This window comes from Zootoca vivipara, chromosome 16 (assembly GCF_965207765.1).
Source record: "Zootoca vivipara chromosome 16, rZooViv2.hap1.1, whole genome shotgun sequence".
Classification (NCBI taxonomy): domain Eukaryota; kingdom Metazoa; phylum Chordata; class Lepidosauria; order Squamata; family Lacertidae; genus Zootoca; species Zootoca vivipara.
The window spans coordinates 31,958,859-32,065,860 of NC_142599.1; the positions used below are offsets into that span (position 1 = coordinate 31,958,859).

The 107,002-nt window shown below is 48.6% G+C and overlaps 5 protein-coding genes across 16 annotated transcripts; 4 read left to right on the forward strand and 1 right to left on the reverse strand.

Annotated features, from left to right (window-relative positions):
* The first annotated feature begins 24,674 nt into the window (after window positions 1-24,674).
* NR1I3 (nuclear receptor subfamily 1 group I member 3) lies at window positions 24,675-44,245 on the forward strand. 5 transcript variants are annotated; one of them, XM_035098288.3, is made up of 10 exons: window positions 24,675-24,840; window positions 25,252-25,342; window positions 26,552-26,767; window positions 27,483-27,613; window positions 32,660-32,856; window positions 36,233-36,447; window positions 37,670-37,815; window positions 39,882-39,998; window positions 41,633-41,753; window positions 42,868-44,245. In XM_035098288.3, the coding sequence occupies exons 3-10, from the start codon at window positions 26,565-26,567 to the stop codon at window positions 43,004-43,006; spliced, it is 1,269 nt and encodes a 422-aa protein (XP_034954179.1). In that variant the 5' UTR covers window positions 24,675-24,840; window positions 25,252-25,342; window positions 26,552-26,564; the 3' UTR covers window positions 43,007-44,245. The 5 variants fall into 5 exon arrangements, with proteins under 5 accessions (XP_034954179.1, XP_034954182.1, XP_088515412.1 ...); XM_035098291.3 differs by having other exon boundaries at window positions 24,687-24,840; window positions 41,648-41,753; XM_088659286.1 differs by having other exon boundaries at window positions 24,687-24,840; window positions 37,673-37,815.
* Window positions 44,246-44,639: 394 nt separating this feature from the next.
* On the reverse strand, window positions 44,640-61,541 carry TOMM40L (translocase of outer mitochondrial membrane 40 like). Of its 3 annotated transcripts, none has more exons than XM_088659287.1 (10): window positions 61,491-61,541; window positions 60,838-61,235; window positions 58,262-58,326; window positions 56,068-56,160; window positions 53,865-53,966; window positions 52,927-53,032; window positions 48,880-49,002; window positions 47,233-47,309; window positions 47,041-47,143; window positions 44,640-45,447 (listed from the first exon to the last, which is right to left on the reverse strand). In XM_088659287.1, the coding sequence occupies exons 2-10, from the start codon at window positions 60,941-60,943 to the stop codon at window positions 45,308-45,310; spliced, it is 915 nt and encodes a 304-aa protein (XP_088515413.1). In that variant the 5' UTR covers window positions 60,944-61,235; window positions 61,491-61,541; the 3' UTR covers window positions 44,640-45,307. The 3 variants fall into 3 exon arrangements, with proteins under 3 accessions (XP_088515413.1, XP_034954187.1, XP_034954186.1); XM_035098296.3 differs by having other exon boundaries at window positions 58,262-58,329; XM_035098295.3 differs by having other exon boundaries at window positions 58,262-58,329; window positions 60,838-61,541.
* Window positions 61,542-67,192: 5,651 nt separating this feature from the next.
* Window positions 67,193-71,020, forward strand: APOA2 (apolipoprotein A2). The gene is made up of 4 exons (XM_035099405.3): window positions 67,193-67,238; window positions 69,184-69,260; window positions 70,262-70,397; window positions 70,776-71,020. The coding sequence occupies exons 2-4, from the start codon at window positions 69,209-69,211 to the stop codon at window positions 70,888-70,890; spliced, it is 303 nt and encodes a 100-aa protein (XP_034955296.1). The 5' UTR covers window positions 67,193-67,238; window positions 69,184-69,208; the 3' UTR covers window positions 70,891-71,020.
* Window positions 71,021-74,382: 3,362 nt separating this feature from the next.
* On the forward strand, window positions 74,383-77,654 carry UFC1 (ubiquitin-fold modifier conjugating enzyme 1). Its single transcript, XM_035098304.3, has 6 exons — window positions 74,383-74,517; window positions 75,440-75,507; window positions 76,134-76,197; window positions 76,548-76,624; window positions 76,745-76,835; window positions 77,394-77,654. The coding sequence occupies exons 1-6, from the start codon at window positions 74,395-74,397 to the stop codon at window positions 77,463-77,465; spliced, it is 495 nt and encodes a 164-aa protein (XP_034954195.1). The 5' UTR covers window positions 74,383-74,394; the 3' UTR covers window positions 77,466-77,654.
* A 3,274-nt stretch (window positions 77,655-80,928) lies between these two features.
* On the forward strand, window positions 80,929-106,746 carry USP21 (ubiquitin specific peptidase 21). 6 transcript variants are annotated; one of them, XM_035098939.3, is made up of 15 exons: window positions 80,929-81,221; window positions 86,594-86,687; window positions 87,968-88,781; window positions 89,780-89,872; window positions 94,059-94,118; window positions 96,653-96,776; window positions 97,593-97,704; window positions 97,828-97,965; window positions 100,713-100,777; window positions 101,227-101,330; window positions 102,339-102,425; window positions 102,681-102,759; window positions 103,370-103,477; window positions 103,585-103,699; window positions 106,074-106,746. In XM_035098939.3, exons 3-15 carry the CDS (start codon window positions 87,993-87,995, stop codon window positions 106,162-106,164), a joined length of 1,965 nt encoding a protein of 654 aa, XP_034954830.2. In that variant the 5' UTR covers window positions 80,929-81,221; window positions 86,594-86,687; window positions 87,968-87,992; the 3' UTR covers window positions 106,165-106,746. The 6 variants fall into 6 exon arrangements, with proteins under 6 accessions (XP_034954830.2, XP_034954829.2, XP_060125780.1 ...); XM_035098938.3 differs by having other exon boundaries at window positions 80,929-80,999; XM_060269797.2 differs by having other exon boundaries at window positions 80,929-80,999; window positions 86,594-86,662.
* Window positions 106,747-107,002: the final 256 nt, after the last annotated feature.

Below are 107,002 nucleotides of genomic sequence, written 5' to 3' on the forward strand. Positions count from 1 at the left end.
ATTTTTAAAAAATCAAACCACCCCCAATCAGTTTGATATTTTTTTAAAAAAGGTTTCCATTTGAAAAACAGCACTGAACCAAAGCAACTTAAAACCATTTAAAACACAGCAGAAAGAGAAGAAAACGCACAACAGCCCACCGTTGAAAAGACCCTGCCCCAACAGTCAAACAAAAAAGCGTTTGCCTGCTGGCGAAAGGAAGGCAGAGAGAGGACCAGTCTACACTTCCATGTAAGGGAGTCCCACAATCTGGGAGCAACCACTGAGAAGGCCCTGTCTTGTGCCCTCACCGAATGTGACTGCGAGGTTGGTGGAGCCAAGAGAAAGTTGTCCCCTGAAGATCTCAAAGTCCGGGCAGGCTCATATAGGGAAATACAGTCCTTTCTCTTTTGCTTATCTTACTAAGGTAGTGAGGTGCAGTGGTTAGAACAGGCTTCCTCAACCTCAGCCCTCCAGAAGATTTTTGGCCTACAACTCCCATGATCCTTAGCTAGAAGGACCAGTGGTCAGGGATGATGGGAATTGTAGTCTCAAAAACATCTGGAGGGCCGAGGTTGAGAAAGCCTGGGAAGGCTAGGAGCAGGAAGACAACTCCTCCTCCACTCAGCCCCTTCAGATTGGTGTGCTGTTGTTTTGCTGGTGCATTCAGTGAGGCATAGTGGTTAGAGCGCTGGACTAGGATCTGGGAGACCCAAATTCTCATCCCGACTCAGCCCTGAAAGTCACTGGGCCAGTCATTGTCTCCTAGGCTAAGATATCTCACAGGGTTGTTGTCTGGATAAAATGGGGGAGGACCAGGCGTGCTGCCTTGAACTCCTTGCAGAAAACGTGGGCTATAAATGGAATACTAGTAGTAGTGATAATAAAAATGTCATTGCTGTAATAATAGTGCATTAGCGATGGATTTATAATGGACCAGCCACACATCATTCTGCTTCCTTAGTTGTCCTGCTGTGCTTCCCCAGCGATGCTACGTTATTGCCATCTGGAAAAGGGGCTTTTGTTTTACAGTGTATCAAAAGCGGGATTAAAAAGAAGAAAAGGCCCTGGGACATTTGTGGCGTGAAAAGCCACCAACGTATTTCAGCCGGAAGTTACAGGGCATTGCACGGGGTAGAAACAAAGCAATCTGTTTCCCCTGAAACTTTTGCAGTTGCGAACAGTACTGAAAGCAGAACCGCGTATTACTCTCCCGATAAAATCAGGTGCACAATTCATCATGAACGCACAACAGAATAGAAACACACATATGCACTTTCCCCCCTCTAAACTAATACTGTATTGTCCAATCCTTTTTTTTGTAACTATTTAATTGAGGAATGCTAGCAGTTTGAAAGCACGTCAAAGTGCAAGTAGATAAATAGGTACCGCTACAGCGGGAAGGTAAATGGCGTTTCCGTGTGCTGCTCTGGTTCGCCAGAAGCGGCTTTGTCATGCTGGCCACATGACCTGGAAGCTATACGCCGGCTCCCTCGGCCAATAATGCGAGATGAGCGCGCAACCCCAGAGTCAGTCACGACTGGACCTAATGGTCAGGGGTCCCTTTACCTTTACCTAATCAGGTAGGGTGACCCAAGGGCAAATGGCCTTCATGCAATAGGAGTTGCCAAAATTGTTATCCTTTCTTGACTCTGGTAACTGTACAATTAACGCCTTTGTTCATCTCCTGTGGAATTCGGTGAAATATTAACACAAGCAGAAAGCACACCCATATAGAATCAGAGAATTGTAGAGTTGGAAGGGACCACGAAGATCATATAGTCCAACCCCCTTCAATGGAGGAATTTTTTGACTAACATAAGGCTCAAACCGACAACCCTGTGATTAAGAGTCCCGTGCTCTAACAACTGAGCTTTCCCAGCAGCTTTTTTTTTAAATAAACCACAGCAATTATTTATATAAAAAAGGCTCACTGCATGGTGTTTGCCAAGCCACAACTCTCTTGACCTCCTGTCTGCAACTTGCTGTTGGTCCGCCTTAAAGGGTTGTTGCAAGGGTTCCAGAGAGAACTTGCGTGAATTACTCTGAGCACTTGAAAAGCGGGCTAGAAATGCCAACTATTGCTGCCGAACGTGCAGAAGCAGCATGGCCGAGGCCTTGGTTTTGATCCCGAGCACAAGGGCAGGTCACAGCTCAGTGGCAGAGCACCTGCTTTGCCTGCAAAAGGTGCCACGTTCAATCCCTGGCATCTCCTGGTAGGCCTGGAAGAGAATCCCGCCTGAAACCTCCGAAAGCTGCTGCCAGCCAGAGTAGGCGACATTGGGTGAGCCGGTGAGCCTGACACTTCTTGGTTGGTTCCTTGCCGCTGCCTTCCACCCCACTCCCGGCACATCAGATGTCGGAGAGAGGCAGTGTGTGCCAGCTGCCGTCACCCACCGTGGCCCATTTAGAGCTGATTAAAGGCCTTTATTTTTGGTGGCTTTCCCTTTCTGTTTTCTCCTCATGTTTAATTTAAAGCCCAAGAAGCAGGTGATAAAAGATTAATGTGGCACAGCCAGACCCTGCGGGCGGGGGGAGAGAGAGAGACAGTGAACAGGCCGAGATGGGAAACGCTGGCTCTGTCACGAACGCTCCTTATCCAACAAAGTTCACCTCCCCAAATCAATGGTCCTTGAACCAGAGGAGGCAAAAGTTGGCTCCCCTTTCCTTCCCAGGTCCCTTTTGGAGCAAACAATGTTTTATTATTTTTTCACAATACAGTGGTACCTCGCTTTATGAACACAATTGGTTCCGGAAGTCTGTTCATAAACTGAAGCGTTCATAAACTGAAGCGAACTTTCCCATTGAAAGTAATGGAAAGTGAATTAATCCGTTCCAGATGGGTCCACGGCGTTCGTAAACCAAAAATTCGTAAACCGAGGTGTTCAGAAGAAGAGAAGAAGAAGAAGAAGAAGAAGAAGAAGAAGAAGAAGAAGAGAGGAGGAGGAGGAGGAGGAGGAGGAGGAGGAGGAGAAGAAGAAGAAGAAGAAGAAGAAGAAGAAGAAGAAGAAGGAAGAAGAAGAAGAAGGGAAGAAGAAGAAGAAGAAGAAGAAGAAGAAGAAGAAGAAGAAGAAGAAGAAGAAGAAGAAGAAGAAGAAGAAGGAGGAGGAGGAGGAAGAAGAAGAAGAAGAAGAGGAAGAAGAAGAAGAAGAAGAAGAAGAAGAAGAAGAAGAAGAAGAAGAAGAAGAAGAAGAAGAAGAAGGGAGGAGGAGGAGGAGGAGGAGGAGGAGGAGGAGGAGGAGGGAGGAGGAGGAGGAGGCATGAACAGCCTCACATCGAATCTGCACTACCGGTATATGTTTACAGCACTGTCACACCACTTCTAAACAGTCATGGCTTCCCCCAAAGGATCATGGGAGTGCTGTATGTTAAGGGGAGCTGGTTGCAGAACCCGTCCCACCAGAGCTGCAGTACAATCCCCAGAGTGGTTTAACAACTGGTTTCCCTTCCCTGGGAACTCTGGGAAGTCAGCTCTGCGAGTGCCTGTGCATATTGAACCGTGAGTGGTAGATGTTCAAGACCCAGTTAGTGTAGAACTCAAATTGGTGAATTTGTGCGATGAGGGGCAGCCTGCTTCTGAATTCTGTTGCTGGAGAACCGGGGAGGGGGGGGACTTTTGTCTCTCCCCCACCCCGGTTCTTGGGCTTCTCGGAAGCATCTATGGCTGGGTCACTTGGAGACTAAATGGACCCAGCAGGTCAGCCTTAAATCAGCCTTCACCAACCTGGTGCCCTTCAGATGTTTCGGACTGCAACTTGGGATGGGCAATTTTTCTCAGTTTCTTGTTTTCCCACTCTCAAGTTCAGTTTTACACATTTTCACATCAGCTTGCGATTCATCGGTTTGGCTTTAAAAAGCCACAAGTCCTTTTTTTTTTTTTTTAAATATTTTTATTAATTTTCCAATTAAAACCAATTATATCACATTCAATATTTCAAATTATACACATATATATATCAATCAGACCGAATGTTATGCCAAATCATCTAAAGAATTTTTTATTTGGGTTCCCATGCTTCAAGAAATTGGGAATTCCTCGCAACTGTCCACTGCCGTCTTTTTTCTAAAGTTCAAATCGTCCTTCAAGTTCATAATAATCCAGATCTTCCCCTTACAGTCACATAGATGTTTTCCACTTTCATGATTGTTTCCCAGCTGCTGATATAAATATCAAACAAAGTCTCACAGATGTTCTTTCTCCTGTGTGAGTTAATCAGTCCAGCCTCCCCATAAATCTTCTTAATGGAGCTCCTGTTGCGTTGAAGCAATTCGAAGTAGCGCCATCTTAAAAAGCTCAGATCACTTTCGCTTTTCTCTCATAGCCATGAAGATTTACGATCATTATAGAATTTACAGCTTTTCCAGGCAGGAGACCCAAACATCAAACCATAGACTCTTGGTAAATTAATGGATCTCCTTGCCCTATAGCTGAACTTAGCTTCAGGTCGCTGCTCCAATTTAAAGTGCGTCACAGCTCATAAATCCTCCGAGCGCATTCAGAACTCCTTCCGTCCGACTAGGGGGGGGCTTTTCTCATCGGCAACTCCACATCTTTAAAAAAATATGCTCAGTAACAACAGTTATAAGGTTCAACTCACACAGTCTTTTGCTTCTCTTTCACTCCAAACAAGCCAGGACATCGCGTCCGGGAAGGTACGAGGCAACAATATGAAGAAAAAATAAATAAAATAAAAACTCACTCCCCTTATCGCTCCGTCCCCATCAATCCTTCTTCCAGATGCAGTACAATCTTTGACTCCTCACACTCGGCAGCATAAATTTCTCAGCAGTAAACAGCGCTTCTTTCCCTCCTTCTGAAGTATGTCCATAGATTTAAGCCTAATTATCTTCTTTAACCATGGAAATCCCCGCCATGCAGATTAGCGTCCGGGAGTCCTGGCCCTTGTAAGTGCTCAGCCCAAGCTCCCCCCACTCCAAAAACAGTCGGAGTGGGTCTGGGGGCATCGCGGGCCAGCGGCCCCTCTCCGAAAAAGCCACAAGTCCTATTGAAAACTCGCCAGCAGTGCCGTACAAATCTCTCCTCTCTTTTTCTCCTCCTCTTTTTTATTTTATTTTGCAAAGCGACGTCCACCAATGTAATGCATTTTAGTAGGTTATGTTTTCTAACAAGTATGCATTTTAATATGCAATTTAGCCTAATATAGGCCCTTTTTTGTGTGCACAAGCTGCTGGGCTGAGCAATTTGCAGTGGAAAGTTTGGTGAGGAAGAAGGCTCAGAGCCAGAGAACTGGAGGTGGGAAGACAATGAGTGGTCAGAGGGAGAAGAGGGAGCAGACTGGGGGGAGGAGGCGTTGGAAGCTGAATAGGCAACAGGGTTTAGTGAGCAGGAAGAAGCTGAGGCAGAAGGCAGTACAGAATCAGAGGCTGAAGCGGAGGCTGGAGGGGAGTGTGGGCCAGGAGACAGAGATGAGACAGGCTGCCGAACCAGGGAGTTTCCCCTTCCTGGTGGTTTCCAGAACATGCAGAGAAATCAAAGGATCAGATTGGTTGCGTGCAGACGCAGTCTCTGATTGCTTGGGGAAAAAACCCTGGAAAGGACTTAGGCTATTTCAGTCCTTGCCATTGCCTCATTGGGTCAAGACCTACTGGGAGGAGTTCCTGGAATCCTGTGCTGTTTGGGTTTCTTTGAATAAACAGTTATAATAATACTTTTATTATTTATGTCCCGCCCATCTGGCTGGGTTTCCGCAGTTAACTTCACTGGCACCGGTGCTTGTTTAACGCTGACCTCCTGATTTCGAAGAATGGCCGCACTTTGGTTTGCAACTTGTTTCAGAAAGTGTCAGGCAGGTCTGCATTTAAATGCAAGCTGTATCGAATGCCTTCCCCATCTGTAACTATAATTCCCATCAGGCCCTGCTAACTGTAGTTGAAAACACCTGAAGGGCGTCGGGTTGGCGAAGGTGGACTGAAATCATGGTCTTGCCCAGGTTTTGGGTCCCTCTCCAAGCATCAGGAAGCAAACATGGGCTGTGTTGGGCTTCCTTCTTCCGCTACTCTGGAAAGGCTCCCTCTTTCTCACTTGGGGCGGGTGCTTCAGATCTGATGGGGACAGAGCAGTGCGGATCTACACGTCCTTCTCCAATTGCAGCCTACCCAGCTGGCATGCATCAGCAGCTTCAATTATACTCCCACTGGTGAGCTCGAAGCGATGCACTCACACCTCCATAGAGGCAGGCCCTGCTCATACGTTGAGAGAGAGAGAGAGAGAGAGAGAGAGAGAGAGGGTGGCTCTGAAATTTATGGCGAGACCACACTTGGAAAACCACATCACAGAGCTGGAAAAGGTTCGGAAAAGGATGGAGCAATTCCCTAATGGGGAAAGCAATCATGGGCGTAGGCAGGGGGGGCAGGAGGGGGCAATTGCCCCCCCTAGAAGCAGGGCCACTGGCCAGCCTGCCCCACTGCCCGCCCGGTGCCGTCTCCCTTCTCCCTGGCTGGCTGTGGGGCGGGCGGCGGGAAAGCACCAGAGCCGCGCAAAGCGTTTGGCTGGCTTTCCCTCCCTCCGCCCCACAGCCAGCAAGGGAGAAGGGAGACGTCCCTTCTAGCCGGCTGGCTGTGGGGCGGGCGGAGGGAAAGCCAGGCAACCGCTTTGCGCGGCTCTGGGGCTTTCCCTCCACCTGCCCCAGCGATTGCAGAGGGGGAGGAGGGAGTCGGAGCAGCCCGATTTCGGGCTGATCCTGGCTCCCCCTCGTCCCTTCCTATCGCGGAGGGGGAGGAGGGAGTCGGAGCAGCCCGATTTCGGGCTGATCCTGGCTCCCCCTCGTCCGTTCCTATCGCGGAGGGGGAGGAGGGAGTCGGAGCAGCCCGATTTCGGGCTGATCCTGGCTCCCCCTCGTCCGTTCCTATCGCGGAGGGGGAGGAGGGAGTCGGAGCAGCCCGATTTCGGGCTGATCCTGGCTCCCCCTCGTCCGTTCCTATCGCGGAGGGGGAGGAGGGAGTCGGAGCAGCCCGATTTCGGGCTGTTCCGATGTGGCCACGCCCCGCCCCTTGGCCCCGCCCCTTGCTCCCCGCCCCTTGCCCCCCCTGATTTTCATCCTGGCTACGCCCCTGAAAGCAATGCTCCCTAATGGAGCAATTCTCTAGTGGGGAAAGGTTTCAATATTGGGGCTTTTTCAGCATGGAGGGTGGAAAGACACATAAAAGCAAAAGAAGAGCATGCTGCTAGATCAGGCCAAAGGCACGTCCAGTCAAGAATCCTGTTCTCATAGTTGCCAGGCAGATTTGCATAGTTGGGAGGGAACAGAGGGTCATCTAGACCAGGCATCCCCAAACTTTGGCCCTCCAGATGTTTTGGACTACAATTCCCATCTTCCCCGACCACTGGTCCTGTTAGCTAGGGATCATGGGAGTTGTAGGCCAAAACATCTGGAGGGCCGCAGTTTGGGGGTGCCTGATCTAGACCAACCCCTTGCAATGCAGAAATCTCAGCTAAATCATCCATGTGGGAAGGCAGGGTGGGGGCAGGAAAATATACGGGGAAAGTGGAGAGAGAAACATTTTTCTCCCTGTCTCTTAACACAAGAACACGGGGACATGCAATGAAGCAGAACACAGGAAGGTACAGGACCGTCAAAACAAAATCCTTCTTCACACGGTGTGTAGTTAAAACTGTGGAATCATAGAATCGGATGGGACCCCGAGGGTCATCTAGTCCAACCCCTTGCAATGCAGGAATCGTTTGCCCAACGTGGGGCTCAAACCCACAACCCCTAGATTGAGAGTCTCTTGCTCTACCAATGGAGTTATCCCAGTTCTATTAAATAAGACCAAGCGTGCCCAGTTGGGCCCCACATATGGGGGGGGGGGTCTGCTGCATGTGCATGACATGACACGTGTGATGCCCTGCCCCCCTTGGGCCACATGTGCTGGGATGAGCAGTCGCCTGCTGGGAGTGGGACACACTGGCAATCGTGGTGGGCGGCTTAGAGGACGAAAATCACCCTCCAACCCTCCCACCTACCAGGGCAGCGGGGGACAGTAGCCCCCTCAATATTGGAGGGGGCTGTACTTCCTGCTTCAAAATATTGAGGGGGCTGAGGCCCCTTGTGCCCCATATACCCGGCGCTGATGAATAAGACCATAAGAGTTAGCGATGGCCACCAGCCTGGGTGGCTTTAAAAAAGAGGGTTGGACAAATTCACGGAGGAGAACACAACTACCTTTGGTGTTGGAAGCCCTCTGCCTCTGGTCTGAATAGCTGTTTCTGGGAATCGCAAATGGGCAGTGTTACTATGCGTTCAGGCTTCCCGGTCGTATCTGTTGGGCCACTGTGAGAAAGCTGGACTAGATGGTGTTTGTGTGTGTGTATTTGTGTGCACGCGCGCGCGCGCAGACACACTAGGATGCCTGTGGCCCATCAGAGCCTTTTAAACATGCAAAGCAAAAGTTTGCACCCAGTTGAAGCATAAGTCATCTGTGCGGAGCATCTGTGCGGAGCACCCTTTCTTCAGAAGGTGCAGATTTTCTCAAGCGACCAGGCCCTATTGCAGGATTCTTTGCAAAGGTTCCAGCAACCGTTAGACAGACGGCGGCAACCCTTGGGCTTATAAATTTCAGTGGCACCCTGTGCAATGCCAAAATTTGGCACTCCCTGCCTCTTGTATTCTGTTGTTTGTCATTGTTGCTGTGTCCCCTTACAGCGCCCTCTCAGCTCAGCACCCAGTGTGGATGAACCCGTTGCGTTCCTCTAAATCCACCTCTACTGGGGAACCTCAGCTCTGAGGGCCTGAATGTGGCCCTCCAAGCCTCCCTACCTGGCCCCCAGGACTCTCCCCAAACCACACTGCTTACCAGCCCTACTACGGCACCTTACTCAGGCGCTTTGGCCTGGCTGAGATGTGTCCTCGAACTCTGATCATGCCTTTTTCTCTTACCTGGATGGGAATGCAGACCTGGGGGCAATAAATGGTCCCTCAGTCCTGCATTAAGTAGTCTATGAGAAATTGGGGTGCAGTAATCTGCCTCTTGCTCACCTATTTGTCCAGACAAGAGATCCACAGATCCATATGTGTATGTTCTGCAATGTTGCAGTCTCATGCAGCATTGAACAAGGAAGTAAGACCCAGCATCTTGAGAGTCGTCTTTAAAAGGAAACAAGTTTCTAGTCCTTAATATAAAGCTCTGAAAGTGTGTAGCTTGTGCTGGGCAGAAGGTTAGGTACCCAGATGGTATGGGGAAAAGCTGAGCAAGGTTACCACCAGTGCCATCTGGAACTGCTCTTCGGCCACAATGACCGCACCATACATTTTAAAGTGTGTCGCGTTTCCCCCAGAGAATCCTGGGAATTGTAGTTTATCCCTTACGGAGCTACAAAGCCAGCAACCTTAGATGATGTAGTGAGGCAGCTGTGGTTAGGATGGATGAACAACAATGTGGGAACACTGCCCCCTGTTGGCTATAGGCTGCATCTCTCTCTCTCTCTCTCTCTCTCTCTCTCTCTCTCTCTCTCTCTCTCTCTCTCTCTCTCTCTCTCTCTCTCTCTCTCTTCTCCCCAGACCACCAATATTTGGGGCATAGCTTAGTGGTAGAGCAAAAAACGCCCGAAATTAATAATAATTACAATTTATTATTTATAGCCCGCCCACCTGGCTGGGTTTCCCTGGCCACTCTGGGCGGCTCCCAACCGAATATTAAATACACAATTCAGCATTAAACATTAAAAACTTCCCTAAACAGGGCTGCCTTCAGATGTCTTTTAAAAGTAAGATAGTTGCTTATTGCCTTGACATCTGATGGGAGGGCGTTCCACAGGGCAGGAGCCACTACCGAGAAGGCCCTCAATTCACAGCATCTCCTGGCAGGGCTGGGAGAGCCGTGAAACCCTGAAAAGCTGCTGCCAGTCAGTGTTTGCTATTCTGAGCTAGATGGACTAATAGTCTGACTTGGCATCTACTATGAGATTTTGGGGGTAAGGGAGAGTTATATGGGCGAGCCAAGAGAGACTTTCCTAACCTTGGTGGGTTCACACAAACTTCCCCTTGATGTAGGTGCCAACTCTATGGGGCTGAGGACACCTCAGCCTCCCCACCCCCAAAGTAAGTTGGTGGCAAGCCTTGTTGGGCCTCGCAACTCTCCCCATTTGCGATTCAGAGGCAGATGAGGAAGAATGTAGCCCTCGTGGCTGGTCGCCGTGGACAGTCCTGTCCTCTGTTAATTCCTCCAGTCCTCTTTTAAAAACATCAATGGTCACCTAGATGCGGGTGGCGCTGTGGGTTAACCCACTGAGCCTAGGGTTTGCCGATCAGAAGGTCGGCGGTTCGAATCCCCGCGGCGGGGTGAGCTCCCGTTGCTCGGTCCCTGCTCCTGCCAACCTAGCAGTTCGAAAGCATGTCAAAGTGCAAGTAGATAAATAGGTACTGCTACAGTGGGAAGGTAAACGGCGTTTCCGTGTGCTGCACTGGTTCGCCAGAAACAGCTTAGTCATGCTGGCCACATGACCTGGAAGCTGTACGTCGGATCCCTCGGCCAATAATGTGAGATGAGCGCCGCAACCCCAGAGTCGGTCACGACTGCACCTAATGGTCAGGGGTCCCTTTACCTTATGATCACATCCACAGCATACAGTGTAGCTCTCTGAGGGGCAAATTACACTTCCCATAATTTATGGGGAACCATGACTGTTGAAGTGGACTAAATGTGTTTTAAATATAGGGTGTTGTCACAGTGGCCGGATGGGACTACTTCAGAGTAACGACTCTACACCGCTCTGCATTTTATCTTTTTATTGGTGCTGCGTATTTACAGTGCTAAAGGTAGAGCTATTTACAGAGACACATCTTTTCAGCTTGAATCAGTACCTCCGAATGGCGTTTGGCGCGTCTTTCGCCAGCATAACAACTTGGGGAGACCCATCCTCTTTCCCCTACGCTTTTTGCGCAATTCCGGAGTTGGGGGGATGGGTCTGCCCCCCTTTCTTCCTCCTTCCTGTCCCACCTGGGACGATGGCTCCTCTACCCTGCTAGAGCCTTGGACACCACTTCCTGTTTCCCCACTTGAGCTGGAGCTTTCCCTGCTTTCAGCCGGGCTCTGGGCTGGGCTGGAACTCAGGAGGGGAGGGACTTCGCGATAGCCCCTGTCCCTCACATCCACCCCCTCCCAAGCCCCCCTTCTCCCCTCCCGAGAGGCTGCACGGGTGTCGGCGACGACTGAAAGCCTAAAAACTCCGTGCTGTCCGAGCCGGTTGGTGTGAATACCTCCCCCCAGTCCCGTTGGCTCCCTCCTTCCTCCTGGGAAGACTGAAATCCCAAAAAGTCCGTGGCCTCGGAGCTGGTGGGGGTGAAAATCTGCTGCCAGTCCACCTCTTCCTCTGACCGGGTGGACCGCGGAGACGCCCACACTTCTTCCTCCGGGTCCTCAAACTCCGCTTCCCATCTCCATGGCGAACTGCTCTCTGCGACCTCCTCCCCTTCTCCCTCCCCCTCCCTTTCCATGTGCCAGGGTTTGGGCCTGTGTGGGAAGAGGGCGTGGAATTCTTCCACCAAGAATTCTTCCCGTATCTGAGTGGCTGGGACCCATTCATTCTGGGATGGCGGGGCATCCTCCCATGCCATGAGGTACTCCAGGCCCCCCACCCCCCTTCGTGAATCAAGGATGGCCGTTGCTTCATTGAGTGGCTCCCTGCCTCCTCTCTCCCCCCCTCCCTCGGGGGGCTGTTCGCTGCCTCGGAACCTGCTACTTTCCCTGTACGGCGACAGCAGCGATCTATGAAACACTGGGTGCACCCTCATGTCCTCTGGCAGTGCCAGCCTGAATGCCACCGGGTTTACCTGTTGCGTGACCGTAAAGGGGCCCAGCCGTCTGGGTGCCAGCTTTTTGCACCTCCCTCTGGTGGGAAGGCCCTCCGAGGACAACCAAACCTTGTCCCCCACCCTGATGACCTCCCCTTGTCGCCTGTGGCGATCTGCCCCCTTCTTGTACGCTTCCTTGGCTCTCTCTAAGTGTTCTCTGAGCTGCTGGTGCACCGTCTCCAGTTCCTCTGCCCAATCCTCTGCCTGTGGGCCCTCCTCCTCCTCCTCCTCCTCCCTCTCCGGGAAAGATCTGAGGTCGCGCCCGTAGTTGGCCTTAAAGGGCGACACCCCTGTGGAGACGTGCACCGCATTGTTGTAGGCAAATTCTGCTAGTGGCAGGCGATCCACCCAGTCCGTTTGCCTCTGGCTGACGTAGCATCTCAGGTACTGCTGCAGAATGGCGTTGACCCTCTCCGCCTGTCCATTGGTCTGCGGGTGCCGAGCTGTCGACAAGCTGACCTCCACCTGCAGGAGGTTCATGAGCCGCCTCCAGAACCTGGAAACAAATTGGTGGCCTCGATCCGAAATAACTCTCAAAGGTAATCCATGCAGTCTGAATACGTGGTCAACAAACAGTTTGGCCGTCTCTTCTGCAGAGACCGCCCTGGCACACGGTATAAAATGGCACATTTTAGACATGAGGTCCACCACCACCAACACTGCGGTCTTGCCCCTGGACGACGGCAGGTCGGTGATGAAGTCCATGGACACTACTTCCCACGGCCTGTGCGGTGTGGCTAATGGCTCCAGCAACCCTGCTGGTGGTGCTCTGACCACCTTTGCTCGCTGGCAGGCGTCACAGCCCCTTACATAGTCCCGAACATCTTCCCGCACCCCTGGCCACCAGAAGTGTCTCATGACTAGGTGAGTGGTTTTGTCCCTTCCAAAATGACCCGCCGTCGGGTTGTCGTGCATCTGCTTGAGGACCTTACCTCTGAGCTGGTTGGTGGGCAGGTACAGGGCTCCCCTGTAAAAAAGGAGCCCCCCGCGTTCTGCAAAGTCCTTTGCCTGCTCCCTCCCCCCTCGCAGCTCTCTGAAGATGCGGGTGGCAAACTCATCCGCTGCCGTAAGTGCTGTGAGTTCTGCCTCGCTCACTACTGCTGCTCCGCAGGACCATGCTGATGGGGGGAAAATGTGTCGGGGTGCCGGTGGCAACTCCTCCTCCATGTACTCCGGCTTGCGGGAGAGGGCATCCGCCCTGACGTTCTGCTCCCCCGGTATGTAGTGGATGGAGAAGTTGAAGTGCGAGAAGAACTCTGCCCACCGTATCTGCCGCTGGTTGAGCACTGTTCTCCAGAACTCCAGGTTTTTGTGGTCCGTGCACACCTGAATGGGGTGCTTGGCGCCCACCAGGAAATGTCTCCAGTGTTTAAACGCAGAATGGATCGCGAGAAGTTCCTTATCAAACACCGTGTAGTTGCGTTCTGGCTGTGTCAGCTTTCTAGAGAAAAAGGCACAGGGTCTCCACTCTCTGTTGGCATCCAGTTGCAACAGGATCGCTCCCAAAGCTCTGTCTGAAGCATCGGTCTCAACGCGTAGGGGCGCATCCTGCACCACGTGGAACAGGTTCTGGTCTGAAGCGAACACCCTCTTGAGGCTTTCGAACGCTGCTTGCGCCTCCTGTGTCCACCTGAACTTCTGCTTGCCTCTCAGGCAGTCAGTGATGGGAGCCGTTACCCGCGAGAAGTTCTTGATGAACTTCCTGTAGAAGTTGGCGAAGCCTAGTAGGCGTTGGGCATCTTTGCGCGTCCTGGGGCTGTGCCAGTCCAGGATGGCCTGCACCTTGTCCTTGTCCATCGCTAGCCCCTTGTCTGACAGTTTGTAGCCCAGGAAGTCCACCTCTTTGGTGTGAAACTTACACTTCTCCAGCTTCACATACAGGTGGTGCTCCTTCAGGCGCTGCAACACCTCCCTGACATCCTTCACATGCTGCTCTGGGTCATTGGAGTAAATAAGGATGTCATCCAGGAAGACCAGGCATTTCTTGAAGAGGAGGGACCCCAGGACGTGGTGCATGAAGGCCTGGAAGCATGCTGAGCCCCCTTGCAAACCGAAGGGCATCACCAGATATTCAAAAGAGCCCAGAGGCGTGAACATCGTGGTTTTCCACTCATCGCCTTCCCGGATCCTGATCAAGTTGTACGCCCCCCTCAGGTCGAGCTTGGTGAAGATCTTGCCCCTGCATGCCGCTGTCAGCAGATCGTCCACTCTGGGCATTGGGAACGCCACCGGTTCTGTCATGTTGTTCAGGCGCCTGAAATCCACCACCAGACGGCGCTGTTGCGTGTCTTTCTTGTCCACCCAGAAGACCGGGCTGCCCCCTGCTGCCTTGCTTTCTCTGATGAACCCCCTCTTGAGGTTCTTGTCTATAAACGCACGCAGATCCTCCAGCTCCTGATCTGACATGGAGTACAGCTTGGCTGGGGGTAGCGTGGCCCCCGGCACCAGGTTGATCTGGCAGTCAAACGACCTGTGCGGGGGCAGGTGGTCGGATTCCGCTTCACTGCAGGTCCCAGTACGGCTTGGGTATCGCCTCACCCCCCTTGACGTGCATGGTGGCCACCGTGGCTATTGGAGGCCCCTCCCCTGGTTGGTGCTGCATGCAATGTTCCAGACAAAAGTCTGATCCAAACGTGATGCATCTCTGGTGCCAACTGATGGAGGGGTCATGGCGCGCCAGCCAGCTCATGCCCAAGACGATGGGGGGTCTGAGATGGTGGTGACGTTGAATGCCAGTGTCTCTGAGTGTCGCCCCACCGTCATTCTCATGGGGGGGGGTCTGGTGGGTGATGGCCCCTCCCAGCAACTCCCTGCCGTCAATGGTGGAGACGTGCAGGGGAAAATCCAGCTGCAGAAGTTGGATCTGGTGCGCTTCTGCAAAGTTTCTCGAAAAGAAGTTGGCCGACGCCCCCGAATCGATTAACGCGAGGACCGTCAGGGGATACCCATTAGGGAGCGTTAGCGTCACTTCTAGAACCACCCCTGCTCTGGGGGTGGGTGGGCTGGCGCTGTTCCTCGCTGTGCGGGTGGGTGGGTTGGGGCTGTTGTTTGCCGATTGCGCCTGGCTGCTGCCCCTTGTCTCCTGCAGCCAGGCTGTCTTGTTTCCCTGCTGTGGTGCTGCGTCAGTGGGGGAGGGCACAACCGTTCCCGCCTTTCCTTGCCATTCCCTGCGATGTGGGCAGTCTCTGACGAGATGCTGAGGGGAGTTGCAGAGAAAGCAATTCCCGCCTCTTCCCTCCTTGCGTCTTGGCGCCGCTGGGGTTTGAAAAGCCCCCCCCCCGCGCGCTATCAATTTGCATGGGTTCCTGGTCTTGGCTGGCCCCTGGCATGGCGTGAGATGGCTGTTGGGGGAGTGGCTTCTCCTGCGACCGTGGGAACCAAGCCCGCTTTGCGCGCGTTGCTTGCTTGTCGTTCCACCGGGATTCCTGTCTCACCCCCACCGCCAGAGCCGCTTTGCTCAGCTGATCCATATTACTGGGCTTTGGACCTCTCGAGAGCTCATCTTTCACATCCTCATTCAACCCCAGGTAGAACGCCGCTTCCATCGGAGGCGAGTGCAGTTCCCACCCCAGTCTGTGCACCAGCATGGTGAATCTTGACCAATATTCGCGAACTGTCATTGTTCTTTGTCGTAAATTATGCAGTTCCTCTTTGGTCTGGTCCATATGGCTATCAGACGCATACATGGTTTTTAAAGCCTCTAAAAATAGTTTGACATTCTTCATGCAAGGATTTTTTGTCGCGATTAACGGTCTAAGCCACTCCCTGGCTGCCCCGGTAAGGTGTTCCACAATAAACGCTACTCTGTGCCCATCATCAGGGAACTCATCATGGTGCAGCTCAAGAGCATACACGATCTCAGTCTCAAAGCCATGATATTCCCTCGGGTCTCCATTGAACTTGCTTACTAGGGTCCCTGCTCTCCTTCCTGGCAGCACTTGGAGTTGGGCTCCCCCTCCTCCCTTGTTTTTCTCTGCATCCAACTTGTTTTGGAGGTCCACGGCTACCGCCCTTAACTGCTGCTCTTTCTCCTGAAGTGCTCTCACCTGTTCAGCAAGGTTGTGCCTGTCCTCTTTGACTTTCTCCGTTTCCTGCTTAGCCGCCTTTAATTCCCCCTGTGCCTGCAACGCCAGTTGCTGCAGGTCCTGCTGGGCTTTCTCCGCGATCTGCCGCCATTTCTCCGCTTCGGGCGCGCTCATCCCGGCAACTCCAAAGTAGCCCAAAAAAAGATTCGGAGGTAGCTGTCACAGTGGCCGGATGGGACTACTTCAGAGTAACGACTCTACACCGCTCTGCATTTTATCTTTTTATTGGTGCTGCGTATTTACAGTGCTAAAGGTAGAGCTATTTACAGAGACACATCTTTTCAGCTTGAATCAGTACCTCCGAATGGCGTTTGGCGCGTCTTTCGCCAGCATAACAACTTGGGGAGACCCATCCTCTTTCCCCTACGCTTTTTGCGCAATTCCGGAGTTGGGGGGATGGGTCTGCCCCCCTTTCTTCCTCCTTCCTGTCCCACCTGGGACGATGGCTCCTCTACCCTGCTAGAGCCTTGGACACCACTTCCTGTTTCCCCACTTGAGCTGGAGCTTTCCCTGCTTTCAGCCGGGCTCTGGGCTGGGCTGGAACTCAGGAGGGGAGGGACTTCGCGATAGCCCCTGTCCCTCACATCCACCCCCCTCCCAAGCCCCCCTTCTCCCCTCCCGAGAGGCTGCACGGGTGTCGGCGACGACTGAAAGCCTAAAAACTCCGTGCTGTCCGAGCCGGTTGGTGTGAATACCTCCCCCCAGTCCCGTTGGCTCCCTCCTTCCTCCTGGGAAGACTGAAATCCCAAAAAGTCCGTGGCCTCGGAGCTGGTGGGGGTGAAAATCTGCTGCCAGTCCACCTCTTCCTCTGACCGGGTGGACCGCGGAGACGCCCACACTTCTTCCTCCGGGTCCTCAAACTCCGCTTCCCATCTCCATGGCGAACTGCTCTCTGCGACCTCCTCCCCTTCTCCCTCCCCCTCCCTTTCCATGTGCCAGGGTTTGGGCCTGTGTGGGAAGAGGGCGTGGAATTCTTCCACCAAGAATTCTTCCCGTATCTGAGTGGCTGGGACCCATTCATTCTGGGATGGCGGGGCATCCTCCCATGCCATGAGGTACTCCAGGCCCCCCACCCCCCTTCGTGAATCAAGGATGGCCGTTGCTTCATTGAGTGGCTCCCTGCCTCCTCTCTCCCCCCCTCCCTCGGGGGGCTGTTCGCTGCCTCGGAACCTGCTACTTTCCCTGTACGGCGACAGCAGCGATCTATGAAACACTGGGTGCACCCTCATGTCCTCTGGCAGTGCCAGCCTGAATGCCACCGGGTTTACCTGTTGCGTGACCGTAAAGGGGCCCAGCCGTCTGGGTGCCAGCTTTTTGCACCTCCCTCTGGTGGGAAGGCCCTCCGAGGACAACCAAACTTTCTTCCTCCTTCCTGTCCCACCTGGGACGATGGCTCCTCTATCCTGCTAGAGCCTTGGACACCACTTCCTGTTTCCCCACTTGAGCTGGAGCTTTCCCTGCTTTCAGCCGGGCTCTGGGCTGGGCTGGAACTCAGGAGGGGAGGGACTTCGCGATAGCCCCTGTCCCTCACAGGTGTGGACGTGGCCCGTTGGTGGGCTGTCTCTACCTCTTGTGGGAGCAAATTCTGCATTATAACTAGTCGTTGTGTACCGTAAATCAAGTTCTTTTGTCTGTCCTGAATCTTCAGACATTCAGTTTTATTGGCAGGTCGCAGGTTCTATATTATGTATCCAATTTCCCCCCCCCTCCCTGCCCTCTTTTTACCTGCTGAAGTATTTCCAGTGTGGTACTGTACCAAACTTAACACCATATCCGAATCCAGGATGCACCGCCTTATCAGCAAAGCAGACGCACTCGCTGCAGAGGTAGAAAACCTGGAAAAGGAGAACAGTCCCTCCAATGTGACAAGGGAGGCAGAGTTTTACAGGGAGAAGTCTCTCTTTTTCTCTCCCCTCAATTGGAAGGAAGAAGAGAATGGATTGAAGCCCCAGGGGATAAAAATCTGAGCAAAACAGCCTTCGGAGGGAAACGTCCCCTCAGGGATGGAGGAACAAATCCATCAATTTTGGTTTCTCTCAGGTGCAGACGCACTCATGACATGAGCCACAATATATATCTAGCTGGTCATTTCTGAGGAAATACCTCATTTTGATGCGTTTCCCACCAAACAAGCTGCAATCCAAACTGACAAATAGGGTGACCCAGGTGCGTTTTAAGCTGGTAATGTGTACACAGCCTCAGTTTCTAAATTTTCCAATCTTAATGTCAAGTCTCCATATTTTCACAATAGCACACACCCAACACATTAAAAGGCCATGGAATATTAATCAGCCAAAGAGGAACTGGGGCCTGAAGATGCTGTGGTGTGCAGTCAGTGGACTAAGGGGACTAGGCTAGTCCCCTAAATGTTCCCAGTAAATTAGAGTATTAAAGTATTTAAGTCTAGCACCTCCTTCCCAAAGCTAGGGAAGCTTCTACCTGGTTTGGGGAGGCATGATGCTCAAGTGGGTGACGTCACAACACCCCCTCCCCGCAATCGCCCTCACAAACTGGTGCCTCTAGCCCTAAATGTCCCCCTGTGGAAAATTTCACTGCACACCACTGTAAAGATGTATAATGAAGGAGCCAGTCGAACCTCCCTGAGGAGCGCAATTCCACAAACGGGGAGCCACCAGAGAAAAGGCCCGTTCTCATGTTGCCACCCTCCAGACCTCACGTGGAGGAGGCACGTGAAGAAGGGCCTCAGAGGAAGATCGTAGAATCTTGGTCAGCTCATTTGGGGAGAAGCAGTCCTTGAGATATTGTAGTCATCAGTCATTTAAGGCTTTATGGGTCAAAAACAGCACATTGAATTGGGCTTGGGTGCTCATCAGCAGCCAGCGCAGTTGGGTCAGGATCGGTATACAGTGGTACCTCGGGTGAAGAACTTAATTAGTTCCGGAGGTCCGTTCTTAACCTAAAACTGTTCTTAACCTGAGGTACCACTTTAGCTAATGGGGCCTCCCGCTGCCGCCGCCACACGATTTATGTTCTCATCCTGAAGCAAAGTTCTTAATCCGAGGTACTATTTCTGGGTTAGCGGAGACTGTAACCTGAAGCGTCTGTAACCCGAAGTACCACTGTAATATGCTCAAGTTGTCTTGCCCCTGTGAGCAACCTGGTCACTGAATTTTGCACCAGCTGAAGCTTCCGAACTGTCTTCAGAGGAAGCCCTAAGTATAAAATGTTGCAGTAATCTAGAGGTTATCAGAGCATAGGCAGCAGTAGCTGGGCTAGCCCCAAGTGACAGCAAAGGACCCAGAAGTACCCCCAAGCAACGTATCCGCTCCTTCAGAGAGAGTCTAACCCCACCAAGAGCAGGAAACCTCCCATTCATCTTCCTCCCCCCACTCTGGCCCCATCCTAAGCAAGAGTCAGGTGTCAACTGTCCAGTTTCTGCCTGTATCTTGCTGGACCTGAACCAGTCCGGTCTCATTCCCAGCTCGTTATGGGAGGCATTTCCTGGCAAGTGGGCCCTGGAGCAGAACTGCCTGCGATCCCCGAAGGCATGGGATGGACGGCTCCGTAGGCTGACCGCCGCCGCCACCAGGCTGAGAACCCAGCAGAGATTGAGCCTTCCTGGAGTGGACAAGGCCCACAACCATTAAGGGAGGGGGCAGGTGGGCAGCACCCCCAGCCCCACTGACAGGAGCAGTAAGGGATCTGGGAAGAAGTTTGCTCAGGCTTCAGTGCGACAGGGTAAGTGCATCACCTCGCCAAAGAATGCGTAGTTTTCATAAGATTACTGGCTGCGGGAGGGGAAAGGGGGGGACTTCTGTGCTTTTAGCAGGTATAATGATCACAGCAACAGGCAAAGGGGCGTGTGGCTATTTGGTCCCCTCTGTTGGGCCCTCGTGCTCTTTGTTTGTCTAGGCGGAGGATGGAGAGGGTGTGCGCGTCGAGAAATTAGCACCCTGTGCAAAGGTAAACATTGCATCCGTTGCCCTGCCCACTTTTTCCCACTGGCCCCGCCCATCTCTGGCCTGCAGCCCTCTGGGAGCGGTCCAGGAAGGAAGGTGGGCTGAAGGTACCACTGACTCCAGGGCATGGGGCTTCCAGCAGATGCCAGGGAACGAGCCAGCCTCGAACACTGAGGTCCAGCTCCGAGGGCCTTCTGGCGGTTCCCTCACTGCGAGACGTGAGGTTACAGGGAACCAGGCAGAGGGCCTTCTCGGTAGTGGCACCTGCCCTGTGGAACGCCCTCCTATCAGATGTCAAGGAAATAACTACACGACTTTTAGAAGACATCTGAAGGCAGCCCTGTCTAGGGAAATTTTTTAATGTTTGATGTTTTATCGTGTTCTTAATATTCTGTTGGGAGCCGCGTAGAGTGGCTGGGGAAACCCAGCCAGATGGGCGGGGCATACATTTATTATTATTATTATTACCGTGTTTCTCATATTATAAGACACGTCTTATATTTATTTTTTCCTCAAAAAAACACACTGTGGCTTATTTTCAAGGGATGTCTTATTTTTTTCCTCCTCCTCCTGCCGCGGCCGGCATTGCTGCTGCGCCTATCACTATGTCTTATTTTCGGGGTATGGCTTATATTCCTTGAATGCTTAAAAATCCTGCTATGGCTTATTTTATGGGTATGTCTTAAAATATGAGAAACAGGGTATTATTATTATTATTATTATTATTATTATTAAATAAAAGCATGCGCTTTGTCACTGAGTTCGGGCCCTGGAGAATAATTGTGTTGCTCAGCAAAATTTACAAAACCACTTCTGATTTTGCCACCTTTCTCTATCTGACATTGTTCCTGTGCCAACCGAATCCCAGGGGCCTGTGTGGCTGCGGAGGGAGGAGAGGGCAGGGTGGGTGGGTGGGAAGCTAGGATGTGATGGAGCTGTCATGGGGAAATGAAGACATCCTGTTCAAATATAATTATCCTCTCCGCCTCAACCACCATCGGCGAGATGGGGTGGGGTGGGGAGGGCGTGCAGTGGAGAGACGGCGGTGGGAAGAATGGATCGGCCCGGCTTGCCTCAGTGCAGATTAATCAAGCTCTTCAAAGTTTCATTAGCAGGAAATTGGTCTTCATTGCCGGGGGATTGGGGGATTAATCAGACGCTGGGGAATGAAAGGATGGGATCTGGTTAAATTTTTCGTTCTGCCCTGCTCTTCTCTTTTTCTTCTCTCAGGATTGCCACCTCTTTAATTAGCCTTTAGCCGGAATTTTGTGGGTGAACCTTTGCATTGGCCTGGAGAGGAAGGTAGTTGACTAAAGGCAGAGGAGCAGGGCCAGGGAGAAAAAGTGGCAACCTTGAAGTGGCAGGTCCTGGCTGGGAAAATGTGCCTGGCTGGCCCAGGAAGAAAGGAGAGCTGGCAGTGGGGAAAGGAAATCCATCATGGAGATGAGAACAGATTTCGAGGCCTACAGATCAGCCTTAAGGAACCTCTTTCTTCAGCCTGGGGGCCACATTCCCTTCGGGGCAACTTTCTAGGGGCTGCATGCCAGTGCTGGGCGGGGCCAGAAGCAAAAGTGGGTGGAGCAAAAAAATGTAAATATTGCCTTTGTACATGCAAAAGGCTTCACCTTCTGAGTTTTTGCCCGATGTGCATCTATTAGTGCTGTTGCTTAAGCCAGCTCAGATGCCAGATTGAAATGCCCACCCCTTAATCCCATAAATTGTGAGGTCTGGTTTGTAATGAATAAAAATATACACTGCACACATGCAGACATCTGTTCTGCTCCTGATTCCTGAGAATCAGGACACTTCAAAGCACACATTGGGCCAGCGCAAGGTGTAAAACAGCCGGTTGTGCATTAGCTGGCTCCTGCGCATGGATTGAGGTGCATATGCAATAGAGGCAAGAGGCATTATTTTACATCTGGAAACCCAGGGTTGGGGGTATGGCAATGAGAGCAATATATGCCCATCTGAAAATATGAGCGAGATGCACCCCCCAAAAAAACACACACATGAGGGAAAGATTTACCAGGGACTAGGAAATAGGGACCATCTCAGATAAATATTATGGTGCTGGAGGAGACTCTTCAGCAGGCATGTCAAACCTGCGGCCCTCCAGATGTTTTGGACTACAATTCCCATCTTCCCCAACCACTGGTCCTGCTAGCTAGGGATCATGGGAGTTGTAGGCCAAAACATCTGGAGGGCCTGAAGCTGAGGCTCCAATACTTTGGCCACCTCATGAGAAGAGAAGACTCCCTGGAAAAGACCCTGATTGTGGGAAAGATGGAGGGCACAAGGAGAAGGGGACAACAGAGGACGAGATGGTTGGACAGTGTTCTCAAAGCCACCAACATGAGTCTGACCAAACTGCGGGAGGCAGTGGAAGACAAGAGGGCCTGGCGTGCTCCGGTCCATGGGGTCATGAAGAGTCGGATACGACTAAACGACAGAAGAAGAAGAAGAAGAAGAAGAAGAAGAAGAAGAAGAAGAAGAAGAAGAGGAAGAAGCATATCTCCTGACAACCCACTATAGCATGGATGGGGAAGCTGTGATCTTCCAGATGTTGCCAGACTACAACTCCCATTATCTGCGTCCACTGGCCTTGTTGGCTGTGGTGGTTGGGAACTGGAGTCATAGCACGTTATTGAACTACAACTCCCATCACCCTGAACAATGGCAGGGGCCAATGGGAGTTGGGAGTTCAACAAGATCTGAAGAGCCACAGTTTCCCCATTGCTCCAGAACCACAGAATTGGAAGGAACCTTAAAGGTCTTCCATTCCAACCCCCTACCCCCTGTGCATTACAGGAATCTTCTGCCTCTCCAGAAGAAAAGAAAAGCCACAACCAGACCTCGCCACCCAAAATCCAAGCCTGGTCACATGTTCAACTCCAAGTCACCCAATCAGATCCATGCAGTTGTGAACAGACATTTGTCAATCTGAACTGGTTTATGTCAGGGTTTCCCAAACGTGAGTCTCCAGCTGTTTTGGGACTACAACTCCCATCATCCCTAGCTAGCAGGACCGGTGGTCAATGGAAGATGCGAACTGTAGTCCAAAAATGGCTGGAGGCGCACGTTTGGGAAACCCTGGTTTATGGCGTAAATTTGAAAGGTTGACATAACCTAATATGACAAGAGATACTTCATCTTCTTGACCTTTGGTGATGCTGGTACCAGTCTGATCCCAGCCTCTTGTCTCCTGAAAGGCATTCGGGGATATATTGAGTTCCTCACACCTTGCAGAAAGGTCAGCACATGCAAATTTAGTTGCCTGAGTGCAGTCTATTCAGCCCTTGAATGGAGACCATCAAGATAATGTTAGGATAATCTGAAGGGAAAGAGATAACCAGTTCAGTCACAGCCCACTAGGATGAGAGTCTTTCGAACTCTTAATTTGCAAGGTGAGCGAGGTGAGAAACTCTGGGGGGGAAACAATGGGAACTACAGGAATTGCTCATCTTCCCCAGGAAGGAAAGCACATAAAGGAACTCTAAAAATGGTGGTCAGTGGCTCTCATAGCTCCAAGGAGGACCACCACTCAGCGCTCACAAGGAATGAACTGAACTGAACACACGCACTTAAGTTACAGGTAGGTAGCCGTGTTGGTCTGAGTCGAAACAAAATAAAAAAAATAATTCAGTAGCACCTTAAAGAGCAACTAAGTTTGTATTTTGGTATGAGCTTTCGTGTGCATGCACACTTCGTCAGATACACTGAAACAGAATCCACCAGACCCAATTGGGTAAATGGACACAAATCTGACATCAGGAACCACAAGACAGAGAAACCAGTAGGAGAACACTTCAATCTCTCAGGACATTCTATACAAGATATCAAAGCAGCTGTTTGATTACAGAAAAATTTCAGAAACAGACTGGAAAGAGAAGTTGCTGAATTGCAACTCATTAACAAGCTTAAAACCATGGAGCCACCTGGAATGAACAAAGACATAGGATTCTTATCTCATTATACATGATCAAGCTTTCTTTAGCATCTCAGCCCTTGCTCCCCCCCGCAAGACCAATTGCAGTCATTAACAGTCGTTAACAGTCATCAACAGGTTTACCACTCCTATCAGCCCATCACCCATTCCCATCACCCGCACCCCCACCCTCTGAATATACATAAGGGCCTGGTGGATTCTGTTTCAGTGTATCTGACGAAGTGTGCATGCACACGAAAGCTCATACCAAAATAAAAACTTAGTTGGTCTTTAAGGTGCTACTGAAGGAATTTTTTTATTTTGTTACACACACTTAAGGACAGGTATACTCCCCCCCCCATTTTTCTTACCTTACTATCAATGTGGGTGGTGCCAGGGGAGGAGGAGGCAAGCACCCCCCAACAAGAAGCTCACCCCCAACTCCTTCCCCCACTGCTGAGCTCCTGTCAGCGTAACATAAATTGATATTTTTTTCCTTTCACAGAGTTTAACATGTGGGACACAACTCACCCTACTAGAGATAAACTTTGCCCCTTCTCTTCCCACTCACGCTAGTCCCCCCCCCCGTTGCCACCACTGCACATCAGGCAGGGCTCCAGTACTTGTGTAGCAGCTGCGTGACAGGCTGAACTCCAACAGATGCAGCTACAAAAGCAAGACAGGAGTGGAGCCAGCCGTGCCAGGACCCTGTACTGTTTGCAGCACCAGCACCCACCCACCGACCCCTTTTATGATTCCACCCAGCCCTCATTTTTGCTCCCCCACTTTCCGTACTGGCTCCTAACCTCCCTCACCTCACCTTGTGCCCCCCCCTCGGCTTTTCTTGCCTCCGCCCTGAGGACGCCAGCTGTGCCTGCCAAATCCTTCATGCCCTCGAGGCCAAAGTACAAATTTCACGTAGCCTTATCAGAATCCAGATCCTTTTCTCTCTCTCTCTCCCCCCAGAGACACAACCGGCAGTGGGGAGGCAAACAAGAAGTCCGGCAGCGAGTGACAGCCCTGTGGGGAGACCGTCACCATCAACCCTCCCAGCTGCCCCACCCCGTTTGCACCCACTCACACACACACACACACACACGCTGCTGGAAACTCAACTGGTAAGCCCAACTTTATGGGGTGGATTTTGGGGGGGGGGAGTGGGGTGGCCTTGGAAGAGTGGGGGAAGGCATGGTGAGGAAGAAGAGCAGGACAGGGGGGGACCTAGGAAAGGTCAGAGATCAGAAAAGCTGCTTCTCTCCAAAGCCCCCCTTTCTCAGTACTGTACACAAAAGGTATATACCAAAAGTAGGGAAGGAAGGCCGTCTGTTTGGGGAAGAATGGGCAGAATGAACCAGGACTGCAAATGGGGTTTGTCTTTTTATTGCTTTCTTCTTTGCAGCTCTTTGTTTTTTCTCCTCCAGCTGAGCCAGACACTCAGGAGAGAGTTGCTTTCTTCTCTTGACCTTTCCTTTCCTTCTCTCTCTCTCTCTCTCTCTCTCCCCCCCCCCCCCGTTCTTTTTCCTTTCCAGGTTGCGTAACGGCTGCCCTTTTATCTACACCCAAAGGCGCAGGCGCTTCGAAGGAGCTGGATGTGACATTCGCACAGGTGGTAAACTCAAGGTGCCTTAATTCAGATTTATGAGGCACTTGGGGCAGCCACCCCACCCCCCAGCTGCCCCAAAGAGGTGTCACTCGATTCCCACTTTTTGGGCCGCCGCTTACAGGCCTGAGAGGCTTATATGCCCCCTGCCAAGCTCCCTGAGCCTCGGAACAACCCCCAGGCCACGCCTCCTCTTCCTGAGGCCACACCCCTCACCTGCCCTGCTCCACACCCTCCATAGTGTTTTCGCCTGGCTGCCATGTCTCCTTGAACTCCGGTAATGCCCCTTTTCTTGCTTTGAAGTAGGAGAGCACCCTTAACAAACTACAGTTCCTAGGATTCTTTGGGATTAAGTCACAGAACATGGATTTTAGAAGTGGAGTGGTAGTGCTTTAAATGTATGGTGTAGATATGGCCAAATTGACAAATTTAGGACGATGCCAGGTCTCTTATGGAGCCTGAACACTGCAGAGCCGTGTTTGACGAATAAAGAGGGGCATTCAAGAATTCAGAGTTGGCCACATCCGGCCAAAAACCAGGGGCAGCTGGATTGCATGCCAGGCCAGCCTCAGCAACCGGCATCAACTAGGGAAAACCCCCTTAGTGTCCCTATTTTCCAGGGACGTCCCTGATTTGGAGAAGCCATCCCAGTTTCTGATTTGATCCCAGAATGTCCCACTTTTCCTTGGGATGTCTCTATTTTCACTACAGAAATGTTGGAGGGTATGGAGTTATCCGACCCACCCCGAGCCATCTGAAGGCAATCCTGCATAGGGAAGGTTTATTTTTATTTTTATAATGTTTAATGTTTTATTATAGGTTGGAAGCTGCCCAGAGTGGCTGGGGCAACCCAGTAAGATGTGTGGGGTATAAATAGCAAGATTATCATTATGGAATGGGACGTCAGATTGACCACCCGTGCCTGTTCTGAGCCCACCTTTTTTAAAAAAACCAAACCTCTGCATGGCACTCTGAGCAGAACTGTCTGGATGGTCTAGTCTAGCCACCATTTTAATGTCCCACAGGGCATTGTGGGAAATTAAAATGGTTGGCAGACCCATCGACAGAAGGTGGGCTTCAGTAGAGGGCGCTATGCCCAGGGCAAACCCTCTGAAACCTTAGTGAAATGTGGGCATAGGGTTGTTTGGAATTTCAGCCTCAGGCACTGATGTGTCATAGGCCGGTGGGCCTGCCTGTTACCGATTTTCCTCCCTTCACACCATCGCCAGGACCGCAGCTCACATGGCAACGGTGCGTGGGGTCGCCGCGCAGTGCCCCTCCGACGGCGAGAGCAGCTGCAGCGGAGGCAGCCCAGCCCCCACGGCCTCCAGTCGCAGCGACACAGACCTTGACAGGGAGGAGAAAACTTGCGCCGTGTGCGGGGACCGGGCCACAGGCTACCATTTCCACGTCATGACCTGCGAAGGCTGCAAGGGTTTCTTTCGGTACAGTTCCCCGTCTCTATTTCTACTCCCCCCACACACACTTCTGTAAGCCTATTTCTGAAAATGATCCAGGGGGCATCTTCCCAGCATGCAAAGACTCAATGTTTGGATTCCCCCCGCCTTTCTCACGATTGAAGTTAGTATGCTTAGAGAGACATTAAAAGGTAAAGGTAAAGGGACCCCTGACCATTAGGTCCAGTTGCGGACGACTCTGGGGTTGCAGCACTCATCTTGCTTTACTGGCCGAGGGAGCCGGTGTACTGCTTCTGGGTCATGTGGCCAGCATGACTAAGCCGCTTCTGGCAAACCAGAGCAGCGCATGGAAACACTGTTTACCTTCCTGCTGGAGCGGTAACTATTTATCTACTTGCACTTTGAGGGGCTTTTGAAATGCTATGTGTGGGCAGGAGCTGGGACCGAGCAACGGGAGCTCACCCCGTCGCGGGGATTCGAACCGCTGACCTGATTGGCAAGCCCTAGGCTCTGTGGTTTAACCCACAGCGCCACCCACGTCCCCACATTAGAGAGACATTAGAGAGACTTTTTGCGTCCCCCCCATTAGAGAGACTTTTTGTGTGCCGTCGTCACTAACGTGTGGCATTTATAGGCACACTTAGTCTATGTATTTTTATACACATTAGGTGGCTGCAGAAGTCAGAGAAATGCCAGGCTGCGACTGTGAGGCAATTCCCGTTCCCGCCCCCTTGTCTTCCAGGCGGACCGTCATCAAGGGCATCCAGTTCACCTGCCCCTTCACCCGCAGCTGCACCATCACCAAGGCCAAGAGGCGGCAGTGCCAGGCATGTCGCTACCAGAAATGCCTCGTCGTGGGCATGAGGAAAGACAGTAAGTGTGCTTGGCCAGTGTTCTTCCTTGCTTGGATAATGCCTCTTGGATAATGGTGTTGTCTCGAGTGAATCTCCACCCTACCCAGTCTCTCCCACTTCCTCATTCGTCATTTCTATGGCTGCCGCTAAGTGTCTTCGAGCTTTTTGCTTTCCTACTTTTAAGGCTCGCCGGGTTCTGGGAGACGGAGGGTTCTGAGTAATTATTATTATTATTATTGTTATTATTATTATTTCAAAATCATGTGGAACTCTGGGGAACTGAACTTAAGATTGTAAAGACAAGAAACTGAGAGAAACTGAAATTGACACATTCACCCAACCCTACTTACATCCTATGGCCTAAACAAGTTCAGCTGTGGTGGATTTGAATCTTCCTACCAGATCCCATTTGTGATACCCATCCTCCATATATTTGCCTATCAATAGCTATTAGCATTAACGAAGCTGTCTGGTCAAACACAAAAGTCATACTAGACCTGGAAGGGGTTGGGGGGAAGAAACAGACTATGGCTTCTGCCCTCATGCCCTGGCTTGTGGAGTTCCTTTTAGTTCCTATTACTATATGACCCAGGAAGCCTCTCTCTCTTTCCCCACCCCCCAATTCTTTCGGCCTGGTCCTTTTGTCTTCCACTTAACTGCATTTGACAAGAGAGGTTCTCCTTAAAGGTCCCTGCGTTCTGCAGGAGAGTTTCTCTTTGAAGTCTCCCAAAAATATCAGGTGTCTGCTCCAAGCAGGGCTGCCCCCATTTGTGGGACACTATCCCATATAGCAGGTTTCCTCAACCTCGGCCCTCCAGATGTTTCTTGCCTACAACTCCCATGATCCCTAGCTAGCAGGACCAGTGGTCAGGGATGCTGGGAATTGTAGTCTCAAAACATCTGGAGGGCCGAGGTTGAGGAAGCCTGCCATATAGAGATATGACAGGCAGACACTACCTGCACATTCAGGAAACAGCTGAATGCATGTTTGTTTTGATAGGCTTTTTCCAGCCTTAGGGGTTCATTTTGTATAGTTTTTAAACTCATCCTTAGTTGCTGTTGTCAATGTTCTGCTTTTAAAGCTGTTTCCAGCTTTTTTTAATGGCACGTTTGCAAATCGCCTTGTAAAAGGCGGTTCATAACTTAATAAATAATAGTATAAAGAGACGCCTGCTAGATCAGATTCCCAGCAGCTGGTAATCAGAGGCATAATGCCTCTGACAGTGGACGTAAAATATAACCGTCGGGGCTGGTCACATTGGTAGCCTTGTCCTCTGTGAATTTGTCCAATCCTCTTTTAAAGCTGTCCAACCTAGTGGCCGTCGCTTCCTCTTGTGGGAGCAGCTGCCACAGTTTGGCTCTGCACTATGCAAAGGACTACAGTGCTACATTGGTTCTCGAACGCAATCCGTTCCGGAGGTCCGTTAGACTTCCGAAACGTTCAAAAACCAATGTGCGACTTCCGATTGGTCGCAGGAACTTCCTGCACTCAAGCGGAAGCCGCGTCAGATGTTCGGCTTCTGAAAATCATTAGAAAACCAGAACACTTACTTCCGGGTTTTCAGCGTCCGGGAGCCGATTTATTTATTAACTAAGCCATTCGAGAACCAAGGTTCCACCGTACTTTCTTTTCCTGTCCCCAATCTTCCAACATTCGGGCTTCATAGGTTGTCCCTGAGTTTAAATATTATGAGAGAGACCTCTCTATCCATTCCCCCCATCCCACCAGGCGTCGTTTCACATGCCCCATGTCATGCCTGCTCTTCCTTGCCTTTTCTTGAAACTAAAAAGTCCCCAAATGTTGTAATGTTTCGCCACACAGGAGTTACTCCGGCCCCTTGTTGATTATTTTGGTGGTCCTTTTGGGAAACTTTCCCCAGCTCTATAATGATAGCAGGGACGCGGGTGGCGCTGTGGGTTAAACCGCAGAGGCTAGGGCTTGCCGATCAGAAGGTTGACACTTCGAATCCCTGCGACGGGGTGAGCTCCCGTTGCTCGGTCCCAGCTCCTGCCCACCTAGCAGTTCGAAAGTACGTCAAAGTGCAAGTAGATAAATAGGGACCGCTCCGGCCCGGGGAAGGTAAACGGCGTTTCCGCACACTGCTCTGGTTCGCCAGAAGCAGCTTAGTCATGACCTGGAAACTGTACGCCAGCTCCCTCGGCCAATAAAGTGAGATGAGCACCGCAACCCCAGAGTCATCCGCGACTGGACCTAACTGTCAGGGGTCCCTTTACCTTTAATGATAGCAACAACATTCAGACACACACACACACACACACACACACACACACACACACACACACACGTAAACAGCACAAGATGAGCACTCTCAAAGGATCTTTCGGTGTTATCCTGAGCAGAAGAAGCCTTCAGCTTCTTTGCTTCTGCAAAGCCATCCTCAGAAAAGAAGAAGGATTGGAAGCAGCTGTAGGGTTGTGCGGAGAGGGAGGAGGGAGGAGGAGGAGGAGGCTGTTAGCAAAGCCGCATCCTCTCTCCAGGGAACTATACACTGCGCTGGAAAGCTGGGTGGATTTGAGGCCGCCCAGCCAGCTTTTCCTCTGCATCGACTGGCCCAAAGGGTCAGATTTCATTAAAAGAAACTGCCAGAGAGGAGCAAGAATAGAGTCATCTCCCTCCTCCAGCTGCAGAAGCCAGACACTTAAAAGGGGGAAAAAAGATCTCCCTCTCAGAGCAGGCTGGCAGCAGAGCCAAACCAATAAAACAAACAAACCGGGCCTCTGCCTGAGCACAGATTAATCTGATGGGGGCAGTGGGGTGGGGTGAGGTAGGTGTGTGGGCAGACAGTAATCTGGTCCAGGATGAATCCTGCTGCACACCCCAGGGCTTTGTGGAGAGAGGAAGGCGAGAGCGGAGCATCAGCGCTGTTTGAGAGACTGTCAGAAGGTGATGCATTGCAGTCTCCTTACACAAGAGGCTGTTCCGTGCTGCAGTCGGACTGTGATGTAGCCGTGTTGTTGTTGTTGTGCGTGTGTGTTTTAAGAAAAGAAAAGAAATACCGCCTCGATCTGCCCGCAAACAGCTTCGAATCGCACCTGACCCTCTCTGCAGAATTCCATTAAGGAGCTTCTAGCAAGAGGCAACCCTGTAAAGTGAATCGAGAAAGGGGGGGGGGAAGTGTTGCAAATCAATTGGGGTTTCTCTCTGCAGAATCTTAAGCAAGTTCAGCTGGACACCGACAGTGGGGGAAGGAAGAAAGAAAGAAAGAAAGAAAGCAGCGTTGCAAAGAGGCCGATGCAGTGGCAAAACCTTTCTGACAGTGTTGTGCCCTGCCTGCCACAGGCAGCTGACCCACCAAGATGATGCAACAGGGCTTAATTTGGACAGTGGCGAAGCCCATGGGGGTTAGAACCTGGTTTCAAGAGCCACAACTTAGCCATGGAATGTGTGTTATTACACACTCTCCATTATTATTAATATTAAGAGTTGGCATGGTGCCACAGTTAGGAGCTGAGGTAGGGAACCACCGGCCAGGGGCAAATTGTGGCCCTCCAGGGCTCTCTGTCTGGCCCTTGGGATGCTCCCAGACTACACACTTAATCACAGGAAGCCATTAGAGTAGTCCCCAAAGTGTGTATAGGAATGCATTTTACTAGGGAACTTTGAAAAAAAAAAGTATATAGGGCAAAAATCCATATAAACATGTGTCTGTTAGGAGAAATTTGCGCTAAAATGCTGGTGAATTTTCCTGAGGACTTGACAAAAATCCACACACTGCTGTGGAAATGTGGAGAACTGTCCTTGAGACTGGGAAAAATGAGAAGCTGAGAGGAACTAAATGCATCCCGCTCTCTCAGGGATGGAAGGACCAGTTCATCCCGATTCTCTCTGTTTTCTCATCTTTCCCGTTTTAAATTCAGTTTGCCGCATTTTGCAGCAATTTGTGGGGTTTGTTTAAATCCTCATGAATATTCACCAGCCTTTTAGTGCAAATGTCTCCCAACGAGCACGTATTTATATGGAGTTTTGATTAACATGCACATCTTTGCGAGCAATTCCCCCTAATATAATGCTTTTGTGCGTGTGCCGTTTTCACCAATATGTTCGTGCCTCCTTTCACCTAATAGATCTGGGGGTTTTTTTGGTTGACAACCTGCATAGTAAAATTCAGTAAAATAGTAAAAATCAGGGAAATGTGAATTTCGGAGGATGGCTGTGTTATGGTCCGTTCGGAAAGTGTAGATTGGAAAGATTTGGCTTCAGAGGAGACGTGAATCTAATCCCTCCCTCACCCCTATACCCACCCTTAGTGGTGGGGAGTTTGGTTTATCAGGTCCCTGGTAGTTCCCTGCCCCCCCCCCGTCCGCACTCAGCTTGGATCTGCACAAGCTTCTCCTTTGAGCACTGCTTCCTTATCATTTCTATTACAAAATTGGAGTTCTTGTTAATATACACACAAATAAGAATCAGAACAAGGACTCAGGCCACCATTACCGTTCAATAATAAGAATCCCTATTAACAAACCAACAGTGAACATAAAAAGCGAAAATACATACAATTTATGTGACAAACTTAATGTTTCAGGCATCCCCAAACTTCGGCCCTCCAGAGGTTTTGGACTACAATTCCCATCATCCCTGACCACTGGTCCTGTTAGCTAGGGATCATGGGAGTTGTAGGCCTAAACATCTGGAGGGCCGCAATTTGGGGATGCCTGCTTTAAATAGTCTTCGCAAACTGAAAGTTTTTCAATATAATTTCTCAATTCAATAGTATCTAATTGCATTGTACAGGTTCCAGTTCCATAAGGAGTCTTTTGACATGAAATATCGAATACTGTGTTGATATTTCACGTCAAAAGACTCCTTATGGAACTGGAACCTGTACAATTCAATTAGATACTATTGAATTGAGAAATTATATTGAAAAACTTTCAGTTTGCGAAGACTATTTAAACATTAAGTTTGTCACATAAATTGTATGCATTTTCGCTTTTTATGTCCACTGTTGGTTTGTTAATAGGGATTATTCTTATTATTGAATGGTAATGATGGCCTGAGTTCTTGTTCTGATTCTTATTGGTGTCTTTTTCGTTTCTGACACAGTGATAATGTCAGAGGAAGCTTTGCATGTGCGGCGTGCGCTGAGGCGGCAGAAGAAGCACCAAGAACAGAGTCCAGCCTCAATTGAGCCACCTGAGGAAACCGGCCTCACAGCGGAGCAGGAACAGTTGATTGAAATCCTCACCGAAGCCCACAAGAAAACCTTTGACTCCAGCTTCTCTCAGTTCAACCACTACCAGGTGAGCTTTGCAGGAGTTCCAGACGGTTTGTTTCAGGAATGAGGGGGGAGGAACACCCTGTGCCCCCTCCCCAGGTGCTGTTGTTGGACTCCAGCTCCCAGCAGCCAGTCTGGCCAATGGTCAGGGGTGATGGGAATTGGAGCTCAGCATTCCTTAGAAAGGGGTCCCTCATCCCTGAATTGATTCATGTACCAGGAGAGACCTACACAATGTTTTGCAGGTGTTGCTGGAAAGAAAATATCACACCGGTCCTAAAATATCTACATTGGCTCCTAGTATGCTTCTGAGGACAATTCAAAGTGTAGGTGCTGACTTTTAAAGCCTTAAAACAGCCCAGTATATCTGAAGGAGCATCTCCACCCCCATCGCTCAGCCCAGACACTGAGGTCCAGCTCCAAGGGCCTTCTGGTGGTTCCCTCACCATGAGAAGTGTACAGGGAGCCAGGCAGAGGGCCCATAGCTGCCAAGTTTTCCCTTTTCTCACAAGGAAGCCTATTCAGCATAAGGGAATTTCCCTTAAAAAAAGGGATAACTTGGCAGCTATGAGAGGGCCTTCTCAGTAGTGGCGCCCGCCCTGTGGAACGCCCTCCCATCAGATGTCGAGGAGATAAAGAACTACACATGGGCGTAGGCAGGGGGGGCAGGAGGGGGCAGCTGCCCCCCCTAGAAGCAAAAAATTAATGTATTTTACAGACCATAACCAGCACTTTTCCCCTCCAAAAACTGAAGTGGAAAGGGCTTTGCTTTAGCAAGAGCAGCTAAGTCTCCGCTTGCTGGGGGGGGAGGGGACACAGCTGTAACAAAAACACATCAAATAAATAAAGCAAAGTGGCTACCAGTAGTTAAGCAGTTAAGACAATGGAGCATATATCCCCAGGCAAGATTCGATAGCTGACCATTTCACCCTATTGTTCTTAAGTGGGAGTTGTTAATGAGCATTCAGGAGCATTAAGAGTTCTATTGGCGATTTTTTTAAAAAAAATTAAATACCTTTATTTCGTATTTTATAGTTACAAACGAGATCATAAAACATAAACCATAAATCATAAATTATATATCAAAGTTACATAACAAAATCGTAAAACATAAATCAATGAGATAGGAGAAAGGTAGAAGAAGAAAAAAAGAGAGGAGAGGAAAAAAAAAGAAGGAAAAAAAAGAGAAAGAAAAAAAAAGAATATAGCATATATATATACTCCCATGCATATGTAATATGTATGCATACACATGTACATATACATACCAGGTAAAAAACAACACATACATAAACATAGAAATATAGTACAGATTAAAAAAAAGGGGGGGGAAGCATTTCCTATTGTTTGAACATCGCTTCCCTTTGTCAGTTCTTCCTTATCCTGCTTTATCTCTGTCCCCACATTATCTACCAAATTGACATTTCCTCCATTTATTATCCATTTGTTATTCATCCTATATGTATTTTACTCAAAGCATATCACCAAACTTGTATTTATCTTTTCTTTTTTTAAATACTCTTCAACATATTTCCATTCTGCTTTACTTTTCTGTATCGGGATATCTCTAATTGCTGCTGTCATCTTTGCCAAGTTCATAAATTCCACTAATTTTACTTGCCATTCACCAATTGTTGGTACTTTCTCTACTTTCCAGTTCTTTGCTATAAGGAGGCGAGCTGCAGCGCATGCATATAATAATATATTTTTCCTATCGTTAGGGAAATTATCTGGCACCATACTCAATAACATTATCTCTGGTTAAGTTCTATTGGCGATTTAATGAGGGTGCAGACTCAGAGGATTCAATTTGACTAAGGTGGCTCTGCAAGGCTAAAAGGAAGTGAATAAGAAAGGGGGGGCTGTAGCTTTGACAGACACAGTGATGTTTATAAAAAGCAGTGGTGTTCCTGTCTGCCCCTCCTCCTGCATCTGTATACTGTAAATCAGGGGTAGCCACCTCCCAAGAGACTCTGATCTACTCACAGAGTTTAAAACTGGGGGTGATCTACCCCCTTTTGGGGGGTTCAGGTCAAAGCTGTTGAGTTTTTTTAAGGAAGGGAAGCCCTGTTTTGGGGGGTTTAGGTCAAACTTGTTGAGCTTCTTTTAGGAGGGAGGGAGGCCCATTTTTTGTTTAGGGCTTCAGGTCATAGTTCAACTTTTTTTAGGGAGGAGGAAAATTTTGAGTGAGCTTTTTTTTAGGGATGCCAGTGACCTACCAGTGATCTACCACAGACATCCAGTGATCTACTGGTAGATCACAATCTACCTGTTGGACGTGCCTGCTGTAAATCAAGCAGAGAGAAAGCTGCTTACAAGGCTTCTGTACATGCAGAGTTCCAGCATCACAGCGTCACCCAGAGGCACCCACAAATATGAGTTATCCCTCTCTCTATTTCTTCCTTCCTTCCCTCCCTCTTCCATCCTTAATAAAATACGGGGGGGGGGCAGATAAGCCCCACATAGAAAGCCCATCAACATGGGGGGATGACTCTTTCAAATACTGTACGGTATTTACCAGTAATTGGGGGGGGGAGGCACCTAGGCCTCTAGGAGTTGGCTGCTATGCCTAGGAGTAGGACAATTCAAGAAAGCAGAATGATGCATATTCTATGGTAATATATCAATAGAATCATAGAATTGTAGTCGGAAGGGACCACAAGGGTCATCTAGTCCAACCCCCTGCAATGCAGGAATTTTTTCCTAAGGTGGGGCTTGAACCATGGTTGAAATATTATGCTGATATGCAGCAACGCCTCGGAGCCGTCGTGGCTGCGGCCGTGCCTTGCCTCGCCCACCCTGCCACCCCCTCTCGCCTGCTCGACCCTCCCGTCCTCTCCAGCCAAGCAGGGTAGCCGCCAACGCTGCCAGCCCCAGAAGCACAAGGTGGCCGCCGCCGCCACCACCACGATGTCATCAGGCGCGCTGGCCCTGTAGCCCCGCCCACATTCCCACTTCGTGGCCCCTCCCCTCCCGTGCCTTGGCCCCACCCCTGAACGACCATGGCTTCCCCCCCCCCCTAGTTTTGATCCTGGCTACGCCCCTGGAACTACACAACTTTTAGAAGACATCTGAAGGCAGCCCTGTATAGGGAAGTTTTGATCTTTTACTGTGGTTTCATAATTGTTGGAAGCCGCCCAGAGCGGTGGGGGGCAACCCAGTCAGATGGGTGGCATTAAATAAATAAACAAATATACCAATGACGATCCTTAACTCGCTGCGATTGATCAGGCGAATGGCTGCCTTACAGGCCGGCTTGACCAATTTCCATGCATTTCTCATGAGGACTAGATGCTTAGGATCAGAAGTTGGTGGGAGAAAGAAAGGAGGCTGAGATGGTCTTGGGGTTCAACGAAAGGAGATTTATTGTGAGCCCCACTTAACCAGCATCTCCCCTCCAGCCAGCGGTGCGTCTCTCCATCCACAGCCAGAGATCTCAGAGCCCCCAGGATGCGTCTGTCCCCCCCATGTGCCCCTACAGTCCTCAAGACCACATGGAGAGCTTCCCGGAAGAGGTCCTCCCCGATGTGTTCAACCTCTTGCCGCTCTTTGCCGACATCAGCACCTTCATGATCCAGCAAGTGATCCAGTTTGCCAAGGCCATACCGTCTTTTAGGTGAGTGCCTCACTGTGAAGAAAAGGGTCTGTATTCACCCTCCTGCATCCTCCAGAAGTCAACATGTGACTACTAATGGGGAACTCTGATCTAAATTAAGGAAGCTTCCAGACTGTTGCTATTTTCGTGCAGGAGATTCAATCACATACGGACATATTTAGGTCATATGATTAAAGCCTCTCCCGTGCATCAGACCTGCTTCCTCCCCCGCCCCCAAACCCTCCCCTTTTTTGCGATAAGAAAAAGCATTGCGGAAACATGCTGGGAAGTGTGGGGAGGCAATTGCTTGACGCAATGTTGTCTGAACTCTCCACAAAGGTTGTGCAAACAGATCAAGGTGGGTGCTCAATAAACCAGTCACCCAGAGGTGACCTCTGTCCCGTATTGCCTGCTGATGACTCACAGGTGATGAATGCCGAAAGAGTGTGTGTGTGCGTAAGGCAACCAGAACCAGGTGCAAAATAGCCGCTCTGTGAACATGCTCAGTCCAAGTTACAAGAAAGGAGATTCCAACTAAATACTGTATCAGGAAGAACTTTCTGACAGTAAGAGCTGTTTGCCAGTGGAACGGACTCCCTCAAGAAGTGTTGGGCTCTCCTTCCTTGGAGGTTCTTGAGCAGAGGTTGGGTGGTCATCTGTCCTGGATGCTTTAGCTCAGATTCCTGCATGGCAGTGGGTTGGACTTAGATGACCCTCGGGGTCCCTTCCAACTCTACAATTCTTTCCAAAACAGTCTGCAGACCAAAACACAGCTGGCCTTTGAAATTTGCACTTCTCCAAGTTTTGCAACACAGTTCTCTGGCCAAGTCACATGTGTGAAAAGGCTGACTTTAAACGTTTAATAAATTGAGCATTAAAAAAAAAAATAGTGAATGCAACAGGCAAAAATACATTCTATTAGGGAAAATCGCTTTGCAAAATTAGGTATATGCGGCAAAATTGCATACAAATGTTTATATTAGGAGAAGTTGGCACTATTGTTATTTTTAAAATAAAATTGCAATACCGATGTGGAAATGTGGAGGATGTTGGAAAGATGAGAAATGGAGAGAAACCAGAATTGACAAATGAACCAATCTCTAAGTCAAGGGTGATTGAGTAATACTGTAGTTCAACAACATCTACAAGGTCACAAGCTTCCCACCTCAAGGCTAGGGATTGGTTCTGAAACTTTGAGCCTGTCTTACCACTTAACATGTTTTCCCCTCCCTCCCCCAACCAGAAGTTTGCCAATCGATGATCAAATCTCACTCCTCAAAGGCGCCACCCTGGAGATCTGTCAGATCCGGTTCAACACAGTCTTCAATGAGGAGACCAAAGCTTGGGAATGCGGCCAACATTGCTACACCATCCAAGATGGCGCCCTGAGTAAGTCTCTGGAAGTCTAGAGAGTCCCACAGCTGCCATGTGACTGGGAGCAGGACACCGTCCTAAGGCTCTCTCAGGCTCTCTCTGGCCAACCAGATCCCTAATGAAAGCCCACAAATGAGACCTGACTGGAAAACCGCTCTCCTCACTTGGGATTCCCCTCAGCTGGTATCCTGAGGCATGCCGCCTTCCAAGAGTGGAGACAGGACACAGTCGTTATGGCTAGTAGCCATTGATCGCTTCTTCCTCCATGAATATGTTCAATTGTTTTGCAAGGACATCCAAGTTGGTGGCTGTCACTGTGGGCCACGACTGGCCCAGCCCATTAGGCATTTTTAAAACTCCCACAAAACTTCCAAATAACAATTTCCTAGCCTCTTTGCTAATTGTACAAAGGAAAGCTGTCTTGTCTTGCAGTTTTTGTTTCCAGGCACTAGTACTTTCATAATAAATTTAGCATTCAGTCTGTACAATCCAGTTGTTAGCATTCCTAACCAACAGAATGTATGCAGCACAATTTATGGCTGCCGTGATTATGCTTCCTGGGCAGGGTTAGAGAAATTACCCTGGAAGCAGCAGTGTGGGTACATGAATTCAGGGAGAATTCACACGAGCTATTGTTTTTCGTTATGTTATGCATTTTTGTGTTTTTATATTGTAAACTTCCTTGCGATCCTCTGATGAAGGGCGGTCTAGAAATAATAATAATAATAATAATAATAATAATAATAATAATAATAATAATAATACGCTCCTGTTTTCTGAGGCAAATGATGCTAAGTGGGGAAAAGAGCCCTGTGGGGGGCGCTGGATTCTTTCCTGGGTTCTTTCACCCCTTGTCCTGACCTGGCCGCCTTCTGGAACCAATTTTGCTCATGGGGTTCATACAACCAATCTAGCAAGAGACCCATAATTGGATTATGTTGTGTGAATGCTCCCTCCTGTGGTCAGAGGGGAGTATTTAGCACAGCAGAGGCTCCTGGAGGGGCTAGACCTGTGACCTCAGATTGGTTCCTTCTTTTTCCTTGTTTTGGTTTTATTATTATTATTATTATTAAAGATTTTCTTGATTTACAAAAATATGTGCAATGTCTCTCATAACATTTTACAAATCAGTTTCCTTTGTTGAGACACTGGGAAGAAAAGGGGGAAAGAGGTAGACGGGGAAAGATGGGTGGGGGTGGGTGACGATGTTTCTATTTTACTTAATATATGTGGGGTTTTTTTTTGTCAGAATTGGCCTTACTAAACATCTTCCAAAACAATAATGCCCACTTACACCACAAAGAACTCATAACCCACTTACTCTCAGCAGCCAGAAACACCATAACCAGACACTGGAAAGACCTGTCAGGAGTAAGCATGGACCAATGGTACCAGATAGTATGGGAAGCAGCCTTACTAGAAAAATTAACCAATACTGTAAGCTGAAACTGACATGGGGACAAATAGAAGAAGACGGCTTCACCTCGGTATGGCTCCCCTTTATCACATACACAGCCCAACAAGACAATGACAAAAATCCACCAACAGCATACAAATCAGTATGGCTGTTGTTGTTTAGTTGTGTCCGACTCTTCGTGACCCCATGGACCAGAGCACGCCAGGCACTCCTGTCTTGCACTGCCTCCCGCAGTTTGGTCAGACTCATGTTCGTAGCTTCGAGAACACTGTCCAACCATCTCGTCCTCTGCCGCCCCCTTCTCCTTGTGCCCTCCATCTTTCCCAACATCAGGGTCCTTTCCAGGGAGTCTTCTCTTCTCATGAGGTGGCCAAAGTATTGGAGCCTCAGCTTCAGGATCTGTCCTTCTAGTGAGTACTCAGCACTCACTCAATATGGCTAACCTGATCCAAAACACCCACCCACCCCACTCACACACGAAACAAAGACCACCACAGCCAACCACAAATAATCAACCACACCCTAGGCCAACCCCAACATCTCTCACCACCAAAGATTGGTTCCTTCTGTGGGCAATTTGTTCCACTACAGTACATGTCGTAAGCACCACAGGCCCACAATAGACAGAGACCCACTTTATCAACCACCCTGTCTTCTCCTCCAGCTGGATTCCAGCAGATCTACCTGGAGCCACTGCTGAAGTTCCACATCAGCTTGAAGAAGCTGAGGCTACACGAGGCTGAATACGTTCTGCTCCAAGCCCTGGTGTTGTTCTACCCGGGTAAGTCGTCCGCATCCCAGTAGCAACACGTTGCACCATCGCCACCCTTTCTGAAAGGCAGGAGGTCCCCACACCTGCTCAGTTAGAGCATTGGACTAAGACCTGGCAGACCAGGGTTCAAATCCCCACTCAGCCAGGAAGCTCACCGGGTGACCTAGTCGCAGCCTCTCAGCCTGGCCTACCTCACAGGGTTGTTCAGAGGACAACACGGAGATAGAACCATATACGCCACCTTGAGCTTGTTGGAAGGAGAGGTGGAATAAAAATGCCTTATAAGTGTGCTTATAAATAATTTTTTTTTGTTAATCGCAGCATCATACAGGCAACAGCCAGTCGATGCACGTCCCATTGGTGCGTGACCACACGGGCATTGCGCCAAACCTGGAAGTGACTTTTAAAATGGCAAAAACGAGCCCAGAAAGGGCAAAAAAGGCGCTTAGCAATCCTACAAGCCTTTGCAAGTGCAATCCCATGAGCCTTTGCACTGACCGTTGAGGAGAATTGGGAGTTTGAGGGAGGAAGTTGGGAGGGAGTGATGGTGGTGTTTGTATAGCATCCCAATGGTGTTCCCAATATACGTAATTTCAGTTATAATAATAATAATAATAATTTATTATTTATACCCCGCCCATCTGGCCGGGTTCCCCCAGCCACTCTGGGCGGCTTCCAAAAAAAACAGAAATTCTAAAATACAGAAATCCATCAAACATTAAAAGCTTCCCTAAACAGGGCTGCCTTGAGATGCCTTCTAAAGGTCTGGTAATTGTTCTCTTTGACCTCTAGTGGGAGGGCATTCCACAGGGTGGGTGCCACTACCGAGAAGGCCCTCTGCCTGGTTCCCTGTAACTTGGCTTCTCGTAATGAGGGAACCGCCAGAAGGCCCTCGGAGCTGGACCTCAGTGTCCGGGCAGAACGATGGGGGTGGAGACGCTCCTTCAGGTATACCGGACCGAGGCCGTTTAGGGCTTTAAAGGTCAACACCAACACTTTGAATTGTGCTCGGAAACGTACTGGGAGCCAATGTAGGTCTTTTAGGACCGGTGTTATGTGATCTCGGCGGCCGCTCCCAGTCACCAGTCTAGCTGCCGCATTCTGGATTAGTTGTAGTTTCCGGGTCACCTTCAAAGGTAGCCCCACGTAGAGCGCATTGCAGTAGTCCAAGCGAGAGATAACTAGAGCATGCACCACTCTGGAGAGACAGTCAGTGGGCAGGTAGGTAGTTAAACATGTGGTGCCTCGTAACGTAACCCCTTCGTAAATGGGGAGTGGCCTGTATCTATTATTCCCATGATTAACTGAATCTCAAAAGGGATCCAGAGAAAGCATGGATGAAGTGCCATTTGCTCATATATGTGTGTGTGTATACACACACACACACATCACACAGCACAGTATGTCGGCCTCGTTCTTTATTTTAAGAAGTCTGGCATTTCCAGACAAGCCCTCTGGGTGCATGCAGAGTTTATCTTCCTCAAGAGGGGGACGTTTTTCTATGTGCCTCTGAGCATGCACTAAGTAGCAAGCCATTTGGGTGGGTGGGTTGTTTTTTTGTTGGCCACTGCTCCTTTTGGGCAAGAGGAGAATTCTGCTCCCTTTGCCCCATTTCTCCTCTGCCTTGTCTCTCACTGCCCAAGCCTGCGACTTTGCAGACCACGTGGACGTCACACAGCGAGAGGTGATTGACCAGACCCAAGAGAAAATCGCTCTAACTTTAAAAAACTACATTGACCAGCGACATGCTCTGCCCGAAGGGAGGTGAGCAGGGAAAGTGCTTTGTGCATGGGTATGTGTGTGTGTGTGTGCTCTCTACAAGGGGGGGGGCTGTGGCCCTCCCGATGTTGCTTGGGGGGCTTCCAGATGGGCTCTTTATTTTGCAAATGTAACTGTTTTCATGCAACCGGTATGCAACTGGCCATACTCCCTGTTTTTTTAGGATGGCCATAGGTATTCTGCTGTAGTCAGTTTTCCACAGAACATTTCTGTTATGTATTTTCTGACCTGTCTCAACAGTTCCTGCTTTTCCACTTTCTCACAAACCCAACTTTCCAGCCCCTAGTTATCATGCTTCACAATGGGCAAAATGGAGGTTTGTGCTGTGTGTTTGTTTGTGCTGCAATTCCCAGAGTGGTTTACCAATCAATCCCTCTCCTCCGGGGACTCTGGGAACTGTAGCTCTGCGAGAGGAATAGGGGTCCCCGAACAACTCTCAGCACCATAGGAGCCAACTCCTAGGGGCCGAGGTCCCTTTGCCCCCCCCATAAAACATTTGAAGGGGCCGCCCACCCAAAGTTGGCGGGCGTTTCCATTCAAATGGTGTGTGTGCATCACGTTCTGTGATTTTGTAGGGCGGGGCTTACCTGGGCCCCTCCCCATATTTTATTCAAGTCGGCACCCCTGCTCAGCACAAACTACATTTCCCAGGATTCTTTTGAGGAAGCCATGATGTTTTAAAGTGGTATGATACTGCTTTAAACGTACAGCCTTACATCTTTTAAGATCCCTTAAGCAGCCTTTGCTGCCCCCAATGAATCCTGGGAACTGTGGCTTATTAAGGGTGCTGAGAATTGTTAGGAGACCCCCTATTCCCCTCACAGAGCTACAATTCCCAGAATTCCCTGGGGAGAGGAATGGATATTGTTAAATCCCTCTGGGAACTGTAGCTCTGTGAGGGGGTCTCCTGGACAACTCTCAGCGCCCTTAGCAAGTTACAGTCCCCAGGGTGATTTGGGGGGACGCCGGAGCTGTTTAAAGCAACATAACTTAAATGTGTGGTGCTGAGGCAAGGAGCCAATGGAAATTTGGTGTGTGTAATAGAGAGCATCAAACATCAGGACTGATGGCTGCCTTCTTCTCCCTTCCACTTCTCCAGGTTCCTCTACGCCAAACTTCTCCTGTTGCTGACAGAGCTGAGGACGCTGAAAGTCGAAAATACCCGGCAGATCCTCCATATCCACGACACCCAGGACCTCACCACCATGACGCCACTGCTTTCGGAAATTATCAGCTGAAAGCTTGCACCAGGAGAATGCTGCGTCTTTCATTCATGTTTTGCTTTAGGTGTAAAAAGGGACCTATGTCCTGGAAGACTGGATCCAGAAGTTTTCCAAGACTTCTCTCGAGATCCGGCAGTTTTAGGGATCTGCTTGAAAGTCAGGCATTGCTCCCTTCCGCTGCTACCCTGAGCAAAGGGCTGGTTACTTTTGCAGAACTGCAGTCTCTTCCCCCTCCATCTGCTGCAAACCCATATTCCCCCCCCCCAACAATCTAATCTTCCTTCCACAGCTAAGCCAATAGCAGCCAACCCTGTTCCTCCCATCCTCACCCCCAAGCTGATCCCGGCTTAGCCAAGCATCATCTGAGCCTCCTTGCAGCCAACCTTGTCTGATCCACTGATCCCCTCTAAGCTCCCCCTGCGCTGCCCCTCGAAGCCCTCTTTAGGCTTCCGAGATCATGAAAGCAAAGTCCGACTGCCAGGGCTCCCCACCCACCCCCAGACAGTGAGAATTTCAGGGCAGCTTTTGCATATCAAGCTGGTGTCCTGTGGGAGGAAAAGAGCTCTCCCCCCCCCCCAAAAAAAAGTGATGGCATATGTGTGCGCGCGTTTAATGTGTTTATTTACAGCTCGAGAAGGATTTCCAGGGGCACATCAGATGCAAGGCTAGGGCCAGAACAGAATCAGTACAGGCACAACGCAGCAGGCTTCAGAGTATGGAAAGCTATCTTGTCTCCCCCTACTCTGTTTTGACAGCACTTTAAAAATGAGGCAGTGCCATTTTTGCTGCAGCACACACTTTTCCAAGTGACTTTCGAGCAGGAAAACGTGATGATGTTGATGATGAGAATTTATTACTTATGCCCTGCCCATCGGACTGGGTTGCCCCAGTCACTCTGGGTGGCTTCCAACAGAATAAACACAACGAAACATCGGACATTAAAAACTTCCCAATACAGGGTTGCCTTCAGATGTCTTCTGAAAGTCGTATCATTATTTATCTCCTTGGCATCTGATGGGAGGGCGTTCCACAGGGTGGGCGCCATTATTGAGAAGTCCCTCTGCCTGCTTCCCTGTAACGTCACTTCTAGCAGTGAGGGAACTACCAGAAGGCCCTCAAGCTGGCCATAATTAGTTACTAATAGACAGCGTAAAAGAGGTTTCCAGCTAGCTCTTTGAGAGATTTCTTCAGGGGCAAGTGAAGTGAACTGCAGCTCAAAGGCTTGAAGCCTTAATAAAATTTGCTCCTAGTACACCTTTGAGGTCTCCTGCTTCTTTCCTTCATTCCTACGCTGAGCTCTTCCATCACCCCCAAGGAATTTTAACAGAACAGAACAGCAGCCCCCGATGGATCACCCCCAGGGTCAAGTCGAAAATTCTGTTTCCCATCCAATCGCTTTTTTTGGACTACAACTCCCATCAGGACCTAGCTAACAAGTCAGGGATGATGGGAATAGTAGTCTAAAAAAAACCCAGTAGTCTAAAAACAGCTGGAGACCCAAGTTTGGGAAACCCTGCTTTTTTAGAAGACAGCTAACATATTAGATGCAATACCTTAGTTTTATCCTGCCTGGCGACTGGGTGGGCAAAGCACATCACAGGCAAACTTTCCTGCAGTTCCCCCCTAATAAGCACGAACAAGACACACATTTTTGAGGGGGGTGGGATGTCCCCAGCATGATTTTAATTATATTCCAAGCCATCACTACATGGAAGCCACAGCCCTTGCCCTTTTCATAGTCCCAGGCATGGGGAGTGACACGATGCCCACAAGCCCACCCTGGCATGCCACCCTCTTCAAAATTCAGAGCTTCGGACCAGAACCGACGTAGTGATGGCGATTCCCAGTTCCTCAAGGGATTGCCATGATCGACATTCTCCAAGCCCCAGCAAACGAAGGCATCCGTCCTTCCACAAGCACCCTGCCCCATCACCCACACCACAACACCTGCCGCGGAATATATGCCTTGCGCAACCTGGAAGAAAACAATACATGGTCATGTTTTCGGAGGAGAGCACATCACCCTCCCTGCCACACCAATAACATTAAATGTCCTTCTGGAGACAAAAAAATATAAAAATAAAAATCCGTGGACCTCCTCAAGGCAGGACTGTGATGCAGACACTCTGGGAGGATGCTGGGGGGGCCCAAATCATCACTGCCCCGCTGCAGAAGTCTGTGGTGAAGTGCCCCGCTCTGCCCACACAAAACACACAGACACACGGACAGAACGGGGGTCCCCTCTGGCCAAGCAGCTTCGCAAAATCAAATCCAACGGCCTCACACAGTTGAGAGAGAGATGGATCTTCAGGGTGCTCAGCCCACAATGATGCTGAAGCCGCAATGGAACCGGTTCTTCCAGTGGTTGAGGAAGGCGCCCAAGGCCAGGGTGACAGGCAGAGGGGGGAGCTTCTTCTCCAGGACAGCCCCTACACACCAGCTACTGTCCAGGAAACCTAGAAAAGGAAAGAGGGGGCACATTTTGTGTAGGTTTAAATATTTACAAACTGAAATTTCATTTCTTTTTAAAAAAGATAATAAGGCAGTACAACCCAATGGAAAAATATCGTATTACTACAATAAGGTTGCCATACACCTGGAATTTCCCATACATAGAATATGGCACCCGGAAACAGTGTCTGGGTGGAAATCACTGGGAAAATCCGGACATACGGCGATTTTGGTGAATTTCCTTAAAAATAGCTCCAAAACTTCATTTTGTTGTTGTTGAGATTTTGGAAACATGGCAACCCTATTAACTATAACATCAATAAAGATTGGTCAGTAAACACCCACCCACCCAGAAAGCCATGTCTAAACTGTATGGTTTTTAAAGGGTGCCTCAAAGAATGGAGGGTGGACTTCTGCTGGCAAGGAGCTCCCACAGGGGAGCTCCTGTCACACTAGGGACTCAGCTCCTGGTAAGGGCCAACTGAACCTCAGGGGAGTGGGGGACCCCCCAAGTTAAGATGGCAATAGCAGCCACCCAGTTTACAATTCCCCACCGCCGGAACTTCTCAAGCAAGCTGCTGAGATGCAGCCAGTAACATCTTAAGGGTATCCAGCGCCGTGGTGCAAGAATCCTCCGGCGCCCCCCCCCCAACGGCGGCAGTAACACCGTGAGGGGTGGAGATGGAGGATGGCAGAGTCTGGACAGCGCGCACCACCTTGCACGAGGCTGGCCTGGGCGCAGAGCCCACCTCCCGCCCCGGACCAGCCCCTCCTTGCCGCCTCCCTCCAGCAGCCGCTCCGGGACGTGGCGGTGGCGCGCGGCCATTGAGCTTCCTCCATGAGGCAGAATCAGCCAGACTCCTGCCTAGAGTGGCAGCAGGCATGTGGTGCCACTCTAGGCAGGAGTCTCGCTGATTCTGCTTCATGGAGGAAGCTCAATGGCTGCGCGCTACTGCCGCCGTGGGGGGTGGGGGGCGCCGTCAGCAGCTGCTCCCAGACACCAGCCATTTGGCGCCCCTTCTGCGCCCCTGGTGGCCAGGTGCCCTGGCGCCTTGCGCCACCCAGCCCGGGCCTAGAGACGGCCCTGGGTGCAGCCTATCTCCTCTTTTAAAAGTCTGGCTTGTTTTTCTCAGACTCAGCTGGATGGCCTTGAGAAGCCCCCAAGCTTGGCTTCAGGAGAGCCTCACACTCAGGGAAGACATCCAAGATGAGACATCTCTGTGACAATCCGCTTAAACATTTCCCAGGATTCAGCTCCTGGCTTCCTCAATCACCAGCCCTCCCCCTCCAGCTCAGACATTTCTTGAGGCCCCGATTTTGCCCTCTTCATTCTGCTTGGGGTCATTTAGCTGCAACCTCCCGATTTCTTTCCCCACCTCCTGAGGATGTTCCCGTCTCCCCCATGACACCTCCACAGGGCTCACGACAGGCGGGAACTCAGGTTCCCTATCCCTGCTAAACTCATTTCCTGCCGCAGGAAGACAGGCAACGGCGGATGAAGGAAGGGCTTATGGGAAGCAGGGCCTGTGGCAGGAAGGTTCAGGCATTCGGTCACACTCTGGCCTCGCACAGGGAGGGCATCCCAGCCCCTCGCTCACCTCTGAAAACCATGTTGGCCTGTGGCAGCGTGAGCTGATAACCAAAGGCAAAGCTCGTGTCTTGCAGCCGAGTGTTGGCCTCAAATTCTACCCCTACCTGGATCTGTTGAGGGGGAGAAATCAAGAGGTCAAACTTGGCCAAAGAAAGTGGGCAATGGGCAGGGGCGCCAAAGAAACTCTTTTTTGACTCACCTGGTCATTGGCACGGTGATAATAGCTAGCGTGAGCCCCGCCATAGCCAAGGTTCAGGGTGGCTATCCATTTGAGGGCTACAGAAAAGAGGAAAAAAATACACACAGCACAAAGGAACACATTGAAATTCATGGACCCCAATGAAGGTTTTTTGGGGGTGTGGGGGGCAAACTTGTGTGGTTTAATGACATCTTTGTAACAACACCTCTATCCTGTCTCTATTCCTGGCTAAGAGTGTGCCAAATTAGGGAGTGTTAGACTACGCAGACACTTCTTGACGCAGCTTTCCTGGCTACAAGATTCCACTTGAACCGTTATACAGTTTTCCAGGGAAACAAAAAATATCTGCTGTCAGACTGGGCTGCTGTTTTGAGGAAGGGAGAGTAGAATCCTTAGGGGGGAAAAGGAGAGAGGGTAGATCTTTTTCCTTGCCTCTCCTTTCACCTTCCTTCAGAAAGTAAAACACATTTATTTCACTAAGGGTGCTGAGAATTGTTAGGAGATGCCCCCCTGATGTCCCTCTCACAGAGCTACATCCCAGAATTCCCTGGGAAGAGGGACTGATTATTAAGCCATCTTGGGATTTATGGCTCTGTGAGGGGAAAAGGGGAATAACCTAACAACTCTCAGCTGCGTTAGCGAACTACAGTTCCCAAGATTCTTTGGGTGCCAGTAATTAAACATGACTGTTTGGAAGAGGTACAATAGTGTTTTAAAAGGTATGGTGTGGATGTGGCCATCACCTGGGAGGCCACAGGTTTCTTCATCCCTGCTCTCTTATATATGCTTGAAGCTGGATTATTCACAGTATCTCCCAGACGCAAAGGAAGAAGGGAAAAATCTAGCAGCCATAACTGATTCTGCCCTTGATACTAAGCCTCTGTCACAGAGAAGCATTTGGAAATGCAGGATTCTTCCGGCCACATCCTGAAACAGGAAAGTCTGAGGGCAAGTGAGAAATGAGCCTTTTGCAAGTGTTTCAATCAGCTCTGTGTACTCTTGTTAGGTGTGGGGGACCATTAGCCGTCCCAATGTTGGCTGGACTACAACTCCCACCAGCCCCTGCCAGCATGGCCAAGGGCCAGGGATGATGGGCGCTGTAGTTCAGCAACACCTGGAGAGCTGAAGGTTTTTCATCCTGATCGCATCTGATGCAGAATCGGGCAATATCAAGAAGCTGCTCTTCGATTAATCAGGATGGAAAATGGAGGGAAAGTACAGGTGAAACTCGGAAAATTAGAATATCGTCGGAAAGTGCATTTATTTCAGTAATGCAACTTAAAAGGTGAAACCAATATATGAGATAGATGCATGACATGCAAAGCAAGATATGTCAAGTCTTTATTTGTTGTCATTGTAATTATTTGTCGTTAGGCCGGATCAATTATAAATGGAATGTAATTAATGAAATGTAATGGCGATGTTTATTTTTGCATTATTGTAACTATTTGTGTTTTTTTTTTACTGTGGAATTTCCAAAAGAAAGCATTTGTAGAAAGAAACAGAAAAAAATAACAAGTTGCATTACAGTACTGAAATAAATGCACTTTTCGACGAAATTCTAATTTTCCGAGTTTCACCTGTATGTGGGGGGCCAGCGCCTGCCCCTCAAGTCATGCCCCAAACCTTCAGCAAAAGGAAACCAACCTGTGTACTTCCCGGCAAGTGTGACGATGGCCCCCTCTTCACCCGGCCGCCTGTGGTACACCATTTCCCCGCCAAGAACTAACCGCGAAGTGATGCTTTGCAGGAAGTGTGCCACGACAATGACTGCAAAGAAGGAAGAGCAAGTCAGTGTCCCCCATCCCCAAGGAAGAATTACATGCAGCTGCAAAATAACCAACACTCTTTGGAGAAGAGTTGTGGCTTAGTGGCAGCACATGCGCTTTGCGTACAGGTTCAATCCCTAGGATCTCCAGGCAGAGCAGCGCTGGGATGAATCACTGCCTGGGACCCTGTAGAGCCACTGCCAGTCAGTGCAGGCAGTACTGAGCTAGATGGACCTGTGGCCTGACTTAGTATAAGGCAGCTTCCTCTATGTCCCCTTCTAGACTGAGCTAACCAAGTGTTGGGGCAGCTACAGCAGAGATGGGCAACCTCTTGGCCTCCAGAGCTTGCTGAGCTTCCAGTCTTTACCGTGTTTCTCATATTATAAGACATGTCTTATATTTATTTTTTCCTCAAAAAACACACTATGGCTTATTTTCAAGGGATGTCTTATTTTTTTCCTCCTCCTCCTGCCGTGGCCGGCATTGCTGCTACGCCTATCACTATGTCTTATTTTCGGGGTATGGCTTATATTCCTTGAATGCTTAAAAATCCTGCTATGGCTTATTTTATGGGTATGTCTTAAAATATGAGAAACAGGGTACCTTATCACTAGCCATGTTGGACAGGGCTGATGGAAGTAGAAACAAAATCTGTGAATAATGGGAGGGAAGTATAAACCTGGGAAAGTGGATAATGCAGACTGTCTAGCCAGAGTGGTGCATGCTCAAGTTATCTCCCGCTTGGACTACTGCAATGTGCTCTATGTGGGGCTACCTTTGAAGGTGACCTGGAAACTACAACTAATCCAGAATGCGGCAGCTAGACTGGTGACTGGGAGCGGCCGCCGAGACCATATAACACTGGTCCTGAAAGACCTACATTGGCTCCCAGTACGTTTCCAAGCACAATTCAAAGTGTTGGTGCTGACCTTTAAAGCCCTAAATGCAGTGGCGTAGTAATAGGGGGGGCGGGGGGGCGCCCCGCCCCGGGCAGCAGGCTGGGTGGGGGGCAGCAGGCTGGACGGGGCTGACCACCTCCGACGGCCGCTGCTGCCACATGACGCAGCCGCCGCCTCGGAGGAGAAGCCCTGATGCAACTGAGACTGCCTCACTCCACGGGGTTTGCCGCGGTGCCATGTTGCATGCCTCCTGCATGCGCAAGCGTCGTGCGTCAGGATGCATGCGTCCTGGTGCCCAGCAGGGTGCCTTCGGGTTTGCCGACCCGGGCAGCCAGGCAGCCAGCTACGCCGCTGCCTAAATGGCCTCGGTCCAGTATACCTGAAGGAGCGCCTCCACCCCCATTGTTCTGCCCAGATACTGAAGTCCAGCACCGAGGGCCTTCTGGCGGTTCCCTCGCTGCGAGAAGCCAAGTTACAGGGAACCAGACAGAGGGCCTTCTCGGTGGTGGCGCCCGCCCTGTGGAACGCCCTCCCATCAGATGTCAAAGAGAAAAACAACTGCCAGATTTTTTAGAAGACATCTGAAGGCAGCCCTGTTTAGGGAGGCGTTTAATGTTGAATAGATTATTGTATTTTACTTTTCTGTTGGAAGCCCCCCCCAACAAATAATTTGTTGTCTGCTTTGTGAAAAGGGTAGTGCATAACAAGGTAGACAAGGAGATTTTTTTTTCTGGATGTTTGTGAGGTTTCTAAAACTCGAATATTATTAATGAGAGGGTGATATGATTTAAAATTACAATTCATGATTTATATGGACAGATGAACTCTACTTGATTGCCTGGGGAAATAGATAAAAGTCTAAGCAGGAATTGAACATGCAGTGTCAATGGAAATAGCAATGGAATAGAAAATATTGTAAGTTAAGAAAAAAGAATTTTACTGTGAGCAGCAAAGAAGGGCTGGAAAAGAAGCTGAGGCTGATGGGAGTTGCAGTCCCGCACCAAAGGTTCCGCATGCCTGCTCTATAGGTCACACCAACTTGGAGAAAGGCAGAGTTGGAGCAGATCACCATGGCTTCTCTAGAGCAATGGTTGTTAGGTTGCGGTCTGGTCCATCAGCACGGACAGAGAGAACTTTTTCTAGTCCGAAGGCAACCTCCCAACGGGCAGGCCAGAGGCCAAAGTAGACAAATCAATACATGCAAATTTGTACTTTGCACAGGAGGCAACTTTCTAAGCACACAAACACCTCTCTATCTCCTCCACCCGGGCAAGCCAAGAAGCATTATCAGAGTTCAAGGGCATGATCTAGCTAGGCAAAAACACTTGGGGGGGGGGGGACAGCAGGGCCAGGGAGGGCTGTAGCCTGGGCAGAGTTTTGAGCAGAGTGTGGGAAGTTCGTTCTTAAAAAGGAACTACTGTAGTTCAAGTTCAACATGTCCAAAAAGGAACCTAATTCCAGTTTATGTCTGTCCCTTCACGAAACAACCTTCAACTACATTCAGTAGTTCATCCAAGTGATCCAGGGCATGTTCTCACACCGGGCATTCAAAATGCTACATGCAGCCATGTTGAAATTTAATGGAAAATTTTTAATGGAGGCTGCTTCTAGAATGCTTTTACCCGGAACTGCTTTGAGAGGTTTTCAACTGTTGCTGTTTTTAAGAACATTTTACTTTCGCCCAGAATGTTTTTGCTTGATTTTTGTTTTTATTTATTAGATTTATTTATTAGATTAGATCTATACCCTCTCAGGGCGGTTCACAGAGTAAAAACACAGGATAAAAACATGAAAAAATAAGTAAAACAAAACAGCCAAACAATAACCTCCCCCTTTCCCACAGACGGATTCAAAAGGCTGTAGAAGATTAATCCATTTTAAAATTGTGCAAATCCGCTTGCCTCGGCTCTTTTGGGAGAGGAAGAGTGGGACAGGAATTCAATAAAGAAATAAAATAACACAATAGCCAGGAGTTGAGGACTGAAGCAAATTTCCCCCACCCAGGGGGCAACTGCTAGGCTGCTACTCCACCCCTCTCCAGGCATCGCTGTAGGCCACAAAGAAGCCACGATGTTTTTGCCCCATGTTAGAAGCTGCCACCAGGTGACATAGGGCCTCTCACTGTCTAGCAGGCCTTACATTACATGGTAGAAACTCCATCCTTCTCTAGGGTTGGTTGCTAAGCAACACAGCAGCTGTGGAAGTCGCCCCCTCTAGTGGTTGTTCGAGGGAAACATTGGTCTTGGGGGGCTCCCTCCCATTCTAGGCCTCCAAATGTCGTTTTAAATACTGTACAGATGAAACTCGGAAAATTAGAATATCGTCGAAAAGTGCATTTCTTTCAGTAACGCAACTTAAAAGGTGAAACCAATATATGAGATAGATGCATGACATGCAAAGCAAGATATGTCAAGCCTTTATTTGTTGTCATTGTAATGATTTGTCGTTAGGCGGGTCAATTATAAACGGAATGTAATTAATGAAATGTAACAGCGATGTTTGTTTTTGTTTATTTTTGTATTATTGTAACTATTTGTTTTATTACTGTGGACTTTCCAAAAGAAAGCATTTGTAAAAATTAAAAGAAAAATATAAAAATAAGAAGTTGCATTACTGAAGTAAATGCACTTTTTGACGATACAGTGGAACTTCGTTTGCGACCGCCTCCGTTTACGACGAACTCGGAGAGCGACCACCGCAGACCCGGAAGTATTTACATCCAGGTTCCGCACACGCAGATGCGCAGAAGCGATCTGCACAGCGTGTGTGCACAGAAGCGCTCTATCGGCACTTCGCGCATGCGCAGAAATGTGCCTCCGGCGAGCGACCTGCTCCCCGGAATGGATCATCGTCGTAAACTGAGGTACCACTGTATTCTAATTTTCCGAGTTTCACCTGTATTTTCCTGGACAAGCTGCCAACCAAAGAACTAAGTTGTTTTTTCAAAGAGGGGTGGGCAGGATGCAAACAAGCCTACGGCAATTGCAAAAGATTGCCAAAATGGCAGCAGGCGGGCACTCACTCACTCGACTCGCTGATCAAGTCAGGGTTGCCCAGCGTCAGGGTGGCAGTGTAGTCATCTCCTCGGTACTCGGTATCAAACTGCCAAGTCACGAATTTGGACTGCTGAGTCTGGAACACAAAAAAGTTGGGGGCAGGAACAGGGTTGGGCATGAAATATTACTCAAAACAAGTTTACAGCCTAGTTCTCAAAGATGTGAAAGCTCCCATGGGGCTGTAGGTCAGGGCTGCAGGGGTGGGGGCCACATGCTAGCAGAGGCTGGTCCATTAGGGCAAATGGGGCACTGCCCCACCCCTCTCATCTGCCCCCACCTGCCTCCCTTACCAACCACCAGTCCAGGGGGTGGCAGTTCGAACTGCCAGCTTCCCCCCTACTTAGTCTCAGAGTTGCCACTTCAGAACTTGACAGCAGGGAGGAAGGTGGCGGCAAAACTAGAATTATTAGGCTCTGCCTGTCTCTAGCTCTGGCGCCACCTACTGTTGGGCTCCATGGCTTCTGCCCTACCAGTCCCAATAGGTTCCAGCCAAAAGCTGCTGGCCTCTGATTCCCAGCAACCCCAGTCAACAAAATTCTGGAGGGCCCCAGGTTCCCAGTCCCCGATTTACAGCCTCTTCAACCTCTCAGACAGGATGCCGTTGTTCACGTGACAAAGCCTCACAGGCGTGTGAGATGCCACCTCTGAATTTCTTTATTTAGGATTCATTTTTATTTAGAAAAGTATTTGCATACTACCAACTCATAAACAATATACATACCGTAGGTAGTGTAAATTTAAAAGCGGGGGGGGGGAGGAAACAGGATGGTTTTGGAAAAAATTAACCATTGCATAGGCCTGTTGCTTACCATCGAACACTCAAAAAAAGATACGCTGACAAGTTTCCGGCCTGGCAATACCGAAAGCATTAAGATCCTGGACCCAAACACTCCCTGTGTGGTTTTTACCTGGAATACAGCTTTTGTCCGTATCCGCTCAGCTAGTAGGTGGAGCACCTGAGCGTTGAGGCTCCCAGCATTATTAATGTCTCCAATGAGTGTCGGGAAGGCCTATGATGGAAGCAGGGAAAATGGAAGAAGATGAGGCTGGCTGCTGGATGGATCAGCCCATGGCCCATCTCACTGTGGCCAAGCACTGAAACTTAGCACCAAAGCAGCACTTGAGTTCGAGAGCAGTCTCCCCACCTGTGTGTTCCAGAAAGTGGCAGGAAGGAAGAACGAACGAATTAGAAACCCACGCTCAAGAGAGCAGGTGGTTGCCATTTTGTTCTTCCACCTTGTTCAAGATGGCGTCAGGGTGAACACAAATGTACATGCCAAGTACAGTGGTACCTCAGGTTAAGTACTGAATTGGTTCTGGAAGTCCGTACTTAACCTGAAGCGAACTTTCCCATTGAAAGTAATGGAAAGTGGATTAATCCGTTCCAGACGGGTCCACAGAGTACTTAACTTGAAAGTACTCAACTTGAAGCGTACTTAACCCGAGGTATGACTGTACCATTCTGGAAGCATCTCTAGAGGTGGTGACTAAGCAGCAGGATGGAAGGAAGAAAACAGATATAGCCTTTTCTTTGGGGGAGTGGGAATTTGGGGTAGAACGTATTTATTTCACTTTTAACTTGTACAGGTGAAACTCGGAAAATTAGAATATCGTCGAAAAGTGCATTTATTTCAGTAACGCAACTTAAAAGGTGAAACCAATATATGAGATAGATGCATGACATGCAAAGCAATATATGTCAAGCCTTTATTTGTTGTCATTGTAATTATTTGTCCTTAGGAGGGGTCAATTATAAATGGAATGTAATTCATGAAATGTAATGGCGATTTTTATTTTTGTATTATTGTAACTATTTGTTTTATTACTGTGGAATTTCCAAAAGAAAGCGTTTGTAAAAATAAAAATAATAATAATAATAAGTTGCTTTACTGAAATAATTGCACTTTTCGACAATACTGTATTCTAATTTTCCAAGTTTCACCTGTATGTTGCCTTTCTATACACAAGGCAGTTTACAGCAACAAAATATACAACAAAGAACACACACCTTATAGTAATCTGATCCAATACAGAAAGTCATAATGAAACATAACTTCAAAAGTAATAGTCAATAATTGATTAGAATATAATAGTAGAGACAATAAAATTAATTCTCAAAACATCAGCAAATAATAATTAAATATAAAATTGGGGGAATGGGCACCCTGTGGCTTCATGGAATGACCCTGAGTTCAAGTTCCACCTTGGGCAAAAGATTCCTGCATTGCAGGGGGTTGGACTAGATGGTCCCCGGGGTCCCTTCCAGCTTGACAATTCTGAGATTCTAACCATCATGACAGAGCTTCTTCTTATCTCCTTTATCCATCGTGCCCTTTCCCCCTTTTCACAGTTTTTCTAAATCAGGAAAAGGGCCCAATTTTGTCATCTTTCCTCATAGTGGAGTTACTCCAACTCCTAGATCGTTTTTTAAAAATACAGTGGTACCTCGGTTTATGAACACAATTGGTTCCGGAAGTCTGTTCATAAACTGAAGCGAACTTTCCCATTGAAAGTAATAGAAAGTGGATACAGCCTCGCTTAACGAAATTTCCGCTTAACGAAATTTCTGCTTAACGAAAGGTTTTTTCTAGTGGAGGTTGCCTCACTAGACAAATTCGTTTTGCGAAAAATTCGTCTAGCGAATCGCAGTTTCCCATAGGAATGCATTGAAATTCAATTAATGTGTTCCTATGGGCAAAAAAAAAATTTCAAAAAAATTTCAATGCATTCCTATGGGATTCGGTAGACGAATTTTTCGTTATAAGAAAAGACCCGTGGAACGAATTAAATTCATCTAGCAAGGCACCACTGTAAATCTGTTCCAGACGGTCCGCGGAGAACTTAAACTGAAATGTTCATAAACTGAAGTGAACTTTCCCATTGGAAGTAATGGAAAGTGGATTAATCCGTTCCAGACGGGTCCGCGGCGTTCATAAACCGAAAATTCGTAAACCGAGGTGTTTATAAACCGAGGTTCCACTACAATTTTATTAACACTTTTCACAACACCCCCCCCAAGACCACATATCTAGAACCATGTTGCTCTTTTCAGCACTTTCCCCACTTGTCATGACCCCACCCCCAGGGAAATAATAATAATGCTTTGCTCACTTCTGTGGGGCTCAACTGCTGGTCTCCCACATACGTTGCATTGAGATGATAGCTTGATTGGCCAATTGTGCTCATGTGAATAGTATGGGTCACCTGGAGGAGGAGGAGGAAGAAGAAGAAGAAGAAGAAGAAGAAGAAGAAGAAGAACTCAGTTGATGGAAGAGAGTCTTATCGTCTTTGAGAAATGAACACCATGATCCAGCCGACAGCTCATACTCCAGGTTTGGGAGCTCTGGGATCTGCACGGCTGGGTGCAAGGGTGTTTGAAGATACCAAGACCAGCACAAAAATACAGGTAGCACCGAAGTATGTTTTAGCATAGGTGGTCCCAGCACACAGGACCTGTTGCAGTGTAAAATTTTATCTGATTCGTTGGGTTGCAATGGAAAACACAGAAACCTTATATGGAGTGTATAGATCCCCATCCATCAGCAAAAAAACTGATCCCCTCCCTTCCTATAATTCCAGAAAGAAACTCTCTGGATAGTTCCTTGGAGGAATCCACCCCTAGGCAAGTTATTTTTTTGTTGGCATCCATCTGTCTCAAGAGACAACGGAGTACACCTCCAGGGGTGAAATCAAAGCACTGCGTTAGCAGCACTGAAATGGCCTCCTGGGGTGCAAGTCTGTGCAGTGTGTAGAGGGGTCCTGGGCTACCCAGACAACAAGACCCTCCTCTTGGCCTTGCTGACGTGGTCCAAAAGAAAGCAGAGCAAGACGTCTGGCACCAGCTGGGCTGCAGGAATTGCTGGAGGGAGACGTACAAGGCACCATCCAACTGTCTTAGGGATGCCATTCCGGGTTTGCGTAGCTTTTACTCCATTGCTTTTTTTCCTCCCGAAGATAGTGGAGATTTAGGATCAGAAGTTTCCTTCTCCTAGATGAGCTACCTTCCCAGGTGGACGGGCCCCACCTGCCCCTAGCTTCCCTCTAAAGCAGTGTTTCCCAACCTTGTGCCTCCAGCTGTTTTCGGACTACAATTCCCATCATTCCTGATCACTGGTCTTGCTAGCTAGGGATGATGGGAGTTGTAGTCCCAAAACATCTGGAGGCACAAGGTTGGGAAACACTGCTCTAAAGCACATGCAGAAACCGCCTTCCTGACTGTTGGACCCACTCCTGGTCTTGTCCACTCAATCCTTCAGAGTCTGTCTTCGCATGCAGGCGAAGCCCCTAACTCAGTGATGGCGAACCTATGACATGCGTGTCAGACGTGACACGCAGAGCCCTCACTGCTGGCACGCACCCCATCTGCCCATTCACGCTGTTGTCCTCCCTCCCCCATTTGTTCTCCCACTCCTCCTCACGCTACAGCTTGTCTCCAATCCTTTTTTGTTGTTGTTGCTGGTAGCCAGAGATTGGTTTTTAAACCCTTTCTGTGCTGTTTTTTTCTGGCGCTTTGGCAGACTATGTCAGTGCTGCGTGTTAGTTCCAGCGAAGGTATTATTCGTCATTTATTTCTCTTCTCTCCCCCCCAAAAAAGCACAGCAGCTTTGGGGCACCCCCCCAAAAGCAAAGCAACTTTTGCACCCCCAAAAACCTTTGGTCAGCAGCTCCCCCCAAAAAGCTCAACAACTCTAGGCACTTAGTGATAAATAAGGGGTTTTTGGTTTGGTTTGGTTAAATAATTAGTTTTTGGTTTATTAAATACAGTTATACATTACAATTATACATTTTTGTTATTTAAACTATAAATATCGCGAAATTATGTTTTTTTTCTCGAAGTGACACACCACCCGAGTTATGCTACGTTTTTTGGCGAATTTTGACACACCAAGCTCAAAAGATTGCCCATCACTTCCCTATCACATTGAGGTTTTGAGACCCACCGGCTCCCCTCTCCTGGTTTAGCCGGCCAGTCAAAACCGTTGCCAGGGTGTGGCCGCTGTCGCATGCTGACAGCTTCTGGGAGCTACAGGTGAGATTTGAGTGCAGGCTGGGGACCAAAGGTGGACAAACTGCCCCAGAAAGAGCATGACTTGTCGCCGTCCCCACCAGAGACACTACCCCTCCCCTAACACCTTACAGGGAGCAATAAGGTAAATATTGAACAGTATTCCCCGCCTCTCCCTTTTGCCTGCAAATCAGACGCTGTTCCGCTGCGCCACAGCGCTTCCCCTGGGAGCTGGACCCATTTCTTCACTTTATACAAGCAAAAATAACCAGCACGATTAACAGCGGCAAGGGTACGCACCTGAAAATGGCTGGTGAGGGATTTATTAATGATAAGCTTGACTCCTTCTGTCTGCTGAGGGAAGACTTCTGGAACAGAAGTAGGGAGGGAGAAGAGAGACAGAAGAAGTATTTAAGCTTACAAAACGAAGAAGAGGAACAACCCAGGAATTCCTAGACCAGAGATGGAGAACTTCAGCCCCAAGGGCCAGATGCGGCCCTCCAATCCTCTCTACCTGGCCCTCTCCCCAGGCCACACCCCTCTTGAGTCCTGCTTCACCCCTTCCTTGAGCGTTTTTGCCTGACTGGAATGCATCCTTGAACTCCCTTAATGCCTCCTACATGCCTGGATGGACGATAGAAGTGTGTGTGAGCACATGGAGAAGCTAGTCAATTGTCCAAAGGCAAAACTGTTTTGAAAGCAACATAAAATGAGAGGTTTCTGCATGCACATATCTCTCCAACCTCCACTCAGCAAGCAAGAGGAATTATCATAGCTCAAGGACACATTTCTAGAGGATTAGTAGTAGTAGTAGTACCCTGCCCATCTGACTGTGTTGCACCAGCCAGGCTGGGTGGCTTCCAGCATATATACACAAAACATTATACAGTACTTAAAAAAAAAAGAAAGAAACCTTCCCTATAAAGGGCTGCCTTCAGATGTCTTTTAAAAGTCAGATAGTGTTTATTTCCTTGACATCTGATGGGAGGGCGTTCCACAGGGCGGGTGCCACTACTGAGAAGGCCCTCTGCCTGGTTCCGTATAACTTCAACAAAACCAAGACCATAACACCAAACCGGCTAGCAAATGCCAAAGACAATTTACTCAATAAACCATATTAAAGTGCAATATGCATATCAAAGCCTATGAACAAACAGTATACTGAAGGCACAACTCTGTCAATACAGTAATGATGGTACCTTAGCGCAGTGCATAAACACAAAAGTGCAGCAATGGTACAACTCCTACCAATAATAATAGTGTGCTAGTGCAGTGCAAAAAGCGCAAAAGGTGCTGCAATGAGTTCACAACTGGACGTGCAGAGTCATACAAGAAGGGACGGTCACGATGTGGACTGTGAAGCAAGGTCCTGCGAGATAGCGGTCAAAAGCAGGTGCCTCCTCACTGTCCTTCAGCGAAGATGGATCTGAAGACCTGAACTCCGGATGTTGATCAGGTTTTGCTGGAGCTTCTTCAATTCATAACACTAAATAATACAAATATACCTCACTTCTCACAATGAGGGAATTCCCAGAAGGCCCTCGGAGCTGGACCTCGGTGTCTGGGCTGAACGATGGGGGTGGAGACGCTCCTTCAGGTATACTGGACTGAGGCTATTTAGGGCTTTAAAGTTCTGTACCAACACTTTGAATTGTGCTTGGAAACATACTGGGAGCCACTGCAATTCGTTCAGGACCGGTGTTATATGGTCCCAGCAGCCACTCCCAGTCACCCGTCTGGCTGCAGCATTCCAGATTAGTTGTAGTTTCCAAGTCACCTTCAAAGGTAGGAAGCTGCCTTGTATCGAGTCAGTATTCTATGCAGATTAACATCTCCCGACTCTATGGGGAAATGCTGGGAGGCTGAACCTGGGGACCTTCCACATGGAACATGTTGTTGTTGTTGTTTAGTCGTGTCCGACTCTTCATGACCCCATGGACCAGAGCATGCCAGGCACTCCTATCTTCCACTGCCTCCCGCAGCTTGGTCAAACTCATGTTTGTAGCTTCAAGAACACTGTCCAGCCATCTCGTCCTATGTCGTCCCTTTCTCCTTGTGCCCTCAATCTTTCCCAACATCAGGGTCTTTTCCAGGGAGTCTTCTCTTCTCATAAGGTGGCCAAAGTATTGGAGCCTCAGCTTCAGGATGTGTCCTTCCAGTGAGCACTCAGGGCTGATTTCCTTCAGAATGGATAGGTTTGATCTTCTCACAGTCCATGAGACTCTCAAGAGTCTCATCCAGCACCATAATTCAAAAGCATCAATTCTTCGGCGATCAGCCTTCTTTATGGTCCAGCTCTCACTTCCATACATCACTACTGGGGAAAACCATAGCTTTAACTATACGGACCTTCATCCGTGGAACATAGGAATCTTATAAGTAGTCATTGTGATCCTTGTGGTTCGGTATGAATGAATTTCTCATTAATTTCAGCTGCAGGGAAGGAGGAGATCATGCGGGCAACAGGGAAAGATTATTGGGGACTGGAAGTGTGAAGCGACTCCTACTCTGACTGGCAGCAGCTCTTTGGGGTCTTAGGGTGGGTCTTTTCTTTTCTCTCCCCTACTGATCTTTTTTAACTGGAGATGCCAGGGACTGAACCAGGGGTCTCTTGCATGCGAAGCAGATGCTCTGCCTACAGAGCTATGGCCCTTCCGGAGCCATACAAAACTACTCAAGGAGGGTGCAGAGCAGGGTGAGAGCCAGCAAAGAAGTCCGAAGACCAAACAGAGCAGCCTAGAACTTGCCCCCAGCCCCAAGGTTCCCCAGCCCCCAGCATTAGACCGTCACGAGGACTAGGGGGCTGGACCAAAGGCTTCATGAGAAAGGTGAGAGCTTTGAGGAGGGATGAGGCGAAAGAGAAAACGACGGCTTACCTTTGCATTTCCGATGGAGCTCATCGAAGCTGCCCGGGTTAGCAAGCGGCTCCTTCCGATGCGCCCCCCTGCGCAGCCCAGGCATAGGGGACAGCATGTTCCCCATGGCCCTCTAGAAACACGCTAAGAAGCTTAGCTTTGGCCCATTGGTTTGGCGTTTGTTTGCTTTTTAAGGTTATACTCTTCCTGCCTCTCAGTTTAAAGAAAAGAATACAGTAACGCCAGGTTTTAAGCAGAGGAGCGCTTTAACTCCAGAAGCCGCAGCCATGATAACCACTCCCAACATCCCAGGACAACTCGCTTCTTCGGATATTTATTGCCAACGTGTTAACGAAGTTTCACAAGAAGCTTGCCAGGTCAGCTACGTAAAGCAGGACCTGGTTTGCAGGGTGCGGGGTCTGCAAGGGAAGAGAAAGGATATGAGGGTTCTGAGCAGGGGAAATCCTGTCAGTGCATGCTTCGGATGCTCACGAGAGGCTTCTAAAGCAAGATCTGGAGCATGCACAGGAGAAGGAGAAGCTCGGATAATTGGGCACATATGCAAAACAAAAACAAAAAACAGCAGGCGGCGTCCTGGCAAAAAGCGGGAGGAAGGTTGTGGTGCTAGGGAAATAAGGGGCATCAGCCAGAAACTAGACTAGGAAGAAACCCACTCTGTGATCTTGATGGGGGCAGCCATCTTGGGGGGGCCCTTGACTCCACCCGCCCTCTTCCAGGAAGCGATTTTCAGAGGTTGAAGCCTAACATGTGCTTTCAGCGGCCATGTTTGAAACGGGCACGCAACATGCACACGCGCGCGCGGAGGAGAGGAAGCAAACAAGGGCTGTGATTGGATAGGAATGTTGCAATCGTTGTTGTTGTTTCCTCCTCCCCCGCGCGGAACTGTTCTGTGATTGGGTGAAAATGTTGCAGCCGCCTTCTTCCTTCCATTCAACATTCCGAAACCGCCGCTCTCCCTCCAAGCCGCTAAATCAGAGACATCTGTGGCTCTCCAGATGTTCTTCCATCTGGGCTCCTTGGGGAGGAAGGCTAAAATCCATGCTTATTTGGGATCTGGGGGACTCCCTTCTGAGTAGGCATGCATTGGATCGGGCTACAAACTGCCTCACACACTGAGCGCAACGGGTTCCCTTCGAAGTACAGTACAGTAAATGTTTACCCAGAGATTTTGCCCCTAATTGGTGTTCATCTTTTAGTTGGGTGGGAGACAACGTGTCCTTTTTATGCGACTGTAGCGCTGTTAGTTAAAAGTGCCTTCTTTTGGTGGATTTTAATTTGGTATTGTATGCTTTCAAAAAAAGAAAATTTGGGGGAGGAGTGTAGTAATTTTATTTATTGACATTTATATTCCTGCATTGCAGGGGCTTGAACTACACGACCCTAGGGTGGGCTCCCTTCCAACTCCACACTTCTATGATTCTACCACCTTTTCCTTCCAAGAAGCTCAAGGTGGTGTACATGTTAAGTGTGATGATATCACCAAAGATACAGTACATTCCAGGCAATCACAAGCAATTAGTGAGGGTGCTGCGAGCTGGTGAGGCCAGGAGGTGTTGCTTAAATAAAGTCGTAAGAACCAGACACAGAGGCTTTGAGGGCCACATTCGGATTGCAAGGTAACCCAATATTTATTTTGGGGTGCAAGGGCAAAGACACTTTAATTATTTCTTCAGGCTACTTGTGCCCTGCTGTGTCAAATAAGGAACCAGAATTTAGGAACCAAGTTCTGGTTCCTTAGAACACAATGAGAGCCTGCTGGATCAGGCCAATGGCCCATCTAGCCCAGCATCCTGTTCTTACAGTGGCCAAACAGATGCCTCGAAGGGAAGCCTGCAAGCAGGAGTTGAGCACAAGACCAATTCTCCTCTCCTGTGGTTTCCAGCAATCACAGAAGCATTTCTGCCTCCAACCACAGAGCCACCAAGGCGTTGTTGTTTAGTCGATTAGTCGTGTCTGGCTCTTTGTGACCCCATGGACCAGAGCACGCCAGGCACTCCTGTCTTCCACTGCCTCCCGCAGTTTGGTCAGACTCATGTTCGTAGCTTCAAGAACACTGTCCAGCCATCTCGTCCTCTGTCGTCCCCTTCTCCTTGTGCCCTCCATCTTTCCCAACATCAGGGTCTTTCCCAGGAAGTAGCTATCAATAGCCGCCTCCATCATTTTGCCCTTCTTTTAAAGCCTTCTCTGTTTGTGCCCATCACAGCCTTCCCTGGGAGGGAGTTCCAATAGTTTAACTATGTGCTGCGTGACTCTGCCCTGCATTTTTCAACATTCAATTTCATGGACGTCCACAAGTTCTAGTGTTGTATAAGGAGAGAGAGAGAAGCTTTTCGCTATCCACTTTCTCCATGCCAAGCATAAATTTTATAAACTTCAATCTTGTGGCGCAATGGGTCAGTGCACCTGACCGTTAACCAGAAAAGTCGGTGGTTCAAGCATTGCAGGGGGTTGGGTTGGATGAGATGACCCTTGGGATCCCTTCCAACTCTACAATTCTATGATTCTACGCCACCTCCTGCTCACCTTTTCACTAAACTAAAAAGTTCCAAAGAAAGCAACCTTTCCTTACAGGAGTAGCTCCATCTCCTTTGTTATTTTAATTCCCGTTTTTCTGGGAGCCACCTTCAGCTGCGCGTTATTTTTGATGGCTGTTTTTTGATGGCTGATTCTGTTTCATTGACGTTAATATTTTGCTCGGGATTAGGGTGTTTATTATTGTGTGGTGCTGGGATTTGTTAACCCGCGTGATTTTCTTTTGGAAATTAGGTTTTTCTGTGTGTGTCCCCCCCCCAAAATAAACTAAGACTTCTTTCCTGGAGCACCTCGGAGCTTTCAGAAAAATGCTTTCCAATTATTTCAGCTTGGATCAGGGTGATCTATTTATTTTATTTTTGTCAAATACTGCAGGGGTGATGATTGCTTAACTGAGCCTTTGGACTGAAGAGCACACAGCCACTCTTCAAACACAGGGGCACATGATGAGCAGCAGTGACGGAAGAAGCAGGCCAAATGTGCCCACCCTGTTTATGTACGAGAGCCCCGATGCCTGCCAACCCAATGGTTTGTAATGGACCATTTCCCAGAATTTTCGATGCAAAAAGGGTTCCCTCCCCCCTCCTCTCCCTTGTTCCTTCCGCCCACCTGCTTGATTTAGGTTCGTTACCCTCTTGTTTATGCTAATAAGAATATTTGGATCATGCAAACGGGTTCATCGATTAAAAGCATTCTTCCGCCAGGGACAGTATTCTTCCGCCAGGGACAAAAGCCTGGGTTAACAGGAATGCTGTCATACACTCCTCCTGGTAATTAATAGTGAAGGAGACAGGCACACCTCAGCAGGGGAGGCATTATACAAATGGGGAGCCATCACTGAAAAGGCCCTGTCACAGGTCAGTGCCAACTGGGCAGCCCCGGATGGCAGCAAGGCCTCACCTGCCGATCGTAGAGTTCAAGATGGAAGGGGCTGACAATCATCAGGTTGTTGAAGGCCTAGGAGCCCTTCTGCAGGGGGAGAGTTGAAATCCTGATGTGTTTAATAATTTTCATAGTTATGCTCTGCTGTCTCCTGTTTGTTTCTCTCACACACACAACAGATAGCCAAGCACATTGGGATGTAAGAAGCAGCCTTTTTTTTGGAGTCAGACCATTGCTCCATGTAGCTCAGTCTTGTCTACTGGCAGCATCTATCCAGCGTTTCAGTAAGGGATTTATCCCAGCCTTACCTGGAGGATGGAACCCAGGACCTTCTGCATGCAAAGCAGGTGGCCTGCCCACTGGGCTACAGCCCTTCATGTGCACTGAGCACAAATGCTCACTCTTTTAAGCAGGAAGCCCCCCCCCCAGTAGAAGAGGAACTAGTTTTGAAAAATTGCTTGTTTTGCAAATGTACACAAGTTGCCCAAGATGAAAGAGCACAGAAGCAAGCACACAGGCTGTGCCAGTTTGAGAGCCGTGTATTATTCCCCAAGCCTGCCTGAGTCTTGGGGCCTAATGTGGACCGTGAACCACTCCTGCAAAAACCCAGAGGTTCCCTTTATCCTGAAAATCCGAAAAGGAAAGCCACATCCATTGCAATGGGAAATCTCTGGACTTGAATAGGAGAAAAGTCTAGGGCAGCAGTAGTTGGAGGAAAACGCTGCAAGAATGAGGGGGGGGATTAAGGGAGGCACCCGGGATTCACAACCCATCTTAAACTGAGGTGTGGGTGGGCCCTTAGCCAGCTTCGCAAACAGCAAATTACTTAAACCTGTGGTTCCCAAAGGGTTTGGTCATAGCTGTCAACCCTCCCTTTTTTTTGCGGGAAACTCCCTTATTCCAAGCCACAGCTGTCAGCCTTCCCTTTTTTTGCACCGTTTCCTGCTGCTATCCTGGATTGTTAGATAGATATACCGTAGAATGTCCCCGGGACAGGTGAGGCTGCTGCTGATCCCTTATTTTCAAATCCGAAAGATGATAGCTATGGAAATGCATAGATATCTTCTCAAAATGAGCAAGAGCATCAAGTTAAACTGCAAGCTCACACCTCTCACTGAGTCTGTATACATACTTAAGGTACACCTGTAAGAGGCTTGTTTATAATATTTTGGGAATGATTCTTACGTAGCTGCATTGTTTCATACTTTCTGGCTGCCCCACAATCCTATTATTAAGGTCGTTTTTGTTCTATGTTATAAATCAAGCACAACTAGTTGTTGTTTCTTTCCCCCCCAACGTATTTCTTATCAATATAAAATTCACTGTGGCACAAGCTAATTCTTATTCTGAAAGTGTGTCCCAGAGGGGGGAATGGCTTAAGAATCACTGGCTTAAACCATTCCTCCATAAAACCTTTCTTTGCAACTCCAAGCAAAACTACGGTTGCACATTCCATGTGAGGTCAAAGGGAAAGATGCCAAAGATTTGGATTTTGGTTGTCGTCTACTTTTCGATGGGGAGGGAGTTGTTTTCTTCACAGGTTTCCCCTACAGACCAGGTCTGCTGAGTTTCTTAAGGGACCTCTTTACATGTCCTGGACTCCCAGCTTCCTTTTCTGCTGACACTGCCCCCCCCTTTGCCTACTTCCCATCTGCCCCTATTAGTCAACCTGACATGTTGGAGGTTAATGTCCAGCGATAAGATTAGAGCCAAACTCTGTCCTTCACCTCCCAGCCATTAAACCCTGGCCAGCCTCATGTGAGCTGACAAGACCTTTTGGGAAGCTGACAAGAGGAGAGGGAGAGGGGGGGGCGTTTCTGGTGCGAGGCTTGCCACATTCTTTTGCAAGCACCTCTGCCTTTTGCAGCAGCTCGGTCTCCAAATGTGGGCAGCCAATGGTCAGATCCGCAGCATGCATTTTAAACATTCTTACGCTCTGGCTTCTCTTCAGGAGAAACTCTGGGAACTGTAGCGTTGTGAGGGGGTCTCCTAATAACTGTGTGCACTTTGCAACCTACAGTTCCCAGGATTCTTTGGAGGGAAGACGTGACTGTTTAAATCAGGCATCCCCAAACTGCGGCCCTCCAGATGTTTTGGCCTACAACTCCCATGATCTCTAGCTAAGAGGACCACTGGTCAGGGATGATGGGAATTGTAGTTCAAAACATTTGGAGGGCCGAAGTTTGGGGGTGCCTGGTTTAAATACTCCTTGAATACTCCTTTAAATGTTCGGTGCAGATGGGGCCTGGGTAGTTTTTCTCCTTCTTGTGTAATACTAGAATCATCCAATTGAGCTGAAACTCAGAATCATCCAATTGAGCTGAAAGTTCGAAGATTAAGGAGTGGACAGACAAAATGAAGCACATAGTTAAAACTCTTGTGATTCCCTGACTGTACAAGGGGGTTAGAAAAATTCATGGATGTTTATGGCTATTAGTAATGTTTCTGAATACCAGTTGTTCAGCTTTTGGCGTGATCCACTGCAGCTGGGCTCTTCCTCTGTTCTTATTATCCCTACACAACAGCCTTGTAAGGTAGGCCAGGATCATGAAAAAGGAGGAAGCCAAAACTGCACATGTTACTCTAGATGTGAGTGCACCAAAGGTTTATATGAGGGCGCTTGCCTCAAGCCAGGCATTCTGCATTAACACTGATATGACCACGATTCCCTTGCCCACACTGAATGTTATCAATGAAGTGAGCGTGGGCCTCTGTGTGTACTTAACCCTTAGACCCCGAAGCTGTTGACATGGGAATTGCCTTAGTTAGCAGTTGCAGAAATTGCACATTGCACTTCCAAGAGGGATTGATGTGGTGGCAGGTTGAAGGGGAGGAGGAGGGACAGGATGGGACACAAGCGCCAATCAACAGGGAGAATAGATCGGGTGAAACTGGCCGGTCTTTGGGTGCCCTATATAAGAGCCTACAACCTCAAACTAACAAACACTTCTATGTTGACTGGCTCCTTGTAATTGACTTACTTTTGGGTAAGAATGAATTGATTTATTTTATTTAAGAAGAAAGGGTTTGGGGTGGGGGTGGAGCAATGGAATTGTCACTTTACCCCCTGGCAGAAATCCTGAAACTTCACCAGCTATGTGACACAGGCAGAAATCCAACTGGTGGAGCGTCTGTTAATAGAGCTTGACTTTTTAATGGATTACGGCAGAATTCAAGTGTAACTGGACACGCTCCCCTTGAATCCAGAAGCCCTGCTCTTGAAACCTTGGTGTGTGGGGATACTCGTTCTTTCAGTGGGCGGGTAAAAAAACCCACTCTCTCTTCAAAAAGGAAGCTGGTGACAAATGTGATGCAGAGGGGTTGTCCCCGACAATAGTTGTTTGGCTACTACCGGTAGGCTGCAACAAAGGGTTGCTCTGATTTGGGATAAACGATTCCGTTCCTCTCTCAACAGTCAGTTGGCATTCTCAGTCCTCAGCTGCTGCTACTGGTGTTTCCTGTAGGCTCCCCCCTCCCAATGTTTTACGTATTTCTGCAAACCTTGGGGGCTCCCCCAGCCTGCTGATATTAGCCCCAGTGCGAGGGCTGCCATAGGTCCGGAATTTCCTGGACATAGACGGGATTTGGCAATCAGAAACAGTGTCCGGGCGAAAAATGCTTAAATGTCCAGGAAAAATCCAGACGTATGGCAACCCATGTCGGAAATGTAGATTTTGGCGAATTTCCTTTTTTTAAAAAAGCTCAAAAACCCTCTACACTAGTCCCAACTTGGCTGCGTAAGCACCTGAACTAAGGGAAGTGAAATTACTATTGTTCGTTATTCAACACCACCAATGTACATTTTAATTTTTCATTTAGAAAGCTCTTGTGCCACCTTTCTGAGTTTGGGATTTCTCAGTTTACTTTTATTATGTCTGGGTGGTAGACATAGATGGGCACAGCTCTCTTCTCCCTTTGTTCCCCCCCTCCTTTTCTACCACCTTTAGCTGTTCAGCCTCCTCTCTAACACAGGCATTGCAGCCTTCAAGAATGGCTGCTCTCTATTGACCAAAAAGGAGGGATACAAAAGTTTCTAGTCCTCATGGGAAAAAAAATGGTTTTTTTTTAAAAAAAGCATGCCATGTGGTTGGGCAAGAAAAGTGAAGTGTTTTGGGGGGGAGGGGGGAATTGTTCACAAAGTTCACATATTTACTATATTCTTTGTTTTTAAAACAGTAAAGTATTCAACAAGCAAGCAAACAAAAAAACCTGCCTCACGAGAAACCTGAGATTTCACTTGGCCAACTAAGTCTATACCAGAGTTTCCCAAATTTGGGTCTCCAGCTGCTTTTGGACTACAACTCCTATCATCCCTAGCTAGCAGGAGCAGTGGTCAGGGATGATGGGAATTGTAGTCCAAAAACAGCTGGAGACCCAAGTTTGGAAAACCCTGCACTATACCTTTAAAGCAATGCTATCAAACTATTGGATATGGTGGGCCATCATCCCCCCCCCCAGCCTCATTGTGCCAGGGACTGGCACCATATTTGGTCTCTGAAGCTTCCCACCCAACCTGAGCTGTGGGAGGGTCTCTGTGGCCTTTGAGCTAATAGCTTGTGGACCGCCAATGGTTTGTGGGCCATCCCTTTGAGTACTACTGCTTTCCAGCACCCTTTTTCCTCCCAGAGAATTCTGGGTACTGTAGTTGACCCCGCACAGAGCTTCAGTTCCCAGTAACCTGTGTACACACAATGCCCTCAAAGCACATATTCTCTTTCAAGGAATTCTGGGCTCCAGACTTCACCCCTCACGGAATTCCCAGCAATTCCCTTAACAAACTACAGTGCCCAGAATTCTTTGAGGTGGGGAAATGTGCTTTGAATGCGCATTAAAGGTATAGTGCATACGAATCAAGCCGTAGAGTGCGCGGGCTTGGTCTTGCTTCCTCTCCTCTTTTCTCACAACCTCTCCCTGTCCTCCCTTTCCCCCCAGAAAGGAGTACTCCAAGCGTGCCAAAATGAAGGTGTTTGCTCTTGCGATCCTGTTGGTCAGCGTCTGCTGCATGGAAGGTATTGTGGGGCAAGGGAGCTGGCAGCGTTCTTCATTGCAAACCGTGAGGGAATCAAAAAGTGCTTCCAGGTGGAACTTAATTTGCAAATGGGTCATTGGCAACCGTTGAGGGTGGGTGTTTTCTACTTACTCAATTTTCTCCAGTATTGTTCCATCTGGACTGAACTTCAAACGACACAGTGTGGACACAAGGGAGGGGATACTGCATGCGTGAGGAGCAGAGCTGAAGCTCTCTAGGTAGAGCATTTGCCTTGCATGCAGAAGGTTCCTGGTTCAATCCCCAAGGGCATCTCCGAGAGCCCAGGGAGTGGTGGTGGGACGACAATGAGTTCTGAGAGGTGGCGAGAGGGATAAGACTGGGAAGAGGAGGTGCTGGAAACTGAAGGAGTAACAAGGCTTAGTGAGCTGGGAGAGTCTGTGGCAGACAGAAGTCCAGAATCAGAGGCAGAAGCAGGAGAGTTGGAGGCCAAGAGGCAGAGATGAGTCAGGCTGCTGAAGAGTCATGGGTGACTCCCCGTCTTGCTGTGACAAGCTCTGGTCTCCTAGAACCAGTAGAGACATGAAGCGGAAGGAGCAAAGACAGACTGCATGCTGGCTTAGTCTCCGATTGCTTGGAGAGGAGGAGACCTAGACAATTGTGGGGAGGCAGGGACGTTTACTTTCAGCAACTGATTTATGGGGGCGAACCACCAGGAGGTGGGTTCCTATGTTCATTAGGCCTGTTACTCAGCCATGTCTTTGCAGATCCTGTTCTTGCTAATAAAGCTTTAACTCCAACATGCACTGTGTGATTTACTGCTGGCTTGCTCCTGCCATTCAGGTAGGGCTGGGAGGAACCCCTGGAGCGTCACTGGCAGTCAGTGAAGAGGATACTGAGCTAGTTGGTCTGATTCAGTATGAGGCAGCTCCCTATGAACTAAGAGGGTGTACTGGTTAATGGCTTTTTTGCTTTGTACTGTTGGGTGACCCCCTATTTACAAGTCTCCCCGTGTCCTTGCAGGGACTGTGGTCAGACGGGAAGCGGAGCAGGCTCCAGCCCCGTCTTCTGAGATCGTGCAGCAAATGCAGAGCTACATTGCTAGCTTAAAGGAACTCGTGCCACAAGAGAAGATAGAAGAATTCAAGGCCCAGACAATGTAAGAGCTCCTTCCCCCACCCACATTTTTTAAAAATGTATTTTTATTAAAAGTCGAACAATTCAGAAAGACAGACGGAATGAAAGGCGATTGAGCATGGTCAGGTAAGGAGATGAAGCATTTAAAATAAAACTTGTACAAAAAAAATTCAAGGTAAAAACAGTGGATCAAAAACTCATATAAATGAAACAGCACCAGATCCAATCACTTTTCAACTGAAATGGGGTGAGGACCCTTTTTATACATCCCTAAAAAAAAAAAAATCTGGATCAGGTAACCTGAAATACAGCCTTCTTCTCCATTGCCCAATAAAGGCACCAGCCCTTGGCCTGATCCACTTACTGATTATTTTAATAATCCATTCCTTCATTCTGACAGGGCTTACGTGCAGCAGGCACAACAGCATGTGACTCCTGCCGTTGAACAATTCAGGGAGCACGCTACCCAGTTCTTCTCCAGCCTTTTGAGTACCTTCCAGCAAAAGACCAAGTAAAGAGTGGAAGCTGCGTTCAGAGAGGCCATCATCTGCTGAAAAGGAAATTAGGGAAAATCTAGCACCTTCTTGTAATCCAAAGACTGGCTGGATCTCGCTGTGGTTGTAATAAAGGCACCTTATTCTCTAAGTGTGTGCATGTGTGCATGTGTCTGGGTTTTGATACAGGCAGAGCAGAGCTCAGGACTATGTGACATCCAAATTCTGCAGCCTCAGTGCAAGATATAGCATGCCCCACTCCACTTAAAATGGTGAGCAATTGGGTGGGTGCCAAACGGGGACCCCGCAGCCCCCTCCATGTTCATCTGTTTCTTGTTTTCCATGCGCAATTCCCTGCCCCCCTGGTACGTCATCCCAGTTTGCTGTTCCTCAAGCTGTTGTAATAAACTTCAACTATTTAAACAACAACACTTGATTAAAAGCTGCACCATACATTTAAAGTACATTTAACACACATTCCGAGGTAGACTGGCACTGCACACTGAGGTTCTATTCTGAACGATGCTACAAGAAGAGGCCCCACCCCCACCAAACAGAGGGAAGGGCTCCTTCCTCCAGCTTCCTCTTTCCCGCAGTGCTTAGCCAGATGCCTCTAGAAAGCCTGCAAGCAGGACTTGAAGACAACTGCCCTCTGCTGATATTGTTCACTAAGGTAGCGTTTGCTCTGATCCAGCTCTCCATTTGTTTAATATAAAGCACACTCTATTTAAAATGGAAGCACCCAGTGTGGTTTACAAACACGGGATTAAGCAACATCTTTAAAATACACTGCTGGGAGGGATAGCTCAGTTAGTGGAGCATAAAACTCTTAATCTCATAGTCACTAGGCTTGCTGTATTTCAGAAAGTGAAAATATGGTCACAAAAGTGAGGGGTGTGTTGTGTCAAAGTTGTTAAGCTTTTTTTATCCCCCCCAAAAAAAAACAGCAAAGAAACTCTGCTTACAACATGGATTGCCATACGTCCAGGTTTTCACGAACATTTACAACAGACATTGAAAATTCCGCCAGGACGCTGTTTTGGGAAGCCAAATCCCGGCGATGTCTGGGATTTTTCGGACGTATGGCAGCCCTAAGAGACATGAGTTTGAGCCCCACATTGGGCAAAAGATTCCTGCATTGCAGGGGGTTGGACTAATGACATTGTCCTTCCAACTCTATAATTCTCTATGTATATTCCTGTACAGTAGAGGTTTTCAACCTTTTTGAGTCCACGACTCCCTTGACCAATTACATTATTTCTGCGGCACCCCTGTGGGGCTGGCAGCCTCTCACTTTTTTCCAAACACCCTCCCTTGTGGAGTGTTCCCTCAGCCTCCTCTCCTCTCCCCTCTCCTTGGGAGTCCTCTGGGCAGCTAGCTGTTGCTGCCCTCCCCAGTCTCTGCTCCTCACTGTCCATTCCCAACAACAAGGGCTGGAGGACTGGCTGGCTGGGCTCCCTCGCCTGCTTGCTTGCTTGCATACTCCAAGGCTGCCTCAGCTTCTGGCAACCAGCACCCCCTGGCCAGCCCCAGAGGCACCATTCGCCTGAGGAGCTTGTAGCCAGAGCTGCTGCAACAAACAGCTGTGCAAGCCTTTGGGAGGCAGAGACGCAAGAAGGAATCTCGGGAGGGAGGGAAGGAAAGAGGGCCCGGGGCCAGTGTTGCCCGCGGTACACCTGACCATCATCTAAGGCACTGCAGGGTGCCATGGCACCCTGGTTGAAAACCACTGCTATACAGTACAGTATACGTAAAAATGTAAGGCTGTCATCACGCTGCAGTTCTTGTGGCTGCCAATTGCAGCTTGATGAATAGCAGGCAGGCAAGCGGGGAGGTGGCAAGCAACCCAGGTGAACTATTTAACAGAGGGAGGGGGGTCAATGGGTTAAAAATAAAATAAAATGAATATTACTTGTTAGCTATAGGTCACAGTAATCACTGCAAGAAAAATGTCAAAGCAAACACACAGAAAAGACAAATGTGTGCCTAATGGTACTATACAACTATCAAAGGGAGGCAATCATCTTGTAAACAGAGCTGATGCCACTGGCTCTGCTGTGACAGGCCAGCTCCATCAGGCCCCCCCTCCCCTCAACTGTCACTCGGGGGCAGCCAGTCCATTAGGTTGCCTCTGGGAGAATAAGAAACACCCACCTGCTCTGCTGGAAGCCCAGCTCCATCAGGCATCGATCTTCCTGCCCTTGAATTGTGCCAACTGGAAACAATTGTTCAGAAATTGGTGCCTGAGTTTTGATTTTGATTTTCCTCTTCCCTTCTTGCCCCTTGTGTGTCGTGGGCTGTGGTTTTTTTTACAAGGTTAAGCCTGTAGGCAGGGACTGTCTTGTTTTGACTGTATGCAAGCTGCTCTGGGAGCCTTTTTGGCTGAGGAACAGAGTAAGGTAAAGGTAATGGGACCCCTGACCATTCGGGCCAGTCTTGACCGACTCTGGGGTTGCGACGCTCATCTTGCGTTATTGGACGAGGGAGCCAGCGTACTGCTTCCAGGTCATGTGGCCAGCATGACAAAGTCGCTTCTGGCAAACCAGAGCAGCGCACGGAAACGCCGTTTACCTTCCCGCCGGAGTGGTACCTATTTATCTACTTGCACTTTGACGTGCTTTGGAACTGCTAGGTTGGCAGGAGCTGGGACCGTGCAACGGGAGCTCACCCCGTCGCAGGGATTCGAACCACCGACCTTCTGATCAGCAAGCAGGTTAATATCAGTGTACTGGAAGAAGCAAAGATCATCAGTGTTGAAGCAATGATTCTTCAACATCAACTTCGTTGGTCTGGTCACGTTGTGCGAATGCCTGATTATCGTCTTCCAAAGCAACTATTCTATTCAGAACTTAAAAATGGAAAGCGTAATGCTGGTGCTCAACAAAAGAGGTTTAAAGACTGGTTCAAGGCAAATCTAAAAAAAATGTAGTATAAACACTGACAAATGGGAAACACTGGCCTGCGAGCGTTCCAGTTGGAGAACAGCCTTTACCAAAGGTGTCATGGGCTTTGAAGAAACTCGATCTCAGGACGTAAGGGGGAAACATGCTAAGAGGAAGGCACGCTTGGCAAATCCACACCGTGATCAACTCCCACCTGGAAACCAATGTCCCCACTTACGGACTAATTGTTAAAACCGTGTTTATGAAAGACAATCGGCTACGAGTGATAAAAGAAGAAGAAGAAGAAGAAGAAGAAGAAGAAGAAGAAGAAGAAGAAGAAGAAGAAGAAGAAGAAGAAGAAGAAGAAGAAGAAGAAGAAGAAGAAGAAGAAGAAGAAGAAGAAGAAGAAGAAGAAGAAGAAGAAGAAGAAGAAGAAGAAGAAGAAGAAGAAGAAGAAGAAGAAGAAGAAGAAGAAGAAGAAGAAGACACTCTATTTCCGCCCTCAACAATCATGTTGGAGAAAGCGTCACGTAACCCATTTCCGCCCAATTGCTCATGTGCTGGGCAGTGATGACAACAACGGCCGACGTTTCCTCGCCTTGCCGAACGGGAAGCCACTTCCGGTTAACGTACCTCAACAAAGATGGCGGACGAGGCTACTCGCCGGGTAGTGGCCGAGCTGCCTCTGCTGAAGACGAACGCGGGTCCGCGGGACAAGGAGCTGTGGATTCAGCGGCTGAAGGAGGAATACCAAGCGCTCATTAAGGTACGTGCTCCTTCCCGGTGAGGAGTGGGAGCTATGTGCCGGGAGGCTGACGTGGCTGCGCTGGCGACTTCGCTGCACTATGGTGGCTTCAGAGGGTCAAGTATAGTCAGGCGTTTTCGTGGTGCTGCAATAGGAGAAACTTGCGGGGCCTGAGGCTGCAGGGCTGTTGCCACTTCCCTAGGAGTGAGCCTCATCGAAATCAGTGGGACTTGCTTCTGAGGAGACCAGCCTCCACCCACTCCGACGCCTTCCAGTTGTTTCGGACTACGGCTCCCACCGTCCAAGGCCTTTGGCAATGTTTCCTGGGGCTGATGGGAGTTGTAGTGCGAAACGTCCTGGACAGATGGTTGTATTGTGATTCAGGAGGGTTTGTGCCAAGGAAAGCTGCCAGCCTAAGTGCCATGACCCCACGCTGCTCTGTGCGGATGGCACTCCTGAGTAAACACACCTAGGACTTGTGTCTGAGTTCACCTTTATTTCTCTCTCTCCCCCCATGCCCCAATTGTTTTCTGGAAGCTTACTGAGATGAGGGGGACACTATATTTTTAACTGTAACTACTTTGGTAACTTTTAAACAGTTTTACTTTTTTAAAAAAGTGGGTGTGTTTGCTGCCCTGGGCTCCTCTGAGAGGAAGGGTAGGATTTAAATTTAATAAATAAATAAATCCACCCTCCTAAAGAACCCTGAGAACTGCTGCTTACCGCTCACAGAGCTATGATTCGCAGCACCCTTAACAAGCTACAGTTCCCAGGAATATCTATGTGTGTGGGGGGGAAGGGGTTATTTAATTCAAATATACGACTGCAGGAATAATCCGTAACCTGCCTCTGTCTGATTTTCAAAAAATGTTCATTACAGACATCATGCTATAGAGGTTACCTTGTTGAATGTTGTGTTTTGTTTTATGGATTCTTTCTGTAGTATGTGGAAAACAACAAGAACGCTGATAACGATTGGTTCAGGCTAGAGTCCAACAAAGAAGGCACAAGGTGAGTACAAGGGAGACCCCAAAACTTTGTGGAGAATCCTGGGAACTGTAGTTTGTTTTGGGTGCTGGGAAGTATAGCTCTGTGAGGTATGCACCCTAAACAAACTACAGTTCCCAGGATTCTTTATGACTGTTAAAGTGGCACAATAGTGCTTTACGTATATTGTGAATATATTCTACAGCACTTGGAGACTGTTGAAGACACACATTTTTACCCTGGCTTTTGGCATTTGGGATGTATATTTTTATTTCTGTAAGTTGTTTAAACTGTTTTTAACACTGTTTTAATTGCCGTAACCCACCCTGGGACCTTGAGGTGAAGGGTGGGATGATAGTAGGAATAATAGTAATATTAATATTGATAGTTACAGGTAGGAATCCGTGTTGGTCTGAGTCGAAGCAAAATAAAAAAATTCCTTCAGTAGCACCTTAAAGACCAACTAAGTTTTTATTTTGGTATGAGCTTAAGTGTGCATGCACACAAAAGCTCATACCAAAATAAAAACTTAGTTGGTCTTTAAGGTGCTACTGAAGGAATTTTTTTATTAATATTGATGATTATGTGGGTGTGACTTTAATGCGACAGGAGATGTAACTTTGTCTTATCTCTTTTTCTTTCCTTGCCAGGTGGTTTGGGAAATGCTGGTACATTCACAACCTCCTGAAATACGAGTTTGCTGTTGAGTTTGATGTGAGTCCTTGCCCCGTGCCCTCCTTTGGGCTTCCTGGCCCTCCTGCCTTTCATTCCTCACATTCTGTGTGAGAGAGAGCTGCTTCTTTTAGTTTTATATATTTTATTTCAACAATTTGTATATCATTTAATCACAGTTGCCTGTAAGCAGTGAACAAGAAACCCAATACAATATGACTGGAAATGAGTTAAAGCTATACAATCAGAGCTCAATTAAAAAGCTGGCTGGAATGAAATAGTTTTCAGAAACCGCCAGATGGTCAGCTACCTGTGGATTTTGGTGAGGGTTAATTAGGTCAGCCTATGCAGGATTTCTTAAGTATTAAGCTCCGCTTAAACCCCATTTTCAGATTCCGGTAACATATCCATCCACCGCGCCAGAAATCGCCATCCCAGAGCTGGATGGAAAAACAGCAAAAATGTACAGGTCAGATGCTCTCGTCCTCTATATTTTAGCCTCTTTGTACGGTGTGGTCTAAATCACAATTTCCCCTTGTATCTGTCCTGTTAATGTCCCATCTTAATACCTCTGTGCGTCTTCTTGCAGGGGCGGTAAAATATGTCTGACGGACCACTTCAAACCTTTGTGGGCCAGGAACGTACCTAAATTTGGGCTGGCTCATCTCATGGCCTTGGGGGTGAGTTGTAGCTGTGAGAGAGAGAGTGCACACATGTGTTTGACTGGCCTCTTGGGACATCATTTAGTAAGCCCCCAAAGGCTGCTCTTGTCAAATGAGTAAATTGCATTGGCAGCAAACCTTCCGATTGAAAAACTGTGTCCTGCAAATAAGTATCAAAGCATAAAAACAACACGGAAGTCTTCTGGTTTCTTAAAATTTAATAAATGCATTGCGTAGGTTTTTGTGGACTAGAGCCCGTGTTAGTTGCATCCCTGATACATCAGAGGTGGGGAACTTGTACTAGTTTGTAGGCCACATCTTTCATTCCCCATCAGCTGGCAGGCTAGGATCAGAAAGTCACCCAGAAAGGAATGTGGCCCTCAGGCTGAAAAATGGGTTCCCTACCTCTATTGTAGATAATACCGAGCCTAGATAGGCAATTTCATATGTTTGATGTGAACTGGGAAGCCTTGTAATTGGTAAATATTGTTTAACATGTCACATGGCCACTCTTGCCGGATGTGGGAAAGGAAGCTGCCTTGGTGGCCTCCTGATGGTCCTCTTTTTGTCTTGCAGCTGGGACCCTGGCTGGCTGTGGAGATCCCAGACTTGATATCGAAAGGCCAGATTGAGCACAAGGAGAAATGAGGCAGGTTGTGCGGCCTGCGGGCGGAAGCTAGGCCTCGGCTGTTCTCCTAGGCCTCAACCGTCAACAGCTGCAGACTCAAACATGTGCCAGTGACTTTGTTTTGTGCTTCTCTGTATAACTTCTGAACCCCGAACTTCCAACTGGTCCACAGAACATGACTCACTAATTAAAAAAGAAAAGAAAAGCAAGCCTTTACTAAGAGTTGCTGTTTTGCTTGTCTCTTGAAAAGCCACCTGAACGCACTCTTGTGGCAAATCTTATTTATTTATTGAGAAAGATTTATACAGTGGTACCTCTGGTAGGGTTGCCAGACTCAATAGAGGACAGGACTTCTGTGCCTTTAATTGCCGTGCTCTCTTTTGAGTCTGGAAACCTTAAAGAGAAACCAGCAGACCATTTGTTTAATTTCCAAGCATGGGTTGCCACATGGCTGTAATGTCTGGGAAAATCTGGACATATGGCAACCCATGTTGGAAATGTAGATTTGGGTGAATTTCCTCTGGAATTTCACTTTTTGCTCAGTATGGCAACCCTACCATAAATGTTCAGGGGGGTGGGTGGGTTGTTATATTTTTGTTGGTTTACATAGCAACAGCTGTGTCCCTCCAGAAAGCATGAATGCACCACAGAAAAACTAATAAAGTAGAATGGTGTGTGGGTTAGGGCTCAGTGATATATTGATATATTGTCCAAAATCGGTTTGAAGTGCATTATGTGATAGCAGTTTCATAATTTTTGACTTGGCAATATATCATGTATCATTAGGGAGGGGGGTGCCATGCAAAAATCACAATGTGGAGCCAGACAATGCTCTCAATTTCTGCAGCCCCCCCCCCCCCCGTTAACTGCCAGCTCAACTTTCCCCTACATCCTGCAGGGGGCAGCGAATCAGAAGAGTAGGTCCCGGCAAAAATCACAATACAGTACAGTATGGGAAAAAACAGTGAAGCCAGCCAATGCCTCTACATAGCTCCATCCTTATTTCAGACATCATGATAAATCAGAATATTGTGATGTTTCGCGTGGTGATATCTTCTTCTTTTTCTTTGGTGATCACTTGTAGCCGAGTAAGATTGTCTTCCATAAACACAGTTTTAACAATGAATCCGTAAGTGACTGTGGAGGCCAATTCTGGATCCACACATCCTTCCACAGTGGGGACATCGGTTTCCAGGCGGGAGTTGATCACGGTGTGGATTTGCCAAGCATGCCTTCCTCTTAGCACATTTCTCCCTTGCATCCTGAGTTTTGAGTGTCTTCAAAGCCCATGACACCTTTGGTAAAGGCTGTTCTCCAATTGACGTGCTCGCAGGCCAGTGTTTTCCAATTGTTGGTGTTTATACTACCTTTTTTTTATAATTTGCCTTGAGACAGTCTTTAAACCTTATGTTGACCACCAGCATTACGCTTCCCATTTTTAAGTTTGGAATAGAGTAGTTGCTTTGGAAGACGATAATCAGGCATCCGTACAATGTGACCAGTCCAATGAAGTTAACATTGAAGAATCATTGCTTCGACACTGGTGATCTCTGCTTCTTCCAGTACACTGGCATTAGTTCGCCTGTCTTCCCAAGTGATGTGTAAAAAATTTCGGAGACACCGTTGATGGAATCTTTTGAGGAGTTGGAGACGACGTTTATAAGTGGTCCATGTTTCACAAGCATACAGTAAGGTTGTTAGTACAATAGCTTTGTAAACATGTTTCCTTGCGAATGTCCCAGTCCTCAAACACTCTGCACTTCAATCAGTTGAAAGCCGCACTCGCAGAGCTCAGGCGATGCTGGATTTCGGCATCAATGTCGGCATGGTGATATATCATGATGTTGAAAACCAGATATTGGCCAGCCCTAGTATGGATGGTCCAGATGATCTACTATTGAGTGCTCTATTATTCCATCAGTGGCATGTTGCAGAATACATGAAAAACACAAGTCTGGGGGCTTCCTCTGGGTGACTGGATGAGGCCCTGTGTCAGTTGAGTTCTGTGCAAGCAACACTGCCTTTCCTCTCAGTTAATATTTGCTGAGACAGTAATGAATGGGCGGAAGGTAGCATCCAGTTAACATGTCCAGTATCCTCTCCCCTTCATCTTCTCAGTAAGCTGATATGAAGCGAGTAATTAATACAGAGGAACGTGAGTACTGAGATGAGCAGATTTTTGCAAGCTGATCTAGAAGGGTTAGTTTACCACCATCACAAGGAAACAATTCTCGTTTTCCCTGGAAAATAGGAGTAAATTGAATCAGAGGCAACCAACAGCACATAAGCATCCTCACAGGCTCGTTATGAGGTTAACGGGATATCTCACATATGGCTGGTTTGCATACAAGTGTTAATGTTTAATGTTTTTTGATTCCAGTATATGGTTCAAGGAAATATGGGTGTGTGTCCCCCCCAAGTATTCCAATTAAAAATAGCTTTTAGGGCAGGTGTCATCCCCTATACACTTTTGCTTAGGGGGGGGGGGTCAGCCGTATTTAATTCACTAGCGATTGATGTTAGAACAGTAGGGCATGCTTACTTGCGAGGAAAAATGTTTACTTCAGTGTTAAAACAAACTCAACAAACTCCTTGCCCTTCTCTGCTCAGAACAGGGCAGGGCTTACTGTCATGTAAGTGTGCATAGAATTGCAGAATGTTGCACCAGCAATGCAGTCTTGTCACATTTTAAAAAGACTAATGTAACAAATATATTATAAATCTATTTGTTAGCCTTCAAGGTGCAGCCAAGGTCTGTAAGTTCTTGTTACATTTGAATAACTCCCGTCAAACAAAAGTGGATATAATTATGATTAAATATCCTGCAATTGCAATTCCTATGCACACTTAACATGGAAGTAAACCCCATTTGTTTATTATCATTTCTTATTTCTTAAATGATATTTCACCCTTCCTCACAAAGCAGTTCAGGACTGCAGACATCAACAATAAACATTAACACACACGCACACACACACAGAAGCCTGGAAATAGTTAAATACATTCTGAAATATAGTTTAAAATTTAAATCTAAAAGCATTTCTATTCTGATCAATATTTCAAAAATCTCTTAAGTGGTGTGAATTACTCCTGAATAAACATTCATAGGATCTGGTTGCAGCTTGCGAATAAATCGCAGCGAACGACTCCCAAGAACTATACAATACATAGACTGGATCCGGCTTACAAAGCGTCCATTCTCTCTCTCTCTTTTTTTTTTTAAGGCTACTGTGCCTTTAAATTTCCTGGGACGCTTCCCGCCGCTTCCATGGCGACGGAAAGGTGAGAGTGGCAGGTTGGGCAAAGCAAAAGCTGACTGTGACGCTACCAAAGCAACAAAAGGAACCTAGGGAGGATGAGCTGCGCACGCGCAGGTCCCGTCAGTCCGTCGCCTGCGCGCGCGGGGCCCGAAAGGCGTGCCAGCGCCTGCGCGTTGGAGCCGCGCGAAGCCGGCCCCCGCCGGGCAAACGCGCGGAGTGCGGCGGGGAGGGGGGAGGAACAAAGATGGCGGCCCGTGCTGCAGGAGTTGTTGTTGCCATGGCGTCCTGCAGGAGGTGAGGCCCACACACCTGAACTCCTTTGCGGCACCGGGGTTCTGTTGCGGGACGGGGTGGGGTTTGAGGGCTGGGGGGTGAGGGCCGTGGGCCGTGTAGCTCGAAAGGTTAAAAAGAGGGGGGCTCTAAAGTCTCGGTTAAAAGGATGCTGTGGGGGCTCCTCTCCTTATTTGACTCGCGGGGCCGGCTGTGGATCTGCATGGGGGGCACAACGCGACATAGGTAAGGCCCACCTGCCTAGATGGTGTCTAGCGCAGGCGACATGCACAAAGCTGTGCCTGTATAACTCGAGGGGAGGCGGAGGACAGGGAGCACAATTTGACATTATTATGTAATCGCGGCATAATAATATGTGGGGTGAGTCTTGACGGGGTGTGGTGGGGGTTTGTGGTTTTTACTTTTTTGCGGGGGGGGGCACTTCTCTCCCCAGGGTCCTCGGTGAAGGGGGTGGGGAATGGGCTTCTCATGGGGGCTCTGAACTGAGAATGGAGGAGGGCTCTAGAGGTTGGCAGATGAGGCTGTGCCGCCTAGGAGTTGGGGGTGGGCTCTTGGTGACAGCAGGAAGACCCCCGACCTCTATGGAGTAAGTGGGTCTGAAGTGTGGCTTGGAAGTAAAACAATTGGGGGGGGCGTTGTTCTGGGTGTCAGTATGTTTTTTATGGCACTGGTCTTCAGCTGGTGGGTTTGGGGACCCCGCTAGTGGGTCACGGCTTGTTCCAAGGTGGGTTGCAGCAGGAGCATGACACGGTAAAAAAAATGAGGGAATGGGTCCCGAAATGTATGTATGGATGGGTTGAAAGTGGGTCCTGGGAGTGAAAAGGTTGATGACTACTGTTTTATGGGATGCATAGACAAGGGCTACTAGGAGGCTGCCTCTTGAGAAGGACATTGTGGCGAGGGCGAAACCAACTTCATCTATCTGCCAGTGGGGGATCAGCTGCTCCAGTCCTTGGTTTTCCTCTTCCCTCCTCTTTCCATTTTCCTTTCACATTGTGTCTATTGGATTGTGAGCTTGTGGGCAGATATTGTCTTATCCTTTAATTTACAAACAGTGCTTAGAGAATTTTAGGTGCTTTCATAATGATGATAATACAGGTTTTAAAATAGGGAAGGTATGGACTGTCTTTTTAAATGGGAAGATGTACCCCAAATCAGAAGATGGATTTGGGGAGGATAATAGATGTGTTTAAATATATATATTGTTGGGTTGTATCCAGGGCTAGTCCTACCCATAGAAATTAATAGGCATGGCTAATTCAGTTCCATTTCAATGAATCTACTCTTGAGTAGAAGTTGGATAAAAACCTAGTATTTAAATGGTGTACGGCAGTGTCATTATCTGGCTTTATGGTGTTTCTGAAGATTTGGTCAAATTCACAGAAAGGATAGAGCTCTTCGCTGCCGCAAGATACGGCAGTAGTAAAGATTTGAAGGATTTTAATTTTTTTTAATGGTGAGGTGGAGGCCACCAGGTGCCATGGCTTCAAACAGGGGAGGGGAGAAGGCTGTTGAACTTCCATATCCAGTAGAGGTGGAGAACCTGTTAGCCCCCCCCCCCCCCGATGTCATTAGACTACAACTTACATCATCCCTGATCATTGTCCATGCTTGCTGGGGCGGATGGAAATTCAAGCCCAGCAGCATCTGGAGTGCCACAGATACCCCATACCTGATGTACAGGTTGAGACTACCTTTGAATTCCCCAATGCTGAGGACAAACATGATGGGAAGATTGTTGCTGCTTTAGCCCTGGATGATGGAAGCTTTCTGGAGGGACCTGGTTGGACAAAGTTTGTACCGGAGAACTGGACCTTTGCCTGACATTGGTGGGCGTGCTCCATCTCTCCCAATAATGTTTTGCATGTCAATGAAGCTTTGGGACTCCCAGGGGGTGTCTTGTTTTCCATTTTAGCCACAGTGAAAAGAAGCAATAATAGAGCAATAGAGCAATAGAAGCAATAATAGAGCAAAGGGAAGATATTAGGGCCAGTGGTGGTTGTCCTCAAGGATCACATCTGTGATCCTCCAGATGTTAGTCTCCAACTCCCATCTTCCCTGGCCATTGGCCATGCTAAGAGTTGGATTCCAGTTATGTCGCAGGGGAGGGGGGCACAGATGTAGACCGGCTGATAATAAAGAAAACTCTGGGATTTTTGTGTATGTAAATAAGATAACAATGCCCTAACCAAAGGGGAGTGCTCTTGTGCTTGAAGCCTGCTTGTGGGTTTCCCACTGCAAGAACAAGATGCTTGACTAGGTGTTGGCCTGATCCAGCAGACTCTTCTTATGTTCTTATTTTGCTTTTCATAGAATCATAGAATTGTAGAGTTGGAAGGGACCCCGGGTGTCATCTAGTCCAACCCACTGCAATGCAGGAATCTCAACTAAAGCATAATTAGATGGCCATCCAACCACCTTCTGAGGGACCTACACCTTCTGGCATCTCCTGTCCCTGTCTCTATTCATTCCTCTTTCCTCTGTGCCCCTATGAATATTTTAGAATATAAGCAAAGGACCACTCAGGCTTCTTCAGTGTCATTTATATAAATGGGACTCTCTGAATATAAGTAAATGAGAATGTGTTGAAATTCTGTGTGCCGAGAAAAGCTATTTTCTATAACCATGGGAGAAATTATGCTGATAATACATTTGCATATTCTTTTTTCATCTACTTTCTCTTGCTTCTGCTGTGTAGTGACAAATAACTATACCGGTTACAGAATCTTCTCTTCCCCTGCTTGCTTTCAAGTCTTACTTTGCAAAAAAGGGAAGGTTTTTCTGAAGGCTAGCTCTTTACTTTGATCCCCTATTCTGTGATTCCATGGAATTCGTGTGTCCCAGCCTGTTTCCTGTGTGGCTCTTTAGGTCTCAGTGGGCATAGCTCTGTCTCCCATAAGAAGAGCCCTGGTGGATTGCACTAAAGCTGGGATTGGGGGGGGGGAACCTTGTGACCTCCAGATGTTGTTGGACTGCAGCTCTCATCTTTGAGTCCAGTATCCTGCCTTTCCTAGTGATGTTGATAAAACAACCCCTGTGTTGCAAATTAAAGTCAAAATGCTGAGAAAAGGAGGCAACACGTCGACCAGTTCTTGTGCAAAAAGTAACTGTTTTAATTGTAGTTAACCATAAATCAGACAGTGATCCAGGGTAATCATCTGTTTCGGTTAATGCTTCTTCAGTTTTATAACTAGTACTTGTGTGTACTCTGTGGAACAGGGGTCTTACTCATATATAACCCCTCCATACATACCCATACATATGAGTATGACCCCTGTTCCGCAGAGTACATGCAAGTACTAGTTATAAAACTGAAGAAGCATTAACCGAAACAGATGATTACCCTGGATCACTGTCTGATTTATGGTTAACTACAATTGTTAACTACAATTAAAACAGTTACTTTTTGCACAAGGTCGACGTGTTGCCTCCTTTTCTCAGCATTTCCTAGTGATGTGCCAGGTGCTCCACAATCGGAGCATGAAGGCACCAGCCCTCTGCTGCTTATTTCGTTCCTCAAGTCTGCATAATTCATGTAACTCCCATAGTTCTGCTTAAGCAGGCCTCTTGAATTTGGCACAGAAAATTGGTTTCCCCCATGTTTTTAAATATGTCGCTCTTAATCTCGTTGCCCCTGTAAAGACCTCCTTGAGTTTTGATTTCCAAAGAATTGTGATTTCCAAAAGAATTGTGCCAAGAATGCAGAAGAAATCCCCTTTGGCCAATGGTAGCAGAGGAAAGAACCTCGGAAGAGCTCTGATGGAGAGTGGCTAGCCAACAGCTCTTTGAAGCTCGCAAGCTGCGCAAGGAGGCAATAGCCCTTTCCTGTTCTTCACTCCTTCAGCAGCTGGTATTCAGAGGTATACGGCCTCTGAACTCCACTAGCTTTTGTGGCTGCTACCCATTCATAGATCGGTCCTTCACGAATGCGTGTAAATGCCTTGCAATACCACCTAAAGTCATATAACTACACAATGCCCTAAAGCTGTTTGGCTGATACCACTGTGGCAGAACTTTGGGACTGGGGGCCGAATGTGGCCCTTCAGGCTTCTCTGACTGGGCCAGGTTGCCTCTGACTTGCCAGGATGGAAAGATTTGTGACCTTTGTGTGGCCTACTATACAAAGTAAGAGTTGCACCCATTGCTCAGTTTACCACTGACTCGGCCCTGACCCTGGCATGTGGCCCCTGGAAGGCACCCCATGAGAGAATGTGGCCCTTGGGCTGAAAAAAATGCCTGGACCCCCCCCCCCCCGTCCTATGGAGTGTTTGTGATTTTTTGGTCAACCTTTAGGTGTCCTGGTTATTGGAATAAAATGTCTCATTTAGGTAAGTAGAGGCACATGAAGCTTAATTCATGAAATAATTTAGATGCAAATGTGAGTGAGCAGTGATGCTACCTATTCCACCTTGCTGCTCTTGATGCTTGGAACTCCCCCCTAAATATGTACATGGTGCCACCTCTCTCCCTTCCTTCAAATCATTCTCAAAATTAATCCTTTTAAAGGGATTTTACCTCCTGAATTCTTCTTTCCAGCTTTAACCAAGTTTTAGGCCGATGTAACTGCGTCTGCCCACAATTTCTCCTCCCTTCTTTGTTACCCCTGTTGTCTGTTTTGGATTGAAAACTCCTTGCAGGCGGGTACCTCTCTGCACACCTCTTTGTGACTTAGCCTCCTCATTCCTGAGGTACATTATGGCCTTCCTGATTTTGCAGAACAACCACCCCCCTCATCCCTGACCATTGGCCATGCTCCCTTTTGCTGATGGAAGGGCCACAGAATCTCTGGTGGTCAAAAGCTTGCACTGGCTGGCCATACTGGGCCAGGTTCAAGGCTCTTAACAACTTGGACACCTCAGGGTCCACCTCTCTTTGTATTCCTGCCCGATCACAGAGGTATTCAGGGGAATCACTGTTAGTGTTAGTTTCCCCCCATGGCTCAGATATGTACCGGTAGCGTTTGGTAATGTGGGCCCAGTATTATGGAACCTTCTTCTAGCCAAGGTCTGACAGGCCCCCTCCCTGTTGAGCTTCTGTGCCTTCTGAATTGGGTTTTTTAAAAAAAAATATCCAGCAGGCATTTTAATTTAATTTCTGATTTTATAATTTTAATTGGGTTTTGATGTCATTGTATTGAGATTTGTGTATGCTGCATAGAGATGATATAATGGAGAGCTAAATAAAAAGTCTAAGCAAATGAATAAAAATGTGAAGGAAATGCCCATTATGTTACAGGTACTCCCAGCCAGGTGGCCTTAGGCTTTGGCTTCCAAGGTTTTGACAATCTGCGCACCTCCAGAGCCCCTTTCACTCCCTCCTTGGAATGACGAGAACTATTAAACCTGTATCTCAGAAATAAAGTCGAGGTTCTCAGGAAGCCAGAAGCTGAGCTGAATCCTGCATGGTGTTTACAGACTATGCTCACCCTTGTTTCTGAGGAATTGAAGTTAAGATGTGGCCTCGGTTCCCCCTGAGATGCAGGGAAGCGCTTCCCTTTCCATTGGGACCACCTATCCTGGAATCTGGCTGTGGGGAGCATCTCTGAGTAAAGGCGGAGAATTTTACCAGTTTTCCTTTGCCCTTTTTTTGTCTTGCAGGGCATCTGCCAAGAGGAGCCCTCCTGCGGTCAGCCACCTCTGTGAGGTGTGAGCCAGGGGCCGGAGGGGGTGAGAGTCTAGCACTTTTTGAGAGGTGTGTTTCTAGCTTGCTGGGCTGGGGGCCTTGTGCTGCTTGGCTTTGTGCTGCCCAGTTCTGATGAGTGCCTGTTTTGAGGGGCTAAAAAAATTCCATGCTTTTATTAAATTGGAAACTGGGACTTACCAGGAATCTGTGTGCTCAGTCCTCTGAAGTGACCTTTTCCCACAGTCTCCTGGTTTAATTGCAGCATTGTTTTAATGTGTATTTCACTTAAGGATGTCTATATTGTAAGGTGATTGTGTAGTTTAATTATTAATGTTTCTCCTTCAGTGTTTTGTTTCCTTTATACATGGTAAAAAGCACAGAAGCCTATTCTGAAAGTTAAGTGGTATATAAAGTTGTTAATACTGCAACTGATTCTATCCAGTTACGGGTAGGTAGCCGTGTTGGTCTACCGTGGTCGAAACAAAATAAAAAAAATCCTTCCTGTAGCACCTTAGAGACCAACTAAGTTCGTCACTGGTATGAGCTTTCGTGTGCATGCACACTTCTTCAGATACACTGAAACATAAGTCACCAGACCCTTATATATGGTGAAACTTCTGTTTCAGTGTATCTGAAGAAGTGTGGATGCACACGAAAGCTCCTATCAATGACAAACTTAGTTGGTCTCTAAGGTGCTACTGGAAGGAATTTTTTTATTTTGATTCTTTCCAGCTAAATCCTACTCAGAGCAGATGCACTTAAGTCAATGGACAAATTAGTAATAGCTATTTATTTCTCAGTTGGCTCCAGCCCAGCAGCCTCATATTTGGCATTGCTCTGGAATGATAAGGAACCAAAAAAACAGTGCAGCTCTGAAAGGTTCAGTCTGCCATCTGGATTCCAAATGATGCCCAGCTATATCCAAACGTAGACGAAAGCCTGGTCCTTGAGCTCTGGAAGAACCATTATGCCAAATTTGGTTATGATATCTTAGGTATCCGAATGCACAGCCAACAATCATACAGTGGTACCTTGGTTTAAGAACAGCTTAGTTTATGAACAACTTGGATTAAGAACACTGCAAACCTGAAAGTAGATGTTTTGGTTTGTGAACTTTGCCTTGGAAGCAGAACATGTTCCGCTTCCTGTTGAGTGTGTTCCATTTGTAAATTGAGTCCCCCGCTGCTGTGGGAAAGCACGCCTTGGTTTCAGAATGCTTTGGTTTAAGAATGGACTTCCGGAACGGATTAAGTTTGTAAACCAAGGTACCACTGTATTTCAAAAACGTAATGTGAAGAAACAGACCTGACCATTTCCCCACTTCCTGCTTTTGTTGCTTTTCTCCCCAGGGCTCTCCTCTATCTCCTCTCCGCAATGCCGCAAGCCTCTGAGCACCGCATGAGCCGGGCGAGAGAGCAGTCGGTCATCACCTCTCAGCCGAAAGCCACTTCCAAGCTCCCCAACGGACACCGAACCCCGAGCCAAGAGCACCGTGGCTGCTCCTCCTCCGCCTCCTCCAACGGACTTTCCGTGGCGTCCAAACTGCGCCCGTTGCCGCCCAGGCCGAGCCCGCTCGATGACAGGGGCAAGAAGCTGGAGCTCGACCGAGGCCGGGCCTCCAAGCGCAGCGACACACTGCGCGCCTCTGCCTCCCGCCGCGGCCCCGTCAAGGCAGACCACGCCCTCAAGGTGCCTGGCTGCCCTCAGGCTGGCACCATCTCCGGCAGCGCCTCCTTCACCATGCCACCCGGCGTCCTCCTGGGCGGGCCTGACTCGGACCGCCGGAACGGAAACCTGCTGCGCTCCAAGTCGATTAGTATCGGCGACCTGAGCCAGTCCAGCAGCCGCGGGGAGGAGCAGCTGAGCGCCATGTTGAACCGGCTTGCTCTCCGGGACCGCAGCCCATCGTGCAGCCACAAACATGGCCTGGGTGCCCTGGCCCTGAAGAGGAGCTCATCTCTGCGGAGAGTCAACGTCACCCCCGGGGCAGATGGGAGACCATCGCCCACGCTGCTGTCTGTCCGCACGGAGGGCTGCCCCAGGACTCGCGCCCTCGACCCGCAGGCCACGGAATACGCTCACTCCCAAGACGTCCCGGTATCCACCAGCCCACCCCAGAGCAAGGGCCCTGTTCCAAGCAGGCTGGAGGAGAAGGCCACTGCTGTAAGGACTGGCGAGGGGTGCCCAGCAATTATCCTTTTCGGGGGAATGGAGGGCCCCATGCTTTACAATAGGGTACACAGTGTGAAGAAAGTAGATAGAAGTAACTTTCTTAACCTTAGAATCCAGGGCTGTCTAGGAAACTGATTGGCAGTAGATCTGGGGGCAGACTGAAGAAAGTAACTTCTCTTCACGTGTAGATTCACTTAGGGCAGCTCTGCATTTAAGCAGTTGCCTGGGAGTTGTAGGCGTGAAGGAATTCCCTGTGGCAGAAGGGTCCTGGATTCCTCTTCTGTCCTGCACACCTCACCTTTGTCCTTCCTCAGCCAAAATGCTTTGCAGAATGCTTTCTCCTTCCTCCCCAGCTGCTAAGAATCCGGTGTCCTGGGTTTCCATACTAGACATGGAGGATCAGCCTCTTAGCAAGCTAGTGTTTAGAAAACGAAGTGTGGGCTACTTAGTATTTATTCAGTTTATATTCCACCCTTAATCCAAAGATGTCAGGGCAGTTCATTAGATAAAATTACAGGATAAAACCACAAAATAGATGGTTAAAACCAAAATGAAACAATGACCCCCCTGCCCCAAGAAGCACATTTAAAAGCCGTAACTTTTGTGGCACTGTGGGGAGTACATTGCCGTGAAGTGGAGTCACAGTCGCCATTTTGGTTTGTCTTACAGCAGGATTGGTGTAACCTGTGACCCTCCAAATGCTACTGAGCTCCAGCTTCCACCCTCCCTGACCATTGGCCATCCTGGCTGGGGACAGGCTGTTGCCTTCATAACCTGTTTGTGGGTGCCCCAGCATGAGCCAACTCAACCTCTGCTTGCACACCGGGACTTCTTTCTCTCCTCACCTGGTGCATCCCCACCCCACCCCCCAAAAAATAATTGCCCCAAAGGGTTGCATGAGCAGAAATTCACACTTGTTGGATTTCACTTGATGTTTACGCTATCCACTCCCGCTAGTTTTTAACTGCTTTGTTTCATGTTCCTCCCAGGCAGACATGCACACACGCAGGAATCTTCTTGGCAGGCGGCTAAGTATCTCTAACAGAATAGACAGCCACAAGAGTTCCCAGCATTCCTTGGGGGTGAGTCTTGGGGGGGGAGCACCGTAGTCGTTAAGCTGGTTTTAAGTGGCTCAGCTGCATTAGTGGGTTTATCGGCCATGGAACCTTGCAGGTTGTGCTTCGGCGAGTCAGACAGAGATCCTTCTTTGAGAATTCGCAGGAAGTCACCACCAAAGGAAGTTTAGGGGAACTTGTGGTAGTTTGCCTGGTTTAGATTTGTGACATGTGAACTTCCCTTATACCACTAAGGCAGAATAGTGGTCTCTCTAGTTCAATATTGTCCGCAGTAACTGGCAGCAGCTCTTTGGGATTTTCCATCCCTGTGTGTAAAAGCAGACGCTCTACGCCACTGAACTATCCCTTCAAAAGAATAATAATCATTGAATGGGTTCCTATAGAGCTACCCCTAGCTGTTTGCTTTCCCCTTTGCCTCATAGGAAGGCTGCCTCTGTATCCTTCATATCAATTACGGTACTTACAGTCCTGTAAATACTGGCAGATGGCCAGCATGGATCAGGTTCCCGAAGGCAGGAGGGTGGAGTTCTGGCCTGACTCCCACCACATGCCAGCTGCTAGAAAGTGAGACAGCACAGGCATGGCTTCTTACAGCAAGGCGCTTTTGGTTTTGTTCGGGTGGCAGTGAGAAACTTAGGAAGCCTCTGTATACAGAGTCATTAGTTTAGTTTTATCTGAACTCACTCTTGAGGGTTTCAGGCAGTTGACATCCCCAGGTCTACATGGAGAGGCCAGAGATTGAGCCTACAACCTTCTGCATGCTAGGCAGATACTCTGCCACTCAGCTGCAGCCCTCTTCACTCTCAACAGTGGTCCAGACAGAGAGGAGGGCATTAGAAGCTGCTTTCTCCTGAGTCAGACCATTGGTCCCCCTAGCTGCTCATTATTGCGTACACTGACTCCAGGATTTCAGGCAGGGTTCCCTCCCAGTCCCACCTGGTGATGCTGCCGGGATTGAACCTGGGACCTTTTGCAAGGCAGGTGCTTTTCCCATTGAGCTACGGCCCTTCCCCAAGGGGTGATGGCTGTTCAGTGTGCTGTCACCCACACACATGTGGGTTTTTTTCCTTTCTTTTTATTGCATGGTGAAAATCAATGAAGCTTTCTGTGGACAAATGTTGTCTTAAGGAGCAGCCTCTGCACTGTATTTCAAGCTGCCTCCACTGGTCCAGCTGCCCCTGTTGGAGACATCTCAGGAGATGCCTCCTTGTGGCCTCTTCAACACTTGAAAGCAGGAGGCAGATGGGAGGGAGGGAAAGAAGACTTTTCTTTGGTGATAGCCTATCGAAAATCACATTTGTTTCCATAGAAACAGATGCATGGAACAAAATGTATAGAGTTAGCAGATGTCTCCCCTAAATCTTTTCTGTGAGTGCAGGGACGGTCTTTTATTGGGGTGGGGGGTGGCTTAGGGGAAGGCACATTTTCAAATGTGCCCATTTTCCTCCACCACTGTTCCAAGCTGGCAGCCCTTTTGCTGAACTTGGACCGATTTGGGGGTAAAATGTCCACGCCCAGCTCCTAGCTCACTATCTGCACCCGGTTCCTCCCGCTAGTGACTCTGGTCGACTCAGGTGCTGACATCTTCCAGAGTTGTAATGGCTAATTAATTCCCTGGGGCAAGGATTCTCTTGCACAATTTTTATAGGTCTGTGTAACTGTCCAACTTGCCCTGTTCGAGGTAGCTTTTGGGGAGGGTCCCACTGTGCCAAGGTGGGTTGGCCCACTGCGACGTCGCCCGAGGCAGTTGCCCGCTGGGTCTCGGGGCTTTTCTCGAGGACCCTGCAGGGGCCTCTCGGGGAGGCAGCTAGCCGTAACCCTGGTCACCCTGAGCTGTGTATATTTGCTTTGGTTGTGTTTTTATTTTGCCGCGCCGTTCCCTCCCTGGCTCCGCAGTTCTCCGAAAGCATTGCTGTTCCCCAAAGTAGCTCTTCCTGCTAATTAATCCCGCCGAGATGAGCCTCCAGGAGGAGCCAGGAATAGCCAGGGGAAATCGGATCAGCTAATGAGCTGCTGGCTTATAGGGACACGAGGGAGGGCCCGGCAGTCCCTTTCCCCACTTGGCGCCGCGCAGGACGAGGGCTGCGCCTCTTTCTCGCCGGCTCTTCAAGCGGGAACGGGCTGTGGGGGAGCCATGCCGGGGCTCCAGGGGGCCACTCTGGTGGAGCTGCCCCGGAAGCTGCACCGCACGTTGGTCACCAAGCGTGAGCTTCATGGCCGAGCGGCAGACATCTCTGAGTCAGTGGTCCACACGGCGGTGATGGGGCTGCTGCTGATGACCAGTGAGGTAACACCCCCCCCCCCCCAATCTATCCCCATTGCTGCCACTAAGTTGATAGTGTCTGATACGGCTTCATTGTGTGGCTTTATTGTACAGAGGTGCAGCGAGCCTCTTTCTCCATATCCTTTACCTTTTACCTTTTTACTTCTTTGGCTGGATTTATACTATTCTGTTCCATGTGGGGCAGTTTTCATTGTAATGTAGGGTGGTTAAGAAACTTGACTATGAAAACACCCTGCTGTTTGCTGGGAGAATTTGGGGAGCAGGGAGTTTGGGCCTCTGGGCCAAGGCTCCAACTGAGATGAGCTTGGAGAATGATTTTCCTTGATTTCATAGTGGATGAGAGCAGCACTCGTTGAATTATTTGTTTCTGACCCAGTAGTTGCCTTTAATTCCAGCCAGCGACTAGGGACCCAGTTATAATTTTTCTGATAAGATGTTTTCCCCCTTCTCTTCCACCCACTGCAAAAAGAGGAGAGGACATTTTTAATAGCTGTGTGAAAGAGGTTTTTATTGGAGCAGCTACCCTGTGAGAGAAACCTGCATGTGCTGCAATTTCCTTCTACAGTATATTACTAAATTCATACCCCACTTTTTTCCTCCCAAAGTTGTCCAGAGTGGAAAACACACAAGCAAGAAAGCAATTTGAACGTCTTAAAAACACCATTCCAGTACAGATGCAGGCCTGCTTTTATTGCACCGCACAGCTGTTTAAAAATGAAGAGGCTTGGTCTTCTTTTGCAGTTGGTCTCCCTGATCTCCTGCTCTTCCTCCCCTCCACCACGAAAAAAGAGGAAAATGAGTAAAGTGACCAGTTAGTGATGCCGCTGGGGTGAAGTGGCTGTAGATCAGGGCACAACCTTCCTGTCAAGGGCCAATGGTCTAAAGAAGGGGTTGACAGGATCTGTGGGGCTGCTGAACTCCAATTCCAGATGTTGCTGGACTCCCATCAGCCACGCCCAGCAACATCTGCAGGGCCACGGTGTCCCCCTTCAGAGTATACAACAACAGCTTCATACGCCTCATACAGTTCTCTTACATTGGAAAAGGACCATAGTTCAGTTGATCAAGCCCTTCCTCAGCCTGCAGAAGGTTCAGTCCCTGGCATCTTTAAGCAGAAAAGACTCTGAAGCCCTAGAAAGGCACGGCCAGTTTGTGTGGAGCCTATTGGGTCCTCTGGGTGTTGCCCAGCCGCCTCCCATCAGCCCCAGACAGCAGGACCAAGGTTAGGGAGTTGGACTCCAACAACGTCTGATTCCAAAAACATCTGAAGGGTGCCTGATTCCCTCCCCCTGGAGCTAAGGAAAGATTGGTATCTGGACTGGTTTGGGGGCATGCAGCTCCTGTTTCAGAACTTCTTGGCTACAGTCTTAGAAAAATGCCCTAAGGGTGCCTCCCCCCTCCAAACCTCTCAATTGTGTTAAGATTTCCTTCCTGTCACGGCAAGTCGCACAATATAATTGCATGTATTTAAATCCTCAGCGGTTACCGCTCAAGTTAACCTGCTTTAGAGCCGCTGTGATTTGCTCACTCCTTCTCTGCTCAGGATGGCTAGGTACAGGAGCTGGAACTCCTCCGCAGCTGGAAGGGAGAGGTGGATTGATTTGAGAAGCCTGCAAAAGGCAGCTTGGCCAGAAACGGCAATGGAACGACCCCTAGGCCATTGAGAGAAGTCATGCATGCTGGTGTTTGGGGAGCTCTGGCAATGCCACAAAAGAGACCTGTGCCAGTCTTTGGGTTGGGATGCTCACTCTGTATGTGTACTTAAGTACGGGTGTATCTGTCCACCCTGCATGTGGAGACATAAGACGAGCCAATCTTATTATTCCCGCTGTCACAACACGCAAAACCATCCCTCCCTCTCTGTCTGTCTCTCTCGTTCACTCTGCCTGTTGTTTTTGTTTTTTTCAGACGCATCACACTCTCCTGCTGGGCTCTGGGCACATAGGTCTCCGCAACCTTGGCAACACGGTAAGAAGTGGGCGCTTAGCCTCCCCAGCCCCAGGTAAAGAGAACTCCCCCCCCCCCCCCTGCATGAGGGACTTGTCACAAAGGTTTCTTTTGAAAGGCCCCAACAATGTGCAATTTTTGTTATTCAAAAGATGCCTTAAAATAACCGGCATTGAGAAGTTGAACTTGGTAGGAGGTGAGGTAGCCGTGTCAGTCTTGCCACAATGAGAGCAGCAGAAGTGATGTCTCTTATCGAGTTCTTGTGTGTGTGTGTTTTTTAAAGCAAAGGTGACAAACCTTTTCTAGGTTGGTGGGTGAGATCTGCATCTTCCCCACCCCTGGAGGGCCACATTTGACAGGTGGGTGAGGTTGCCCACCTGCCAATCACCTAGTTCCGCAGTGGCATCTTGCAATGCAGTGCTTTGAAGCCCTGACTGTAGGGACTTCAAAGCGCAGCATGGGGCTGTTTGAAAGCCCTTTTGCAAACTGCCCCGGCTGCGCTTTAAAACTCCAGTTTCAGAGGACACATTTGACAACCTGGTAGGCCAGGATCAGCCTGGAGGTTCCCCACTGCAGATGATTGTGATCTTTCAGCTTGTATGAGGTGTGCATATTATGCACAACTGCTCTGTGCCGAGTGCAGAAAACAGGTTTGGAATTCGGCATCCAGGTGTTGCTGAGGGAGGTGAGGTTGGGTGGTATGCTCCACAAATGTTCTGCACCAAGTACCAAAATTGGACGCAGGACCCAGCATCTTTGGAAACTCAGTTGGTGGGATTTTAGGGGCTGCCTGAAGCCAACTTGCAACCCTGCCGCTTCAGTCCCCATTCCTTACCCTTGATCCCCATCTGGAAGTTGTGGCTGCCTAGCAAGAATGACACCCCTCCCAGCAGCTGTGCCAACCCCAGCATAACTAAGAGCATATGCTGTGGTTGGTTGCTCGGGAACTGCGCCCTTCTCCAAAATGGCAGCACACTCCTGTTTCCCACCACCACCGGTAGGGGAAAAGGGGAGAGCATGAAATTGAAGTCAGGATTGCTGGCTAGGAATATGGGTGTTTTATTGCATTCTGCACTGGAGCACTAGGTAGCTGATGTGCAGTTCACAGTTGTTGTTCCTCCTCCTGTCCAGGCACTGATTCACCCCAGGCCTTCTTTGCTCCAGCAAGGTTTTATTTATTTAAAGGCATTTAAAAACAGCTTTTTTTAATCGCAGTCGTACCTTGGATCCCAAACACCATGCAAGTCAAACATTTTGGCTCCCAAACGCCACAAACCCGGAAGTGACTGTTCCGGTTTGCAAACTATTTTTGGAAGCCAAACATCCGACGGGGCTTCCGCGGCTTCTGATTGGCTGCAGGAGCTTCCTGCAGCCAATCAGAAGCCGTACTTTGGTTTCCGGATGTTTGGGAAGTCGAACAGACTTCCAGAACGGATTCTTTTCGACTTCCAAGGTACGACTGTATTATTCACTAAACAGTGTGCAACATAAAAACAATGGGTTGCATCCAATGCAAATCCTATTCAGAGTAGATCCATTGAAATTAATGGACCTAAATTAGGCGTGTTGGTTTTTGAAATATTTCTTACTGTGTTTTCAAGAATAAGGAAATACATCAGCAGAGGAAGTTACCTGTTGAGTAAAGTATCGTATTTATCCATGCATAAGACAATTTGTTTTTCCAAAAAAAATAATGTCAGAGTTTATGGGGCGTCTTATACACGGATAGTGCTGAGAGTGTACTGGCGATTGGTTGTTGCCGCGAGCAGGAATGTTTAATCGGCGATAGGGATGTTGATTTGTGTATGCAGCGAGGGCTGCTGCTGATAGGGTGCTGCTGCGGCAAGTGGACAGTTGAATGGTGGTTGCTGGCGGGTGATTAATTTTTGGGCCCCCGCCCCAAAAAAACCTCAAAAAGTGTGGGCAATCCGCTCCAAAAAAGGCTGAACAACTTAGGACAACCCTCCACACACACAAAAAAACCTCAACTGTGGACCATCTCCTCCCATTTTCTTAAACCCGAGTCCCCAAAAAGACTTGTACACAGGGGCGTCTTATAGATAAAAAAATACGGTATGTTGATACAACTGCACCACACAATTATACTTCCCTCAGTCAGCAAACAACCATTGGCAGAACCTCTGTAACAAACTAACTAAATGAAACAAAACTAAATCTCCCCTCCCTCCTCTGCCATGTTAGTGGTATTTTTCCTCTGAGTTGGACCAACATTGGATACACCCCAATTGGGGGGGGGGGTTCATTCAACTTGTTTTTGCTCCGAGTAGACCCGTTGAAATTGATGGCAAAGACTAAGTAACAGCATTCTGTAATACAGGGGTAGTCCCGTTTTCAAGTCCCCGCCCTGTGATGTTCTGCAGGGTGCTGTGTTGCAAGTAGAATTTTCCCAGCTGATTTAAAGGTTCTCCTGGGACTATACAGGGGCAGGTGATCTTTCAGGTAGCTGCATCCTGTTGTGTCTACACACCATCCCTTTTGGGGAATGGGAATGCCGCAGGCCATGATGATACCCCCATTGTATCTCCCTCCTCCAGTGCTTCATGAATGCTGTGCTTCAGTGCCTGAGTAGCACCAAGTCCCTGCGGGACTACTGCCTCCGTCGGGAATTCCGGCAGGAACAGCCCAGCGCTCTGCGGACCCAGCAGGAGCTGACTGAAGGTAAAGGGGGGAAGCGGAAAGACCCTGCCCTGCTTTTTCTGTTGTTGTTTTTCCTCCTGTCGGCAGAGTCGGTTATGTAACCAGATCACTGTCTGAACGAGCTTCAGCTAAAAAGGATCCTTGTAGTGAGCCAGCAATCTAAATTGGTCTCTGGAGGGACTTAATCCAATCCCGGTTGACCACTATTATATAAGTACCTCTGCCTTGAACAAATTATTATATAATTAGAGGACCTAATTCCAGCACTGTCCTGTCCTGTCCCTTTCTCACCTGCGAGCTATTCATAGGCCACCGTCTCTGGCCTTCAGCTTGCAAACGTATTACACCTAAATAAATATTGGGAGACAGACTGCCCAGGATCCACAATTTTGAGGTGGGGGGTGGAATGGTGGGACAGGGAGAGGATTGTGAACGTCACGCCTAAGGGAGTGGGCGTTGATATTGTATTGTGTTTGCACATGTTTTTTCCATTGCTTCAGGCCCTCTTCTGACCCCCTTGGTAGTTTTCCACTGGCAGTATCTTTGGGCCTGTCCTGTTGGGAGGGAGAGCATCTACCTGTAGGTATATGAGTTCTGCCTCTGCCACAGCCTTCCTTGTGTGGCCTTGAACAAGCCACTTACCTAACTCCAAGCCCCAATTCCTCATTTGTAAGACAAAGCCAGGAATGGTAGCATCTTTGCCATGTTTCAAGGAAGAGGAAGCAAAACTAAGTTTGCTGAGTGTTTTTCTTCCAGTGTAAAAATGTTGTAGAAATGAGGAGAAGGAGAAAGGGAACAACTCCTTTATTTTTCTTTTTGTGGCTCTTCATTCTCCAGCCTTTGCAGATGTCATTGCCACTTTATGGCACCCCGATTCCACGGAGGCCGCCAACCCCAGCCGCTTCAAAGCCGTCTTTCAGAAATACGTGCCATCCTTCACAGGATACAGGTGAGGGAAGTTGGGAGGCCCATTGCCTTATCCCTGCCCCAGTGCGGTTGCACATTTCTTACCCACCCCAATATTCCCCCCACCCCCGCCCGCCCAACGCTTCTGCTTTTCTTCCTTTTCTAGCCAGCAGGACGCTCAGGAGTTCTTAAAATTTCTCATGGATCGGTTGCATGTGGAGATTAATAGGAAAGGGCGCAAGACTCTCAGCATCCTCTCTGATGCCAAGCGGCCCTCAGTACTAGAGGACACGGACACCTTGAGGTGAGTGCAGCTCACCTGGGCAGAAAATGTGGTGCCGTCTTGTGAGCTGTACAGAGGAAACTGCTCTATACCACAAATCAGAACATGCTTCTGTTTCTCCAGCCCTGTACCCCAATATATTTTTTAAAGGGATTGAACCTGAGACCTTTGGCTTGCGAGGCAGGTGCTCTACCACAGGCACCCCCAAACTTCAGCCCTCCAGATGTTTTGGACTACAGTTCCCATCTTCCCCGACCACTGGTCCTGTTAGCTAGGAATCATGGGAGTTGTAGGTCAAAACATCTGGAGGGCTGCAGTTTGGGGATGCCTAGTCTACCACCATACCTGCCAAGTTCCTGTCGGAGAAATAAGGGATCGGACCGGAAGTAGCACTGCCGCCATTTTGGAACTGGGCGGAGCATGCTCAGAAGTGACTTTTGATGCTGCTTTGCCCAGTTCCAAAATGGCCGCCGCGCCAGAAGTCGCACTGCAGCCATTTTGGAACTGGGCAGAGCTGCATCAAGAGTCGCTTCTGAGCATGCTCCACCCAGTTCCAAAATGGCAACCGCGCTAGAATAAACCGGGGAAAAACAAAAAAATCCGTTTTTTCAGCTGGGAATAGCTGGAAAAATGGGGGTTTCCCGGGGAATATGGGAGACTTGGCAGCTATGTCTACCACATGGCTATGGTTCCTCCCTGAATGTGTTAAGTTGCTGTATTCCAGGTCATCTATCACAGTACAGTCAAATTGCATCATCCGGGCATTTTACTTACACATATTCAGCTTTACATGCCCAGCTGTGGCTCCATTCCAGCCTTTTTCTTCTGCCTCCATCTCTCTCTCTCTCTCTGTCTCTGTCTCTGTCTCTGTCTCTGCTCACCTCCCTCCTCCTCCTCCCTTCTGCTGCTCACTTTCACATGGAGGAGTGAGGGGAGGCAGCAGAAACATGGGGGAGGCCTCCCCTTGGGACTTCCCCACCAGCAGCAGCCAAATGAAAAGTAATTTTGGCTATGCATGGTTTTCACATATATATGCAACACCTGGAACTAAACCCTTGCATGTGATGCAACTTGACTGCATTGTCTGCTGATAGTGGCTCTCCACAGCCTCAGGTTTTTGGCAACCCTGCTATCTAAAAGCTCTTACGTTTTGTTACTGTTTGTTTATATGCCGCTTTTCAGCCAAAAGAGACCCCCCAAGTCAGCTCACAAGAGAATAGACACACAAACGCCAACACAAATGACAAAAATTCAAAATAATTAACATTTGAAGAGTGTTTGAAAACTGACTTTTTTGAATTTCCTGCCAAAGAGGCAAAGAACATTCCCCCCCCCACACACACAAAATTGAGAGCAAGATCAAATCTTTAAGCAGCGGCTCCTCCTTATAAGAGTCCCAGTTAGGGGGCAAGGCAGGTGGAAAAGCTTGCCTGGGATGATTCCAGGAGTCTTTTCCATGACTGGAGATCCTTGGAATTGGACCTGGAACTGCTGTATGCAAAGCGCAGGCTCTGCTACTGCTTTATGGCCCCCTCCCCTAAACACCCCCTCAGAAGAGAGAGGAGATGATGCCAGAAAGGGCTGCCCAAGGAAGCTGAATGTTGGAAGATTCAGGACAGACAAAAGAAAGTCCTTCACGCACCACAGAGAGTTAAACAGTGGAACTCACTCCCACAAGGCGAGTGGTGGCCAGAAACTTTGATGGCTTTAAAGGAAAATTAGGCAAGTTCATAGAGGAGAAGGCTCTCAATGGTGGCTTGCCACAGTGTCTGTGTTCTCCCTCCACCATCAGAGGCAGTTGCTGGGAATTGCAACTGAGTGCTGCAGGCTTCCCAAGGGATCTGGTCAGCTCCTGCGAGAGCAGGACTTGATGGGCCTTCGGGTCTGATCCTGCAGGGCTTCTCTTATGTTCTTAAAATGGGCTCATCTTTCCTTGACACGTGTCTTCCTGGTCCAGTGGCCTTTCCCAGTGCAGGGTATTTCTGACCCACCTGGGCTAATGTGGTGAACAGTTGGGTCCAACTTCCCAGTGTAGCTGAACTACTAGCAGCGCTCAGTGTGTGTTTGAGCACATAAATGCTGGAGGCTGGGTTTCTAGTCTTTCTAGCTGTGGCCACCGCTTGAGGCCTGATTCATACTTGCATCTCCATTGCTCAGTGCAGAGCTTGGATGTGAGAATTGCCTTGCTTGGAAAGCATGTGTATGTGGAGGAGGTGTTTGATGAAATCTTGCCTGCGGTGACCGGTTGTTGCTTACTTAATAATAATATCTAGCCGTTATGTAGCGCTCCAGTTTTCAAGTGACATTGCAGACATTCTCGGGTAATTTTTACAACGGCCCTATCTGGACTGGTATTGTCACACCCACGTTTCAGATGGAGTCTGAGACTGGCTTGCCAAAGACCATCTAGTGAGGTTAAGATTTGAACCAGGAACTTACAGATTCCTAGCTCAGTCTCTTACCCCCATGCCAGCTATCAATTTGCTGCCACTGAGCTTCCAAAGTTCAGGGGTTGATGGGCCTCCAGTTCACCATCTGTTCCTGGGATTGTAAGCTCATCAGAGGCCTGTTTTGGCTTTCATTCTTCTGCAGTGATGCATTGATACTGATGTTGCTGAATTGAAATAATAATAATTTTGCTGGTGGGCTCTGCTTCCTCCTATTCTCTGCCCCAGTCACCAATGCCCCACCTCCATCCAACCCTCTTCCACTACCTGCTCATGTTGCTCACACTCTCCTCTTGGGTTTCTTTCCTCCTCACCCCCCAGTGATGACGAACAAGCCAACCAGATGTGGAAGCGCTACCTGGAGCGAGAAGACAGCAAGATAGTAGGTGAGCAGGTGTTGCTTCTTGCACGACCTTGGGCTGCCAGCTCTCATCATCCCTGACAGTTAGCTGATGGGACTGATGGGAGATGGAGTCTGGCAATCTCTGCAGGGCCGCAGGTTTCCCCCATCCCTGCCCTACAGCATGGGGATGGTCTGAGCCGAGCCATAAGGTCGAAATGATTTGCCTGGGACTAAGCCAGTCTAAGAATCACCCACCTGGTCACACCGGAACACGAGGGCCACTTGAGGATAGACCCAAATGCCAATGCCAGTGTGCAACTCCTACAGGGTGCTTTCGATTCCATCTATATCAGCTTGAAATGCTCCCTTGGAGCCAGAATGCATGAGCTGTAGCAGAATGTGCAAGTCAAGCGCTGTTTGCAAGCTGGCCCACACAGTAACAGAAGCATCTCTCTCTCTCTCTCTCTCTCTCTCTCTCTCTCTCTCTGCTAGATCTCTTTGTTGGCCAATTGAAAAGCTGCCTCAAGTGTCAAGCGTGTGGCTACCGGTCGACCACGTTTGAAGTTTTCTGTGACCTCTCCCTGCCTATCCCAAAGGTAGGCTCCTGGTGTCGTCACGGCAGGCTTCGGGGCAGATGCTGTTAAGTGACTGATGAAACTTCCATACAGCAAGTCAGATGGCTAGCCTGGCTAGCTCAGAACTGTCCAATAATATGACTGGTAGCAGCTTGAGAGCAGTCTCTCCCCCCCTCCCCAATACCTTTGCTGCTAGGGATCTTTTTTAACTGGAGAGTTAATCTGGGAATCCTCTGGAGTGTTTTCTCTTTTAACTGGTTAGCTGGTTTAAGTATTGGGGTTTTCCCCCTGTCCTGTAAGCCAGGAGTAGGGAAGTTGTGACTTTCCATATGTTGCTGAACTCCAGTTTCCATCATCCCTGATGACTGTTTATACTGGCTGGGGATGATGGGAGTCGGAGTCCTTTGAGCTCTGGAGGGCCACAGCTTCCCAATTGCTGCTGTGAACCACTTCAAGAGAGGGGTTTTTTTTAAAAAAAGAAAAGGTGGTGATTTTAAAATTAAGATTCCTGGTTGTCATTTTGTGTTTGTCGGAAATGGGCCGCCTACCTGTCAGTCCCCTGGTGCTACACTGACATCAGGCAATGCTTCCTTTTGAAGCCCCGGTTGTCAGGGCTTCAAATTGAACCATAGGGCTTTCAAAGCCCCCCCCCCCCCGTGTTTTTCCAGCAAACTACTGGACTGTGGGCCCTCCCTATAATTTTGCAGTGGCTCAGAAGCAGCACGAAGGAAAACACGGAGTGGGTTTGGCCACCTCTCATCTGAGCAAGGGGACTTGACATCCCTTTGAGCAGGGGAGGTAGACTGAGCTGGGGGAGGAGAGGTTCCTGCACCCAGTTTCTGGGTAAATTTTGGCGCTTGCTGGCCTGGCAGTGGGGCAGAGGGACTGCCAGAAGTGGAGATCTTCATCCCTGCTTTTGTTTTTCCATGTGAGCACTGATGTGTGTAAGCCTCCTCGAACATTCAGCCTAATGGATAGGGTGATGGTAAAGATGATCTTTCCAACCAAACCCTTGCCCTGATTTCACAGAAAGGCTTCACCGGTGGGAAGGTATCTCTGCTAGACTGCTTCAGCCTCTTCACCAAGGAGGAGGAGCTGGATTCTGAAAACGCACCAGTAAGTTCATTGTGCTTTTCTGCCATGTGGGTGATGTCATTAGCAGTAGCGCCTGTTTTATTGAGTTTGTGATGTCTTTTTGTTTAAATGGCAATTGTCTCACTGTTTGAGAGGTTTTTAAATAAAAAGATCTCCAGTGGTTTATAAAAGCTTTTACAGAAATAAAATGAAGTATAAACATATTATCTTCTTCTTTCTTCCCCCTCCCTCCCTCCCTCCTTCCCTCCCTCCCTCCCTCTCTCTCTCTCTGAGCAGGTGTGTGACAAATGCCGGCAGAGGACCCGAAGCACCAAGAAGTTGACCATCCAGCGCTTTCCCCGCATCCTTGTGCTACGTATCCTTTCTGCATTCTCCCCCGCCCCAACTTCCTCCAAGAATTAGGAACCAGTCAGGGCTGCAGCTGGCGAGAGATCGCCCAAAGTATTCTGCTTGTATTTTATCTGCAGGTGTAGAAACCACATTGCAACCACAGGTTACCAAAGCGGTGTACAGAAAAATGTCAAGTTGAAATCCCCAAAGAATTGCCAACTCAGTAAACTACAAGCAACAATAGCAATTTCTACACTCAGCACAAACATATAAGGATGGCGCTTTAAAAGCAGGCTAAACCCGTGAGATTCACTTAGATGCACACCTGCCATCAGGTGTAGAATTGGAAGGATAAGTTTACCTTATTTTTTATTAATCATTCATTTACAGCATTTACGCCGCCTCTAGCCAAAACGGTTTTCAGAGCAGCTTACAAAAATGGCTCACATTCTTAAAGGACATGACACATGAGGAAGAAAGGATGGGGGGGGAGCAAGCTTGAGTACTTCAAGTTGCAGCCAGTTATATTGGTTCCTGTGTTTTTTGCATCATCGTCAACCACTTTGAGAACTAGACGGTGAAAAGCAGGGTATCAATTTTGAATAAACAAAATTCTTTAACTCACCCTATCCCAGACCTGAACCGGTTCTCCACCACCCGTTACTCCATTAAGAAATGCTCCGTGTTTGTGGATTTCCCCCTCCAGCAGCTCAACCTGAAAGAGTTTGCCAGCGAAAAGGCCGGTGAGTTGGCGTGCTGAGTCTGGGCCAATCCCTCCTTTGCCATCTCGGGGCCTGCCTGCCGGAGAAGGGGAAGTCTGAGCGCCTCCTGTTCTCTCTCCCTGTTCCAGGCACCCCTGTGTACAACCTCTATGCCCTGTGCAATCATTCTGGCAGCGTCCACTACGGCCACTACACAGCCTTCTGCAAGGACCAGTCTGGCTGGCGGGTTTACAACGACTCCCGGTAAGCAAAGAGAAGACAATGGCTTTCCTTTCCTTTCCAAATCTCCACTGCACTGGCTCTAGTCTAGTTCTAAGGAAGCTTTCCTAGATCAAAAGCGAGGGTGTAAACACTCTCCAGGGTTTTGTAGCCAAATGATGCTGGTCAGGCGATCCAAATTCTGCAACCTGGGTTCAAAATGTGTAATTTTCTTGTTGAGTAATTCTGGGGAGGAGAATTCCCCAGACACTGAAGGTCTCTTCCATGCATCTCATAGGGAGATAGGAAGTAAGACCGTTGGTCCAGATCGCTCAATATTGCCATGCCTGTCTACTATGGAGTCAGACAAGTGTTCTCTCCAGGGCCTCCCTGGGGGTGGATGCAAAGGATTGAACCTGGAACCTTGTGCATGTAAAACATGCACTGAGCTGTGACCCATCCTCCCAAAAAAGGAACCTAGGATATACTGTATAGGAAGCTGCCTTGCATTGAATCAGACCGTTGGTTCACCTAGCTCAGTGCTGCCTGCTCTGACTGGCAGCAGCCCTCCAGGGTTTCAGGCAGGGGTCTGTCTCTCACAGCCCTACCTAGAGATGCCAGGGATTGAACCTGGGACCTTCTGCAAGGCAGATCCTCTCCCACACTCATTCAGCCGCACTTGTTGAGGTTTCACACACACACTTTCAACTGTTTTGAAAGGAAATGTCCTTTTTTTGTTCTTCAATCAAACCGAGAGGGGCAGGAAGCTGAAAACTGCACCCTGTGTCAGCATTTTCCAACACTACAATTCTGTGATTCCGCACCCGCTGTGGGATTGTGGCGCTCACCCAGGCCGGCTCTTTTATGGGTCAGAAGTCACTTCCTGAACCCTTCCTGCCTGTGGCCTGCTTCCTTGCACCATAAATCCTGTGGCTGCTCTGGGCCACGATGCTAATATAATTAGATAGCTGTGCTAATTAAGTAGCTTAAGACACCTGTTCCTAATGTGTGTCCTGCTTGGCAAGGGTTTAAAGCAGGCCATGCTGCTCCAGCCTTGCAGCTAACTGCAAAACCATTCAAACCCGGCTGCCCTAGAAATACGTTGGAGTTCTATACCCAGGGATCCCAAATTCTGCAATGTGAACAGCTCAGTTTTGCAACCAGTGCTAACAACAGCAAGAGGGTTGTAGCCAACGTAGAGCAGTCCCATTGAATTCAACAGGCATGACTGACTAAAGTTCATTGTTTTAATTAGCTGGCTCTGAGCAGGAGTGAGAGCAACCATTTCTCTGGTTTTCCTCACTGGCACAATTTATTCCACTCTTTTGCACAATATAATTCTCTCCTGCTCATTATGGGATGCTGGACACTGGTGCCCTGCCCTCCAACTTCTCGGAGTCTTCTTTGGCCGTCACAGTGCTTTCTAAGATTTCATCTAGCATAGCTCATGTATCGTCGCAAAATCAAAATGGCTACAGAGAAATAAAAGGAGAACCTGACACTTGGATTGATAAAAACCTGTGACTTTGGCTTTCTTCTGTACACTTGGCAGTGGTTATTAATTTTATTTAGTATCCTCTACACCAGGCGTCAGCAAACTTTTTCAGCAGGGGGCCGGTCCACTGTCCCTTGTGGGGGGCCAGACTATATTTTGAAAAAAAATATGAACGAATTCCTATGCCCCACAAATAACCCAGAGATGCATTTTAAAAGGACACATTCTACTCATGTAAAAACACGAGGCAGGCCCCACAAATAACCCAGAGATGCATTTTAAATAAAAGGACACATTCTACTCATGTAAAAACATGCTGATTCCCGGACCCCCCGAGGGTCGGATTTAGGAGGTGATTGGGCCGCATCTGGCCCCCGGGCCTTAGTTTGGGGTCCCCTGCTCTACACACATGGAAGTTTACAAAAGTACTGGGCAGGGAGTGGCGGCAGTACAGGCGACCCCAAATTTCCAGTTCGTTCAAAATCCAATTGCTTATTTGACACTTGGAGGAGATCAGATTATAAGCAACACCATCACCTTTGGTAATTTACTGGTTTCTAGACTAAATTCAAAGTGCTGGTATTAACTTCCTAGAACAAGCACACTGTAAAGGCTGCCGTCTCCCATGTGACCAACTCTGAAGTTCATCTTAAGAGGCCCAGTTTCATGTAAGGCAGATGTGGGGAACCTGCCGCCCTCTAACTGCAGCTCCCTATGAGCCCCAGCAGATGTGGGCAATGGGCAAGGATGATGGGAGCAGGGGCAGACTTTCAGATTTCATCAGCGCCCTTTGTGGATCCACCTCTTGCATTCCAATCTGCTCAATTCAGTACATCATAGCAAGTAAGGTTTCTCTGCTAATGTGCCATCCTTTCTCTCCCTCTCTCTCTCCCTCTCTCTCTCTCCCCGCCCCCCCTCTTGCAGGGTGTCTCCCATCAGTGAGAACCAGGTCCCGTCCAGTGAGGGCTACGTCCTTTTCTATGAGCTGGACGACATGCACTGGAAGAAGCAGTAATAGTATTGGAACCCAGCACTTTTGGCCCTCTTACCTCATAGAGACTGGTGCTTGGGTCTTTTAAAAAAATCATTTAAAAAAAGCGACGACGACAAAAAAACCAATAAAAAAACAAACGACACTGTGTGGGGTTTGTTTCTACGAGTGACCCGGGTCATCCACTTCTCCATATATGTACCCAGGTTTCCTTTTTATTTTATTTTTTTCCTCATTTGTTCTTTTTTTAAAATAAAAATCACCAGGTCTTAAGGCGGGATGTGAGCGAAGAGGTTGCAGGGCAAGGCCTGGCAGAGAAAGAGAGAGAGAATGTGTGAGTGTGTGTGAGAGAGCTTGTGAAAGGATGTGTGTGGGGGGGAGGAAGAATGCACAGAGCCTCCATTATCCGTCCGCTTGCCCCCCCCCCAAGCCCTCAGGGGAAATAACATGCGCTTACCCCTCAGTCTGACTGTGGCAGCCACTACTGATTTTAAACGACTATGTGACTTTGTATATATAATGATGGGTTTGTACATAGATGACGAGAAAAATGAAGAGGTTGAAACTTTTTTTGTGAATAAATTTACTAAAAAAATTTAACCAAAATGGTGTTTGTCTCACTTCTATTTGGGGGAAGGGGTTGTGGGGCTGATGCTCGGGGGGGGGGAGTAGAGACATTTTGGGGTATTGGTTAGAGTGTCGGACAAGGACCCAGGAGAGATCAGGGTTCAAATCCCCACTCGCCCATTCTGCTCACTGGGTGACCCTTAAAGGACCCCTGACCATTAGGTCCAGTCGTGACCGACTCTGGGGTTGCGGCGCTCATCTCGCGTTATTGGCTGAGGGAGCTGGCGTAAAGCTT

Excerpts from the sequence above, each read along its gene's own strand:
- NR1I3 (XM_035098288.3), top strand. The coding sequence starts at position 26,565 with ATGGCAACGGTGCGTGGGGTCGCCGCGCAGTGCCCCTCCGACGGCGAG. Across the intron at positions 27,614-32,659 it reads CGTGGGCATGAGGAAAGACA|TGATAATGTCAGAGGAAGCT; the intron begins GTAAGTGTGCTT and ends TTTCTGACACAG. Across the intron at positions 32,857-36,232 it reads CTCAGTTCAACCACTACCAG|CCAGCGGTGCGTCTCTCCAT; the intron begins GTGAGCTTTGCA and ends TCTCCCCTCCAG.
- TOMM40L (XM_035098296.3), bottom strand. The coding sequence starts at position 60,943 with ATGGGGAACATGCTGTCCCCTATGCCTGGGCTGCGCAGGGGGGCGCAT. Across the intron at positions 47,144-47,232 it reads ATCACCGTGCCAATGACCAG|ATCCAGGTAGGGGTAGAATT; the intron begins GTGAGTCAAAAA and ends CCCCCTCAACAG. Across the intron at positions 45,448-47,040 it reads GGCCAACATGGTTTTCAGAG|GTTTCCTGGACAGTAGCTGG; the intron begins GTGAGCGAGGGG and ends TTCCTTTTCTAG.
- APOA2 (XM_035099405.3), top strand. The coding sequence starts at position 69,209 with ATGAAGGTGTTTGCTCTTGCGATCCTGTTGGTCAGCGTCTGCTGCATG. Across the intron at positions 69,261-70,261 it reads CAGCGTCTGCTGCATGGAAG|GGACTGTGGTCAGACGGGAA; the intron begins GTATTGTGGGGC and ends GTGTCCTTGCAG. Across the intron at positions 70,398-70,775 it reads GAATTCAAGGCCCAGACAAT|GGCTTACGTGCAGCAGGCAC; the intron begins GTAAGAGCTCCT and ends TCATTCTGACAG.
- UFC1 (XM_035098304.3), top strand. The coding sequence starts at position 74,395 with ATGGCGGACGAGGCTACTCGCCGGGTAGTGGCCGAGCTGCCTCTGCTG. Across the intron at positions 76,625-76,744 it reads AAAACAGCAAAAATGTACAG|GGGCGGTAAAATATGTCTGA; the intron begins GTCAGATGCTCT and ends GTCTTCTTGCAG. Across the intron at positions 76,836-77,393 it reads CTCATCTCATGGCCTTGGGG|CTGGGACCCTGGCTGGCTGT; the intron begins GTGAGTTGTAGC and ends TTTGTCTTGCAG.
- USP21 (XM_035098939.3), top strand. The coding sequence starts at position 87,993 with ATGCCGCAAGCCTCTGAGCACCGCATGAGCCGGGCGAGAGAGCAGTCG. Across the intron at positions 97,966-100,712 it reads GAGGACACGGACACCTTGAG|TGATGACGAACAAGCCAACC; the intron begins GTGAGTGCAGCT and ends CTCACCCCCCAG. Across the intron at positions 102,426-102,680 it reads TGGATTCTGAAAACGCACCA|GTGTGTGACAAATGCCGGCA; the intron begins GTAAGTTCATTG and ends CTCTCTGAGCAG.